The sequence below is a fragment of the Theropithecus gelada genome, chromosome 3 (assembly GCF_003255815.1).
Source record: "Theropithecus gelada isolate Dixy chromosome 3, Tgel_1.0, whole genome shotgun sequence".
In the NCBI taxonomy this organism is placed as follows: domain Eukaryota; kingdom Metazoa; phylum Chordata; class Mammalia; order Primates; family Cercopithecidae; genus Theropithecus; species Theropithecus gelada.
The window spans coordinates 51851009-51990759 of NC_037670.1; the positions used below are offsets into that span (position 1 = coordinate 51851009).

The 139751-nt window shown below is 54.2% G+C and overlaps 3 protein-coding genes and 1 pseudogene across 10 annotated transcripts in view; 3 read left to right on the plus strand and 1 right to left on the minus strand.

Moving 5' to 3' along the window:
- Window positions 1–21356: 21356 nt before the first annotated feature.
- Window positions 21357–71668, minus strand: IQCE (IQ motif containing E). 5 transcript variants are annotated; one of them, XM_025381132.1, is made up of 22 exons: window positions 71423–71662; window positions 63758–63805; window positions 61914–61959; window positions 59234–59362; window positions 58556–58690; window positions 57393–57463; window positions 53306–53419; window positions 53138–53188; window positions 49257–49327; window positions 48210–48282; window positions 47846–47895; window positions 45787–45950; window positions 44338–44393; window positions 42193–42392; window positions 38735–38839; window positions 36879–36969; window positions 33445–33612; window positions 30256–30279; window positions 26716–26826; window positions 26075–26196; window positions 24844–24947; window positions 21357–22247 (listed from the first exon to the last, which is right to left on the minus strand). In XM_025381132.1, the coding sequence occupies exons 1-22, from the start codon at window positions 71456–71458 to the stop codon at window positions 22126–22128; spliced, it is 2091 nt and encodes a 696-aa protein (XP_025236917.1). In that variant the 5' UTR covers window positions 71459–71662; the 3' UTR covers window positions 21357–22125. The 5 variants fall into 5 exon arrangements, with proteins under 5 accessions (XP_025236917.1, XP_025236915.1, XP_025236916.1 ...); XM_025381130.1 differs by having other exon boundaries at window positions 26075–26274; XM_025381131.1 differs by lacking the exon at window positions 21357–22247 and having other exon boundaries at window positions 24492–24947.
- Window positions 71669–73397: 1729 nt separating this feature from the next.
- Window positions 73398–91701, plus strand: BRAT1 (BRCA1 associated ATM activator 1). 3 transcript variants are annotated; one of them, XM_025378619.1, is made up of 14 exons: window positions 73398–73662; window positions 74727–74869; window positions 82069–82223; window positions 84412–84559; window positions 85538–85910; window positions 86178–86297; window positions 87421–87512; window positions 87797–87915; window positions 88086–88272; window positions 88518–88591; window positions 89619–89721; window positions 89851–89949; window positions 90141–90313; window positions 90793–91701. In XM_025378619.1, the coding sequence occupies exons 2-14, from the start codon at window positions 74743–74745 to the stop codon at window positions 91486–91488; spliced, it is 2466 nt and encodes an 821-aa protein (XP_025234404.1). In that variant the 5' UTR covers window positions 73398–73662; window positions 74727–74742; the 3' UTR covers window positions 91489–91701. The 3 variants fall into 3 exon arrangements, with proteins under 3 accessions (XP_025234404.1, XP_025234406.1, XP_025234405.1); XM_025378620.1 differs by having other exon boundaries at window positions 73444–73662; window positions 84415–84559; XM_025378621.1 differs by lacking the exon at window positions 84412–84559.
- LOC112621990 lies at window positions 77917–78012 on the plus strand (annotated as a pseudogene).
- A 15596-nt stretch (window positions 91702–107297) lies between the features above and the next one.
- Window positions 107298–139751, plus strand: part of AMZ1 (archaelysin family metallopeptidase 1) — a 75394-nt gene continuing 42940 nt past the window's right edge. The window contains exons 1-7 of one of the 2 annotated variants that reach the window (XM_025378622.1): window positions 107298–107392; window positions 119209–119730; window positions 121519–121686; window positions 126913–127041; window positions 127376–127545; window positions 127976–128152; window positions 130634–131437. In XM_025378622.1, the coding sequence (XP_025234407.1) occupies window positions 119427–119730; window positions 121519–121686; window positions 126913–127041; window positions 127376–127545; window positions 127976–128152; window positions 130634–131194 (1509 nt within the window). In that variant the 5' untranslated portion in view covers window positions 107298–107392; window positions 119209–119426 and the 3' untranslated portion in view covers window positions 131195–131437. Of the gene's footprint in view, window positions 107393–119208; window positions 119731–121518; window positions 121687–126912; window positions 127042–127375; window positions 127546–127975; window positions 128153–130633; window positions 131438–139751 lie in introns of those variants that run through there. The other variant, XM_025378623.1, reaches the window with a different exon arrangement.

Consider the following 139751-nt stretch of genomic DNA (forward strand, 5'->3'; position numbering starts at 1 on the left):
GCCCAGCAAGGCACCGAGTGGCCTGTCTGTACAATGGACATGATCTGGATTCAGGGCCTGGCTGGGGCACCTAGAGCTGTGTGATCTGGGGCAAGTTACTTAACCACTCTGTGCATAGGTGTCCTTGTCTGTAAAAGGGGATGATAAAGGTACGAGTGTTGGCTGGGCGCGGTGGTGGTTCATGCCTGTAATCCCAGCACTTTGGGACGCTGAGGCAGGCGGATCACCTGAGGTCAGGAGTTCGAGATCAGCCTGGCCAAAATGGTGAAACCCCGTCTCTACTAAAAATACAAAAATTAGCCGGGCGTGGTGGCGGGCGCCTGTAATCCCAGCTACTCGGGAGGCTGAGGCAGAAGAATTGCTTGAACCTGTGAGGTGGAGGTTGCGGTGAGTGGAGATCGTGCCACTGCACTCCAGCCTGAGCAACAGAGCGAGACCCCGTCTCAAAAAAAAGAAATTTTTTTTTTTTTTTTTTTTTTTTGAGATGGAGTCTCGCTCTGCCGCCCAGGCTGCAGTGCAGTGGCCGGATCTCAGCTCGCTGCAAGCTCCGCCTCCCGGGTTTACGCCATTCTCCTGCCTCAGCCTCCCGAGTAGCTGGGACTACAGGCACACGCCACCTCGCCCGGCTAGTTTTTTGTACAAAATACAAAAAGAAATTTTTTTGCCGGGTGCGGTGGCTCACGCCTGTAATCCCAGCACTTTGGGAGGCCGAGGCGGGCAGATCACGAGGTCAAGAGATGGAGACCATCCCGGCTAACACGGTGAAACCCTGTCTCTACCAAAAATACAAAAAAATTAGCCGGGCATGGTGGCGGGTGCCTGTAGTCCCAGCTCCTCCAGAGGCTGAGGCAGGAGAATGATGTGAACCCGAGAGGCGGAGCTTGCAGTGAGCCGAGATGGCGCCACTGCACTCCAGCCTGGGCGAGAGTGCGAGACTCAGTCTCTCTATATATACATTTATAAAAAATTTTTTTTGTTTTAAAGTACAATAGTTAAGTGGATCCGCAGGTAGATTCAGTCCCCATCTGGCTTTTCCTCTGGGGAAGGCTGAGTCTTTTTTTTTTTTTTTTTTTTTTTTTGAGAAGGAGTCTCGCTCTGTCGCCCAGGCTGGGATGCAGTGGCCGGATCTCAGCTCACTGCAAGCTCCGCCTCCCGGCTTCCCGCCATTCTCCTGCCTCAGCCTCCCGAGTAGCTGGGACTACAGGCGCCCGCCACCTCGCCCGGCTAGTTTTTTGTATTTTTTAGTTGAGATGGGGTTTCACCTTGTTAGCCAGGATGGTCTCGATCTCCTGACCTCGTGATCCGCCCGTCTCGGCCTCCCAAAGTGCTGGGATTACAGGCTTGAGCCACCGCGCCCGGCCAGAAGGCTGAGTCTTTTGTCAAGACCTGAGACGAAGACGGTGCCCTGTTCTGGCATCTTGGGGTCTAAAAATTCAGGCACCTGCCAGGGAGGGCCCCTCATGGGCTTTGGAGTCACACGGCCAAATTTCCTAACAGGGCATCCTCATGCCTGTGCCTCCTCCTCTGCTAAAGGGGAGATGGGAACTGCCAGAGCCAGGAGGATGGACATAGTATGCATTTGGGCCCAGGTGCATGCCTCCCTCCCCACTCCAGGGTAGTGGTTGCATCCTGGCTCTGTTTCACCACCTGGGGCCTTATTCCTGGACCTCCTGTGTGCTGAGAAACAGGTTTGCACACCATCTGCTGTGCCCGGCTTGGCCACTTCTGTGGGCAGGCAGACCTTTCCTGGCAGGAAGGGCTTTTTGCAGGCAGGGATGGTTCTGGGCAGTGGCTTCCCAGGAGACTTGGACTCACTGACTGCCCTGACGTGCCTGTTTTCCTGTGATAGGGCACCGGGCAAGAAGGCCTAGCTGAGCTGTGGTTTCTACCCACTGGATAACTTAGAGACACCACCCAGTTGGGAAATAACAGCCGGGCAGAAGCCGGGAGATTGCATTCTCCATCCCTAACCGCCGAAGAGCCAGTAATTCAGGGTAGGGTGGGGGTACTGGCTCAGGTTCCTCCCTCTCCAATGCCAAGGATGCTGAGAGCTCCAGGCAGACAGAAGCCCCGCTAACCCCCTAAGACCAAGGCTACCTCCTTGGGGTGGGTTGGTACCTGGCCGGTGAGTCCTCTTCTCTGGCACCAGCTGACTGCTCACTGTGAACAGGTGGCGTAGGCAGGACGCCCACTCCTAGCCTGACACTGCTCCAGTATCCAGCCTGTGCCCTCATCTCCACAGCCAGGGAATCGCCTGCACGGCCCGTGCCCCGGGCTGACTCTGAGGTCAGAGTCAGTTATGTGACTCTGTGTCACGTAACTCCAGGGATGAACAGGGCAGTCCCTGGCCAGCTGCAGAAATTGTCTCATGGCCTGGGATTGTTTCTGGTTCCTGCTATTGGCAGCAGCTCCTATGGCCACAAACAGAACCTCCTGCTTTCCCCCGACTCCAGTGCCCTCTACACCAGCCTGGCAACCCTGCCAGGGTACACACATGCAGGCAGGGGTGCATGAGTTCCTTCTCCTGTTTCCAGAAGCCTCACAAAATTGTGCCTTCTCTTTTGATAAAGTCAGAAAGCCTGATGCGGACATTATGTGAAATAACTCAGGGCCAGGCATGATGGCTCACACCTGTAATCCCAACACTTTGGGAGACCGAGGCGGGGGGATCGCCTGAGGTCAGGAGTTCGAGACTAGACTGGGCAAATGGCAAAACCCTGTCGTTACAAAAAAATACAAAAATTAGCCAGGTGTGGTGGTACATGCCTGTAATCCCAGCTACTCGGGAGGCTGAGGCAGGAGAATCGCTTGAACCTGGGAGATAGAGGTTGCAGTGAGCCAAGATTGCGCCATTGCACTCCAGCCTCGGTGACAGAGCGAGAACCCCATCTCAAAAAAAAAAAAAAAAGAAAGAAAGAAAGAAATGATAACTCAGGTGTAGTGGATTGAATTATGTTCCCCAAAAAGATATGTTCAAGTCCTAACACCTGGCACCTGTGAATGTCACCTTCTTTGAAGAAAGGGGCTGGGCGCAGTGGCTCATACCTGAAATCCAAGCACTTTGGGAGGCTGAGGTGGGAGGACAGCTTGAGGCCAGGAGTTTGAGACCAGCCTGGACAACATAGTGAGACCCTTCTCTACAGAAAAATTTAATTAGGCTTGTGCCACCACAGTAGTTCCAGCCCCTTGGGAGGCTGAGGTGGGAGGATCACTTGAGCCTCAGAGATCTAGGCTGCAGTGAGCTATGCTCGTGCCACTGCACTCCAGCCTGGGTGACAGGCTCACGCCTGTAATCCCAACACTTTAGGAGGCTGAGGCGGGCGAATCACCAGAGGCTGGGAGTTCCAGACCAGTCTGACCAACATGGAGAAACCCCATCTCTGCTAAGAATACAAAATTAGCTGGGCGTGGTGCCATGCACCTGTAATCCTAGGTACTCGGGAGGCTGAGGCAGGAGAATCGCTTGAACCTGGGGGACGGAGGTTGCAGTGAGCCAAGATCATGCCATTGCACCCCAGCCTGGGCAACAAGAGTGAAACTCCATCTCAAAAAAATAATAAATAAATAAATAAAGGTCTTTGCAAATGGAATCCAGTGAAGATGAGGTGATACTGGATTACAGTGTTCTCTAGTGCAAACATGGTGTCCTTATAAGAAAAGATAAATTTGGACACAGACTCGGAGATATAGAGACACAGAGGGAAGCACCCCCTGTGAACACAGAGGCAGAGTGTCAGCGATGCCGCCACAGCCCCCAAAACTGAGCATTGCTGGGGCCACCGGAAGCTGGGAGAGAAGCCTGGGGCCCTCCCTCCCTCAGAGCGCCCCTGCCTCGATCTCGGCCTTCTGGCCTCCGGAACTGTGAGACAATGCGTGTCTGTGTTTGAAGCCACCCAGTTTGTGGAGCTTTGTCACGGCAAATCCAGAGACGAATACCTCGGCTTTCTCAGAGCTTCCTGGTGACCGGCACCATGTGCCTCCGATTGGTATGGGATGAAAAGGTGCTGGTGACTGAGTAATATTTGCAGTCTGGGCTGTGAAATCTATTCTTTTTTTTTTTTTTTTTTTGAGACGGAGTCTCGCTCTGTCACCCAGGCTGGAGTGCAGTGGCGCGATCTCGGCTCACTGCAAGCTCCGCCTCCCGGGTTTACGCCATTCTCCTGCCTCAGCCTCCGAGTAGCTGGGACTACAGGCGCCCGCCACCACGCCCGGCTAGTTTTTTGTATTTTTAGTAGAGACGGGGTTTCACCATGTTAGCCAGGATGGTCTCGATCTCCTGAACTCGTGATCCACCCGCCTCGGCCTCCCAAAGTGCTGGGATTACAGGGTTGAGCCACCGCGCCCGGCCGTGAAATCTATTCTTAAGGGGCCTGTGGAGGAAGAATTTGGTAAAAGGGACCCAGGGTGGAGAGAATAAGGGGCCCACAGTGAAGGTTCTGGAAGAACATAGCCAGAGTCCCTACCTCACCACCATGTAACGCTGCTTGGGATCCAGGTGTTGAAGAGAATCTCCGTGGGTCCCTCCCTCCAGCTTCCAGGAAGGTTAAAGGAGAGAAGGCCAGAGAGAGGATCTAGTGTGGGATGGGGCATGGAGGAAGCTCCCCTCTACCATCCCGCCTGCTTTGACGCAACAGTCACTGCTCAGAGCTATGTGGTTCTTCCCATCTGTCCTGCAACCACTGTGGCTGGAGGCTGGACTTCACTCCCACTCTACAGATGGAGCAGCTGAGGCCTGGGCCCCGCCATTGCATGGGAGGCCTCGAGAATCACGAGCTGGTCAGAGAACCAGGGTTCAGCCTAGTTCCAGGGGCCCTTCCTCCCTCCCCCCTTCTTCCCTCCCTCTCTCCTGTCCTCCCTCCCTTTCTCTCCTTCTCTCCCCCCACCTCCCTCTTTCCCTCCTTCTCTCCTTTCTCCCTCCCTCTCTCCTTACCCCTCCCTCCTTCCTTTCCTCCCTCCCTCTCTCCTTCTTTCCTTTCTCCCTCCCTCCCTCCTTCCCTTCCTTCCTCCCTCCTTTCCTCTCTTCCTCCTTCCTTCCCTCCCTCCTTTCCTCCTTCCCTCCTTCCTTCCCTTTTTTCCCTCCCTCCCTCCTTCCCTCTTTCCCTCCTTCCCTTTTTTCCCTCCCTCCCTCCCTCTCTCCTTCTCTTCCTCACTCCCTCCTTTCCTCCCTCCCTCCCTCCATCTTTCCCTCCTTCCTTCCTTTTTCCCTGCCTCCCTCCTCTCTCTCTTTCTCCCTCCCTCCCTCCCTTCCTTCTTTCGAGTGAAATAGGGATTGTGAGTAAAACCCAGGCCTGTGAAAGTCTGTGAGAGACTGCTGAGGCAGTCTGGCACGGAGGGAGGGGGACAACCAGGTCAGGAACTCCCAGGGTCTTTCTCCCACGCCAGGAAGGCTGAGGCTCCCGAACGGTTGTCCCAAGGCCTGCAGGCACTGGAGAAAGCCAGGCCTGAGCTGAGCGTGGCCAGGCCTGGACCACTCCCCCAGATGCTGGGGCGGGAGCCAGGACAATGGAATTCCCTGTGTTTGGGCCCCATCCAAAGAGGTTCACATTTTCTGTGGAGACGAACCTCACTGGCCAGGAAGAGAAGGCTGCAGGGCTGGGCTACCTGGCGCCTGCCGAGATGAGGCTGGGTGACTCTGTGGTCGCACAGCCAGCCCGGGCCTGGCTGACCACAGACACCTGGCTGATGGATCTTGGCCGCAGGGGAGCCACAGAAGCACCGCTTTCAATCTGGGTCTGAGGCAACCGGCCCGCAGCTCTGGAGGCTGGGAGAGATGCCAGCCAGCGTGGTCCCCAAGAGGACCACAGAGCAAGCCACGCAGACCTGGCCAGAGCAAGGATGTGAGCACCTCTCATTTATCTGGGCTTACCCGGCCAGCAGCCTTGCCATGTCCAGAAAGCCACTGGGAGCCAGGAGACCAGTGGGGATGGTCTCTGAGCTGCCAAGAATCCTGCCCCAAGTCTCCTCACTCAAGTCAAGTGTTTCATTCAGAACCTCCCTACTTGCCACATAAGACTATCAAGACTGGGTCTCTGGGTCTCTGGGTCCCAAGCCCAGTGTAGATTGAAAATAGTGCCCTGAGGCCAGGCATGGTCACTCACGCCTGTAATCCCAGCACTGTGGGAGGCCAAGGCAGGCGGATCACCCGAGGTCGGGAGTTCAAGACCAGCCTGACCAACATGGAGAAACCCTGTCTCTACTAAAAATACAAAACTAGCCGGGCATGGTGGCGCATGCCTGTAATCCCAGCTAGTCGGGAGGCTGAGGCAGGAGAATTGCTTGAACCTGGGAGGCGGAGATTGCAGTGAGCCAATATCACAGCATTGCACTCCAGCCTGGGCAACAGGAGCAGAACTTCGTCTCAAAAAAAAAAAAAAAAAAGAAAAAAGAAAATAGTGCCCTGAGGCCGGGCATGGCAGCTCACGCCTGTAATCCCATCGTGTTGGGAGGTCCAGGGAGGAGGATCACTTGAGCCAGGGGTTCCAGGCCAGCCTGGGCAACATAGGGAGACCCCATCTCTACAAAACATTTGAAAAATTAGCCTGTCCACGCAGCCCCACCCAGCAGCTAGGTTTTGTTGCAATGAGCACTGTGCTGAGAGTCATGAGACCTGGGACTTACATCAGGCTTGGCCCAAGTGCTATGACCCCTTTGGGAACCCATGTCACCGATTTTACAGATGGGGAAACTGAGGCTCCGAGAAGGGAAGAGACTCATCCCAAACCACAGCCTTAACTCATCAAGAAAACAGCCATAAAAAAAAGAATGAAATCAGCCGGGTGCGGTGGCTCACACCTGTAATCCCAGCACTTTGGGACGCTGAGGCAGGCGGATCATGAGGTCAGGAGATCTAGGCCTCGATGAAACCCCGTCTCTACTAAAAATACAAAAATTAGCCTGGCGTGGTGGCGGGTGCCTGTAGTCCCAGCTACTCAGGAGGCTAAGGCAGGAGAATGGAATGAACCTGGGAGGCGGAGCTTGCAGTGAGCCGAGATCACGCCATTCACTGCAGCCTGAGTGACAGAGCGAGACTCCGTCTCAAAAAAAAAGAAAAAAAAAAAAGAATGAAATCATGGCCTTTGCAGGAACATGGATGGAGCTGGAGGCCATCATCCTAAGTGAGCTCACGCACCACACATTCTCACTTACAAGCCGGAGCTAAGCAACGAGTCAACATGGACAGAAAGAGGGAAGCAGTAGATACCAGGGACTCCAAAATGGGGAAAGGGCCGGGCACGGTGGCTCACACCGGTAATCCCAGCACTCTGGGAGGCCGAGGCAGGTGGATCACTTGAGGTCAGGAGTTCGAGACCAGCCTGGCCAACATGGGGAAATCCCATCTCTACTAAAAATACAAAAATTAGCCGGGTGTGGTGGCGCTTGCCTGTAATCCCAGCTGCTTGAGAGGCTGAGGCAGGAGGATCGCCTGAGCCTAGGAGGTTGAGGCCACAGTGAGCTGTGATTACACCACCACATTCTACAGCCTAAGCGACAGAGCAAGACCTTGTCTCAAAAACATAAAAACAAAACTGAAACAAAACAAAACAAAAATGAAACGGGGAAAGCTTTGTTAATGCTCTGATGCTTTCAAGGGATGTTCATTGTCTGCCAGTAAATCCCTGCTCTGGGGGGGCCGGGAGCCGGCTGTGTCTGAGCAGGATATTCATCATGACCCAGTACTACCATCTCTTCCTGGTGGCCTCCAGTGCCTCAATTCCAGGAGCAGTGGGAGGGGGTATCTGGCCACTCTGTGGGCTGCAATTGGCATCAATGACAAAGGCTGGCTGAATCGCTGTTGGCAGGTGGACCACCGACCCCGCTGCCTGAGCTTGGTGAATAAGATGTTTCACCGACCTTCAGAAACAGGCCAGCAGTGGGCGTGGAGGGAGGCGCTGGGGCTGAGAGGGTGGGGAGGGGTGGGGGGATGGATTCTCACCTCCCTCTCGGGAGCCCCGCCCGCTGCTCTCACAGGACCCACAGGCTGTCACAGGCATGAGCTGCCAAGGAGACACTGCTCCCCATCCAAGAGCAGAGACCTTTCGACCACGCAACTCTCTAAGCCTCAGTTTCCCCAGCTGTAACAGGAGGAAGGTCATGCTTCCATCCCTGGGTGGGTACTGCGATTATGCTGGAAAAGGGGTGTCCAAGGTGAGGCCCCACATAACCTGCGTGCTCTGCCCCATGTCCCCTTGGGGGATGCTGTCCTCAACCCACATCCACTGTGTCTCTGTCTGGCCTGGGTAAGGGAGTGTCCTGCACCCTCTAGATTTCAAAGCCTGGATCCGACAAACTTCACTCTCCCAGGCATGGGGGAAGGCCAGCTCAGCTTCCTTGGCTGCTTTTCTGGTCAGGGTGGGCTCAGGGAGCCCAGGGAACCCAGGGTCTCCCTCACTGGGCCGGGCCGGCTGCTTGCTCTGGGGAGCCTCTGGAGAGCCGATCCTCCCCTTGACAGGCCATTTCCAAGGCAGGGGGCCCAGGAGGGAATGCGGGCCCCCCAGCACCCCCGAGGCTTTGTCCAGAACACACCACCCTGGAGACCGGGCTCGGCATGGGAGACGTGCTGTGTGTGGAGGTGGGTGACAGGCAGCACCTCTGCGGCCCCCACCCCTCGCCCAGCCCCCATCCTCGGACAAGCAGGGAAGTTCTAGACGCCACTCTAAGGGTGGCCTACTTGCCCAGAGGGGCTCATCTCCTGGGACAGGTCTGGAGGCAGGAGGTAGGGCCTTTTCTGGGTCATGTGAAGACGTCTGGGGCCACCTGGAGAAGCCCCTCAGAGGCGTCACCATCCCACCCCTGGCAGGGCCACCTCCTCCGGGCACACCCAGTGCCAGCCACCGTTCAGGAGGGGCTCTCCAGCTCCACTCCTGCCAGTCTCAGCTCTGGAGGCTCGGAAAAGGAAGTGTCTCGCTCAAGGTCCCCGGGAGCATGGGGCAGCAGGGCCCTGCCCTTTGTCCTGAATTTCTCTGCACCGCCCGCTTCACCTCTGACAAGGAATCTGGCCTGCTGCGCCCCTGCCAGCCCCTCCCTGGCCTCCCAGGGCCTCAGGACCAAGTCCAGAGTCCTCCCAGGACTGGCGAAACCTCCACATCGCTCCTGGGGGTGGGGGGCAGTGCAGGGGCTCAGGGCTCTGGAGAGGAGCAGGCAGAGGCTTCTGGAAGCGAGCTGGTGATGGCGATATTATGAGGGCCAGGGCCGGGCCCGGGATAGACTCTTGGGGTGTGTGTCTGGGATGAACGGCGTTTTGCTCTTCCAGAGCTCTGCTGGCTGGTGTAGGCCCTCCCCGCCCACTGGCTCACAGCCACCCAGATACAGGGCCAGATGGTGAACCTGAGGCTCATCACGGGTCGCCCGCAACAGGGGGTGGGGGGCAGGTTGGGGAGGTGGTGCTGGCTGGAACCCTAGGCCGAATTCTTCCACCTGCAGGCCCAGGACCCCCATTTTCCTTCCTAGACTTCCCAGCTGGGTCTGCAGCCTGGCAGGGAGGATGTGGGATGCAGGAGGCCCCGCTGGGCTTCATCAGTCGGGCTAGAGTGGAGGCCCAGCTCTGAGGGGCCCAGCCCAGCCTCAGTGGACCCCAGAAAGCCCTCTCTGCTCCATAGGGTCCCTGTGAGTACAGAGAGGCTGGGGCAGGAGGAGATGGGGGCAGGAGGAGCAGGGGGAGGTGGGCGTAGGAGGAGCAGGGGGAGCTGGGAGTAGGAGTAGGAGGAGGAGGAGCTGAGGCAGGAGGAGCTGGGGAAGGAGCAGCTGGAGCAGGAGGAGCTGGGGCAGGAGGAGCTGGGGAAGGAGCAGCTGGGGAAGGAGAAGCTGGGGCAGGAGGAGCTGGGGAAGGAGGAGCCGGGGCAGGAGGAGCTGGGGCAGAAGCAGCTGGGGAAGGAGCAGCTGGGGCAGGAGCAGCTGGGAAGGAGGAGCTGGGGCAGGAGGAGCTGGTCGGGATGTGGCTCCATTCCAGGGGGAGGGGTAGGTGGAACGTGCTCCCCTCTGCGCATATCCCCAGCCTGGCCGGGCCTCCTTCCCCTCTGCGTCTCTTGGCCAACAGCCAGGCTGTCCCCTTCCGGGGGCCCTGGGCTCTCTCCTCCGTGGGGTCAGCACGCACGTGCTTCCTCATCAGCCCATGACATCCTCTGCTATTCCCAGCCTCCCCTTCTCAAATGCAAATACAATCCTGTTCCCACAGCTCTCAGGGCAAGGTCCCCCCCCAGCCTGGCCTCTGTGTCCCTCCTGAGCCCTGTCACCCCTGCCACACCTGACCCACTGTGTCTGGCCACTTTGGGGCCCTTCCCATCCTGGAGGTGGGCCCTGCTCCCTTTTCCTCTGGAAAGAGGCTGATAGCTCCCTGGGCCTGGAAGACACTCGCCTCCCCACCTGCTCAGCCGCAGCCCCGACTGCCTTTTCTGGGAGACCAGAACTGCTCCCCAGAACTCCTAGTGTCTGGGTCTAAACCACCTGTGCCCCCACCACCCTGGAGGGGAGCCCTTGGCTGTGGTCTGCCCCAAACTTGGGTTCTCTGCACCTAAGCCAGTGAATATTTGGTGAGTAAATGAATTTAGGGTGGGTGAAGTGGCTCATGCCTGTCATCCCAGCACTTTGGGAAGTTGAGGCGGGAGGATCGCTTGGGGCCAAGAGTTTGAGACCAGCCTGGGTAACATGGCAAAAAATAAAACAAAATTTAAAACTTAGCCAGGTGTGGGAGCATACACCTGTAGTCCCGAGTACGGGAGGCTGAGGAGGGAGGGTTGCTTGAGCCCAGGGTTCAAGGTTGCAGTGAGCTATGACTGCACCACTGCACTCCAGCCTGGGCAACAGAGCGAGACCTTGCCAAAAAAAGAAAAAGAAAAAAAAAATTATTTCCTGGCCCCAAAGATCCAGTCCTCACAGAGCTTAGTCTAGTTGCAAACAGACAAAATAAACCCTAATATAGTCCGTACAAAGTGCCCTCAGGTGCAATAAATACTAAAAGACACAGACGGGCTGGGTGCTGTGAGATTACAGGGAGGAGGAGCTGATGGTGAAAAGCTTCTCAGCAGAGGGTCATCCGGGCCGGCTCCACAGGAAGGACATTCCTGGCAGCAGAATCGGCACAGGCGAGGGGCCAGCTGGAGGTGGAGGAGGCATTTTCCACAAAGGCCTGTGGTCAGGGGTGTGTGGCTGGAGGGGAGGCCAGACAGGGCAGACGTGGGGTGCCGCGTGGAGGCGCTGGTGGGATCCAGGGTGCCACGTGGGACCTGAGCACGTTTGTGGAACAAAGGGCTGAGGAACGGCTCACCCCGGTTCTGGACTGAGTCCCCTAGTAGCAATGGGGAGGCAAGACAAAAGCCCGGGACCCCAGAATCAGTGGGGCCAGAGGGAGATGAGGCTGCTCTATACTTTTCTGTTTTTCTTTTTGTAATGTGTTAGATATCTTTTTTTTTTTCTTTGAGACGGAGTCTCCCTCTGTCCCCCAGGATGGAGTGCAGTGCGTCTCCGGCCTCCCAGCTTCAAGCGATTCTCTGCCTCAGCCTCCCGAGTCGCTGGGACTACAGGCACCCGCCACCACGTCCAGCTCATTTTTGTATTTTTAGTAGAGACGGGGTTTCACCATCTTGGCCAGGCTGGTCTTGAACTCCTGATCTCATGATCCACCCGCCTCGCCCTCCCAAAGTGCTAGGATTACAGGTGTGAGCCACCACGACCGGCCAGGTATCTTTTTTAAGAAACAAAATGTGACTGTAAAATAGAAATGGCCCATGGGAAAGAGCCAGGTGAGTATGTGAAGGGAGGCATGGGAGCGGGAGCATCCCTTAGGGTCAAAAAGGGAGGACTCTCGGGCTTAGGAGGTGGGAGGTTGAGGCAGGGGCTGAGATTGGGAGGCCACTGAGCTTGGTGGGAGTTTCTGCAGGCTGAGGCTGAGTGGTGAAGAAGGCCCTGGTTTCATTCTGGGACAGTTCAAATAGAAGAGAGGGGGAATTTTCCTTCCCCACAAAAAATTATCCTTCATGGCCTGGTGGCTCACACCTGTCATCCTAGCACTTTAGGAGGCTGCGGTGGGAGGATCGCTTGAACCCAGGAGGTTGAGGCTGCAGTGAGCTATGACTGCACCATTGCACTCCAACCTGGGTGACAGAGCAAGACCCTATCTCTAAAAAAACAAAAATGAGGCCTGGCACGGTGGCTCACACCTGTAATCCCAGCACTTTGGGAGGCTGAGGTGGGTGGATCACTTGAGGCCAGGAGTATCTAGAACAGCCTGGCCAACATGACAAAACCCCGTCTCTACTAAACATACAAAAACTAGTTGGGTGTGGTGGTGTGTGCCTGTAATCCCAACGACTCAGATGGTTGAGGCAAGAGAATCGCTTGAGCCCGGGAGGCGGAGGTGGCAGTGAGCCGAGATCGCACCACGGCACTCCAGCCTGGGTGACAGACCGTGACTCCGTCTCAAAAATAAAAGAAAAAAAATGAAAACATTAGCCAGGTATGGTAGCTCACACCTGTAGTCCCAGCTACGTGGGAGGCTGAGGCTGGAGGATCGCTTGAGCCCAAGAGGTCAAGGCTGCAGTGAGCCGTGATTGTGCCACTGCACTCCAGCCTGGGGTGCAAGATCTTGTCTTTAAAAAACATAATAATATTTAAAAAGTATCCTTCAGAAAACAGGGAGCTGCCTTCTTAAGTCCTTAGAAAGTATCTCATTGCATGAGGCTCTCAATTAGTTTATTTTGACAGCCACACACTGTATAGGAACCGAGGGAGGCGTCTGAAAGCTGGGAGCAATGTGTATGGAGGTCGCCTGGCAGAATTCACTAAAAAGATGTCAGAAATAAATTTAACTCAGATTAGTCATTTTTCCAGGAGTAGAACCTCACATTTGCAAGCATTGGCTGTCTTTGTGAATCAGCCTTTAAAACGTTTAAAAATACAGCCAGCAGTTCCACTGTGGAAACGTGATCATAAAGTCACTGCCACCTGGGCCGCCATCCTCAGGTCCAGTACACTGGCACTTGTGGCTTGGGGAGAAATGCTCAATCATGGCACACCCTGTTCAGATTTTTTTTTTTTTTTTTTTTTTGAGGCAGAGTCTTGCTCTATTGCCCAGGCTGGAGTACAATGATACGATCTTGGCTCACTACTGCAACCTCCACTTTCTCTGGTTCATGCAATCATCCCACCTCAGCCTCCCAAGGAGCTGGGACCACAGGTGTATGCCACGATGCCCAGCTCATTTTTGTATTTTTGCAGGGAGAGGGTTTCACTATGTTGTCCAGGCTGGTCTCAGATTCCTGGATTCAAGCTATCTGCCCACCTCGGCCTCCCAAAGTGCCGGGATTACAGGCGTGAGCCGCTGCACCCGGCATGAGCAGATTTCTCAGCCATCACGTGGATTGCAAACAGCTTAGATGGAAGTGGAGATGTCGTGCCTGGGAAACTGTGTGAGAGGATCCAAAACACGGGGACGAAGCTGCTGGTGCAGCCAAGTCCCGGGAGCACCACCAGAGGCCTGCTCCTAGACCAGTGTCTTCTTTTAGCTGAGACTTTAAATATGCATGGTGTGTGACCAAATTAACATATTAATTATTCACAGGTTGGCATCTGACACTTTCGTCTACACCTATATAAAGCTCATACTTTCAAGTTGGCTAGACGGGTTTTCTTTTCTGCTGTCTCTTCTTTGGAGAAGTGGAGCCTCACATAGCTCAGGCTGGCTTGAGCTTCAAGTGTGCGCGCGCGTGTGTGCATGTTTGTGTGTGTGCATGTGTGTTTTATATGTATGTTGTGTGTGTTTGTGTGTACCTGTGTGTACGTGTGTGTGATATGCAAATTTGTGTATGTTTCTGTCTTTGCAGGTGTGTTTGCAGGCATGTTTGCATGTGTTTGTACGTGTGTGTGTGCATGTCTGTGCGAAGTGTGTTGTGTGTATCTGAGAGTGCATGCATTGGTGTGTGTGTGTTGATTCTGTGTGCATTTTCAAGTCTGCATTGTTTCACGTGTGTGCGTGTGTTTGTGGGCATACGTCTGCTCATGTGCAGGTGTTTGCACATATGTTGCATCGTGGCGTTTTGTGCGTGCACGTGTCTTTGTGTGCGTGGACATGCAGCAGTCTGGCGTGTTCAGGGGTTTGGTTTTGTCTTGGAGCCCCTGGGAACTGTCTGGTGGGGTCACCTGGCCTCACTGCAGATTGTGGCAGCAGAGTTGAGGGCTGCTGAGGGTGTAGCCCCTGTGGGGCCTGGTGAGAATGGGGAGGGAGACAGGGATGGTCCCTGGGTTTCTAGCAGGGACAACCATGTGGCTTGTGATGTCATTTACTGAACAGGGAGCAGGGTCACGGGGGAAGATAAATTGAAGCCAAGCCAAGCTGAATTGGAGGCATCTGGGATATGAACGTGCGGACGTCCAGTGGATGATCCAGGCAGGTCGGGGTGTTGGGGACGGAGCCGTGGGAACACCCATACTCAACAGGCAGAGGGTAGGACTGGGTGCCAGAGCAGAAGAGAAATCCCGAAAGCAGGGAGGAGTGATGAGGCGGGAAGGGTGCACTCCCAGGTGAGGGTAGCGGCGAGTGGTGGAGCAGTGAGCAGAGTGGAGCCAGCAGCCCACAGCGTGCTGGCTGGCGGGGGAAATGGGTGTGAGAAGGGAATGGGGCGGGCGAGGCTGCAATGAGCGGGAATCAGCCCCCTTTGTATATCTTATGCGAGCTGCGCCCCGGCCCACCCACTTACACCCTTCCCTGCTTTCATTCCTTTGCAAGCCGGGCCTGGGAAGGGAAGGGCTGGTGGGGAGGAAGCCCCCAGACAGGGCTGCCATGAATGGCAGCCGCGGGAGCCCTGGCAGCACTGGACTCTCTCCTTTGAATCCCAGGCTGCTCTGGGGTTTCACTACCGAATAGCTCAGGGGCACCCCCTCCTCTTATTCAGAAAGGCACACAGCACCATGGAAACGTCCCCAGGTTCCTGAGGCAGGCCCCATCTAATGGGGCTGGCCCTCGGGGCTGTTGCTGGGCCTGACTCCCGGGATCCAAAGGGGAGGTGCTGGCCAAAGGCCATTAGCTGGCACCCATGCAGAGACACGCCACCCTGTTCCGCAGCCCGTCATTCATATTCCAAGCCTGACAGCAGTGCTGAAAGGAGCGAGGGATTCAGAGGCTTACTTCTTTTTTTCTATGTCCCCCGGGGACCTTGGAGGAATCTCATATTTAAAATCGTCTTGGCAAGAGCTTGTGGTGACTCTCACTCGGTCTTTGAGGAGGCCCTCATGTACTCAGCACATGCCTGGAAACGCCAAAAACTAGCGGGCCGGATGGGGAAGAGGAAGAGGGTTCTCCCCGTGTGCCTGTGCCTGTGTGCACGGATGTCCACGCTCACATACTTCCATGTCTATCCATACCCCGGCCCACGGCAGGTGGAGGCCTGAGGTTGGACCTTCTCTCTCCTTCTCTCGCCAGCTCTAGCTGAGAAGCCCCCACAGGCTACCTCCTCTCTGCTGGTGGGTCTGAACCCCTCAGGGATATCACAGCTGGTGGCTGCGGTGGCAGCGAGCTTGCAGCGGGTGAGTGCCTGGTGCACCATGCTCTCCAATGCCACAGGCTCCTTCAGGCCCTACCAGCTCCTCTGTAAAGTGCAAGTCTACAAATGAACCACTTGCCAGGACAGCACACAGGCCATCGGGGTGTAAAGATGGGCTCGGGGCAGGGCGCAGTGGCTCACACCTGTAATTCCAGCACTTCGGGAGGCCAAGGTGGGAGGATCGCTTGAGGCCAGGCATTGGACACCAGGCTGGGCAACATAGCAAGACCCTATCTCTACCAAAAAATTATTTTATTTATTTATTTATTAATAACCTCCACCTCCGAGGTTCAAGTGATTCTCCTGCCTCAGCCTCCTGAGTAGCTGGGATTACAGGCGTGTGCCACTACACCCGGCTAATTTTTGTATTTTTAGTAGAGACGGGGTGTCATCATGTTGGCCAGGCTGGCCTCGAACTCCTGACCTCAGGTGATCCACCACCTCGGCCTCTCAAAGTGCTGGGATTACAAGCGTGAACCACTGTCCCCCACCCCCAAAATTTTTTATATTAGCCAGGTGCACACCTGTAGTTTCAGTCAGGTGTGGGAGGCTGAGGTGTGAGGATCACTTGGGCCCAGTAGTTCAAGACTAGCCTGGGCAACTCAGCAAGACCCCATCTTTACGGAATTATTGTTATTATTATTTGAGACAGTCTTGCTCTGTTGCCCACCCTGGAGTGCAGTGGCGCCATCTCAGCTCACCGCAACCTCTGCCTCTTGGGTTCAAGCGATTCTTCTGCCTCAGCCTCCCGAGTAGCTGGGACTACAGGTGTGCGCCACTACACACGGCTAATTTTTCTATTTTTAGTAGAGACAGGGTGTCACCATATTGGCTGGACTGGTCTCAAACTCCTGACCTTGTGATCTGCCCACCTCGGCCTCCCAAAGGGCTGGCATTACAGGCACACACCACTGCACCTGGCCAGAAATTTTTTAAAAAGTGGTTGGGCGGCCGGGCGCGGTGGCTCATGCCTGTAATCCCAGCACTTTGGGAGGCCGAGTTGGGCGGATCACGAGGTCAGGAGATCGAGACCATCCTGGCGAACACAGTAAAACCCCGTCTCTACTAAAAATACAAAAAACTTACCCGGGCGTGGTGGTGGGCGCCTGTAGTCCCAGCTTCTAGGGAGGCTGAGGCAGGAGAATGATGTGAACCCGGGAGGTGGCGGAGCTTGCAGTGAGCGGAGATCGTGCCACTGCACTCCAGCCTGGGTGACAGAGCGAGACTCCGTCTCAAAAAAAAAAAAAAAAAAAAAAAGTGGTTGGGCATGGTGGTGCACACCTATAGTCCTAGCTACTTGGGAGGCTGAGGCAAGAGGATGGCTTAAACCCAAGAGTTTGAAGCTGCAGTGAGCTATGATTGCACCACTGCACTCCAGCCCGGGCAAGACAGCAAGACCCTATCTCAATTTAAAAATGTACATATATTTCCACACACACACACACACACATATATGAGATCGATAGAGAGAAAATGGGCTTGGGCAAATGCCAGAGCCAACCTCAGTAAATATGGAGGCTTCAGACACACTCCACCCAGGATTCAGGGCCCCAGGGCAGGCAGCCACAAGCGCGCAAAGCCACAGATGCACCTTGTCCCATGCAACAAAATATTGGAAAACAAAACCCAGATATCAGCTCCTTCTGGTTGTTTCCATCTGTGTTTGATTCTTCAGGAAATTATTCTTTCCCTGCTCCTGAAACAAAAATGAAATCACATGTGGAGAAATAACTGCCTCACGCACGGACATTTTTGTGTCCTCACATCTCAGGAACTGAAATTCGAGGGGGGACTGGGGTGTCAACAGATGTATCCGAGTTCACGTGTGGCGGGGAGCTGGCGGCGGGACTCGTCCCTCCAGCTGGCTCCCCAACCCCAAGCCTACACGACGACCACAGCAAAATGCCAGAAGCCCGGAGAAGCGGGGTTTCTGAAGCACATCATTTGTGCAGCCTGAGCACATGGAGCAGGAACACACCTGGAGGTAATTAAAGGGACAGCTTCACGGGCAATCAAGGCGCCCTGCAAAACAACTTTTTATTTAAAAGGCCAGTAATGAGAATAATGAGTTGCACAAGAATGAAAACCGTATCCCTTCCAAAAGATCTGCCTATACGTTCTGTATAAAATTAGAATAATTCTAAATACAAAATGCCGAAGACCAGTGGGTCCGCTCCTTCCTCTCCTGAGCCATCTCGACAGTTTCGCCTTTCAGCTTCCAGACGTTGTTTCTGTTGCTTTTGAGGGTGCTTACCCAGCCGTGGTCTGTACCAGACAGGGTAGTTGGCACAGCGTAGGCGCTGCCGGCAGGCCCTTGGGAGCTTGGCGAGGTGGGAGCCTTGAGAAATAGCTGGCTCGGACCCATGGCGGGGTTTGTGTGTCAACTCCTGGTCCTCAGAGAATCCCTGAGCCACGTGTGAGCAAGCGCTGCTTCCAAAACCAAAGGAGGAATTTTGCCATTGTTTAGACGGGTTATATTAGAATCTCATTCAGATCTTAAAGGTTATTGGTGCTTTCTACAGAAGGTTTTTATTCCTCAAAAATGCAGCCGAGCTTTGCTGTGCTTATCTTGGTGGATCTGAGCTAGGTTGGGTGATCTCTTCCTAATTCAATTGGCTTTTTTTTTTTCTTTTTTGCAAGGAAGGGGGTTTCTGGTCTGTTGGAGGGATCAAGGGCATGGTCCTCACGTCTCTTGTCAGGAGACAAAAATAGACATTCAGCAGACAGACCACAGCCAGAGCGTGCGACCAGTGTCATTTGGCTATTTTAGTCTCTTCTTAATACACAGACAAATGAGCAAAGAAAAAGCTACTTTGTCCAATACTGGGCCCTGGGTTGGAGTTTAGCCCTGCTTGGCTCTGCCCGCTAGTCTCATAGTCAGGCCACTCACCCCATGCCTGGGGAAACGGTGGTCTTGGCGGTCTTCTCTGGCCCTTCCACCTCTTCTCCCTTGTGGGGACCACCCCAGCCCTCTCCCGACTTGCCCAGAGGCTGCACGCCTCTCTGGCATCACAGTCCGCACAGAAACTGGCTGTAGGACTCCACTGAAATCTCCCCGGTGCTGGCTTTGTGCCCCAGGCACACCCACCTCACTTCTGCCTCCTTTCTGCTGGTTTCTGGCCTCTTTGGTCCCAGCCCCTCCCTGCACTCTCTCTGCAGCTGTGTCTGGTGGGTGACGTGAACCAAGGGGACACCCAGGGTCATGGCACTACCTGGATTCAGTTTGGTAATCCTCGGCCATCTGTCCCTGGCTTCTGAGCCTGGGGCCTCCTCCTCTTTCTCCCCCTCCTGGATGAGCAGGACACACTGGGGAGACAGCGTCCTACAAACGCCTCCTAAGAGCTGTGCCCTGTGCCAGGAAAGCTTCCCGTATCTCCAAGGATGTCCGTGGAGCCCTCCAGCTGGTGCCTCTGCTGAGGTCTGAGGGCAGCAGGAATAGGCCTTGGGGAGGAGGTGGGGGCAGGACTGTAGGGGAGAGCACACCTCCGGGGAGCTGCACCTGTGGCTCACCAGCCCCCTGCACTGGGGCCAGCTTCAGCCTCAGCAGTGTCGGCTCAACAGGTGTGGCTGCTGTCAACACAGTGGGGCCAGGCCCTGGAGACGAACATTTTCTGTGTCTCCTTGTTTAAAGAGCATGTGATGGAGAAAGAGTATGTTAGTTTAACGCTGGGCTACCTAACAGCCTCTGACAGCAGATACAGCTTTGCTGCCGTTCTTTAAGTTCAAGGTGATGTGGAGGCGTTGCAGCGACAATCAGGACACCCTGAGCAACACGTGCCAGACAATCAGGACACCCTGAGCAACACGTGCCACCAACGTCTACCCCGAAGTGGTGGGCGGGACCTGCTTTGGCACTTAACCCTGGGGCAGAGGTCCCTTTCATGGGGACTCACGCTCTACTTCCAGTCTCCCCCGGGAGTTGTCTACTTTCCTAGGCCCTGCCAGCAGCCCCAGCAGCTCCGCCCAGCCTACTCCACCCATGGCTCCAACAGCCTGGCCCAGTCCATGGCTTGCCCCTCCCATGGCTCAGTCCCGTCCATCCACAGCTCACCCCTCCCATGACTAGGCTCCGCCCACAGCTCACCCCGCCCACGACAGGCCCCGCCCACGGCTAGACCCCGCCCACAGCTACCCCGCCCATGACTGGGCCCCGCCCACATCTCACCCCTCCCATGGCTAGGCCCCACCCATGACACCCCTCCCATGGCTCCATGGGCTTATCTTCCCCTCCTGCCTAAGTTCCCGCAAGGCCAGAACCCCTGGCCCCCAGGCCCTGGGGCAGCCGGCAAGGAGGCCTCTCCGCTTGGTGCTGTCTCCAAGGAACAAAACCACACTGCAGTGTTCCAGGACCACAGAACAGCCGGGCGGGCTGTCCCCAGCAAAGGGGACTGGTGACCAGCACTGGACACTGGGCATCAGCTGAAGACACAGGCTTGAGAATGCATTGCCATTTACCCAGCGAGCTTCAAGACAGATGCTGGCTTTTAACAGAGCAGTCCAGCTGCACCAAAGGAGGACATGGTGGTTTATGTATGGAACATTCTCCGTCAAGCCTGAGGCAGGAACGCCCTCTCCATACCCGTAACCCAAAGCTCTAGGCCACTGGTTCCCAAGAGTGAGCATGTCCTGCAGAAACAGCTTGGTTTAACAAGAGGGAGCAGCTGCCACAAGAGAACGGAGGGTCTCCCGCAGCGAACGTGCAGGTGTCTCACTTTCTCGGGGCTTTTGAGGTAGACTGGCTCCTAGGACTGCAGCTTGGAGCTGGCAAGCAGGGATGGCTGGGACAGAGCCCCAGGGAGTGGACCCGGGCAGGTGGGGTGAAGACAGGGGTTTACAGAGGGCCTGTGTCAGTTACACAGTCCATCAAGTTACCAGCCAGTTCAGTGAAAAAAAAAAAAAATGGACTTGACAACCCATAGACCAAGTAAGGAAAAGACATACACAGCCAGGACCCCCGCTGACTCAGTTCCACCCGCTGTAGAAACAGCACCTAAGTGGAGACAGGAGCCAGGCTGCGAACCGCAGGGTGGGGCGGGTCCTGCACTTTGGGTGGCCCCATCCCTGACTGACCGGGAGAGGACAGGCTGCACTGGGGACACCTGTGTCCTCCTCCCACAGGGCAGATGGACATTCAGAGCCTCCTCTCTCTCTTCCATAAGCCACTGTGTTGGGGCCATCGGCCTTCTGACCGCCGTGGAGGACGCCCCAGGCTCAGCTTGGGTGAATCAGAAGGACGCCATGCTGCAGAAGAGGTGCCCAGGGGTTAGCCTGTCCCTGTGGCCAGAAGCCTTGGGAGAAGCCTTTGGCTGTGTAAGAAGGGGCTTTCTAACATTGGGTCTTTCCTGAGACAGCAGCCAGCCCCGGCAGGAGTCCCCACAGGGGTGCTGTGGAGATGTGGACACCAGGCCCGGGCTGTGCAGGGGTCTAGATGCCCCTGAAGGCCCACCCAGGTCTAAGGCTCTTCCTCTTGATGCCCCAGCAGGAGCTAATCTCACACACAAGCAAGAGATGGGCACTGGACACTGTGCGCTTCCCCCAGGAACTCCTTCCTAGGCCTCTGCAGCTGCTGCCTCCAAGGGCTCCTCCCAGGCCTCCGCAGCTGCTGGCTCCCCAGGCTCTGCATGCCCAGCCCAGCCCAGGCCAGCAGTGGAGCTGGAAGTGCAGAGGCCGCACACATGGGATGATGGGGACTGTCCCAGACACCACATGCAACACACCCCAGCACGAGCCTGTGCTCTCCCTTGGAACGGCGAGCCTGCCTCCTCACCCTCCTCTCCTCTCCTTCCCCCGGGTGGCCCCACAGAGGCTGAGACACCTGCTGCCGGTTTGGGAACAGACATCACCCTGATGTTCTCAAAAGCAAGTGTGATGCTGCTTTTGTGGTTATAATTTGGAATTAAAGAGAAGACTTTGTCTCCACAGTGACAGAATCCAACCAAACTCCTTCCTGGGAAGGGCGGCTGTGGAGGGCGGTGCTCAAGGGGTAGCGAGGGTGACGGGAAAGGACGGTGTGAGCAGGTGGGGCATGGCGTACGCTCATTTGGGGACCTGGGTGTCTTTAGCTCCTCACTGGCTTGGGACATGCCGTGTTTTGCTGTGGGGATGGGGGGAAGCCGGTCTCACACCTTCCTAAGGCACAGCGGGGCGCCTCTGCCTGGCCTACTGGGCCGAGATCGAAGCAAATCCTGGTTGTCGTGGGTGTCACCAGGAAGAGCAGGCGTGGTGTTGGCGCTAGCTGCAGATAGCAGCTCCTCATGGTCAAGGTCGTGGGCAGGTGGCGAGGTGGTCTGATAACATGTCACTACAGGGCTCCCTGGTATCCGCGAGCTCACGGCAGATGTGTCTGTCGCCACTGAAAACCCACCATCCGAGCTGCAGCTGGAGACGAGGGAGATGCGAGCCGCTGGCCCTCCCCGGAGAATAAAGTAAAGGCATTTGGGTTTCCTTCCACAAACAAAAGCACAGAGAGACGATGCAGATGTTGAGAGGTTAAGTAGGTATCATTCTTCTCCTAACACGACAAATTATCTTTCCAGTCGTGGCTCCTATGTCCTCAGCAGTGCTGCCATCACGTCATGGAGACAGTGACGGGGACCTAGACTGGAAAGTTCTTCTTCGTGGGCAGAGATGGGGCGATGACAATATCGTCGGAATCATCGGAGTTGACGTCATCCCCAGGTGGAGGTGCCATGGACTGCGGCCCTGCGGGAGAGGGGTCTGTGGAAATGAACCACAGGGAGACGGGTCAGCCACGGTGACCTCAGGGGCTGACACCACGGACACCCTTACACTGTCTGGTCTTCCCCGGCGGGTAAGACGGCGGCTACCCCCAGAAGCAGTAAGCCATGGGGCACACAGGCCCGCAGGACCAACTCACACACCTGCCAGAAAGCCTCACTCTCCTAGCCTTCACACTCAGCTCTGGTCACCATTCCCCAAATCCAAACTCCTGCAAAAGCGGACATTTGCCAGCACGGAGGAACCTCGAGTCTGCGCCGGAGGAATTCCCTGGAAGTTGTTCCCACAGCAGTAGCCCAGGAGTCCGGGGCCTGGCCAGGCGGCTACCTGTGTGTAGGAGCATTTCTGCTGGGTGCAGTGGCTCACGCCTGTAACCCCAGGACTCTGGGAGGCCGAGGTGGGAGGGTGGCTTGAACCCAGGAGTTCTAGACCAGTCTGGGCAACACGGCGAGACCACATCTTAAAAAAAAAAAAAAGCCAGCTTCCCTGTTAACTCGCTGGCCACTGGTATGGAAGGCAGGAGGGGGCAAGGCACGGATCGCTGTGAGCCTGCAAGCTGCTCGGCCATCCCCCTTTGGATGCTACTTCCTTCATAAGCATCTAGAGTGTTCAGAACTCTTAATCCACTCTAGAATGGGAAGCCACCTACAGACGGGATGGGGGTGGGCACCAGAGCTGAAGAGGGGACCGGCCCTACCACACCAGCAGCCCCAGAGCTCCTTGCGAGGGAGCCTGACTCTTACTGCCTTGAAAGATGAAAGTAAAAAAGTAACGAACTGCTGATGTGAGATTTTAAAAAGGGAAGGAAATGGCAACTCGGCCATGCTGCAGATACTGTAACTGTGTCAGCTTTTTTTCCTGCCACTTCCAAGAAAATTCATATTAAAGGGGAACCTTACGAAACTAAAAACAGTTTTCATGGTGATCTTCAAAAACAACCAATCAGCTTAAACAAAAGCTCGATGTCTACTTTTCACAGAGACATTTCCTTAGGTCAATCAAGCTGAATCCCTGGGTCACTGGGATGAACTTGCCCCTTCAAAATCACTTGCGTTTAGCAAGAGAAAAGGGCAGCACCAAGGCCCGCTTTAGCCCCTGATCAAAGCCTCTAAAGGTCGCCAAACGCAGGGTCTGGTGAAGCCGGCGGAACAATGGAAAGCCTTTTGCAGAGCCCGTGAGTCACAGGCCGGCCGGCGGCTTTGCGTGTCTGCACATTCTCCCCGAAACCCCACGGGGCTCCTCTTTTGGTTGAGCTTTACAAATGGAGGTTTTGGAGCGAATAGCAAAGTTCAAAGTTTTCTAGCTCTGACGAAACTAGGTTAAAAACTGACTGAAAAGAAGAAAACGTGATTTCATATGTGGCATTTCCAGGTCAAACGTGGTGTACAGTTCTTAGCTCGTGCAGGAGACTCTCTCAGACACAGCCCCTAGCGGGACCCGCTGGGGAGGGAAGGCTTTCGGGCTCCAGGTCTGATGTGGGCCCCAAAACGGCCTCTTCCCGACTCCGTGTCATCACAGGAGGGATCTCCTAGGAAAGCAAGGCCTCAGCCCACCATGGGCCCCCACACTTACTGCAGTGGTGCTGGGGGGCTGCCGCCTCCCTGGGCCCGTCCTGAAGGGACATTCTCATTAAGGTGTGTGGGTCCCGGGCAGGCCTCACCCTTCCTTCACCCCCGGCCTTCATCACCCTCATCCTTTGGGCTCAGAAGAGCCTCTTCCTTTGTGGCTTTCCTTGCTGTTCTGTCTCCTCCCTCCCTGACTCCACCCTGGAGACCTAAGGACTCAGCACAGCAAAGCCCTTTACCTAACACTTCCCACGCAAGATGGCCCCACACGCCACACTCCTCAACAGGTCTCAAGGCTGCCCTTCTCCATCTCCTGACAGTCCCGCGTCTCGACACTGCGCCTCTGCACTCATCCTCCCTTTACGGCTTGAGTATCAGTGAGGGGTTTCTAATTGCAGGATAAGACACGGGATCTCAAGTCTACGCAGAGCCGCATAGATTTGGGGGTGCAGAGTAGCTTTTGAGCTGTCTAGCCCGTTCTCTACTTTGCACATGAAGGGACTGACGGCCAGAGAAAGGCAGGGCCCTGCTGGGGCATCCCCGTCAGCTCCAGGTAGCTCCGGCAGAGCAGGGATGAGGCCTCACCCGAGGGTGTGGCATCCTGCAGCGCCAGCGGCTTCTTCACTGACTGTTTTTGGGCTTTAACAAAATAGAAAAGGAAACAATAACACAGTTTTACTTAACAAACAAATGGGAGAAATGCTGGCCCGAAGGAGGAAGCCACCTCGGTCCCATTGGAGCTGAGAGCAAAAATAAAGACAGCGAGGACCTCTGCAGTCCCAGGGACAAGGACCTCTGCAATTCCAGGGACAAGGGACAAGCTGGGCCAAGGGGGGCTCTGTTGGGGGCCTTCCTGGCATAAGGCGACGCTTAGTTCAGAGGCAGCTCCAGATGGGACACTTCTCCCTTCCGTCCTGACACAGCCCGGGCTTCCTGGAGGTGGCCACTGTTTGGCTGGGACCTCAGCAGACCAGCTGTCCTGGTGCCAGAATCCAAATGAATGAAATTACCAGGAGGAGCTGCGAGGAAGGGTGGGGAGGAGGCGTTCCCGTGTGTGGCTGAAGCCGATCTCCTCTTCGTAGAGGCTGCGGTGGTGGTTCTTTTACCCGTAGCGCTGGAAAAAAGAAAACGCCAGCTGATTCTGCCTTTAGGGAGTACAAACCTCTCTGAGGTTTCCGACAAGCCTCACTAATTTGCCTGGAGGCAAGTATTCCAATGAAAGCAAACACACAGCCACGCCGGAGCCCCACGGCCAGCCCTGTACCCAAGATGCACCCAGGGTCCAGAAACGTCCAGCCATGAAGAGCCTCAGACACGTCCCCTATCCATCTCCTCAGGGACCATGCTGAGGTCAGGCCAGTACAGTTTTATAAGCTGGCCTCAGACGGCTCCCTTCCCTGTCTCCTGTCTGGGCTGGCCCAGCTGCCATTCCCCAGGGACGTGGTTGCAGGTTGCATGGTCCTCCACGTCCTGGCTGGGACTCGCTGCCCAGCGACGGGTCCCCGACTCCTGAGCCCATGGTGTGTCCCAGGCCACATGGGATCAGGACCACGAGATGCAGATGCGGCCTTGGAGGAAGAAACTGCCCACTTGGAAGTGCTGGATGGCTGCGCGTCTCCACCATGAAGGCCGAGAACCAGAGTAGTCTGTGATAAGAGGGGAACAAGCCCCACGCAGGGTGAAGCAGAGGAGGGTGAGGGAGTGGGGCCGTCTCTTCCCTCTACTCTAAACTCCCCCTCTACCCAGGCTCACTTCAAGGGGTTTTGATTTCTGCAACCAAGAGAGTCCTAGCGAATCCACCGGGAGGCCTGTGGGAACACTGCCATCTAGACCCTGCACGTGTCGCCTGTCATATGCCGTGTCCAACACTAAGGTCACATCACAGTTTTCTTTCAAAGGGATGACATATCGGCACAGCCGAAAGCCAGGCCAGTCTGATGGCGACCTGAGCTACATGGTTTCTGAAGCTCCTCCTTATCTCCTCCCAGTAGGGAAGAAGCGACTCTGGAAAGGGCTCCCGAGGATCAGAACTTCCAGCCCGCTCCACGTCCGTGGTGCAGCAGGGAGTCCTCACGACGCGAAGCCTTTACTCAGGCCCCAAACTGAGGTCCCGCTGGCAGGCAGCAGGTGCTGCTCCAGTTCCCGCTACATGCCCTGCGCCCAGTGCTCTGTGCCCACTACAGTGCGCAGCCTCCTGTGCCACATCTGTGTCCCGGGGGCATCCCTGTGACCCCGACTCACCTGTGCCTGGCCCGGGCCAGGTGTGCCCGCAGAGCGGACTGGATGATGACGATGGCCTCCTCCTGCGCAGGGCTGCCCTCGGCCTGGGCGATGGGGCTCGGAACACGGGGCACAGGAGAGCTCTGGGGTGCAAGGACAGTAGGGAAGATGACTGTTTGGCAGCCCCCTGGTGGCTCCTGGTGCTGGGCTCCGGGGACACCCTGGGTGTAAGGGAGACGGGAAGAGCTCAGTTTCCATTTCAGGTGGCCCTGCCTCCCGGGAATTGCTGGTCAGTGAGCAGCCTCCTGGCAGCAGGTTCTGAATTTTTAAACTGTAGGGATTCTTAAACAAACACCTGGTCCTCCTTACAGAGGAGGAGCTGGCATGGCCTGCGTCTATCTTCGGTAGTTTTTAGCTACATCTTCATGGAGCTATTTGACTCTCCGGCAGCCCAAGGCAATCTGGCCCTAATGCCATACCCATCCGGGGCCTGTGCAGAGGGGCCTGCGTGGCCTACGTGGCCAGGGATGGAGTGGAGGGGATGCCTGCTGGGCGGGCGGGGATGTGGAGGCTGAGAGGTGCCCTGCGCTTTCTCAGTGGATGGAGTGTGAGATGAGCAGCTCTGGAGATGGCCACTGGGATGTCCAGCGCCCCGATGTTACCTGGTCTGGGAGGCCTGGCATGCTGGGCGGCTCTGAGCCATGTGCTTTGCTTGCTAAGAGCTTTGTCCGCGCCACATGTCCCCTGAAAGCTGCCTGAAGCACCACAGCCGCCTGTCAGGGAAGGAAGCAGGGAGAGAAAAGCGGGTGTGAGTGCCCAGGGCGACGGCGGGCAAGAGGGAGGTGCCGAGGGGAGAGCTGCCTCGGCGGTAGGGAACGCAACTCCTCTCACTGCTGCGCAGCCATAGTCTCCCAAAGAGCCTTCTGCGCTCCCACTCACCCCAGTCCGTCAGAAACTCACTGGCACCCCAGGGAGCACAGGGCGCGGCGCCTGTTAGCACGGTGGGGACTCTGGGAATGGGAGGGGCCTGCTGTTCACTGCAGTCCCTTTCAGTGGCTAATAGGGGCTGGTATTTCACACGTGGTTATGTTTTCATGTTGGAGCATTTTTCCGCGTTGGAATAGTTTACTGGTTTCATCTACTTTCCATATACGTTTTCTAAATCAAGCAAGGGGCAACAGGACCTCTAAAGTGATCTTAAGAGAATGATTTATCCTTTGAGCTTAATCTTAAATGATTTTCTTAGGCAATGTGGCCGGGTGCAGTGGTTCATGCCTGTAATCCCAGCACGTTGGGAGGCTGAGGCAGGATGATCACTTGAGGCCAGGAAATTCAAACCAGCCTGGGCAACATAGCAAGACCTTGTGTCTACAAAAAATTAGCTGGGCATGGCATACACCTGTCATCCAGTGCTTTGGGAGGCTGAGGTGGGAAGATCCACTGAGCCCAGGAGTTTGACACCAGCCTGGCCAATATGGTAAAAACCCATCTCTACTGAAAATACAAAAATTAGCCAGGCGTGGTGGTGCATGCCTGTAGTCCCAACTACTCAGGAAGCTGCGGCATGAGAATCGTTTGCACCTGGGAGGCAGAGGCTGCAGTGATCCAAGACTGGGCCACTGCACTCCAGCCTGGGTGACACAGTGAGACTCTATCTCACTCCGTGAGAAGTCCACGCTCCATTTTCGGGGAAGCACTTATTTTTGAACAATCTGCCTCTAACCCCGTGAGCGCCCCCAGCCTGATACGGGCAGCTCTCAAACACGTTAGGAGAATGATGAGTGTGCCCACCGAGCCCCACGCCAAGCGAGGTTAGCAGGCTTGTCACTGCTGGAACAGAAAGCACCTTTGTTTTGTCTTAAAGCAAGGGGAAGAACGCTGGGGTGGGAAAAGAGCTCAGCAGAGGAGGGCGAGGCAGTGCTGGCTATCAACAATGAATGATCCGCCAGAGTGCGGTGACCACATGGAGGCTGCCCAGAAGCTTCCGGTAAAGCGGCTGCCAGGTATGGGGCGTTCTGCACCAGCCGGAGGGGTAAGAGGGGCACGCATCTCTGTCACGCCACACACTGCGCACACACTGCCAAACCCCACGCTCACCACAGCCCCACACAGGCAGCCTCACTGCTGTCTTTAGAGATGAGGACCCTGAGGCATGGGGGGTGCCAGGGAGAGAAGCAGGACGGGGAGACAGCACCCACCACTGACTGGCCCATTGGCCAAGGAGCCCGGGTCCCCTCACCCACTCGCTGGAGGGCATTTACCAAACGCCTCCCACGTGCCAGGCGCTAGTCTAGGCACCAGAGGTGTTGTGGCAAAAAGACAGAGCTTGCATTCTGACGGGAGGCTGGCAAGAATAACCACAAAGTGAGATGCCAGGCAGGGGCATGTGCTAGGAACCGCAGCCGGCTGCGGGGACTGGGAGCCTGGGCAGGCTGTGGTGGGCGGGCAGGTGGGAGGCTGACGTGCTGGAGACCTCGGGATGAGGGCCTGAGGGCTGCTAGAGGATGGGAGGGATTGTCAAGAGACGGGGATGTTGGAAGTTGCCACTGCAAATGTGTCAGATGGGTATGGACAAGGGTGTGGCTGTGGGGCAGGTTCAGGGACGAGGAGGCCAGGCATGGAGGGGCTGCAGAACTGAAGGCTGAAGACTAGGGCAGTGGTGAGCAGGGGGCCCTTCCTCAGGGACAGTGTGGTGAGCCAGGTGGGCAGTCCAGCTACCTGCTCATGGAGGGCACTCACGCGGCTGTGGCCTGGCCGCCAGATGCCAACATTCTCCCACTGCAGCTGCGCGCAGGCCACCGAGCCTGGTGCGCCGCCCACACCCATGACCATACTGGCTGTCCTGACTGCAGAGTATGAACCCCGTGAAATTTGGACAGTGTCTGGCTGGTCTGTTACAAGCTCCTCTCGTGCCTGGCACATGGCAGGAGCCCAGCAAACAGTTGTGGATGAGTAGTGTGGCCAAGGGGAAGGGGACAATGGGTGGGGCAGGGGGAAGGCAAGCCCCGCCCTGATGGCAGAGCTGTCAACCCTGCTGGCATCAGATGCACCTGGCGAGTGTGAGGACAAGCGGGTGCAGGGTCTGCCCTACCACGGAGAAGCAGTTGCCGGCAAGGAAGAAGGCAGCGTGAGAAGCCCTGTGGCCCAGCGCCCGCTCTGAGTGACTGGAGCTGGGGCCTCTCCCGTGGTCTAAGTGGAAATACACTGCCGTCCCCGAAGGGGCCCTAGAGGAGAGGCGAGCATCTCCGAGGCCACCAGGACTCTAGCAAAATAACGATCTCACTTTCCAGCTCCTCCCTGAAAAGGATCATGGCTGGAACTGCACTGTTCATCCATCTGTCAGTTCTCAGCTGTGGGTGACATACTCAACCTCCATTCCAGTTCCACGCCCTCGCCCTGTCTCAGACTGCTCATCCCGCCGGCTCTGCTAGGACGCCCTCCCCTCACTTCCCGGTGCAGCGAGCTCTGACATCTGTCCCACGAGGCCCACCTTGCACGTCACTCCTCACAGGGACCTGCTGGCCTTTGTGTGCAGGGCTGGCCGCCCCCAGCGCCACCCTGGGCTGTAACCGCTTGTTCACTTGTGTGTCTGAGCCTCTGCGTCCCAGAGCCTCTGAGACTGTCCTACGCAGGGCTGGTGATCAGTGAATGTGCATGAAAAGAATGAATGGAAGGAAGGAATGATTGAAGAGATTTTGAAAGTGGGAAATTATCCAAATATTTATTTGATGTTTCTATTTCTTATGTATGTTATACTTAATGTTGGGGACTGGTTTGGTTTCTTGAAAAGAAGGACTCACTAGGTGCGGTGGCTCATGCCTGTAATTCCTGCATTTTGGGAGCCCAAGATGGGCGAATCACCTAAGGTCAGGAGTTGCAGACCAACCTGGCCAACACGGAGAAACCCCATCTCTACTAAAAACACAAAAATTAGCTGGGCGTGATGGCACGCACCTGTAATCCCAGCTACTAGGGAGGCTGAGGCAGAAGAATCGCTTGAACCCAGGAGGCGGAGGTTGCAGTGAGCCGAGACTGCACCACTGCACTCCAGCCTGGGCCACACAGCGAGATTCTGTCTCAAAAAAAAGAAAAAAAAAAAAAAGAAAAGAAAAGGACTCAACGCATCTTTAAATATCCCCTCACCTACTTTACAACAAAATACAAATCCGTATTTTGAAACTGATGAAATAAACCTCACTTACCTCATCCAGAACAGCTTTTTTTTTCTGAAAAAAAGAAAAAATACATGAATAAACACAAGAAGGATGAACGTTTCCCCACACAGTGGTTTTCAGTCCTTGATCTTGCCAACAGGCATCCATCAAGCCAACAAGAGGCCTGGCTGCCCTGGCTCCTCCCTCCCGAGCTGCTGGGGCCCAGCAAACAAACGCCTTTGTAAGGAGGACGAAAGTGAGAGGCAGAATGAGGATGGCGGGAATTCTCCGGGAGTCACGAGGTGGCCCAAGCTGCAGATGAAGCGATGTGTCTGTGCCGTGTGCCGGTCCTCTGGCTGTGCAGAAGGGACTCCATTAGGCCAAGCTGTGCAGCTAAGGAGGTGGATGTGGGCCCGATGTGAGAGCCCTCTCACATCACAGGTGTCCGGACCACTGTCCTTTCTGGATAAGTCCCGGAATTCGGAGGCTGAGGCTGCCTGCTGGGGATGTTATGAAGGGGACTTTGGTTCAGGGGTCTGGATCACTGGCCTCAACCTGACTGATCATCAGTCACCCTTGGGTGTCCTGGGAAGTTTCTGTGGCTGCAGCTGACACACAGCATCACAGTCAGCAGAGAGGGTCCCTCGGAGCACGTGTTCTTACAGATGTGAACGAAGTCCTTCCCAGATGTTGACGCCAAAATAATCAATATACACTTAATGAAATGGAATGGCCATGGCCAGATAACAGGTACATCAGCCGGCTGATCTTCCATAGTCATCAGAGCGCTCAGCCCACATGTGTACTACTGTACACAGGATCTGTCCCTTGGGAGATTAAGGAGGAACTGAATACAAGGACCAACAGAATGTAAGATGGAAGCAAAGAGATATATACACTGAATAAGAGAGAGACAGAGAGAGACAGACAGACAGACAAGCCAGCATCTGCTCAGCACCTGAAGGGAAGTCACTAAGTTTTCTCCCACCTTTTTGGGAGGACCAGGAGTCGGCCCCGCTAATAAGGAAACTGCTTTTCAGACGAAGACAGCTGTGACATGAAGGACATGAAGGCCACAAGGGGAAAGGTGGTGGGGACAGACCTCATGGAGGCCAAGCTGTCCCCTATAAACTGCTGGCTAGTTACCAAGGGAAACTCGTTTCTTTAAAATGGCGAAAGCCAGCAGCCATGACCAGGTTAGAAACACAAACAGGGGCCGGCCTGAGGGGATGGGGGTACACAGCCTAAATGTGAGACATTCTTGCCAAAAGCAAACCTGGGTGAATCAGAGCTGGAGACCTTATTTCTCACTTATGGGAAATTAAGGGGACAGAGGAATAAGTTAATGACCCCACAAGGAAACAGATCCAGGACAGGGAACATTCTGTAACACACTGGCCTGCTCTCTGCCAAAGAAAATGTCCTTAGGCCGGGCGCGGTGGCTCACGCCTGTAATCCCAGCACTTTAGGAGGCCGAGGCGGGCGGATCATGAGGTCAGGAGATCGAGATCATCTTGGCTAGCACGGTGAAACCCCGTCTCTACTAAAAATACAAAAAATTAGCCGGGTGTGGTGGCGGGCGCCTGTAGTCCCAGCTACTCGGGAGGCTGAGGCAGGAGAAAGGCGAGAACCCGGAAGGCGTTGCTTGTAGTGAGCCGAGATCGCGCCACTGCACTCCAGCCTGGGCGAGAGAGTGAGACTCCGTCTCGATTAAAAAAAAAGAAAAAAAGAAAAAAAAAAAAAAAGAAAATGTCTTTAAAAAGAAAAAAAAAAGGCCGGGCGCAGTGGCTCACACCTATAATACCAGCACTTTGGGAGGCCAAGGCAGGTGGATCACCTGGGGTCAGGAGTTCGAGACCAGCCTGGCCAACATGGTGAAACCCTGTCTCTAATAAAAATTCAAAAATTAGCTGGGCATGGTGGTGTGCGCCTGTAATCCCAGCTACTTGGGAAGCTGAGGCAGGAGAATCGCTTGAACCCGGGAGGCAGAGGTTGCAGTGAGCCGGGATCATGCCACTGCACTCCAGCCTGGGCGACAAGAGCAAAACTCCATCTCAAAAAAAAAAAAAAAAAGAAAAAACATCTAGGTGCAGTAGCTCACACCTGTAATCCCAGCACTCTGGGAGGCCGAGGCAGGTGAACGGCTTTAGCTCAGGAGTTCAAGACCAGCCTGGACAACATGGCAAGACCCATCTCTACAAAAATTGGCCAGGTGTGGTGGTGCCTGCCTGCAGTCCCAGCTACCTGGTGGGCTGAGGCTGGAGGATTGCTTGGTCCCGGGAGGTCGAGGCTGCAGTGAGCTGCAATTGTGCCATTGCACTCCAGCCTGAGTGACGGAGTGAGACCCTGTCTCTATGAAAAAAGAAAAAAAAGGCTGGGTGTGGTAGCTCATGCCTGTAATCCTGGCACTTTGGGAGGCCAAGGTGGGTGGATCACCTGAGGCCAGGAGTTCGAGACCAGCCTGGCTAATATGGTGAAATCCTGTCTCTACCAAAAATACAAAAATTAGCTTGGCGTGGTGGCGGGCACCTGTATCGCAACTACTTGGGAGGCTGAGGCAGGAGAATTGCTTGAACCTGGGAGTTGGAGGTTGCAGTGAGCCAAGATTGTGCCACTGCGCTCCAGCCTGGACAATAGAGCAAGACTCTATCTCAGAAAAACAAACAAACAAAATCGGCCAGGGTGACCTGTTGGTTAAAGAAAAGAAAGGGTGGGGGCTGCTGTGAACCACACTAAGGAGACGTAACCAACCAACCGCTGGGCTCTGGCGGGAGGTGGGCTGAGAACCGCCATGACTGAATGCTGGCGGGAAACAGATAGCTGCAGGCAGCGTCTCGTGACGTTTGGGAAATGTGAACAGGAAGGGCCGGTAGGTGAGGATATCAAGCTGCTGTGACAGTCTGAGGGGCAGTCACGGTGCTGTGGGCAGGTAGGAGAAGACACTGTTCCTTACAAGATACATGCTAATGTTTCATAACATCTAAAACTCATTTTCCAATAGTTCTGGAAGAAAACTGTATGAAAAGAAATCTGGCGACATGTTCAGTATTGCACAAAACGCACCCAGAACGGATGAGTCAGTGTGTGAATGAGGTTTTTATTTTCTGTATGTTACGGTACTCGGACACCCGGGGCCCGGCTGGCCCCCCAGGCCTAGTCATTCCTAGATAGTGCGTGGCTTGCCTTGGAGCACGAAGACTCACAGGGAGCAGCCCGGGTCGCCTTGAGGAACCTCACCTTGTGCTTGTACACCTTCCACTGGGCCTGCAGCACCCTGGCCGCCGCGTCTCTTCTCCTGTCAGAGCCGGGGGAGCGGGGCCGCGGGAGCCCCTCCTCACTGGACTCCGGCGGCCAGTCTTGCTCGCAGTGCCTGCTGCTGGGAGTGGGAGCTGGGAGCTCTTGGGCCTGCAGGAAATTGAAGGAGAAAGAGGACGATGAAGCCAGGGCAGGGACGAGCAGTACCCGGCAAGGGGACAGGATATTACTCTGCACAGTGCGGCTGGGCTTATCAGGCGAGTCTTATTAATGTGCCGAGAGCTGTTCCACACTGGTCCGCAGGCCACATGACAGCGGTCTCCTGTACTGCTGAGAAACCGTGTCCAGGCGAGCACACACGTGCAGACACACCTCTCATTAAACTCCCTCAACTCTGTCTGGCCACGCCTTCTGGGAGACAGAGGACGTTTCTTCACACGGCCGTCACACACTCACTACACTCGGTCACATTTTGTTCCTGCAAGAATTGTTTTTCTGGGGTCCTTTTCTGTTTTCTAGTTTAACGCTCTAAATTATAAACATGGGATTTCTGGGATTGAAGGCATTATATATATTTCTACCATGGTTTTTAAGGTAGAAACAAGCCAGGATTGCTATAACGACCACTGAAATAACCATGATTTCAGGCTGGGTGCAGTGGCTCACGCCTGTAATCCCAATAATGTGGGAGGGCCAAGCAGGGAGGATCACTTGAGCCCAGGAGTTCAAGACCAGCCTGGCCAACACAGCGAGACCCCATCTCTATGAAAAAATTTTTAAAATACCCGGGGTGTGGTGGCACACCACTGTGGTCTCAGCTACTCAGGAGGCTGAGGCAGGAGGATCGCTTGAGCCCAGGGGTCAAAGCTGCAGTGAGCCATGATTGTGCCTCTGTAGTCCAGCCTGGGCAACAGAGTGAGACCGTCTCTAAAAAGAAAAAAGAAAAATTATGATTTCTAACACTGATGACTCCAAATGTATCACCCATAGGACACTACCCAGTACAAACGAAAAGGCCTCTCATGTCAAGAATGCAAGCTCGGTGGAGAGCATGCTGTTGTTGAAAGCCTTCCCCAGAGGGAGACACAAGACTGCTCCCAGTGCACACTGGGCCAGGCACGGGCACAGGTGGCCTGTCCACAGACTTGAACCAACACAGAACGGATTGCACTGGCTTTTCATTATCTGTGTGTTACGACGCTTGGGGCCTTGATGCCCCTCTGGGCCTGGCCAATTCCTAGACAGTGAAGGGCCTGCCTTCAGGCACGGCCATCCTATGCGAGCAACTAATCCAGTGCCCACACTCAGAATCGTCTCCTGCGCTGGGCCCCACACTCCAGGAGGCAATATTCCTCAGCCTTAATCACCCAGGGCCAGGTGCGGAACAGCTCAAGACCACCCTGTGGCCCAGGTCCCGCTGAAGTTCTTCAAGCTTCCAGCCCACCGGCCCCGACCAGCCAGCTCACCTCACTTCGCCCGCTCCTTCCCATGATAAAGGCCCTGGCCCAGGTCTTCCGCACATCCCTGCCGCCTCCTGGCCGACGCGCTGCTCCTGCGTGGCCTTGCGTGCCCTGCCTCCTGTTTCTAGGGACCTGGGAGTGTAAACTTCCTAGGACAGTCACTTGCATGTCTACACATCTTAACATCCCTGACGAAGATGCCCTGGGTACATCCACACAGCCAGCTGTTTCCAGATCCCTTTAGCTGTGGCACCAAGTTGCTTGGCACCAGCATTCCGGCCCTGGGCTTCCACATTCTGATTTTGTGACCCTAAGAAGAGCCTCATCTTCCCTCAGTCCTGACACATTTTCAGGCCTCTGTTCCGCTAAAGTGAGATCAGCTGTTAGTATGTGGCCCGTGCCAATGTGATTGGAAAGGTAAAATCAGCTCCTCAGAAGATAAATGAACATTTACTCACACAACTACAGACAGTTAAAAAAAAATCTAAATGTTCACATGCTTATAAATTCCTTGAGGCAACTCTTAAACCCACTCTTGTCACTCCATTTAACCTGCAATTAATCATTCCCACGTGAATGCTAAGAGCCGATTCCCCTACTCGGAGAGCTGATCACTCAATCCCACTCTTCCTTGTCTCTAAAATAGAAATGTTTCCTGAGGAGGAAAATAACACAAAGCTAATACGTGCTTATTATGAAAAATTCAGACAATACTAAAAGAACCACACTAAATACTAAAAGAAAGTAAAAAAAAAAAAAGCTTATAACCCCACCACACAGAAAAGGCTGTATTTCAGCAGTATTTTCAGACATTTTTGTTTTCTTTTTCTCTCTCTCTCTCTCCTCTCTCTGTTTTCAGACATTGTTCTTTTCTCTTTCTCTCTCTCTTTCTTTCTTTTCTTTTTTTAGTGAGACAGGGTCTGGCTCTGTGGCCCAGGATGGAGTGCAGTGGTGCGACCTTGGTTCACTGCTGCCTCCCAAGCAGCTGGGACCACAGGCAGTGGCTTCGATTGGTTTTATCCACGAGCCCCTCTTAGAGCAAACTGCAGCCCCAGGATGGTGACGCCAAGCTCCTTCTTCCTGCCTGAACATGCATGGGCTCACACCTGCCCTCCAAAGGATCCTACCCACTGGAAGGGGATTTGTGAGGACGCCCTTCTGCCACCAGAAGTGCAAGTGCAGGCAGCACCGGCCATGGTGACCAGAGCATGGCTGTGACCCTCCAGGGAGGCAGCAGAGGGCCAGGGACCTTGGAGCCACAGAGACACCGCCTCGACCAGCTGCCCCTGGGTAGCGTCCACACACGCGGAGGGAGTGGAGAGGCAGGAGGGCATCCGCCTAGGGTCCGTGCTCACCTGCCGGGTCCCTGCTAACAGTCACTTCATGTTCAACCCGTGCACAGCTGAGTGACGGCAGAGAGGGCAGAGGAACCCCCACTCCACCCAGAGGGCAGTGCCTGCTGAGGCCTTGCTGGCCTTGTGTTCTGCAGAGAGGGCAGAGGAAGCCCCGCTCCACCCACAGGGCAGTCCCCGCTGAGGCTTGGCCAGCCTCGTGTTCTGGAACTTAGATGAGAGGAGAGGGCGCAGGCCTAGGTCCATGCAGAGGCCTGACCGAGCCTTTGTCCTTTCCCCCCACGCCCCTCCTGCCTCTCAGTGACAGCTCCGGCCACACACCTACACCCTCCGCACGGCTGAGCTTTCGGTTAACTCTTTACTTACCAGCCTTGAGACTCAAATATCAGTTCGAGAAGTCAATTTGCTGACAGTCAATTAATCCAAAACGCCGGACTTCGACACACACGACATGAGTTATAGAAATCAATTGTGATGACAAAAGGGAGTGGGATTTTCAGTGGATGGTCAGAAACAACTCTGGGCAGAGAAACGGTCGGAACCGTCATGACCAGAGGAAGCCACACCACACCTGACGGGAGACTCAGGCAAACGGTCACTGTACCTTATGAAGAACTTCTGGGCAATCCTCTTTCTCTTCTTTCTCCATTTCTTGCAGTTCTCGGAGCTTGCTGGTAAGCGTCTGAATCTCCTCTCTAAGGCGGAAAGGGAAAAATGAGACACCTCACCTGTCACTATGTGATGAAGGCCGGCGCAGGGCAGGGTGGGGCGGGCGGTCCACGCTGAGACAGGGGGACGCCAGGCAGCCTGTAGAGGGCTGGTAGGGCCACGTCTCCCTGAGCCACAGGGCCCAGCTATGACCTGACGGCACCAGAAACCCCATTGCAGGCCGGGACTTCCTGTTGTCTCCTGCTCTGGGCTGGAAGCCCAACGAGGCCAGGGCTGAGGACCCCCAGGGCCCAGCACCTCTCCTGAAACAGCTAAGAACTAAAAACAGAATCCATTGTGTGAATAAGTAAGTAGGAGGCCGGGTGCGGGGGCTCACACCTGTGATCCCAGCCCTCTGGGAGGCCGAGCCCGGAGGATCACTCGAGCCCACGCGTTTGAGATAAATAAGCAGGGATCACTGGGGTGTTAGTAAACAGTATGAACAGGAGGCACTGCAGTTTAGATGTTCATTCTAGGTACTAAAGGCAAAAAAAAAAAAAAAAAATTCATTTCTGCACATGTGCTCTTTTGGATTTACTTTAATTCTAGCCTTCTGACAGAATTCAGTCAGATTTCTCCTGAAAATGAAATGTTTTCTTTTTTTAAAAATTTTTTTGAGATGGATTCTCACTCTGTTGCCCAGGCTGGAGTACAGTGGCATGGTATCTGCTCACTGCAACCTCCACCTCCTGGGTTCAAGTGATTCTCCTGCCTCAGCCTCCTGAGTAGCTGGGATTATAGGCACCTGCCACTGTGCCCGGTTAATTTTTGTATTTTTAGTAGAGAGGGGGTTTCACCATGTTGGTCAGGCTGGTCTTGAACTCCTGACCTCGCGATCCACCCACCTCAGCCTCCCAAAGTGCTGGGATTATAGGCATGAGCCACTGTGCCCAGCCAAGGTTTTCTTTATTCCGGTAATCTATGTCTTACTAATTATTCTGAGTGCTAAATATGTCTGCTCAGATTTCTAACCTAGTTTTTTGTGCATTTTAAAAAGTTAAGACTCATCACATAAAATTCACTATTTTAAAGTGTATAATTCAGTGAATTTTAACATATTCACAGTGTTGTGCACCTACCACCCCTATCTAATTCCAGAACATTTGCATCGCCCCAGAAAGGAACCCATGCTCGTCAGCAGTCTCCGCTCCCCTCCCAGCCCCTAGCAGCAGCACTTGTCAGGTGGGTCTGCCCATTCTGGACGTTTCCTGCACACGGAATCGTGTGCTGCGTGGCCTTTTGTATCTGGCTTTCTTTGCCGAGCACCACGTTTTTGAGGGTCCCCGGGCCAGGCCTGTCGGGACTGCCATCCGCTCTGCGCCTCCGTGTGGTCGACCTCAGGGTGTTTGTCCACCAGCAGCTGATGGACCGTGGGGAGGGTGCTGCTTCCTGGCTCTCACGAATGGCGTTACTTTGAGGGCACGGGCGGCCCCTCTTGAGGACTTGGCCCACACCAGGGTGGCTCTGACCAGAGGCCAGTGTGATGGCTCGTTGGGAAGGGGCAGGTGCTGGCACAGCCAGAGCAGAGGATGCCCCTGCGAGGTGGCCACGATGCCAGAGGGCAGGCCCTGCTCAGCACCCAGAGGTTATTCCCCAGCTGAGTGACAGAAAACCAGGGAAAGACTGCAGGGAGGTGTGGCCTTTCTAAAAACCCAGCTGGCAGCGAGGCTGGGATGCCTCGGGGGGCTGCAGTGGTGGCAGGAGTGCAGACTCGCCTGGCTCCTCTCTCCGGCCCTGACCCGGGTCACATACCTCAAAGCCTCCTCTCTCTCTCTCCTCTCCTCCTCGCCCTCCCTCGCGCGCTCCAGCTCCTTCTCCAGGTCGGCCTTCGCCTGCAGGAGCTGCTTCACCTCCAAACTACACACAGAATAGGAGACTCATCAGCGTTCACGAAAACTGGAGGTTATGTCAGAGCAGGAAGGTGCTTCTGAAAAGTGATGGTGCTCAACCCTTCCTTAGGACAGCGGATGGTGGGGCAGGAGGACCACCAAAGGCCCATTTCTTTCTTTTTTTTTTTTTTTTGAGACAGAATCTCGCTGCTCTGTCGCCCAGGCTGGAGTGCAGTGGCGCGATCTCGGCTCACTGTAAGCTCCGCCTCCTGGGTTCACACCATTCTCCTGCCTCAGCCTCCGAAGTAGCTGGGACTACAGGCGCCCGCCATCACACCCAGCTAATTTTTGTATTTTTAGTAGAGACGGGGTTTCACCATGTTAGCCAGGATGGTCTCGATCTCCTGACCTCGTGATCCGCCCGCCTCGGCCTCCCAAAGTGCTGGGATTACAGGCTTAAGCCACCGCACCCGGCCAAAAAGCCCATTTCTAATCACACAGTGCCAAGGACAGACCTCAAGGCCCTGCCTGCCCTGAACCAAGCACTTGCTGTGTGCAGGGGATCAACAGGACGATGCCAGAGAAGGCCCTGCCATCAGGCCATAGAATGGGGAGTTGCCCCTCCAGCCGTCACTCATTGGCACGGACCTCGCACCCGCGTGGGGGTGCTGCAGGCAGGCGCAGGGTCCGTGAATGGGACAGGGGCCTGCCTTGCCTAGACCGTGCCACTGCCTATGCGGGGCTCCAGCTGAACCGCTCCCAGATGCATTTCTTGCGTCCCATGTGGTGTGATGGCCACACACTGGCCTTCAACAGAGACTTCTGTCCGAGTCTCAGATGGACTGTATGCTGTCTGCGAGCCCTGACTGCTCAGGGCCTGTGAGTCTCTATTAAATGTCAGAAACCCTAGAGTGCTTAGCAGAGCCCCTGTCACATAGTAAGGGCTAATACGAGGTGGCTCTTGTCATGCCACTTTACAGTTTCATAGATAATTCCAGAAGTTATTTACCTTTCATGACTACTTTAATTTTTTTTTTTTACCTGATGTCTATGAACTCTGTAATGACTGCTTAATTGGAAAAGCTTGTCATGAAATACGAATTTTTACAAACGACCTATCAATTGCCATAAATGCGATCTGAGACCTCATGTGAGGGGTAAGGACAGTGGTGACGGGTTGGCCTTCTACTGTTCACAGCAGGCAGCAGAGAACTTAGCAGGCTGGGAGGCACTGGCCGAGTTCTCAGACCCTAAAGGGCACACAAATCACCTGTAGGGCTGGGCGCGATGGCTCACACCAGTAATCCCAGCACTTTGGGAGGCCGAGGCGGGCAGATCCCTTGAGATCAGGAGTTCCAGACTCAGCGTGGCCAACATGGTGAAACCCCATCTCTACTAAAAATACAAAAATTAGCCGGGTGTGGTGGCGCATGCCTGTAATCCCAGCTACTCGGGAGGCTGAGGCACAAGAATCGCTTGAACTGGGGAGGAAGAGTTTGCAGTGAGCACAGATTGTGCCACTGAACTCCAGCCTGGGTGACAGAGCAAGATTCTGTCTCAAAAAAAAAAAAAAAAACCATCACCTGCAGATCCCACTGGATGCAGAGTGTGATTTCAAAGGCCGGGGTAGGGCCTGGGCTCCTGCATGCTAACCAGCTCCCAGCTCCTGCTCCTGCTGCTGCTTCACAGGCCACTCTGAGGGGCAAGTCACGGTAGTGCTTGCAAACTAGAGAGAAACATCATTCCAAAGGTGATGGAGGTGGTTGCCTCACGGCAGAGCCGAGCCCAGAGGAGCCGCAAATAGGAGGAGGACAGGAGCCAGGCCAGGTGCTAGGTGGCCACAGGTCATGGAGCTCCGGAGCTCCGGAACACCCGGTGAGGCCCTGCCTTCCCAGCCCTATGTTCACACCAAGTATTTCACAGCATTTAGGTCTTCTTCTGTTTTTTTTTTTTTTTTTTTTTTTTTTTTTTCCGGAGACAGAGTCTCACTGCCACCCAGGCTTGCATGCAGTGGTATGATTATAGCTCACTGCAGACTTGACTTCCCAGGCTCAAGTGATTCTCCCACCTCAGCCTCCCAAATAGCTGGAATTACCAGCTTGAGTCACTATGAATGGCTACATTTTGTATTTTTTGTAGGGATGGGGTTTCACCATGCTGCCCAGGTTGGTCTCAAACTCCTGGACTCAGGCAATCCTGCCACCTTGGCCTCCCAAAGTGCTGGGATTACAGGCGTGAGCCACTGCGTCAGGCTGCAGCACTTATGTTTTATTTCATATGTATTAATAGATCATATGCCCCATAAACATATTACTGAATTAAGACCATGCTGCATAAAATCTAATTGATTTTACATAAACCAATGAAAGTAAATTTGTCTCTAGTAGACAATTTGAAGATTTCTCTGGAATTCGGGGTAGAGAGATTTAAATGTGCTCTCCCACCATTCCCTACACTTTTTTTTTGAGTTGAAGTCTCACTCAGTTGCCTAGGCTGGAGTGCAGTGACATCATCATAGCTCACTGCAGCCTTGAACTCTTGGGCTCAAGCGATCCTCCTGCCGTGGCCTCCTGAGTAACTGGGACTACAGACATGAGCCACCACTCCCAGTTAATTTAAAAATTTATTTTGGAGAGATGGAGTCTTGCTATGTTGCCCAGGCTGGTCTGAAACTCCTGGCCTCAAGCAATCCTCCCACTTCGGCCTCCCAAAATGGTGGGATGACAGGTATGCCCGACCCCTCATGGTTTTGATAATGTAATATGGTCAGTTAGTGTCTTCTTGTTATCACTAAAGCTGCCTTTCTTTCATCACCAAAACGTAAGAAGTTTTAGAATCATATAAAAATATGCAGTGACCACTATGAGCTGAACAGTTTTCCAAACTGACAACTGTTGAACTCTGGCGAAGATCAGTTTCCACAGGGAATGACAGCTGCTTCCCTGGCGAGGCTGTGGGCAGGGCCTCGGGAGGACCTACTCTCTCTGCAGCAGCTGCTCCTGTGGGGACACTGGCGGGGCCTCGGGAGGACCTACTCTCTCTGCGGCAGCTGCTCCCATGGGGACACTGGCGGGGCCTCAGGAGGACCTACTCTCTGCGGCAACTGCTCCTGTGGGGACACTGGCGGGGCCTCGGGAGGAGCTTCTCTCTCTGCAGCAGCTGCTCCCGTGGGGACACTGGCGGGGCCGCGGGAGGAGCTTCTCTCTCTGCAGCAGCTGCTCCCGTGGGGACACTGGCGGGGCCTCGGGAGGACCTTCTCTCTCTGCAGCAGCTGCTCCTGTGGGGACACTGTGGGGGACACTGGCGGGGCCTCGGGAGGACCTACTCTCTCTGCAGCAGCTGCTCCTGTGGGGACACTGGCGGGGCCTTGGGAGGACCTACTCTCTCTGCAGCAGCTGCTCCTGCAGGGCGGTCCGCTCTTCCTTCAGGTCTCTCACGGCCCCTCGGAGACGCTCATGGTCCTTGCTGCGGTCCCCTCGTGGCTGTCTGTGCAGCACAGAGCTGGATGCAGGGCAGGCTGGCGGGTGTGATCTGACTGGTTCTGTGGCGTGTGGTTTTGAGCTCTCCATCACACTTAGTTTCTGGAGGCAACACAGGCATGTTTTAGATGCTAGTTCTCATTTCTACTTTCTATTTACTAAACCCAGAAAAGAGACACCGAAGCAGGGCGAACCAAGTCTCCAGCAGGGCCACGAGAAAGCTTTGAGGGGACCCGAGTTACCCGGAGACACAGCGGGGCACAGGGCTACTGGAAGAGCATGATCCCTGCTCAGCTCTCTTTAATCAGAAGTGAGGCACGCCAGACCCCTGCTGAGGCAGGGCACAGGCAGAAGCCATTAAAACAGAGAGGAGGGCATGAGGGGAGGTGACTCAAACGACTCTGCACATCTACCTTCCTGCCTGTCCCCACCCTCCACTCCTGCCTCTCCCGGCTCTCGGACGTGCTGCCCACTGTGCTTCCGAACCACCTCTGGGTGCCTTGACTTCCCAACAAGTTCTATATTTTAAACGTTCACAATTTATAGAAACTTCTCTTCTTGTTTTGTTTTTGTTTTTGTTTTTGTTTTTTTGAGACAGGGTCTGGCTCTGTCACCTAGGCTGGAGTGCAATCACAGCTTGTTGCATTCTTGAACTCCTGGGTTCAAGCGTTCCTCCTGCCTCAGCCTCCCAAGTAGCTGGGAATACAGGTGTGCACCACCACACCCGGCTAATGGTTTTCATTTTTGTAGAGATGGGGTCTTGCTATGTTGCCCAGGCTGGTCTCAAATTCCTGGGCTCAAGCAATCCTCCTCTCAAAGTACTGGGATTGCAGGTGTGAGTCATTGTATCTGGCTAGTTTTCTACATTGTAAATATGTAAAAAACTATTTTTCAAAAACGTTTTTCCCTCTAGGTTTATTCTTCTTGGCCAAACAACACAGACGCTCTAATTTACTATTTAAAATACAAAGGTCCAGGCCGGGCGCGGTGGCTCACGACTGTAATCCCAGCACTTTGAAAGGCCAAGGTGGGCAGATCACTTGAGGTCAGGAGTTTGAGACCAGTCTGGCCAACATGGTGAAACCTCATGTCTACTAAAAATACAAAAATTAGCTGGGCATGGTGGTGGGCACCTGTAATCCCAGCTACTGGGGAGGCTGAGGCAGGAGACTGCCTGAACCCAGGAGGCAGAAGTTGCAGTGAGTCGAGATTACACCACTGCACTCCAGCCTGGGCGACAGAGTGAGACTCCATCTCAAAAAAAAAAAAAAAAAGAAAAAACCAGCCTGGCTCAGTGGCTCATGCTTGTAATCCCAGCACTTCAGGAGGCCAAGGCGGGCGGATCACGAGGTCAGGAGATCGAGACCATCCTGGCTAACATAGTGAAACCCTATCTCTACTAAAAATACAAAAAATTAGCCGGGCGTGGTGGCAGGCGCCTGTAGTCCCAGCTACTGGGGAGGCTGAGGCAGGAGAATCACTTGAACCTGGGAGGCGGAGGTTGCAGTGAGCTGAGATTGCACTACTGCACTCCAGCCTGGGGACAGAGTGAGACTCTATCTTAAAAAATACAACCCCAAACAGAGGTCCAATTCCAGGAGAATCAGCCTAATTCCTACTTTGCAAAGTCGCGTAGGGGATGTGGGGAAACGTTCACTTCCCGATATTTCTGGCTGACCAGGAGTTGGGTCAACAGTTCCCTATGGATTCCAACACAACTCGAGTGGTGGAGGCAGCGCCTGGTCGTCGACGGGCAGGGCACAGCCCACAGCCTGCACAGGCGGGCTGGACCGTGAGGGGCTCCAGTGCGAAGCGCGTCTGCCTGCGGCCACGCACAGAAGCTCACAGCCAGCGAGGGGCATGAAAGCTGCCTTCAGTGTTGTCTACACCTGGAAGAAGTCTCCTTGCGGTCTGTGTGTGGCGCTGCCTGGCGGACAGCCAGTGCCATGCTCAGCACCACCTTCCGCACCCTGTGAGCCCGTCCCCACAGCATAAGGCCCCTGGTCCTCAAGGACAGTGGCACAGTGGCCCTGAGACGCCCGCTCACCTTCTCCAGCTCCACAATGCGTCTCAGCAGCCGGGGCTTGCTCCACTCCACATAACCTGAGGGAAGCAGTGTGGTTTCAAATGGCTCCTGGCGAGCACTGCCAGCAGGGCCACCCTTCTCAGGTACAGCCTGAGGCTCCTCTCCCACAGCTGGAGCAGCCTGCGGGGCTGCAGAGCCACTCTGACAGGTCCCGGCCCCCTGGGGGTTTCGCCAGCACGGGCCCAGTCTCTGTCCCCTTGGACCATGAAGAGATGTCTGTACTAATGGCCTCCAAGCATCTCAGGGTGACGTGCTTTCCCGATTCCACCTGGCCAGGCCATTAAGACAGTTCTCATCAAGATCTCCGATGACTGTCATTCTGCCAAATCCAACAATTGGTTCTCAGTCTGTCCCCTTCCTGGCATGCACAGCCCCTCGCTGGCCACTCCTCCCCTCTGCCTTGTTGGCTGCCGCCCGCCCCACCATACACGGCCAGGTTCAGGGCCTGACCCCTGCTCCTCTCACTCCGGGTGAGCTCACTGGGTCCACCTGAGTGCTGGTGACCCGCATGCTTGGCTCTCCAGACCAGGCCTCTGTCCCGCACCCCCCACACAGCCACTGCCTGGCCCGCACTCCCACACACTCAGACCTCCCGTGGCCCTTCCCCATCTCAGGAAACAGCAACTCTGTCTTTTCAGTTGCTGGGACGAAAAGCCTTGGAGCCTGGCTGCTCCCTCTCAGAGCCTACACCCTCTCTGCAGTTTCCCTAAGCTCTGGCTACAAGATGCAACCAGACCCCGACCACCTTTCACCACACCCACTGCTCCCCACATCCAGGCCACCAGCAGCTCGACTAGACAAGCGCAGAAGCCTCTGTCTGCCACCATCCCTGTCTCTGCACAGAAGCCAGGGGGCCTCGGGAAGCAGCACGGCCCCCTCCACCCTCTGCCTAACACTCCCACGGCACCCTTAAGGCTCCCATGGCACCCTGCCCCGCCGCCCCACTGGGCCTCAGGGGCCACTCTCCACGTGTCTCCCAGGCGCTCAGCCCTGCCCCGCCTGTCCCACCCCTGCTGCCGTCTTCATGGCTGTCTCGCTCCTTCTGGGTCCCGCTCAGCTGTCACTGTCTTGGGGGCGCCTTCCTGTCAACCCTGCTTGCAGCTGCACACACCACCTGCCTCACCCCAAAATGTGTCCTCCTCCCCTCCTCCATGGCACGGCCATCTGACACACCTGTCACGCATCTGACCCAGCTCCTCCCTCCCTCCAAAAGCACTGTCTCCTCGAGGGATGTCTGTGAGCTTCCGTTCACAGCTCCATCCCCTGGGCACCGCGTGGCCCGTGGCAGGTGCTGGCGCAGGTGGGAATTGGCATCGCTCAAGGGTTCACATCTGCCCTCGTGGTGCCTGTCCAGTGGCCATGCCCCGCCCTTCCCTGGCCTCCCTCCTGCAGTGGCTTTCAGGAAGGTACCCTGTGTCTTGGAGATGGTGGGGGAGGTGCTCAGCACGCGGTCCAGGTCCTCCTTCAGGCTCTGGTTCTCCTCCGTGAGCTCCTGGACGCTCCGGGACAAGTTCAGGAGGGCACTGCCCATCTTCTTCTGCCTTTTGGTGCCCGTCTTCTTCTCCCCCAGGGGCCTAGAACAACCAAATCGTGGGCTGAGGTTTGCATTGCTAAGCTGGTTTCACACATGCTTGAAATGAGGGGCAGGTGAATCACAGCTTGCTTTGCTGGTCATGAGCTCAGAGTGGCTTTTGTAGGTGAGTATTTGAAATCGAATAGGCAGTAATAACTTTGAACCCTAAATAAGCAAAATGTTAGCACCCAAAATGGAACCCCATCCTTAAGCAAGGTAAACCTGTGTAACAAAATATCGTACTCAAGTAACAGTATTGTATTTTCCATGCCATCACTAGAAGGGTTATGGAAACGTATCTTGTTCCAGCAGGTGCCTACAGAATAGCTTAGATTTCACTTCTTAGCCCACAAGGTCTAAAGTATAGTCGATCCTCATTATCTGCAGATCCCATAATTGCGAATGTGCTTGCTGCTAAAATGGATCCGTCAGCCCAAAATCAATATGCACGGGAGTTTTGTGGGAATTCTCACACGTGCACAAGTGATGAAAAATGCCAGCTCGGGCTGAACCAGGTGGTGCTCGGCTCCTCACCTCAGCTCATGTAAAAACAAGTGTGCTTTCTGTGGCCTGCCTGGTGCTGTGGCTCTCACGCTTCTGTGCTGTTTGCTGGTGATGCTGCCTTGAGTGGGCTGGACTGCAGTGCTGAGTGCTGTCCAGTGCCTCTAAGCTCAGGAAGGCTGTGTGGGCCCCTGTAGAGATGCTTATGTGTGTGCGAGAAGCTTCATTCAGGCCAGCCGTGAGTTTGATGAAAATTAATCCACAATCACTATTAAATAGGGTGTCTTTAAACAGACACACACATTAGCCAGGTTATACTCTGACTGGCTGATAAAAATGTTGTGACCAGGCCGGGCGCGGTGGCTCACGCCTGTAATCCCAGCACTCTGGGAGGCCGAGGCAGGCGGATCACCTGAGGTCAGGAGTTCGAGACCAGCCTTGCCAACATAGTAAAACCCCATCTCTACTAAAAATACAAAATTTATCCAGGCATGGTGGCACATGCCTGTACAGTCCCAGCTACTCGGGAGGCTGAGGCAAGATAATCACTTGAACCCAGGAGACGGAGGTTGCAGTGAGCTGAGATTGCATCACTGCACTCCAGCTTGGGCAACATTTTCCAAAAAAAAATATATATATATTGTGAGCAGAAGTTCGCAGGAGCCCTGTTCCTCCCCTAGGAGCAGTGGTTTAGCATTCGCTCATTCCATGTTCATGGAGACTTTATAACTCTGTAAGGCGGACGTGATAACCACTGCACTACAAAAACCTACAGACACTTTGTAATTGAATAATGAGAATCAATTGTAGTTAGTATCTGGCCCTTTACAGAAAAAGTTTTCCAACCAGTTTTAAGGATTAGGGGTAAAGAAAAAGGAAAGCAGTCCGTGACATCAGCAAGCTGCTGCAGAGGCCAGTGACACGGCCAAAGCCACCGTCAGGGATCAGCCACCCAGAATGCATCCGTTGGGAAAGGGATATGGGAGATCTACCAGACAAGAAGAACCTCAGTGTTTCTCCTGATAAACTTATTTAGGAAAACATTAGGTGGCAAAGTAAACTTGTCCTTGTATGCAATGTCTTCCTAAAAAGGTGGATCTGCTTTGAAACAGAACTTTCTAGCTCTAAGCTGGAAGGCAGGATGTAGAATCTAGAACGAACACGGGCAGCACTGAACAAGCGTTGGCCGTCAACACGTGGTCACTATGAGGAGTCTGTGAACACCGCAAATGGAAACGTATCAACTCTAACCCTGAACAGAACAGTGCGGTGTTGGCACCACTGCCAAACTAAGGGCAGTGTATGCTGCACCCACATGACAGCCACATGCTGTCAGAGGAGCTTCCACAACATGAAGGCAACACACAAAACGCAGCTCACAAAAGGCCATCATACTTCTTTCCGGTGGTTTCAGAACTTGCCAAGAGGGTCTGGAGACGATGCACCTGTAAATACCAAATTGAAATGCATGAAAACACAAGGCTAGCATGGAGAAGACCTTCTCTGAGAAGACTGACATCACAGTCCTGACCACTGCCTACAGCCGGAAGCGAAAACTAAGTGGTCGCACTTCATCTTTCCATTGGGCTTGAAGCAGGAGCAGGCTCCAGGAACGCAGCTCTGGGCCACCTGGACTCGACCCACCACGTGGGGCCAGTGCCAGTCCCCTCCCACTTGGTGCCCCCAACTCAGTGCCAGCCCTCCGCCCCGCTGCCCAGCACGGTGCCCGCCCTCCGCCCCACTGCCCAGCACAGCGCACCTCCTCGTAGTACGTCTCCATGGCGATCCGCATCTCTTCCAAGTTGGTGGTCTTCATATCAGCCTGGAGTTTGCTGAAAACCCAAGTTCAGTGTTAACAGGGCCGTGCCAGTGTTCCCAGGGGACAGAGCAAGAGGAAGAGTTTCCCAGAACATTCGGAAGAGGAGAGGCTTTGGAAGAGACCCGGGATGGGAGGGAAAAGCCTGAATGGGCCTTCACTCAGCTTGTGCCTTGAACAAAGGACTCGTTTCAAGCCTGATGGGAGAATTCCTCACACTGGAAAGCATCCCCTGTGTAGACCAGCTGCTTCACAAAGTGAATAAACAGATTCCCTAGAGATACTCTTCTCCAAGATGCTGTCTTTAAAAGACTAGATTAATGGTGAGGAAAGACTTCGGAGCTTAGAGAGGACAAGCCGCTTTGAGTGGTTGGTTTTGTAAGGAAGAGAGAATCACCTTTTCCCTGGCACTGTCAGGCTGTCCCCTCGCTCTCAACACAGAGCAGACTTTAAATAGAGACAGCGATAGAGAAACCAAAGTAAGGTCATGGAGGTTCTGCACTGAAACAAGAAGAAATCTGCAAACTTAAGTTGACAAAATTGGGCAGGAAACGAGGGGGGAACTATTGTACAAACAGGAGACATGAGGCAATGGATGTGTGGCCTCAGTTTCCCTTAAAGAAACCAAAACACGGCCCAGAAGGACTCTCCGTTCGCACTCGAAAGGCAGGTAAAGAAACGTGAGTAGCCACACCAAAAACAGCACAGGGACGGCACAGGACTGAGGCATGGAAACCTCATCCTGGGAAGATACAGGGTCCACAGAGCAAGCAGAGAGAAAGCATTCCTTAAATACAGGAAGAAGTTGAAGGGAAATATTTAGAGGGAACAAAGACAATAAAAAAAATTAAAAAGAGGCAGGATTTACCTTCGGCTTTGGGGTGGGAGTAGGGACACAGGACAGGGGTTGGGGAGGAACAAAGGCTGGAGTCTGAGCGAGCAGCACAGGGGGGCAGGAGGCAGGGGAGAGGATGCAGGCCCTGTGCCCACCTGATGGTGCCATCCTTCTCCTTGCACTGCTGCTCCAGCTTCAGGATCCTCTGCTTCAGCCCATTAATGACCTGCCGGGGAACATGCCCATCAGGCAGGCCACCCCCACTCTCCCTCAGTAGACGTGGCTGTCCCCTCCTCCCAGAGCACCTGCACACCTCACTGGCCTTCCTCCCTCCAGCACTGTCCTCTCTTCTAGACTACAGGCCCAGGGAAGAGGGAGGGCCCCACTGTGCTGTCCTCTCCCTGAGTAAAGCTGGGTGAATGGCAGGGGTGTGACACCGGCTGGAGCAGGAGGAGGTGGCAGCCATCGTGGGCACACTGACCGACTGGCAGCCCTTCCCCAAGCACACCACACACTTCGGGGACAGAGCAGGGTGCTCCCTTGATTATATTAAATAAAGGAAGCAGCCCCATCACCAGCTGGAGAAACCCCGGACTCAAAGCCCCTAGGGCTACCCAGTTCAGTCTCCACAGGGCAGCGAGTGGGGCTGGGAGACAGCGCAGCTGTAGGGCCCCGAGGAGCCGCTCCCCTCCATCTGGGGAAGGGAGAACAGCTCCAGAGGCCTCCTCACCTCCTTTTCTGTGAATGTCTTGCTTGGAGGAGACAACATTCTTATATTCTTTAAAGAACATTCTTTTCTTCTAAATAGACAACTTTTAAATGGAGATGGGGTTTCACTATGCTGCCCAGGCTGGCATTGAACTCCTGGGCTCAAGCAATCTGCCTGCTTTGGCCTCCCAAAGTACTAGGATTATGTGTGTGAGCCACCACACCAGGCCTGAATACACAACTTTTACATTGGATTTTAAAGTCATTTTTAATTATGTTAGTTGGCTGGGTGCAGTGGCTTACGCCTGTAATCCCAGCACTTTGGGAGGCCAAGGCAGGTGGATTGCCTGAGGTTAGGAGTTTAAGACCAGCCTGGCCAACATGGTGAAAACCCATCTCTACTAAAAATACAAAAATTAGCCGGGCATGGTGGTAGATGCCTGTAATCCCAGCTACTTAGGACACTGAGGCAGAAGAATCGCTTGAACACGCGAGGTGGAGGTTGCAGTGAGCCGAGATCTCACCACTGCACTCCACCCTGGGCGACAGAGCCAGACTCAGTCTCAAAATAAATAAACAAACAAACAAATAAATTATGTTAGTCATACATGAATACATTTTCCTTAAAAAAATGAAGATGTTACAGGACTGGGTGCGGTGACTCACGCCTGTAATCCCAGCACTTCGGGAGGCCAAGGCGGGTAGATCACAAGCTTAAGAGATCGAGACCATCCTGGCTAACACAGTGAAACCCCGTCTCTACTAAAAATACAAAAAATTAGCCAGGCATGGTGGCAGGTGCCTGTAGTCCCAGCTACTAGGTAGGCTGAGGCAGAATGGCGTGAACCTGGGAGGCGGAGCTTGCAGTGAGCTAAGATCGCGCCACTGCACTCCAGCCTGGGCAATAGAGCAAGACTCTGTCCCAAAAACAAAACAAAACAAAACAAAAATGAAGACGTTATAGAGGCTAAAATACTCTGACCTGGCCACTCCCCTCTTCAGCCAACCGAATCCTGTTTCCACTTGCATGCCCCTCTGCACCTGGTTCTGTGCATGGCTGTGTGTGTGCACTCGGGGAGTCAGGCCCTCTGTTCTCACAGAAACGGGGCTCTGTCACACGCATCCCTCTGAATCTTGTTTTTTTTTTTTTTTCCTGACATTCAACAAATCCTCCTAGTGCTCTGTCCCTGCTGGCGCCTGTGAATCCACACTATTTCCCACAGTCTCTCTATCCAGTCTCTCCTATTGATAGACACTTTTTGTTTTTTGAGACAGAATCTCATTCTTGTAGCCCAGGCTGGAGTGCAGGGGCATGATCTCGGCTCTCTGCAACCTCTGCCTCCTGGGTTCAAGCGATTCTCCTGCCTCAGCCTCCTGAGTAGCTGGGATTACAGGCACATCACCACACCCGGCTAATTTTTTGTATTTTTAGTACAGACGGGGCTTCACCATGTTGGCCAGGCTGGTTTCAAACTCCTGACTTCAGGTGATCCACCCGCCTTGGCCTCCCAAAGTGCTGGGATTACAGGCATGAGGCACTGCGCCCGGCCAATAGACCCTTTTAAAATCTTTTTTTTTTTTTTTTTTTTTAGCTATCCTCTAAAACCTATCACTGTAGCCTACTGACGCATACTTCAGTTGTAGCCCATTTTTGTGATTCTGGTCAATCCTATAATCAAAATCCTTGGCCAGGTCTCCTCAGGCACATCTGCAAATGTTTCTTGAAGGCAGGTGATGACAAGTAGATGTGGTAGGGTGCAGCCACTCTGGTGGACAATTTGCCATATGATAATGAATACTGCATATACCCTAGGATCTAGAATTCCTAGTTTAAATTAACGTTAGCCAGGTGCGGTGGCTGAGGCCTGTAATCCCAACACTTTAGGAGGCCGAGGCAGAAGGATCGCATGAGCCTGGGCAACTTCGTGAGACCCCATCTTACCAAAACTAAAAGAAAATTAGCTGGGTGTGGTGGCACGTGCCTGTGGTCCCAGGTACTCAGGAGGTTGAGGTGGGAGCATTCCCTGAGCCAGGGATCGCCTGAGCCGAATGCTGCAGTGAGCCATGATCCTGCCACTGCACGCCAGCCTGGGCAGCAGAGTGAGTCCCTGTCTCAAGAAAAAAAAAAAAAAACCCACAGACACGCTCACAGAGCACCAGAACAACAAAAATATGGAGCCCTTTCCTTACGAAAGTACCCACTACTTACAGGCATTTGTTAAGGATTTACTTTGTGCCACCCCAGGTGCAGAACCAGGCTCTCACCATCTACTTTAAACACGTAATGATTATACAATCGTTCTACATTCTGTATCTGTGACATAGTTCGGAGGAGACAGCTTTTTTTCTTTAGAGATGTATGGTTTTTTTGTATATTCTGAACAGAACACTTTGCTGTTTTGATCCATAATATCCTTCCCCTCCCCCATGACAGTGATCTGGGTGCTCCTAGCCCCATGGGTTTTGATTCCGTCACTTCTAATTTTACATGATCAAATCCATTAATCACGTCGTTCATGTTATTTTATTATTTGTGTTCAATAATCTCAAAATCGTATCCCCTTCGGTTTTCTTGCAGCATTTCCCGCTTTAGAAAAGTACTTCCTTGACTCCTAGGAGGTGTACTGTGCTACCTACAGTTGATCGCCATGGCATTACCATTCCAAAAGGCAACGTCTTCCCTCCTTCCATTTCATTCCACTTTTTACATATCGTCACATAGTACCTGGGGGGTCTGGATCTATCTGAAGGACTTTATCGCTGCCCTGGCTCCCTGATTTACCTCTGTAGCACTTGTTTTTGTTTTTTTTTTGTTGTTGCCCAGGCTGGAGGGCAGTGGCACCATCTCAGCTCACTGCAACCTCTGCCATACAGGTTCAAGCGATTCTTGTGCCTCAGCCTTCTGAGTAGCCAGGACTACAGGAGCAGGCTGCCATACCCGGCTTCTTTGTATTTTTATAGAGACAGGGTTTTACCACGTTGGCCAGGCTGGTCTCGAACTCCTGACCTCAAGTGATCCACCTGCCTCAGCCTCCCAAAGTGCTGGGAGCACTTGTTGAGCTTAACGTATTTTCTCAGGTGTGAGGGAGAAGTTGCCCATTGTGACGGGTTTTTCCTACAGTGTCTTGCTTGGCCTCTGTGGTGAGCCTGCTGACCCCCCTCCCCGTGGCATCCCCAGGTGTCAGTGGAGAAGGGTTTGGGGGTCCGCAGTCGCCTCCCGCCTGCTACTCTTCATGAGTGAGTGCTGCAGGGAAGGGCGTCCCCGCTGTGGCTGTCCCCCGTAACTAGCGTCTAGGGAAAGGCTCTGCCCTGCACAGCCCATACTCACCCAACTGGCCTCGGGCCTTTTCTCTGCCAGAGTCCGAACAAAATCTGTGCCCTGTGGTAAGCAGATTGAGACATGAAGACGGCCTTCGGTGTAGCCCACAGCAGGGCTGGCTGGTAGATGCCCCGAGGACCCTCCCCGCGCCCCGTCCCTGAAGCGCCAGGAGCTTACGCGGCTGGGATCAAGGAGCTGCTCTATCTGCCGGTCCTTCCTGCTGTTTTCCTCCTCCAGGCGCCGGAGCTTCGTTCTCATTAGGTCCACATCGCTCTTCTGCACGTGCAATGACTGAAGAAAAGAAGGGCCATGCACGGCCATCCACATACCGCTGCGCACACGCCGCACACACGCCGTGCGCACGTCCTCGCACGCACAGCCAAGCACACGCTGCTGCGCACACGCCGCACACACGTCCCCGGGCAGCCAAGCACATGCCGCACACGTACCTGCGCAGCCAAGCACACCACACCATGCACACGCTGCACACAGGTCCCCCCACGCACAGCCACGCACACGCCGCTGCGCACATGCCACACACATGTCCCCGCGTACACTGCCATGCACACACCACTACACACACACCGCACACAGCCATGCACACCACACCGCGCACAGGCCCAGGGAAGCACTGAGCTGGGAGATTTGGAAAGCTGCCTGGCACGGTGTGTGGTGGGTGGGGAGAGATCTGGATGTCACATGAGGGCACCGGAGGGCACGCCTGGCATTTAATGGGTGGGGACGGGGAAAGCTGGATGGGCAGGAAGCCCCCACAGAGAAGAACTGTCCCACCCAAGATACCAACGGCACCCGTGCTGAGAAACTCCGTCCCACGGAATGCACGGGAAAGGAATGCCGCCAACACTGGGGCTGGACGGTGACGCACCATGCATTCTCTCCCATGACCACACAAGAAAGTCCGTTTTGTTCACGTTTTTATCAATAAAACTCATCCAAGGCTAATATGCATTTCAAATGCTTATCCTCAGCTACAGCTCAGGTGGAAGGCAGTGCTTCCCTATCTTTATCTGTGGACAAATTCTTTACCAATTTGTGGTGACCTGACGGGGGACAAAAAAGACTGTGTAGTCGGGGCCGGGTGCGGTGGTTTACCCCTGTAATCCCAGCACTTTAAGAGGCCGAGGCGGGTGGATCACGAGGTCAGGAGTTTGAGACCAGCCTGGCCAGCATGGTGAAACCCCATCTCTACAAAAAATACAAAAAATTAGCCGGGCGTGGTGGCAGGTGCCTGTAATCCCAGCTACTCGGGAGGCTGAGGCAGGAGAATCGCTTGAACCCGGCACGGGGAGGGTGCAGTGAGCCAAGACTGCGCCACCGCACTCCAGCCTAGATGAGAGTGAGACTCTGTCTCAAAAACAAAAAACAAAAAACTATGTAGTCGATTTCTTACAAAACTAAGTTTATTCAATCTCTACAACTATCCTGTACTTTGAAATTATGTTCTTCCCACTATTTTCGTGGTAGATAAAGTCCAGGAAAGAAACAGCATGTAGGCTGGGCTGTGCCACAGCTCACCAACTCCCAGCCTCAGCCTGCATCTAACCGCCAGCCATCCTCCCACACGGCCTTCTTGCAAAAGACTGTGGTGTTCCAGAGACTGGACCTCTGAGCAAAAGACAATCTGGAGTGCGCACCCCGTGGGGGTGGCTCGGCACTTCAGCCACATCCACAGCTCGCAAGATCGCTGAAGACAAACCCACAGATTCAGGAGGCATGACGACAAGCCGGCACTCAGCTTGTGGAGTCAATGAGTGAAGGCCCAGCCATGGAGGAAGATGGGAGCTCTAGTAACGGGACTGCTGCTTCCAGGAGCGTGACCTAGATTCACCCCTCCCAACTCCTCCTGTCAGTTCCACTCAACACCGCGCTCCATGTGTAATGCAACCTAAGACTGGAAAGGTGGAGATGGCAGACGGGCCGGGACTTGGGGGGCCAGCGATTGACATGGCAGGGAGCTCCTTCAGTTTTCTTTCTGCCTCATCTGGGCTGGATGCTGGAGAAGCCAACAGCCTAAAAACGCCAGTGGGTGCAGACAATAAAAGCCCACGCAAAGCCTCTTCTCTCCAGCCAGAAGACAAGGAAAGGAACAGACCAACAAGGCAGAAACTGACAGGCAGGAGCCGCTCTACCCTAGGCAGACCACGGAAAACGCCACAGTCCTCCCCACAGCACAGGCTACGTGGGGAGCCCGGACACTCACCCTTGTCCGGCTGCACCCAGGCCCCTCCCCTCCTGCACTGGTGGGGCTCCAGAGAAGGCCGTGCAGAGTCGGGACCACCATCGCCTGGTGGCAACAAGGCCACCCCTGCATCGGCGAAGGCTGAGCGGAAGCAGTACAGGTGGCCCTTCCCTCCCAGCCAGGGCGGCGGCAGCAGAGGCTGAGTGAGGAGCCCAAACTCCCGCCCTGCCCAGCGGGAATAAGGAGCCCCTCTGGGAGCAGGGGTTGATGATGGCTGAGTGGGAACTGGACCTCCACCCTCGCGGGTGGTAGTGAGGCGGTGCCCTCTTGACCCACAGGGCAGCGTGAGAGGAGGCCTGCCACAGCACAGGATTGAGCAAGAGTCAGAGTTTTCCGACGAAACACTCCAAGCATCCTGGTTTCAAGGAAATCACTTTTATACTAAGAACCAAGAATAGCTCAACCTGAATGAAGAAAAACAAGCTACAACGTCAACACTGAGATGGCCTGGACATTAGAATCCCGCTGCAGACTTACGGCAGCCGCCACAAAGATGCGCCAGTGACCGACGACAGACACGCTTGAAACAAGTGAAGAGGCAGGGCGGGCGTCTCAGCGAAGACCAAGACAGAAGGGGCCGCATGGAGATTTCAGAACGGAAGAGAGACAGTAAGGTTACACCCAACAACGGGCTCAACGGCAGGATGCAGAGGCCAGCGGAAAGCATCCGTGAGCTGGAGGGCCGAACAACAAAGCTACCCAATCTTCATGAAGAAAGACGGAGGGGAAAACATTGAACAGAGACCAGGGACCTGAGCAGCTGTCACCAAAGAGGGCAAGGCTGAAAAAACAACTCAAGACTTGATGGCTGAAAATGTCCCAGATCTGACAAAAGACAAACCTACAGATTCAAGAGGCTGAGAAAATCCCAAACGAGATAACCCCCCAGTCCACACCGAGTTCCTTCAGCTCATTCCAACCAGAATGAGGATCACGTCCGTGACATCCCCAACACGCAGTCGCCGCCTGTGCTCAGAATCTCCAAGGCCAGGGCACGCACCTGCTCCTCAGCGGCACGGCCAGTCAGACAGCTCTCGTGGCAAGCGTGTTCTCACACAGCCTCAAGTCTGACTGTTCTCTACGGCCAACAGAGAAGGTGCTGTCTTTTGTACAATGGCCTACTCCAGGTTCCCCAGTTTCTTCCCAGCTCCCCAGGGGAAACGGCTTCCAGATCCTCTTCTGTGCTCTGGGGGTGAGGCTGCCAATGCCCTATTGCCCTCTGGTGCCCCAGCTGAACGCAGTGTCTCAGACACACATCAACTGGTGGAGACAGTAGGTCTATAAACAGACTAAAATTATGGAAGGAAATGAACACAGATGTCTTCTCCAGGGCAAACATTTACGGATATTGAGAGCCAGCGGGATGGTAACGGTGCTGGTGGCAGTGACAATGATGATATAGCTCAATGCAGTTCATGCTTTCATGAATGGGAGGGGCCATGGGGTAATATAGAGTCTTGGCCTTGGGAGGCAGGTGACCTTGAATCTTGCTTCTGCTACTGGTTGACCTTGGACAGACTACTAACGTCGCTGAGTCTCAAGTCCATCAGCAGACGGTGGTTGTAACAAGTGGCCCTGCCTGTCCCACAGAGCTTCTGTAGAGGGCAACTGAGATAGGGCACATGAGATGTCTTGATAACATAAAGCATGGCATACATGGAAGGTTACTGATAACTCTACCAGTGGCCTTATCACAGTACCCAATCTCAGGACACAAGGGGACTCTGAAGTTTATCTAGTCCTCATCCAGTCTTCCCCATCATGCTGGAGAAGCAGAACACAGATGGAACATAAGCTCTGCTGCCTTTTACGTGCTGGTGCTACAGCCTTTAACCAGGAACACCAGCTCCTAGGGTACTATGCCACGGCTCAAACTCAGGTTCAACCCCAGTGCTGCCGCTCTTCCCATCTGGGCACCTCCCAGCACAGGCACTGATGTTCTAATAGATTGTTATAGGAAGCTTTCACTGTTTCAAATCAATAGAGAACAAACCGAAATACTACCTTCTTTAACTCAATAATCTCGTCATACATGTCTTCCTTCTCTCTGTAGACAGGAGTCCCAGGGACATGACCTAGAGAAAGATAGACAAATCTTTTCAAAGACTATCTAAAAAGTAGAAAGAATTATTGGCTATACTTTAAGGAAAATCTGGAAGTTAATAACATTTCCTTCTAAAAAAGAAAAAAATAAAAAAGCAAAAATAATTCCACGTTTTTTGGCCTGATCATGATACTTCCCCAAGTAGCAAGAAAACTAAAAATGGTAGATATAGAGAGATGACGCAAAAAGGAAATAAATAAAGATGTGAAGACCAAGTTTAACGACAGTAAAAGGATGAAAGAAGGGACTCACGGAAGGAGGAGGGACATGTTCAGATTTAAATAGCAAAACAAACAAATACCAAACACAAAAAATGCACAGAGCATCTCAGCGCCCATTCCAATGTAAAAACAGTCATGTTTACTTTGGTTTTAATGATACCTAGTATATTAAACATCTAAATTTCAGCCTACAAGATAACTCCTAGCCAGTAAAAGCAGGAAGGTAATCAATTCCTGGGGCACAGTGAGGAGGTTTTCAATACACCCTGGGAGCTGTTCTTCCTTAAGGAGGATAGGTGGGAAACATGTGGATGAAGCGAGAGGCCAGGTGCGGTGGCTCACGCCTGTAATCCCAGGACTTTGGGATGCCAAGGTGGGAGGATCACTTGAGTCCAGGAATTTGAAGCCTGGGCAACATGCGAGATCCCATCTCTCCCACCTATCCTCCAAAAAAAAAAAAAAAAAAGACTAGACAGGAACATAAACACAGCAACAAGCTGATTCTCTTTGGTGCAACTTGGACTTTTTATCATTATTTATTTATTATTATTTGTTCCTAATATCATTTACTCAATGAATAAATTTAAGCAGGCCTCTGTGTTTAGGGTGGGAGGCACAAATAACACTTGGCAAGACATCTCTGCACCCACGAGGAAAGCTACCTTCTGGCGCAGGCGGGTTTCGTGAGTCACTGTTCCCACGGCCTCCCAAAACCTCCCACTGACGGAGCTCACACATGAAGCCTGAAATCCCGCTCTGACGAAGGACGCCTCCAGCCCAGAGACTGTCCTTTCCTTCCTGTTCTTCCTTGGCCTCGGCCTTGCCACCACTGGCATGCTCACCGTTGCTGGCAGAGCGCCTGAGATGTGGCCTCTTCACTCTGAGGGCGTCTGTCAGACAGTCGGGAGTGCCGCTGGGGACGCTGGTCCACGCATGCTCCCAGGTGAGGGGTGAGTTCAGGGCCTGGGTCAGACTTCCTGGTTTGAATGTGCATGGGTTTAACATGACAGGTACAAACACACACAATGGAAGGTTTTGTTTCTAATCAACTTTCCTGGATTGAAGAAAGCTTAATCACTGGTATACACCAGCCGTCAGTGGTATGCTGGTAAATGGTTAATAACCGGCTCCCAAATATACATTAATAAAGTCCTGATTACAGTAGTTGCCTATTTCCACAGTAGAAATATTTCTACCATGTCTAATATCAAGTAGCCAGCATGGCACTGACCAGCCCACCAAACTCCTAAGACTGTAACAGTTAGCTCTGGCAAGACGGCCGGAACCGGCTCCAACTCACCACTCCCACACAGAGACCACACGGGGCCAAGGGAGGCTAAAGTGCCACTTGGCGAAACCACGTTTGTGCATGACATAAAAAAATATTCAGTGTCTTGGAGAAAATTAAAGACAATATAATTCAAACAAGGAATATTAAAAACTCCATCTCAAACCCCTCCCTGAAATTTCTTGAACTCTTCTCTGAAGCAGGAAGGGCCTCCAGTGTGGCAACCACATACCTGGTTTTGCAGTTCCCAGCCACAGCTTCTGCGGGGTCAGGGACGCTCGGCCGCTCAGAGGCATGCTCCCTGCCGTCCTGAGGGACCTCCAGGAGGCCACTTTTCTTGGCTTAGAGAGATAAGGTGACTCTAGAAAAGCCAACACATGGATTCAGAGGTGCCCGAGAGCAACGCGTGAGCTCAACACACGAGCTTCAGAAAGACAGAAAGGGGAAAATAAAACATCCATGAGGGCGGGGACTCTAGTCAAACATTCCGGCAAAAATTCAAAAAGAGTTACTTTACCTACACGCTGACATTTCTCCTCCAACTTTTATTATAAAGAAATAGTATAACGGGGCCAGGCATGGTGGCTCATGCCTGTAATACCAATACCTTGGGAGGCTAAGGCAGGAGCATCACTTGAGACAAGGAATTCAAGACCAGCCTGGGCAACACAACAAGACGCTGTCTCTACAAAAAATCTAAAAATCAGCTAAGTGCGGTGGCTCACACCTGTGGTCCCAGCTACTCAAGGGGGCTACGGCAGGAGGATCTCTTGAGCCCAGGAGGCTACAGTGAGCTGTGATCACACTACTGCATTCCAGCCTGAGTAACAGGCTTTTCTTTCTCAAAAGAAAGAAAAGAAAAGAGAAAAGAACAGAACGTAATGGGAAGAATATAACGGGAAATATATGAATTCTACCAATATTTATTACAGTATTTAATTTCTTACCCCCAATTTTTAGAGAGATATATATATGTTTTTACATAGTCACAATCATAGTGAACATACAATTTTGTATCCTTTTTATTTAACATTGTAAATGTTTAATGTCATTACATAGTAACAAAGCAATATTTAGAACTTAATATGTAAAATATCTAAAAGAAATGAGAAAAATTATACTTTTTCAGAGCATTCTTGATTTTGTATGAAAGTAAGGGAAATGTTTTAAAATCTTTATCTGAGATTTTACCTCTTTAAGTATAAAAAAAAATAAACATTTGCAAAAACTAAGGCACTCTTAAAACATTCTTATATATCTTAAATTGCAAAATTTATGTCAGTAGGTTCTGAAAATTTAAGTCTAATATGTTCAAAATGTTTAAATTTCTACGTTTTTCCCGTGGTTTCACAATGTATGGGAAATTTGCCACTGTAACTCTGAATGAGGGAATAAAGGCGCAGGGACCCTGATGCGTCTTCACTCACCCCAGGACCACAGAACCTCGCCTCCGAGATATTCTCAAGTTCTTCCAAAATGTAAAGATTTAAGTTGTCATTTATACAAGTAAATGAGTGAGCGGAAAAAAGCCCCACGCATTACCTTTCCCTCCTAAGAGTGTGTGGGTTTATCGGCCAGTAGGAAGGGTTCCTCAGGAAAGCACGTATGCACGCGGATAAAAGCGGGGAGGGAGGAAGAGAAGACGGCGACAGGGTGGTGGAGACATGCCAACGTTTGATACTGCCCGGAAAACGACAAACTCAGAAAGCACAAAAACATCATCGCCTGCCTTGCCCTCCTCGCAGGGTGACCAGGACGATGCAAAGCCTCGGAACGCGGTAGAAGCTGCAAACCTACAAGCAGATTGACCAGGCCTTCAAGAAAAACACTGGCTGAGTGAACAGGACAGACATGGTCCCTACACTCACGGCACCGGAAACCTGGAGAAAAACAGGCCCCAAGTGTGAGTCAGGAGGCACCCCTGGTCCTGGCCTTTTACTTTATATCAATTCTCAATTTTCTCTATGGAAGGAGAGAAAGAACATCAAAAATCCAAAATGCTAGGTGATTTCCTTCTAGTGTTCATACTGATTTGCAACATATAACATGCATTCTTTTCTTTGCAGGGATTTACCTTTCTAATTACGGTTTCCTTGGGCCAGTAGGAAAGTTTTTTTATATTCTCCGAGTACGTCATACACTTGACTCAATCTTTGAAATACCTGATACGTGTATATAAAATAGACATCTGCAGATGGCACAGCCAGGGAAGGCCACAGCCTTTGGGGCAGCACAGGACGCCGGCCTAGGATTTACAGGATCACGAACATGTTTGTACGCACGAGGTCGGCACATGGGCTGCTGTACACGAGAGCGGCGTTAGGGACAGAGGGGCCTTGGGGCCACCTGGACTAACCCCATCTCCGCGGCATCCTCCAGACAGGCACGGGGCAAACACGGCCCTCCTCCCACTGAGGGTGAGGAAGAACAGAACCCTGGCAGCAACACAAGCCCAGGGCGATCCAAAGGGAAAAAAGGTGAACTTTCCACCCATCCTGCACCAACTACACCTTCTCAGTAGCTTTGACTCTCAGGAACAAATCCCAGGTCAAAAATCCTTTAACTCTGGCAGCATTCAGAAGAGGTAAGCCTTTGAGAAGGCAAGAAAAAGAAAACAAAAGGCCTAGAGGCCCTGTCGAAGGAAGGGTGGGGGTGTGGATGGCAGCCTCAGCCCTGAGAAAGGGCTTGTCACTGGCACTGGCAGGGACTCCACGTGCTCCTGAGACCCCAGCGTGAACCCCAACATGAATGGGGGAGACCCCAGCGCAAACTGGGAGACCCCAGAGGGAATGGGGCCACCTGGCTGAGGCGTCAGGTCTCGCTACCTAAATGTACAAAGCAAACACCCTTCCTTCTCTCCAGGACACTAGGGAACGTAGGCATGAGAGGGAAGGCAGGCCGGTCATACTTACTTGGCGATGTGGGTGGAGGTTTGTGGAAAGCTTTCCTTTTTGCTTTCTGAAAGAAAGAAGAAATGGCGTAAGGCTTGCTGAGCTCCCACAATGGTGCGTCACAAGACCCTGCCATGTTCAGAAACGGTCAGGGGTCCTGTAAGAGCAGCAAGAGGACATTAGCTCACGGGGACGTAAGGAGGGTCCAGGCACAGGACATGCAGGGCCCGACGCAGACCCCAGAAAAATGCACTCACATCAGTGCTCGGGGCTGGGTTCTCAGAGCACAAGTTCCAATGACAGAAAACCACTGGGCCTGGGCTCCTGACGTTCAGACTGAGGGTCCCACACAAATGGCATATCTGCCCCCACCCAAACTGCCCGCACAGCCAGCCTGGGAGCCCCAGCGTGCACCTCTGTCCACTCGGGTGGAGGTGGTGAGATGAAATCCCTGCATGTAAGTCAACTGCAAAGCCCACTAAGGAAGAAGGCCCAGCAAAGGCAGACCCTGTCTGGAAGGTGGTTTCCTGTGACACACACAGAACGGGGTCCAGATCTGGTTCCACTGCTTACTACCAGGTGAGTGTCCCGTATCTGAAATGCTTGGGACCAAGAGTGTTTCAGATTTGGGAATATTTACATCCATATCATGAGGTATGGGGATGGGACCCAAGTCTAAACACAAAATTCATTTATATTTCATGTATACCTTATACCCATAGTGCAAAACTAACTTTAGATTGTGTTTTTAATAACCTTGGGCATGAAACAAAGCTTGTGTGAAGTAACTGAAGTGTGGAATTTCCCACTTGTGGCCTCATGAGGGTGCTCAAAAAGTTTCCATTTTTGGAGCATTTTGGATTTTGGATTAGAGACACTCAACCTGTCGTGCCATGGCCTGGGGAAGATGCTGCCACACTTCCAACCTTAACTTCCTTATCACCTTGCACTAGACCGAGCAGGTGAGGGTACCGCAGCCAGGTCTCTTCACTTCCCCTCCAGCAGAAACAGTGAGCCCAGGCTCTGTGCGGGGGCAATTTTCCCCGGGGCTTGGTCTGGATCCCTCCTCCTCCGGGGAGCATCAGGGGAGCATCCCTTGCCCTCGGTGACATGGAGTGAAAATCCTTAACTTTGCAGACAGAGGTCCCTGGAAGGAGACAGTGGAGCTGAGGCTCCCCCTTGAGTCCACAGAGCAAACGTGGAATCGAGATCGGCTGGCACCGGGTTCGTTCTGCCGGCTGCAGTTTTGCTAGATCTGCATCTGCAGTAACAAAACGGCTGCAGTTCTGCTAGATCTGCGTCTGCCGTAACAAAAGCTTTTTTTTTGCTCATACGGGAACAATTGGCACGCTTCCTTTTCTACCCTGCACAGCTTGCCAAACAAACCCAAAGTCCAGGCCGGGGCCACAGTGTGCCACTGGGCCATCAGACACCACTCCTGCCCCTCTTCTTTCCAGGCTGGGAGGCCAGGCAGCGGCTCAGCTTGGGATGGTGGCTGCCCAGGTCTGCTTTCTCCCATCAGGTCCTTCCAACAGATTAGCAGGGGCTCTCCTCCTCCCCTCAAGTGTCAGGATGGGGGTGTAGGGGGCAGGGCAAAACCAGCTGCAGGCCAGGGACCAGCAATCCACCTCACGTGAGCCCTGCTCAAGATTCACTTCCGGATAAAAGTTGTAAAGTTATCACCACAGGTATTGAAACCCAACGAAGGGCTGGAAACTTTTCAAACACCAAGTAGCATTTGGAATATGCATTCCAGCTCTCAACACAGTATTGTGGAGAATGGCCCATTTTACCAGTCTGAGTGAAATCTGCAAGGGCAGCACCACCAGCCCTGGGGCACACGGCTGATGCCCGGCGGCACTCACCATCTCCACGTCAGAGTCAAAGGTGACTGCAGACAGACTGTCATCTCCCTGGAGGAAGAGAGGCAAACACTGTAACTTGACGGCACCTGCTGGGCTTCCAACAGTCACGTTTACAAAAGTGAAAACAGCCCGTCCACAGCTGCGGAAACAGAAACTCCAGAAATCCAGCTACAAGGCCACTCGGAACACTCCCGCTGGGCAGCGGCCATTTCCTCAGTCTCATCAGAAGGAATAGGTGGGTGGGGGGAAGAAACACAGAACGCCACCCAGAAGGCGTGCAAATGTCTGCAAATCCAGGAACACTATTTCCCACAGAATTGTGTCTTGACAAAGAAAAAAAAAAAACCAGTTCTTGCCGAAAGCATTTCATTTTCACATACATGTTCTCACTCTTATTCATCTTTACATCAAAGCACAACAAATCTGTGACTGTCTCCTGGTAAGAACTGGTCAGAGTCATCTTTTAAAAAGCAAACTCAGCCTGGGCAACATGGCGAGACACTCTCTACAAAAAAATCTTAAAAATTTAAAAAATAAGCCAGGCTGTGGTTGCACACACCTGTAGTCCCAGCTACTCGGGAGGCTGAGGTGAGAGGATTGCTTGAGCCCAGGAAGTCGAGGTTGCAGTGAGCCATGACCACGCCCACAGCCTTGGCAACAGAGCAAGACCCCAGCTCAAAAAAAAAACAAAAAAAACAAAAAAAACCCCAAACCAACAAAAACAAAAACATATGCATTACAACGAGAAGGCATTTAGGCCTATAAAGGTTCTTGCCTTCTTATTCCAGTGACTTTGTCCTGGCCCAGGGAATGAAATAAAATTTGCACTGTCTGATGTCAGCACCAAGATGGCAAAAAAACAAAACAAAACAAAACAGGAAGCTTTTTGAAGACAAAAATGTTTCTGTATTAACTTACTCACTCAAATTGAAATCCAAAAAGAGAAAGCATAACATGTTTAATCGGCTGGGCACGGTGGCTCACGCCTGTAATCCCAGCACTTTAGGAGGCCGAGGCGGGCGGATTACGAGACCATGCTAGCTAACACAGTGAAACCCCGTCTCTACTAAAGAATACAAAAAATTAGCTGGGCATGGTGGCGGGCGCCTCTAGTCCCAGCTACTTGGGAGGCTGAGGCAGGAGAATGGTGTGAACCCAGGAGGCGGAGGTTGCAGTGAGCCGAGATTGTGCCACTGTAGTCCAGCCTGGGTGACAGAGCAAGACTCCATCTCAAAAAAAAAAAAAAAAAAAAAAAAGTTTAAACTCCCTCGGAAGATTGTATGGTGCTTTCCGATGCGAACACTGGAAGTTAGAGCTGAATACCCTATTATGAACCAATAGTGCTACAGCTCAGGGAGGAGGCGATGACATTTCTGCCACCTGTCGCTGGTATAGCTGAGTCCGCGTAGTATCATAATGGGATGCTACTGCATTCTGAAAAGCAAACATATTCTCTGCAAGGTTAATAGTACATGAAGCGCCAATTTTACTAGCAGTGTGAAACTATGAGAAATATCTGGCTGCATGAATACACGGATAAGGTGCAGCTGCAGTGATCTGGTGCCCTGAACACAGATAGGTCAGGGCATAAGTGAGTGATCCAGTGCCCTGAACACAGACAGGCCAGGGCACAAGTGCAGTGTGACTGCATTTCGAGGGGCAAAGGGAAGACGGTGCATTCCAAATAAATGGAATCTTTAAAAAAATCAGTCACTGACTGACATTTTTTATATCATTAAATAGGTGACCTTTTAGGCACAAACAGCACATGACAATTATAGAGAGAAGTTTTCCTTTAGCAAAGTGTATTACAATTATGTACAAAACTGAGGAAGGGCAGGCCGGGAACTGGACACACAGGTTAGTGGGGGATCAGAAAAGCCAAGTCAGCCCTGGGCATCACAAGGATGTGCCTGCAGAGGATGGAGGTGAACCTGCTGAAAACTGTCTAAAAAAGTAGCAGCAACTTTTCTCTGTAAACATCTGCCATTATTCCCCGCTGTGAAGAAAATCTTGAAGACTTTTTGAATGACCTGAAATTCAATGAAGGAATGAGATTTTATGTGTAGTAAACAAAATGCGTTGATCTCACCCACAACGGCTGCCCTCTCCACCACTCCCTTCCAGCCGTGCTGCCTCCAGTCTGCCAGTTGTAGTGCAGGGAAGAGGTGAAACGCAGTCAGGACCAGAAATCACACCACAGCCCAAGGATCCACGACTCCAGTCAGCAGAATACAACCATACACAGCACACACACACACGCATGCATGCACACACGCACGCATGCACACACACACGCACGCACCTGAAATGACACAACAGTCCAAGGATCCATGCCTCCAGTCAGCAGAATACAACCATACACAGCACACACACATGCACGCACGCAAACACGCGCGCACACACACACACACACGCACCTGAAATCACACAACAGTCCAAGGATCCACACTTCTAATCAGAATACAACCATACACAGCACATGCACACACATGCACACACACGCACACACACAAAACGGCCAATCTGTTCTGCCTCCTTCAAGCACTGTCTGAGGTTGCCACTTATTTCCATGCTAGATTAAGCTCATTCACCCTGTATCAGGGTGACTGTAAAAGAAGAAATGGGGTGACTTCACACCGAAATTAAGTGTCTCAGTTTGGGAGGCTGGAAGTCCAGAATCAAGGTGTTGGCAGGGCCAGGTTCCTAACAGACAGAACAGCAAGGCGGAAGATCAACGAGGAGTTAGAAAGACTTGATCAGCAAACACTAAAAACCTAACGGACGTTTACAGAACACCCCACCAAACAACAGCAGAATACGTACTCTACTCAAGTGTACATTAAACATAAACCAGACAATAGGTCACAAAAAAGCCTCAATGAATTAAAAGAGAAAATCAAAGTATATTCTTTGACAACAAGGAAAATTAGAAATCAACAAAAGAAAGGGATTCACAAATGTATAGTGTTTTTTTTTTTTTTTTTAACGGAATCTCGCTCTGTCACCCAGGCTAGAGTGCAGTGGTGTAATCTTGGCTCACTGCCACCTCTACCTCCCAGGTACAAGCGATTCTCTTGCCTCAGCCTCCTGAGTAGCTGGGATTACAGGTGCCGCCATCACACCCAGCTAATTTTTGTATTTTTAGTAGAAATGGGTTTCATTCACTATGTTGGCCAGGCTGGTCTCGAACTCCTGACCTCAGGTGATCAGCCTGCCTCAGCCTCCCAAAGTGCTGGGACTATAGGCGAGAGCCACTGTGCCTGGCCTAGATTTTAAACAACAAATTCCTAAACAATCAATGGGTCTAAGAGGAAATCACAAGGGTAATTTAAAAATATCTGAGATTAGTGAATTTTTTTTTTTTTTTTTTTTTTTTTTGAGGCCAAGTCTTGCTCTGTTGCCCAGGCTGGGGTACAATGGCATGATCTTGGCTCACCACAACCTCCGCCTCCCAGGTTAAAGCAATTCTCCTGCCTTAGCTTTCCGAGTAGCTGGGACTACAGGCGCACACTACCATGTCCGGCAAATTTTTTTTTGTATTTTTAGTAGAGATGCGCTTTCACTATGTTGGCCAGGCTGGTCTTGAACTCCTGACCTTGTGATCTGCCCACCTCGGCCTCCCAAAGTGCTGGGATTACAGGCGTGAGCCACTGTGCCCGGCTGATGAGTGAATTTTAAAAATCAAAATTTACGGGTTATATCTAAAACAGAGCTCAAAGAGAAACACACAGCTGTAAATGTCTATATTTTTAAAAGATCACATCAAATAAATAACCTAATCTTCCACCTTAAAAACAGAAGCAGGGCCAGGTGTGGTGGCTCACGCCTGTAATCTGAAGCCCAGGAGTTCAAAACCAGCCTGGGCAACATGGAGAAACCCTATATATACACATACACACTACAAAAAATTAGCTGGGCATCATGGCACATGTCTGTGGTCCCAACTACACAGGAGACTGAGGTGGGAGAATCACCTGGGCCCAGGAAGTTGAGGCTGCAGTGAGCCATGATGGCGCCACTGCACTCCAGCCGCAAAGAAACAAAAGCAGGCTGAGCACCGTGGCTCATGCCTGTAATCCCAACACTTTGGGAGGCTGAGGAGAGAGGACTGCTTGAGTCCAGAAGTTCAAAACCAGCCTGGGTGACATAGTGACACCCAGTGTTTACAAACAATTAAAAAATTCGCCAGGCATGGTGGCACATGCCTGTAGTCCCAGCTACTTGGGAGGCTGAGGCAGGAGGATCACTCAAGCCTGAGGTTTGAGGCTGCAGGGAGCTGTGATTGTCCCACTGCTCTCTAGCACCAACAACACAGTGAGGTTCTGCCTCTGAAAAACAAAAACAAGTAATCAAAACACAAAAGCTGTGTTTAGAGGGTAATTTGGAACTGTAAATGCCTATATTAAAAAAAAAAAAAAAAGAAAGATCTCAAGGCAATAATCCAATAATCTAAACTTCTACCTTTAAAACCAGAAGACAGAAAACTAAACTCAAATGAAGTAAAAGGAATAAAAATTAGTGAATAAATGAAATACAGAATAGAAACAACAGAAAAATCAATGAAGCCAAAAGTTGGTTCTTTGAAAAGATCAACAAAACTGACAAACCTTTAGCCAAGAAAAAAACCCAAAGACACGAAATTATCAAAATACGGGGCGGGGGGGAGGAAAAAAAGAGGGGCCTCACTACTGACCTTATAGAAATAAGGAAAATCCCAGAACCACATGGTCTCACTGGTGAATTCTATCAAACATTTAAAGAGAAATTAACACCAATCCTTCACAAACTCTTCTAAAAAACAGAAAAGAAGGGAATGCTCCCCAATTCATTCTATGAGACCTATATTACCCTGATACCAAAGGCAGACAAAGAAATATCACAAGAAAAGAACACTACAGACCAACACTCTTTATGAATACAGTTGCAGAAATCCTCAACAAAATGCTAGTAGGCATGAAAAGGAATATATATATATACACACACACACACACACATATACACACATACACCCTAATTGGTCACGGTATATATGTATGCACGCACACACACACACCACCCCCCAAGACCAAGAACGAAAGATTGGTTTCACATACAAAAATCAGCCAATATAATATACCATATTAATAGAATGAAGAAAAAGAACCATATGATTTTCTAAAAGATATAGAAGGTACATTTGACAAAATCTAACATTCATTCATGATAAAGACGCTCAATCATCTATGAAAAGAATTTCCTCAACCTAATAAATGGCATCTACAAAAATCCAGTGCAACACAATATTTAATGGAGGAAGATGGAATGTTTCCCTTCTAATAGCAGCAGCAAGACAAGGCTGTCCTTTCTCACCACTTCAATTCAAATTATACTTGAGTCTCTAGCCAGGACATTAATGCGAGAAAAGTAAATAAAAGACATTCAGATTGAAAAGAAAGAAGTAAAACTATCTCTTCACAGACAACATGATTTTATACATAGAAAATCCTAATGAATCTACTAAAAAACTAGTAAACATAATAGATGAGTTCAGCAAGTTTGCAGGATATGAGATTCATATAAAAATATTATTGTAAATACGAGCAGTAAATAAGCTGAAAGGAAGTTAAGAAAATTCAATATACAATAACATCAAACAACATAAAATGCTTAGGAATAAATTTAACAAAAGCACAGACTTTGTACATTGAAAAATATAAACCATTGTTGAAAGAAATTAAAGATCTACATAGCGCCGGGAGCAAAGGCTCACGCCTGTAATCCCAACACTTCGGGAGGCCAAGGCGGGTGGATCACCTGAGGTCAGGAGTTAGAGACCAGCCTGACCAACATAGTGAAACCCCATCTCTACTAAAAATACAAAAATTAGCCAGGTGTGGTGGTGGGGGCCTGTAGTCCCAGCTACAAGGGAGGCTGAGGCATGAGAATTGCTTGAACGTGGGAGGCGGAGGTTGCAGTGATCCGAGACGGCACCACTGCACTCCAGCCTGGGTAGCAGAGCGAGACTTGGTCTTTTTTTTTTTTTTTTTTTTTTTGGGGGGGGGGTCTCTGTTGCCAGGCTGGAGTTCAGTGGCGCGATCTCGGCTCACTGCAAGCTCTGCCTCCCAGGTTCACACCATTCTCCTGCCTCAGCCTCCCAAGTAGCTGGGATTACAGGCGCCGGCCACCACGCCCGGCTAATTTTTTGTATTTTCAGTAGAGACGGGTTTCACCATGTTAGCTAAGATGGTCTTGATCTCCTGACCTCGTGATCCGCCCGTCTCGGCCTCCCAAAGTGCTGGGATTACAGGCACGAGCCATCGCGCCCGGCCAAGAGACTCTGTCTTAAAAGAATAATAATAAATAAATAATACGTGTGAATTATTTTTATAATCACAACAAGCAGTTCTGTTCTCAAAGATGAAGAAGCAGTAACTGAAGGCCAGTGTAGACAGGCCCTCCAGATGAGACTGAACGTGGTGCCCTGGGGAAAAAGCAGGCAAATTCAGCTACTCCAAATGGGCCAGCAGCACCAAGCCGCTACAGCAGGTGCACCTATGCTGAGCCCTGTGGTCTCCTTAGGAGGAAGCAAGGTGAGCACAGTTCCCTCGATGGGCTTCCAAAGGCTTCCTCTGTTTCTCCAATAAAATCCAAATTCCCTGCATGGGCAGCAGGATTCCCCATAATCAGGCTCATGCCCATCTTCCGTTCACTGCCCTTGCCCGCATCTCAATGGGCTTTTTTTTTTTTTTTTTTTTTTTTTTTTTTGAGACAGGGCCTCACTCTGTCGCCCAGGCTGGAGGGCCATGGTATGATCACAGTTCAGGGTAGCCTCCACCTCCTGGGCTCAAGCGATCCTCTCACTTCAGCCTCCTGAGTAGCTGGGACTACAAGCAGGCACCACCACAGCTCGGCTAATGTTTTTTGTAGAGATGGGGTCTTGCTACATTGCCCAGGCTGGTCTGGAACTCTTGGCCTCAAGCGATCCTCCCACCTCGGCTTCCCAGAGTGCAGGGACTACCTGCCTGAGCCACAGCTCCCGGCCATACGGCCTGTTTCATTTTCTGCACAGCACTTCTCACTTTCTGACACGATCTTAATTACCTGTTTATCACCTTGTCCCTCAGACCCCCAACCCCGTGGAATGCAGCTTATTCCGGTGTCTCTAACACACAGTAGGTGTTTACCGGGCAAAGGAACTAACCGAGGGCCCGTGCACCCTCGTCCTGGGGAGTACATGGGGCACCACCCTCCTCCAGGAGGCCTCCTCTGACCAAGCGGGGTTCCCAGACCCTGGGGCTGCCTCCCTCCCACCCCGACGGCTTGGGGCTACACGGGATTCGTGGATCCGGCCTTGGACTGGGGGTGCCCGGAGGCACTTACGCCGTGAGCTCCGTCACCGGCCGGCCGCAGACTCACAGGCGCCCAGAGGCGATGGCGCGGCTTCCCGGAAAGCTTCCTGGAAGCGGCGGCCTCTGCGAAGGCGGGCGCGGGCGAGGCTGCAGGTGGCGCGGGGCCTGCAGCGCGCTCTTGTGCGGTAACAATAATGGCAGCTGTCACTCGGCCGTGCGCCCCGTCCTCACGCCCCGGACCGGCCACCGCGCGGGGCCCCAGGGCTGCGGGGGACCGGGACGAGCCGAGGCCTCGCGGACGCCTGCCCGGCGCCGCCCCCTTGCCCGTTCTTACCGTCTCCGAGGCCGGTTCCCCGGTGCCCAGGAACATGGTGGCGGCGCTGCCCGGCCGCCCCTCAGGACTGCAAGATCGGGCGTCTGGGTCTGGGGCTCCGCGGGCAGCCCTGGCCGCCTGCAGCCTCCGGGCCTTCCCTGGCGCCGGCCCGCGACCCCGCTGCCATGGCAACCAGGCCGCCGACCCGCCCGGCCCGTACGCAACCTGCGCTTCCCCCTGGGGCGACCATGCGCGTGCGCAGAGTCCACGGGCGCCGGCCGGCCGACCAGGAGAGCTCCCGGAGTTCCCGGGGCGGAGCGCTGGGCTGAGACCGGGGGAAAAAAACCGGCCCAGAACTGGGGCTCGCGCCTGTAATCCCAACACTTTGGGAGCCTGAGGCGGGAGATTCAACTGAGCCCAGGAGTTTAATACCAGCCTGGGCAATATAGCGAGACCCCGTCTCTCGAAAAATAATAAAATAAAATAAATAAAATGCCAGGCATGGTGGTGCATCCTATAGTCCTAGTTCCTCGGTAGGCTGAGGTGGGAGGATCGCTTGGAGCCCAGGAGGTCGAGGCTGCAGTGAGCTATGATGGCACCACTGCAGTTTAGCCTGGGCGACAGAGCAAGACCCTACTTCAATCAAACACACATAATAAACTTGTGTTTGTTTTCAGGGTCTCATCCAGGGAGCTTTGCTCTCCGTGCTCCCTGTGCATAAGCTCCTCTTGCCATTCTCCCACTCTTGGGCTTCGCAAACTTCTTGCCCTTCTCTTACCTAATTATAGAGCTGTGCCTATCTATGACCTTTCATCTGTGATTCTGAATTCCATAAACTTCCGAAAGACTTTCATAACTTATTGGAAGGCCAGACCAGTCCTAACCTCAACTCTCCGGGAAGAAAACTCTGAGCTGAGGCTATTTATAGCGTTTATTTATTCCACGGGGTGTACATGAGTGAGTTTCAACGAATAACTTTTTAAATTTTTTTTGACAGGGTCTTGCTCTGTGGCTCAGGCTGGAGTGCAGTGGTGCGATCTCTGATCACTGCAACCTCTGCCTCCTGGATTCAAGCGATTCTCCTGCCTCAGCTCCCCGAGTAGCTGGGACTACAGGTGCATGCCACCACGCCCAGCTAATTTTTGTATTTTTAGTAGAGACGGGGTTTCACCACCTTGGCCAGGGTGGTCTCACTCTCTTGACCTCGTGATTCGCCCACCCCTGCCTCCCAAAGTGCTTGGATTACAGGCATGAGCCACTGCACCCGGCCCTGAATAACTAGTAATACGTTTAATTATGGGGTGTGTGTCACACCCTGCTGATAATCTCATATTTAATGTACACGTGCCATGTCACATTTCTTTTTTTTTTTTTTTTTTGAGATGGAGTCTCACTCTGTCGTCCAGGGTGGAGTGCAGTGCGTTATGTCGGCTGACTGCAACCTCCACCTCCCAGGTTCACGCCATTTTCCTGCCTCAGCCTCCCGAGTAGCTGAGACTACAGGCGCCCGCCACCACGCCCGGCTAATGTTTTGTATTTTTAGTACAGACAGGGTTTCACCGTGTTAGCCAGGATGGTCTCGATCTCCTGACCTCGTGATCCACCCGCCTCAGCCTCCCAAAGTGCTGGGATTACAGGCGTGAGCCACCGCGCCCGGCTTTTTTTTTTTTTTTTAATTGTAAGAGATAGGGTCTCGCTTTGTTGCCTAGGTTGGTCTCAACTCCTGGCTTCAAGCAATCGTCCCAACTGCGCCTCCTAAAAGGCTGGGATTACAGGCATGAGCCACAGGGCGGCCGCGGAGGACCTAATTTGAGAACCTTAAGCCAAATAACCAAGGGCTTTGGTGCACAGATCGGGACGCTTCTCTCCGGCACGTGGTTTTCTCGCTCCGGCGGATGCACACACAGGGCGCCCCTGCAGGCGAGGCCCCGCCCCTCCGGATACAACGCCGCGCCTTCCTCAGAGATTCCCCGCCCCCGGGACGCCCCGCCCACCCACCGGATGCTCAGCATGTACCATCGGGTGCCTGGCGGGGGTGATGAGTCGGAGCTACCGGCTTGGCGCCTGCCTGTCCCTCTCAGCTTGAACTCCTTCCTTCAAGTGTGAGCCCTCGAGGCTTCCAGAGGGGGCTCCAGGAGAGCTGTCTCGGTTCCCCACGCCAGCCGTCTCCGTCCTCCGCCTCCTCCAGGCTTGGCAGGTGGCACAGTCCGGAGGCGGAGCCTTGGGGAAGGGGTGGTTGCGACGGAGGACGGAACCAAGCGGTGAGGCGCGCGGAGGCTGGGGGGTCGCGGTAGCGGTAGCCGGGCGTGGGGAGGCCGAGGCCCGGCCGAGGGGGCGGGAGGGCCAGGGAGCAGCCCAGCCCGGGGTGTACGCGACCTACGCTCGCTTCCCAGTCCGACTGTGGCCGCCTGGTCTGGCGCCCTTTCTGGACCCTCGGGCCTGGCTCCCGCGGCCAAAACCGACTCCAAAGTGTTGGGAGGGTTCCTCTTCCCGGGGACGCAGCCTCCCCGGACATTGGCAGACGATGCCCCGGTCAGACAGAGCCACTGACCACCCCGCCCACCCCCGAGGCCGGACGCATGGATGCACACCCCGTCCTGGGAGGGACAGGCGCCCCTTCCCCTCCGCACCCCGCCGGGCCCCCCGCACCCCGCCGAACCCCCCTCCCCCCGCCGGCTGCTGGACGTCAGATGCAGCCACCACTAACCCTGGGAGGGACAGACACAAGGACAGGCTCCCCTTCCCCTCTGCACCCTCCTGCTGACTGCAGAACGCCGAATGCAGCCAACACTGACCCTGAGAGGGACAGACACACGGACAGTCGCCCCTTCCCCTCCGCACCCCCCTGCTGGCTTTACGACCTCAAATGCAGCCACCACTTGACTTTGGGAGGGACAGACACTTTCCAGCCCAGATTGGCCCTGGGGCATGGATAGATATCCCCCTGCACACATGGCCGACCCCGGAACTCGAAGATACCCCTGACTCTGGCCCACCTGCAGCCTGGGCCAGCACCACGCTGCTGCCCCTACTGCACCAAAGCCCAAGGATGACAGACTTTCAGCTCTGGAGGCCTTGTGATTTCAGCTAGACTCTTATCTGCCCGTTTCAGCCCCAGCACCAGCGCTCGGGGCCCCACCTAGACCAAAGCTTTGATCTATCCCTGCAGAACAGACCTCTGGTCTGGGGATCATGGTTCTCCTGGTCTGAGATGAAAGTTCTGGGGCCTCTTCCCAGGCCTGAGCAGGCATGGTGGGCTGCTGTGACTAGAACGAGCTGGGTCTGCAGTGGGCATTGAGGTTTGGGTCTCACATTGCCTTTGCAGGGACTGCGCCCTCACCATGGACCCCGAATGCTCCCGGCTGCTCCCTGCTCTCTGTGCTGTTCTGGTAGATCCCAGGCAGCCGGTGGCAGATGACACCTGTTTGGAGAAGCTGCTGGACTGGTTTAAAACTGTCACTGAAGGAGGTAAGGAGGTGGTGCTGCTGTTTACTGTCTATCCAGAGACCAGACGCAGAGCCTGGGACAGGGAGCAGGGACCGGGTGGGGACTCTCCTGTCCTGGAAGAAGGGCAGAAACTGCAAATCAGATGTCTTTCCTTCACTTCGTAGAGATTATCTGTGGCAGACTGAGGGCAAGTCAAGATGAAGCCCGAGAGAATTATCTGGAGAGTTAGAGCTTGAAAGTCAGCCAGTTCATCCACGATCAGGGCATCCCAAGGTTCAGTTCTGTGGAAGGCGTGAACAAACTTATTTTATTGTTGTTCTCATTGTATTTAGTGTGTTTAAAACATCAGGTTTGTTTTCTTTCTGATTATGAAAGTAGGGGCTGGATGCAGTGGCTCACACCTGTAATCCCAGCACTTTGGGAGGCTGAGGTGAGCGGATTGCTTAAGTCCAGGAGTTCGAGACCAGCCTGGTCCAACATAGTGAGACCTCATCTCAAAAAAAAATAACAAAAATTAGCTGGGCCTGGTGGCGCACCTGTAGTCCCATCTACTCTGGAGGCTGAGATGGGAGGATCCTTTGAACCCGGGAGGTAGAGGTTGCAGTGAGCTATGATTGTGCCACTGCACTCTGACCTGGGTGATAGAGACCCTGTCTCAAAAAAAAAAAAAAAGTAATTCATGTTATTTAAAACATGAACAAAAGAGTAAAGAGGAAAATTAAACCATTAACCTTTTAATTTCCTCCCAGCCTTTTTCATAACACATCATAAAGCTGTATTTTTCTGGGAAAAAAATGAGGTCATACTGTAAATATAATTTTGGTGTCTTGCTTTCTCTCTTGCCATCATAGTGAGTGTTTTCTCCATGTAATACGTTAGTTATTGACTACGTGTTATTTGCTGTAGGAGTGGACCATAATTCATCGAATCACTCCACTGTTATTATTAGATGTTTATATTTCTCATTTTTCATCATTTTAAGTAGTGTCATAGGTCCGACATGGTGGCTCACGCCCGTAATCCCATCACTTTAGGAGGGCAAGGCAGGTAGGTCATTTGAAGTCAGGAGTTCAAGACCAGCGTGGCCAACATGGTGAGACCTTGTCTCCACTAAAAATACAAAAATTAGCCAGGCATGGTGGCATGCGCTGTAATCCCAGCTACCTGGGAGGCTGAGGGGAGAATGGCTTGAACCCAGGAGTCAGAGGTTGCAGTGAGCTGAGATCGCACCACTGCACTCCAGCCTGAGCGACTGAGAATGGACTCCGTCTCAAAAAAAATAGTGTCATCATGGCTTTCCTTTTACATAAATATTCTTGCGTGGAAATGTTTATTCTCATGGTCGATCCTTGTGTTGGGATAGACTGCATGTTTTTAATTTCTGCTATTCTTTACTTCTTTTTTTTGGTTTACCCTGTTCTTTTACTCGTTTTATTTTTAAATTATGTTGTATTTTTTTTTTTTTTTGGATGGGGTCTCACTGTATTGTCCAAGCTGTTTTCGATCTCCTGGGCTCAGGCAGTCACCTGCCTCTGCTTCCCAAAGTGCCGTTTACCCTCTTTTGAGCTAAATATCTGGGTCTTCCTTGTTTTCTAATACATACATTTAAGGCCAGGTGCGGTGGTTCATGCCTATAATCCCAGCACTTTGGTAGGCTGAGGCAGGTAGATCACTTGAGGTCAGGAGTTGGAAACCAGCCTGGCTAACATGGTGAAACCCCGTCTCTACTAAAAATACAAGAATTAGCCTGACATGGTGGTCCATGCCTGTAATCCCAGCTACTCGGGAGGCTGAAGCAGGAGAATCACTTGAACCTGGGAGGTAGAGGTTGCAGTGAGCTGAGATAACGCCACTGCACTCCAGCCTGGGCAATGGAGTGAGACTCTGTCTCCAAAAAAAAAAAAAAATACATATATATGTGTGTGTGTATATGTGTGTGTGTGTATATGTGTATGTATATATGTGTATATATGTACTTAAGAGTGCGTTTCTCTAGAAGTATGACTTTAGCTACATCTTACCAGTTTTACTATGCAGTACTTTGGTTGTAATTTAGTTCTAAGTATTTCATGCTTTTCATTCTGATTTTTTTTCTACCCACAAGTTATTTAAAAGAATATCATGTAGTTTCAAAATGTGGATTTCTCCAGTCTTTTTATTATTGATTTTTAATTTATTTTATGGAGGTTAGAAAATACATGTTTTGAGTCTTTATAGCTATTGAGACTTTTATTGAGACACAGGACCCAGGCGAGTTTTCTCCGTGTTCTAGAGATTTCACTGTATGAGTTTGATGTTTTGGTATTTGAAGGTCTTCAACTGTGGCCTAGTTTGTAGTCAGTTTTTCTTTACTTTCTTTTTCTTTCTTTTTTTTTTTTTTGAGCCAGGGTTTTTCCATCACCCAGGCTGGAGTGCAATGGTGTGATCACAGCCCACTGCGGCCTCGACCTCCTGGGCTCAAGCAGTCTGCCTGCCTCATTCTCTTGAGTTGCTGGGATCACAGGTGTGTACCAGGCCCAGCTATTTTTTTTTTTTTTTCCCTCATAGAGATGAGGTCTCACCATCTTGCCCAGGTGGCTTGGAACTCCTGGGTTCAAGCAGTCTTCTCGCCTGGGCTTACCAAAGTGCTGGGATTACAGGATTGGGGCACCATGCCCGGCCTGTATTCAAATTTTAAGAAGTATTTTTCAGTAGCTTTATTGAGATATAATTTGCATACCCTGCAATTCACCCACTTAACGTGTACCAGATCCTTCTGTAGTTTGTAAGCATGATATATATATATATTTTTTTCAAGACCAAGTCTTGCTCTGTTGCCCAGATTGGGGTACAGTGGCACGATCTCGGCTCACTGCAACCTCCGCTTCCTGGGTTCAAACGATCCTCCTGCCTCAGCCTCCCGAGTACCTGGGATTACAGGCACCTGCCACCATGCCCGGCCAATTTTTGTATTTTTAGTAGGGATGGGATTTCACCATGTTGGCCGGGCTGGTCTCCAACTCCTGACCTCAGGTGATCCCTCCGCCTTGGCCTCCCAAAGTGCTGGGATTACAGTGGAGGGCCACCACACCCAGCCTAAGCATGATAATTGAGTGTTCAGGTGCATGTGTGAGATGTGGCACCGTGGAACTGTGGTATGATGTCGGTACGTGACCCGTCTGACATGAGAAAAGGACAAAATAAATAAATAAATGGTATCAATTCAACAGTTCTTAGTAAATTTATAGGGCTCTGGAATCATCAGCACAATCGAATTTTGTTCTCCTAAAGAAACCGAGTCTGGATTCACAGTGAGTCCCTGTTTCCTCCTCCCTCCCAGCCTCTGTCATTTCTTTTTTTTTTTTTTTTTTTTTTTTTTTTTTTTGAGACTGAGTCTGGCTCTGTCGCCCAGGCTGGAGTGCGGTGGCCGGATCTCAGCTCACTGCAAGCTCCGCCTCCCGGGTTCACGCCATTCTCCTGCCTCAGCCTCCCGAGTAGCTGGGACCACAGGCGCCCGCCACTTCGCCCGGCTAGTTTTTGTATTTTTTAGTAGAGACGGGGTTTCACCGTGTTAGCCAGGATGGTCTCGATCTCCTGACCTCGTGATCCGCCCGTCTCGGCCTCCCAAAGTGCTGGGATTACAGGCTTGAGCCACCGCGCCCGGCCCAGCCTCTGTCATTTCTCCTGGGCTGTACTTGATGGAAAGAGTAGTTTCCACACTTGTTCATTAGTTCAGACCTGCTATGTTCTTGCTAATTTGTTTGCTTGTTTCTGAGAGGTGTGTAAAAAGCTTACACCAAGGTCATGGATTCATGACTTTTCTTTGAGTTGCATTCTTTTTTTTTGCTTTACATATTTTTTTCTTTTTCTTTTTCTTTTTTTTTGAGACGGAGTCTTGCTCTATTGCCCAGGCTGGAGTACCGTGGCATGATCTCGGCTTACTGCAGCCTCGACTTCTTGGGCTCAGATGATTCTGCCACCTCAGCCTCCCTAATAGCTGGGACCACAGGAGCCCACCACCATGCCCGGCTAAGTTTTTGTATTTTTTGTAGTGACGGGGTTTCACTGTGTTACCCAGGCTGGTGTCAAACTCCTGGGCTCAAGCAGTCTGCCCGCCTTGGCCTCTCGCCAGGATTACAGGTGTGAGCCACTGTGCCTGGCCTTTTTTTTTTTTTTTTTTTTGGAGACAGGGTCTCACTTTGTCACCCAGGCTAGTATGCAGTGGCGTGATCACGGCTCACTGTAGCCTCAACTTCTGGGCTCAAGTGATCCTCCCATCCCAGCCCCCTGGATGGCTGGGACTACAAGGACACACCAGCACACCCAGCGAATTTTTTGTATTTTTTTGCGGAGACGGTTTCACCATGTTGCCCAGGCTGCTTTACACGTTTTGACGTTAGGTTAGATATACATAGATGTAGGAATGTTGTATCTTTCTGGAATTTCTCTGTGTGATCAGTGAACTTTCTTCTGAGTGAATACTGCTTTTTGCTTTATAGCCCATTTTGTTTGCTATTACTGTTGCTACACCAGCTTCTTTAAAGTTAGAATTTGCCTGCTGTGTCTTTTTCTCTCCTGCTCCCAGCCTTTCCCTTTGTTGCATTTTATTGCTTTTAGAAACACCACGTTGCTCGTTTTCAGTGTTTAATTTAATCTCAGCAACTCTTTCTTTTAACAGATAAGTTTGATCTCTTTAATTTGTCGAGGCGACCGTTAGATTCGAATTCTTTTGTATTTTTTAATTTCCTGTGCCTTATCTTTGTGCCTTTATCCTCCTCCTTTTCTGCCCTCCATCAGATTGATAAAGCTTTTTTTTTTTTTTTTAATCTTTCCTCTTCTGGTTTTGAAGTGATACATTCTATTTATGTTCTTTTTTTTAGACAAGTTCTTGCGCTATTGTCCAGGCTAGAGGCCAGTGGTGTAATCACGGCTCACTGCAGCCTTGACCTCCTGGGCTCAGGCAATCTTCCCGTCTCAGCTTCCAGTGTAGATGGGACTACAGATGCGTGCCACCACGCCCAGCGAATTTTTTTTTTTGAGACGGAGTCTGGCTCTGTCGCCCAGGCTGGAGTGCAGTGGCCAGATCTCAGCTCACTGCAAGCTCCACCTCCCGGGTTTACGCCATTCTCCTGCCTCGGTCTCCCGAGTAGCTGGGACTACAGGCGCCGCCACCTCGCCTGGCTAGTTTTTTGTATTTTTGTAGTAGAGATGGGGTTTCACCATGTTAGCCAGCATGGTCTTGATCTCCTGACCTCGTGATCCGCCCATCTCGGCCTCCCAAAGTGCTGGGATTACAGGCTTGAGCCACCGTGCCTGGCCTCCCAGCGAATTTTTATAGAGAGATCTTCCTGTGTTGCCCAACCTGGTCTTGAACTCCTGGGCTCAGGTGATCTGCCCACCTCGGCCTCTCAAGATGCTGGGACCACAGGCTTATTTATGTTCTTTAGTAGTTACTCTTACATTTTTAGCATGAGAACTGGATTTTTTTTAAAAGTCTGAAGTTAATTAGACTTTCCATTCTCTATCCAGGGAACTGAAGGATCTCAGAGCGCTTGACCTTCCGGTCATCACGAGCTTCTGTTATTGTTGTTTAGTATTTTAATTCTGTTTTGTTTCAAAACCTTCAACAATGAGTTTTGTTTCAAAACCTTCAACAATGAGTTTTTAGTTTTGAACTCAGTGAGGTTTTTTTTTTTTTTTTGAGGCAGAGTCTTGCCCTGTCACCAGGCTGCAGTGCAGTGGTGCAATCTCGGCTCACTGCAACCTCCACCTCCCAAGTTCAAGCAATTCTCCTGCCTCAGCCTCCTGAGTACCTGGGACTACAGGCGCACACCACCACACCCGGCTCATTTTTTATATTTTAGTAGAGGCAGGGTTTCACCATGTTTGTCAGGATGGTCTCAATCTCCTGACCTCGTGATCTGCCTGCCTCAGCCTCCCAAAGTGCTGGGATTACAGACATGAGCCACCGCGCTCCGCCTTTTTTTTTTTTTTTTTAGAGACAGGGTCTCCCTCTGTCGCCCAGGCTGTAGTACAGTGGTGCCTTCATAGCTCACTGCAGCCTTGAACTCCTGGGCTCAAGCGATCCTCCTGTCTCAGCCTCCTGAGTAACTGGGACTACAGATGTGTGCCACCACTCCAGGCGAATTTTTGTTTTATTTTATTTTATTTTATTTTTTTGTAGAGACAGGGTCTTGCTATGTTGCCCAGGCTGGTCTTGAACTCCTGGGCTCAAGTGATCCTCTTGCCTTGGCCTCCCAAAGTGCCAGGACTACAGGTATGAGCACCTCGCCCAGCCTGCGGTGCTGATTCAGGTGGACTCAGTGCTTTTTGAGTCCTGGCCTGGTTCTCCTCCTCTGCATGCTCCTCACTCTCCTTCTTACTGAACCACATTCTTTCTACAAGAGCCTCTCACTGGAAAACTCTCCCAGCCTTTGCCTCAAAATATCTTTTTCGCCACTGGTGCTTTTGAGCAATAGCGTAGCTAGGTATAGAAATACAGGATGTCACATCTAGAGAGGAATGCCTGTTCCATTGTACCTCCTTGCACAGAGCGCTAAGGAAAAGTACCCATTTGAAAGGTGAAAATGCTCTTCTACTTTTTGTTTTATTTTTTATTTTTTTGGAATGGAATCTCGCTCCGTCAACCAGGCTGGGGTGTGCGGTGTGCAGTGACGCAATCTCGGCTCACTGCAACCTCTGCCTCATGGATTCAAGCGATTCTCCTGCCTCAGCCTCCTGATTAGCTGGGACTACAGGCATGAACCACCACACCCGGCTAATTTTTTGTATTTTTAGTAGAGACAGGGCTTCGCCATATTAGCCAGGCTGGTCTCAAACTCCTGAGCTCAAGTGACCACAAGCCTCGGCCTCATAAAAGTGCTGGGATTACAGGCGTGAGCCGCTGCGCCCAGCCTGGTCTTTCACTTTTATTTGTATTTCTTTTTCACTGTCAGTGAGGCAGAACATTTTTTCCAGCATCTTTGGCTATTCACCTGTTGTGAAAGGTGAAAATGTTCCGCCTTTCAGCTGTTGTTAAACTTTCTAGTTTTTCTGCCCTTACTGAATTAAAATTATGAGTCATTTGCCGTATTTGTTGCAAATATTTTTTTCCCAGTTGGATCCCTAAATCTAACACCCTGCAAGAAAAGGGTCTGGGAATTGCTAGGAGAAGAGCAGTCATCCAGGGGGACACCTGGTGCTGTGCCCCTGGTAACTCCTAGGCTGGGCTGTCCCCACAGAGTCCAGTCTCGTGCTGCTGCAGGGGCACCCCTGCCTGGTGGAGCTGCTGTCCCATGTGCTGAAAGTCCAGGACCTGAGTCCCGGGGTCCTCTCCTTCTCTCTGCGCCTGGCAGGAACCTTCGCAGCCCAGGAAAACTGCTTCCAGTATCTTCAGGTGAGCCTGGGGCCTCCCACCCGAGTGTCCCGTGGAGAGGTGGGCAACCTTCTCCTCCTGCAGCCAGGTGGGGCGTTTGTAGCCATCACCATCCCAAGTTCCAGCGGCCTGCCCCAACGCTGTGTCCTCGCCAGAACTGCATGCTTTTACCCCTGACTGTAGCCCCTTTGAAAAATTCTCCCAGAGTGTTGCTGGGGCTAAGGAGTTGAGGTTTTTTGGAATAAGATGACTGGGATTGGCTCCCAGCTCTGATCAGCTGTCTGACCTTCCCACGGCCGCAAGCCTCCGTCCCTCCCTAGGATGGAGATGGGGGTCGTAGCCGCGCCGTGGCCTCCGTCCCTCCCTAGGACGGAGATGGAAGTCGTAGCCGCGCCATGGGGTTGTCATGAGGACCAAATGAGACCGCACATCCTGCACCTCCAGTGACCCAGCCTACAGATGAATGAATGACTAATGAGAATGTCTTTTTAAAAAAAAATTAACTAATTTTATTTATTTTTTATTTTATTTTATTACTATTTTTTGAGACCCAGGCTGGAGTGCAGTGGCTCAAACTCAGCTAACTGCAGTCTCCACCTCCCAGGTTCAAGCGATTCTCCTGCCTCAGCCTCCCGAGTATCCGGGACTACAGGCACCTGCCACCATGCCCAGCTAAGTTTTATATTTTTAGTAGAGACGGGGTTTCACCATTTTGGCCAGGCTGGTCACAAACTCCTGACCTCAAGTGATCAGTCTGCCTCGGCCTCCCAAAATGCTGGGATTGCAGGCGTGAGCCACCACACCCGGCCTTTTTTTGTTTGTTTTTTAGAGACAGAATCCTGCTCTGTTGGCCAGGCTGGAGTGCAGTGGCAGCTCACTGCAGCCTTGACCTCCTGGGCTCAAGTGACCCTCCCCATTCAGCCTCCTGAGTAGCTGGGTCCACAGGTGCATGCACCTGACTAACTTTTTTTTATCTTTGGTAGAGATGGGGTCTCACTATGTTGCCCAGGCTGGTCTCAAACTCCTGGCCTCAAGCAATCCTCCTGCCTTGGTCATGAGCCACTGCTCCCAGCCAAGAATTTCTACGTAGCAACAAGGCATGAGAGCTCGAGAGCCCTCCAGAGCTGTGTCTTCCAGCTCCAAACAGGCAGCGCTGAGTCTGTTAGGTGATGCCTGATGTGAGCTTCAGGGCCCTTGCCCGTCTAGCACGACGGCTTCTCTTGGTGCCCCACAGGCCCTCGCCAGGTTGCTCGAAGGCACATCCAGTACCGTTAGCTACTGCCATTCATGGTGCCCCCCAATTAAGCACCTGCAGCCTCCCTAGCAGCCCACCCAGGCACCATCCTGCTGCAGGACAGACTTTCCAAGACATCCTAGGGCGCTGCCGTACAGTGAATCCGGGGGCCTTTGTCTGTCAGCAGCTGGCAGGAAAGGGCCCTCCAGACCAGGCGCGGTGGCTCATGCCTGTAATCCCAGCACTTTGGGAGGCTGAGGCAGGCGGATCACCTGAGGTCAGGAGTTCGAGACTAGCCTGACAAACATGGTAAAGACCTGTCTTTACTAAAAATGCAAAAATTAGCTGGGTGTGGTGGCGGGCACCTGTAATCCCAGCTACTCGGGAGGCTGAGACAGGGGAATAGCTTGAGCCCGGGAGGCAGAGGTTGCAGTGAGCCGAGATTGTGCCACTGCACTCCAGCCTGGGCAACAGAGTGAGACTGTCAATAAATACATACATACATACATACATACATACGTACGTACATACATACATACATACATACATGAAAGCGTCCTCCAAAAGTGCCTCCACCAGCCCTGGAAAACTGAAAACCCATCTGTGCTTTGCTCCACATCCCTGGAAACCTGCCAGGTCCCCTAACCTCTTTTTTGTTTGTTTTTTTGAGACGGAGTCTCGCTCTGTTACCCAGGCTGGTGTGCAGTGGTGCGATCTTGGCTCACTGCAACCTCTGCCTCCCAGGTTCAAGCGATTCTCCTGCCTCAGCCTTCTGAGTAGCTGGGATTACAGGTGCGTGCCAACACACCCGGCAGATTTTTGTATTTCTAGTAGAGACGGGGTTTCACCATGTTGGTCAGGCTGGTCTTGAACTCCTGACCTCGTGATCTGCCCTCCTCAGCCTCCCAAAGTGCTGGGATTACAGGCACGAGTCATCGCGCCCGGCCCCTCCTCACCTCTTTTTTTGCTTCCCAGCAGGGGGAGTTGCTACCAGGGCTCTTTGGGGAGGCAGGACCCCTCGGCCGAGCAGCCTGGGCCGTCCCCACCGTGCGCAGCGGCTGGATCCAGGGCCTGCGCTCCCTGGCACAGCACGCCAGCGCCCTGCGCTTCCTGGCTGACCACGGTGAGTGCGCCCACACCCCACCCCATTCCTCATCCTGCCTGTGTGACCCGAGGGGAGTCACTGCACCTTGCTGAATCTGAGCGTCTGGTCTGTGCGATGTCGCAGGGTTGTTGTGAAGAATGCACCGTGACAGTACTGCTGTCCAGTGTCCTCTGGTTTGCAAGTCAGGCCCTAGGAGCCGAGACGGCTTTCTCAGCCATTTACAGATCAGCTGTGAGGACTCAGTCTTTGAAACTATTTGAGAGCCAGGCGTGGTGGCGCATGGCTATAGTCCTGGCTACTCGGGAGGCTGAAGCAAGAGGATCTTTTGAGTCCAGGGGGTGGAGGCTGCAGTGAGCAGTGGTTGAGCCATTGCACTCCAGCTTAGGCTACAGAGCAAGACCCTGTCTCAAAACACAAGAAACAAGGCTGGGCACAGTGGCTCACGCCTGTAATCTGAGCACTTTGGGAGGCCAAGGCAGGTGGATCACCTGAGGTCAGGAGTTCAAGACCAGCCTGGCCAACATGGTGAAACCCCATCTCTACTAAAAATACAAAAATTAGCAGGGCATGATGGCAGGTGCCTGTAATCCCAGCTGCTTGGGAGACTGAGGTGGGAGAATGGCTTGAACCCGGGAGGTGGAGGTTGCAGTGAGCCAAGATTGCACCATTGTACTCCAGCCTGGGTGACGGAACGAGACTCCGTCTCAAAACAACAACAACAAGAAGAACAAAAAACAACAAGGAACGAATTGGGAAGCATCACAAGCTGTGTGTGTTTAATGCTCAGCTGGGGGGAAGGTGCTTGTCTCTAGGGAGCTTCAGTTCCTGTTCTCTTTTGCTTTTGAGTGGAGGGGCATTTGGGGGCGTCTTGGGGTGCCCTCTGCTGTTTGCATCTTCCCTGAGGCCCTGGAGTCCTGGATTAAGGTTGCTGTCTGCCTCCCCTGGCTCTATTCTGGCTCATCCCCTTTTTCCTGTCTTGCCCCATCCCCTGCCCAGGTGCAGTCGACACCATCTTCTCCCTACAGGGAGACTCCAGCCTGTTTGTGGCCTCGGCGGCCAGTCAGCTCCTGGTGCACGTCCTGGCTTTGTCCATGCGAGGTGGAGCCGAGGGGCACCCCTGCCTGCGGGGGGATGACTGGCCCGCGTGTGCCCAGAAGATCACAGATCATGTGGAGGAGTCCTTGTGCTGCACGGCCACCCCCAAGGTCACTCAGGCCCTGAACGTCCTGACCACGACCTTCGGGCGCTGCCAGAGCCCCTGGACGGAAGCCCTGTGGGTGCGGCTGAGTCCCCGCGTGGCCTGTCTGCTGGAGAGAGACCCCATCCCCGCCGCACACTCGCTCGTGGACCTGCTTCTCTGTGTGGCTCGGTCAGGCCCCCGGGACGCAGCTGGGGGGCCTGGGTGGCAATTGTTTTCCTCAGATGATGCCCGGGCATGTCCCACTGGCAGCCAGAGACTCCCTGAGGATGTGGCCTGCAGTGAAGCAGCACCGGGGTGACCCTGGAACCCTCGGGGGGAAAGGCCTGTCCTGGGCTGGGCACCTTCAGCGCTGGGGCCATGGCAGTCTCTCAGCCAGGCCTGGAATGGGGTTTTAGGGGATGGGGGATAATTTCTCTCTCTGGGGTCTCCCTGCAGTTCTCCTGTGTTCAGTTCTTCTGATGGCGGCCTGTGGGAGATGCTGGCGCAGGCTCTGAGCTGCCTGGGTCCCACCCACGTGGGACCCCTGGCTTTGGGGATCCTGAAGCTCGAGCACTGGTATGGGCTGGGGTGCGTTTCATGCCGAGGCGGGTGTTGGGAGCCAGGGCAGGCAGGGAGGTTGAGAGCGCAGCCCTCAAGGCAGGGGAGTTCCGGAAACCAGGGACAGTCAGGCGGCCGTATGGGGTGTGATTGGGCCATGCGTGGGTTACGCGTGGCAGTCGTGCAGGCTGGCGGCTTCTGCAGGATCTTTAGCAACAGAATAATTGTTTCAAGACAAAAGCTCTGCGAGATCCCCAGAGGTAAGAAGGATGGCCGGAGCTGCTCTGCCCAGAGCGGGATGATCCTGCCCAGGCCCTGCGCTCCGCTGCCCTCCCACCTGTCCCCCACCGCAGCCTTGGTTGGAGGTGCTGGAGCTCCCCAGCACGTACACCATGCAGATGGGGGGCCTGGGGGCGGTGGAACGGCAGTGCCTGGGTCAGGACAGGTGGGAAGGCTGTGGATGGCCTGCCAGGGTTCTGGGTGGGCTCACATTAGGGGTGGACATGACCTCAGGACCCGCTGCCCAAAGGGCCCAAGGGTACCATGAAAGCCCGGCTCTGAGCTCCGGGATCGCCGAATGTTTAGGAGAGTAGACGGGGAGGACGGAGGAACAGACCCGGCCTTGCAGGAATGCACTGTGGGGACACTGCCCCCACCTGGGCCCAGATGTGAGGGCAGGTCCCTCCTACAAAGTGGATGCTGTGCACACCTGGGGACACCCAGGAGGCTGGGGGCACCCTGTCCCTGTCCCCCTGAGCGGGCACTGCCCCCACCTGGACCCAGACATGAGGGCAGGTCCCTCCTACAAAGTGGACGCGGTGCACACCTGGGGACACCCCGTCCCTGTCCGCCTGAGTGGGCACTGCCCCTCTCTCTGGGTGCATGGCCGGGCCCTCCAGGAGACCCCTCAGTGTCTGCTCCTAAGGACATTGGGAGTATCAGGCTCATCTCCTTGGTCAGGTCTGTCTCCCCGCCACTCTCTGTCCCATGGCGTCCCCTGGCCAGTGGCCTGCAGAGAAACTGTTTCTTGGCGGGGTGTCCCAACCCCCTCCCTGATTTGCTCCAGGCTTGCTGGGGATGTTAGCACAGCCAGCTTGCCTCATGGCCAGGGTCACGGCGCTCACTGTGTGTTTGTCTCCAGCCCACAGGCACTGAGGACCCAGGCCTTCCAGGTCCTCCTCCAGCCCCTGGCCTGTGTCCTGAAGGCCACAGTTCAGGCCCCCGGACCCCCAGGTACGCCGCTCAGAAAAGGCTGGGAGGGCGGAACCTGGGTCCCTGCAGCTGGGGGAGGGGAGATGGATGGGAGTACCAGACTCACCACCCCCATCCCACTTTAGTCACACCCAGGCCTCCCACTAAGAGGAAAGGGGACCGGGGCCGTGGCCATCATCCCTGGTGAGCCGCTGCTCTGCACCCAGGTCCTGGCCTCTGCTGCGAGTGGTGGCCAGGGGGTGGCTGGCGACCGTGGGCAGGCAGAAGTGCTCTCTAAGGGAGCTCTTTCCTGGCTTGGCCCCCAGGCTTGCTGGACGGGACGGCAGACGACGCCACGACGGTGGACGCGCTCCTGGCCTCCAAGTCGTCCTGTGCGGGCCTCCTGTGCCGCACCCTGGCTCACCTGGAGGAGCTGCAGCCGCTGGTAGGTGTGGCCCCGCCCTCATGCAGCCCGGCAGCATCCACGCCGGCAGTGGGACCGCAACCTGGGCTGACGCCCCGCACCCCACCCCACTGGCCTCGAAGCCCCAGCGCCCCTGCATCCACGCTGGCAGTGGGACCGCAACCTTGGCTAACGCTCCCCTCCCTCGCCAGCCCCAGCGCCCGTCGCCGTGGCCCCAGGCGTCCCTGCTGGGAGCTGCAGTGACTGTCCTGCGGCTCTGTGATGGCTCGGCTGCCCCCGCCTCCAGCGTGGGGGGCCACCTCTGTGGGACTCTGGCGGGCTGCGTCCGGGTCCAGCGAGCAGCCCTCGACTTCCTGGGGACGCTGTCAGAGGGGACAGGTGAGTGTGTTCTGTACGGCTTTGGTGTTGGGCGAAACCCAAGCCCCCACTCTCCTTTCTGCTCGGAGGCGCCTGGGAATTGCTGTCCCTCTGTGTTTCTTCTCTGGGGCGGGGGCTGAGGGGTGCAGGGGCTGTGCAGGAGGTTTCAGCTGGCGAATGAGGCCTTGTCCTGCTCCTTCCCAGAGTTGATGGGGAGGGCCGTGGGGGGGAGGTGGGGGTGGTTTATCCGCTCACCTCTGTCTCAGGCCCCCAGGAGTTGGTGACACAGGCGCTTGCTGTCCTCCTGGAGTGCCTCGAGAGCCCCGGCTCCAGCCCCACGGTACGGATAGGGAACGAGGAGAGGAGGGAGGCAGAGGCAGTGGGACCCACCCCCCACTCCACCCTGGCCCCATGCGGGCCTCTAGGGACGGGGCCTTCACACAGGGCCACAGAGTCACTGCTCAGAGAGCTTCATGACACAGGTGGCTGCATGCGTCGGGCCCAGGGCCTCTTGTTGGTGAAGATACATCAGCATGCAGGGATGTGTGGGGCCGTGGGGAGCAGGGGCGCCGGCCAGGCGGCCTGCAGGGAATTCTGGACAAGGGAAATGAAGTGGCACCAGGACAGCCCTGGGCGTGGGCTCCGGGTTCTCCTAAGCACCGTTTGTGAACGTGCCCACTCCATAGCCCCTTGTGGAGCTGGGCCCTGGCGGGTACAGACCTTGTGCCGCCTGCTGCTGAGCAGACAGTGGACAGCTTTGGAGGAAGGGCCCAGGGCCTCCTGAGATCCTACGGAAAAGTGCCCTGCGTCATTGGTCATGTTTTGATGCAGAAATCCCGCTGCCTGGGTGGTGGGTCTTCTGGTGGGGGCCACCGCCGCCTCCTGCTCACAGTCTGGGGAGCCGCTTCCGCAGCAGATCCTGCCTTATTAAAATCAGCCTGAGAGGGGTGTGGAGCTCAGAGCTGTGATTACTGTGCTGTGGGAGGATCTGTGGAGCCCAGGACTTTGAGTCCAGCCTGGGCAACATAGCAAGATCCCATCTCTACAAAAAATACAAAAATTAGCCCCGGGGTGTAGCTCAGGGGTAGAGCATTTGACTGCAAAAATTGGCGGGGCATGGTGATGTGTGCCTCTAGCCCCAACCACTCATAAGGCTGAGGCAGGAGGATTGTTTGAGCCTGGGAGGTGGAGGCTGCAGTGAGACCCTGTCTCTAAAAAAGAAGGAAGCCCAGTGTTCCCTTCTCTCTCCACTTCCTGTCCCCATCTCTGTCCCTGCAGTGGGGGCAGCACAGAGGAAGGTGAGGGGACAGGCAGACAGCTTGTCCCTCTGCCTCTCGTGGCCCTACAGCCCGCCCTGTCTGCTCCAGGTTCTGAAGAAGGCCTTCCAGGCCACACTCCGGTGGCTTCTGAGCTCACCCAAGACCCCTGGCTGCGCTGATCTTGGCCCCCTCATCCCGCAGTTCCTCAGAGGTAACGCAGCCCCTCACAGGGGTGAACGGAGCTGGAGTCGCAGGGGTGGAGGCAGCAGGGACTGGGCGGCTCCGAGGGCAGCGTGAGCCTGGCCCCAAGCTCGCCCTGACCTGCCCCTTCCCGCCCTAGAGCTGTTCCCTGTGCTGCAGAAACGCCTGTGCCACCCCTGCTGGGAGGTGAGGGACTCCGCCCTCGAGTTCCTGACCCAGCTGAGCAGGCACTGGGGAGGTGAGTGCTGGCAGATGGAGGGGCTGCCTTTCCGCCTGCTGGGGGCTCACTGAGCCGGGGTGCACCAGCAGCCTCTTGCTGGCTCTAGAAACTTGGGCCATGTTGGCTGCCCACAAGGGGGTGGAGGCAGAGGCCAAGGCGGCAAGGCTCGGCCCTCGGTCACAGCTGCATGTGGCCACTTCGACCCCCAGGGCAGGCTGACTTCAGATGCGCCCTCCTGGCTTCAGAGGTGCCTGAGCTGGCCCGGCAGCTCCTCCAGGACCCTGAGAGTTACGTCCGAGCGAGCGCAGTGATCGCCACGGGGCAACTTTCCAGCCGGGGCCTGCACGCCCCCACCAGCCCTGAGTATGCAGAGGCCCGGCAGGTAGGAAGTGCTGGGTTCCTCGGCTACCAGCCCCTGCCAGCCCTGAGCACGCAGAGGCCCAGAAGGTAGGAGGTGGCGGGTTCCTCGGCCAGCAGTTCCCACCTGGCCATCGTGTGTGCTCGACTGCTTGCGGGTGGGTGAGCAGCCAGCATCCACCGTGGGAGCAGCTGCTGCTGTGGGCAGCACCTGTGGGAGTGACTGCCGAGGCCCTGGGGCTCTGCTGGGCGTGGGGCCTGTGCTCTTCGCCTTGTCTCCCCAGCACCCCTCCACTTAGACATGGTTACCTCCATTTGACAGATGGGTAAACTGAGGATTGGAGGGCAGTGTGCTCACTGCATAGCACAGGAAGGTGCCAGAGTGGGGTGTGGCCCTAGACTGCCCATGCCCGGGGCCAGCCCCACGGATGCCCCCGGGGTCCTGTTGTGGGAGCCCCACTCCTGCCGCCCCACTGACCATCCCACCCGCTCCCTGTCCCCCAGAGCCTGTTCCCGGAGCTCCTGCACATCCTCTCCGTGGACTCGGAGGGCTTCCCACGGAGGGCGGTCATGCAAGTCTTCACCGAGTGGCTGCGGGACGGCCACGCCGACGCGGCCCAGGACACGGAGCAGTTCGTGGCCACTGTGCTGCAGGCGGCAAGCCGGGACCTGGACTGGGAGGTCCGTGCCCAGGGCCTGGAGCTGGCGCTGGTGTTCCTAGGCCAGACATTGGGGCCGCCACGTACCCACTGCCCCTATGCCGTGGCCCTACCCGAGGTGGCCCCAGCCCGGCCACTCACCGAGGCACTGAGGGCTTTCTGCCACGTGGGGCTCTTTGACTTCGCCTTTTGTGCCTTGTTTGACTGCGACCGCCCCGTGGCGCAGAAGTCCTGTGACCTCCTCCTCTTCCTGAGGGACAAGATTGCTTCCTACAGCAGCCTGCGGGAGGCCGGGGGCGGCCCCAACACCGCCTCAGTGGAGGCCGCCCTGCCGAGGTGCCGGGCGGGTGAGCACGCCCAGCCCCCAGGGGACCAGGAGCCTGAGGCTGTGCTGGCCATGCTCAGGTCCCTAGACCTGGAGGGCCTGCGGAGCACACTGGCCGAGAGCAGCGACCACGTGGAGAAGAGCCCCCAGTCCCTCCTGCAGGACATGCTGGCCACGGGGGGCTTCCTGCAGGGGGACGAGGCTGACTGCTACTAAGTAGAACCAGATTCTGCCACTGGGGTTCAGGACTGAGGAAGGCAGTGCCATGTCCTTCGGTGGGACACTGCCATCCCCAGGGCTCCAGCCCAGCCCAGTGGATCCTCTGGGGAAGCCAGGACCAGGAGAGAAGCAAGGTCAAGAAATGCCACATTTTGATGTATTAAAGAAATGACTTATTTTCTACTCAAAATAAATGGCATTGAAGTCTTTAATCCATTTTGAGTTAATTTAGTAATGATCTGAGACAAGGGTCCAGTTTCATTCATTCGCGTGTGGATATCCAGTTTTCCCAGCACTGTTCCTCCCTCCCTTCCTCCTCCCTCCCTTCTTCCTCCCTTCTTCCTCCCTTCCTCCCTCCCCTTCCCTTCCTTCTTTCCTTTTCTTTCTTTTTCTCTCTTTCTCTCTTTCTTTCTTTCTCTCTTTCTCTGTCTCTTTCTTTCTTTCTTTTGAGATGGAGTTTCGCTCTTCTTGCCTAAGCTGGAGTGCAGTGGCACGATCTTGGCTCACTGCAACCTCTGCCTCCTGGGTTCAAGCGATTCTCCTGCCTCAGCCTCCCAAATAGCTGGGATTACAGGCACACGCCACCATGCCTGGCTAATTTTTTGTATTTTTAGTAGAAATGGGGTTTCACCATGTTAGCCAGGCTGGTCTCGAACTCCTGACCTCAGGTGATCCACCCACCTCAGCCTCCCAAAGTGCTGGGATTACAGGCGTGAGCCACTGTGCCCGGCCAATTTATTTCCTTCCTTCCTTCCTTCCTTCCTTCCTTCCTTCCTTCCTTCCTTCCTTCCTTCCTTCCTTCCTTCCTTCCTTCCTTCCTTCCTTCCTTCCTTCCTTCCTTCCTTCCTTCCTTTCTTCCTTCCGTCCTTTCCTTCCTTTCCTTCCTTTCCTTTCTTTCCTTTCTTTCCTTTCTCTTTCTTTCTTGTCTTGATCTGTCCCCTAGGCTGCAGTGCAGTGATGCAATCTCAGCTCACTAACCTGTACATCCCAGGCTCAAGTGATCCTCCCACTTCAGCCTCCCAAGTAGCTGGGACTACAGTCACAGGTCACCATGCCTGGCTACTTTTTTGGGGTATTTTCTTTGTAGAGACAAAGTTTCACCATGTTGCCCAGGCTGCTCTCAAACTCCTGAGCTCAGGTAATTTGCCTGCCTTGGCCTCCCAAAGTGCTGGGATTATAGGCATGAGCCACTGCGCCCAGTGATGTTTTAGTTTGTTTTACAGATGGGGTCTTGCTCTGCGGCCCAGGCTGGAGTGCAGTGGCATGGTCAGTTCACTGCAGCTTCGACTTACTGGGCTCAAGCCACCTGCCTGCCTCAGCCTCCGAAGCAGCTGGGACTATAGGCGCATGCCACCACACCCAACTAATTTTTAAAATCTTTGTAGAGATAGTCTCCCTAGGTCCTCTTATTCATTTACGTATTTATTTACTGAGACAGAGTCTCCCTCTTGTCCAGGCTGGAGTGTGGTGGCGCAATCTTAGCTCACTGCAACCTCTGCCTCCTGGGTTCAACCAATTCTCCTGCCTCAGCCTCCTGAGTAGTCTGGTCCTCTCTTATTGAAGGGACTATCCTTTCCCCACTGTGTATTCTTGGCACCCTTGTCAAAGACTAATCATGAGGGTTTATTTCTGTGCTCTGTTCTGTTCCACTGGTCTGTGTGTCTGTTTGTATGCCAGTACCATACTGTTTTGCTTACTGTAACTTTGTAGTATACTCTGAAGTCAAGTAATGTGATGCCACCAGCTTTGTTCTTTTTCAAAATTACTCTGGCTCTGGGGTCTTTTGTGGTTCCATATGAATTTTAGGATTTTTTTTTCAACTTCTGTGAAAAATGCCATTGGAATTTTGATAGGAATCACAATGAGGCTGTAGAGCACTTTGGGTAGGATGGACATTTAAAAAATATTAGTCGCCGGGCACAGTGGCTCACGCCTGTAATCCTAGCACTTTAGGAGGCTGAGGTGGGTGGATCACGAGGTCAGGAGATCGAGACCATCCTGGCTAACACAGTGAAGCCCCATCTCTACTAAAAATACAAAAAAATTGCCGGGCGTGGTGGCGGGCGCCTGTAGTCCCAGCTACTTGGGAGGCTGAGGCAGGAGAATGGCATGAACCCGGGAGGCGGAGCTTGCAGTGAGCGGAGATCATGCCACTGCCCTCCAACCTGGGTGACAGAGCGAGACTCTGTCTCAAAAAAAAAAAAAAAAAAAAAAAAATTTGTCATTCTTATCCATGAACATGGGATATCTTTCCATTTATTTGTGTCCTCTTCAGTTTATTTAAATTGGTGTCTTAACAGTTTCCAGTGTACAGATCTTTCACTTCTTTGGTTAAAGTTATTCTTGGGGGCCAGGCGCAGTGACTCACGCCTGTAATTCCAGCACTTTGGGAGGTTAAGGTGGGTGGATCACCTGAGGTCAGGAGTTCGAGACCAGCCTGGCCTCAAGTGATCCTCCTAGCACTCCATAAGTGCTGGGATTACAGGCGTGAGCCACAACACCACATCCAGCTAGGCAGTTACTCTCTTGTAGTGCGTTGGTTTGTTCAGCACATCCCAGCGTCCCCTGACTTCTGTTGCTGTGTTCAAGAGTTTGGCTGTCAGTCTAACGTCCGTTCTTTCAAAGTAACTCTCTTTTTCCTCTGGCTGCTTTTAAGTTTTTTGTTTTTTTTTTTTTTTAATTGTCCTTGGTTTTCAGCAATTTTACTGTCTTGTGTAGGTGAGAGTTTCTTTTTGTTCTGCTTGGAATTCACTAGGATTCTTAAATCTGTGGATTAGTAGTTTTCATCAGTTCTGAGAAATTCTTAGCCACTATCCTTTCAGATATTCTCTCCTTCTCTCTTCCTCCTCTCATCTCCTCTTGGGACTTTCCTGTTTTTTTTTTTTTTTTTTTTTTGAGACAGTGTCTCACTGTGTCACCCAGGCTGGAGTGCAGTGGCACAATCTCAGCTCATGGCAATCTCTGCCTCCTGGGTTCAAGTGATTCTCCTGCCTCAGCCTCCCGAGTAGTTGGGATTACAGGTACGTGCCACCACACCTGGCTAATTTTTGTATTTTTAATAGAGATGGAGTTTTGCCATGTTGGCCAGGCTGACCTCAAACTCCTGACCTCAGGTCATCCACCCGTCTCTGCCTCCCAAAATGCTGCTACTGCACTTGGCCCTCTTTAACTAATTTCTTTGAGAGTATATTATGGGCTGGGACTGGAGGTTGCTCCTGTCATCATCACCCACATTCCATCGTCCAGATTTGAGCCGTGTGGCTGTGCCCAGCTATGAAGGATCCTGGGGACTGTGGTTAGGCCGGATGCCTGGAAACAAGTCAACAGGACCACCTGGCCAGTGTCGGTCACCGCACACAACCACCCCAGGGTCTGGCACAGTGCACAACCATCCTCGTGTCTGAAGCCTGTGCAGGTCACTCATGGTGCCCTGTTTCCCTGTGTTCTTGGTCATCTTTAACTATGTGCTGCTCACTGGCTTTGAAAAATGTTGATGGAGAGATTCTTTGAGGCCTAGGATGAAGGTAGAGTCCACTAGGGAGGAGTAATTTGGGGCATTACCCACTGGAGGCCACTGCAAACCAAACATACTGGCCCCCCCAAAGGTCTGGGCACGGTGGCTCATGCCTGTAATCCCAGCACTCTGGAAGGCTGAGGTAGGAGGATTGTTTAAGGCCAGGAGTTTGAGAATAGCCTGGACAACATAGAAAGACCCCATCTTTACACACTTTTTTTTGTTTTGAGATGGAGTCTCTTGTTGCCCAGGCTGGAGTGCAATAGTGTGATCTCGGCTTACTGCAGTCTCCACCTCCTGGGTTCAAGCAATTCTGCCTCAGCCTCCCCAATAGCTGGGATTACAGGCGCCCACCACCACACCTGGCTAATTTTTGTATTTTTAGTAGAGACAGGGTCGCACCAGGTTGGCCAGGCTGGTCTCAAACTGCTAATCTCAGGTGATCCACCTGCCGTGGCTTTTCAAAGTGCTGGGATTACAGGCGTGAGCCACTGCACCTGGTGTATTTCTTTTCTTTTTAATTAGCTGGGCATGGTGGTATGCACCTGAAGTTCCAGCTACTTGGGAGGCTGAGGTGGGAGGATTGCTCGAGCCCAGGAGTTTGAGGCTGCAGTGAGCCATGATCACGCCACCGTGCTCCAGCCTGGGTGACAGAGAGATACCCTGTGTCAAAACAACGCATTGAGTGCTTGGAGTTCTCTGCATTCTTGGGCCTCAAATCTGTGCTGGAGAAGACCTGTTGCCCTAACTTCTCAAGAACTTTTTCTTTTTGCTTCTTTTAGCACCAAGTGTCTTTCCTGTGGAGGGAGCAGGGCTAATTCTGATTCATTCTTACCCTAAGAGTGTAGCCCTTTAGGTTTTCAGCTTAAGGTAGGAAAGGTTTTCTATAATGCTCCCCATTTTGGGCAGGACTGGCCCTGACTTCTCTCCTCCTGACCCCACGAGGCCACGGAATGAGAACCATTGCTGGTTTTGGCAAATGCCCTCCGACAGAAGGGCACCTCCGGGGCGGCACAGCCGTGGGCTGGTGTGCCCCACCAGGGTGCAGCAGTGACGTCAGCCCCGTCTCAGGGCACATGTCCCTTCCCGGTGACAGCAGGCTGGGTGCCTGGACCAGCCATTTCCCTGAAGACAATGAAACACGCGGGGCGAAATATCCAAAGGCCAAGAACACTGAACAGCGGACAAGATAGCAGGTAACTAAATGTCAGGCCTCGTGCTGGAGGAAAATTGGACTCAGATACAAGGCCCTCCTGCAGGGATCTGGTGAGCCTGGCTCTCAGCTCTGGCCTGGGGGAACTCAGAGCGGGGGGAACAGTGCGGATCAGCTGCCTCCCAACTGAACAGTGGGATCAGTTACCCCAGGCGGTAACACTGAACCACCGTGCCTGGTGAAAAGAGACTGCGGGACCCGGCGCGTTGGCTCACGCCTGTAACCTCAGCACTTTGGGAGGCCGAGGCGGGCAGATCTCTTGAGCTCAGGAGTTCAAGACCAGCCTGGCCAACATGGTGAGACCCCCGTCTACTAAAAATACAAAAATTAGCTGGGCATGGTGGCGGGTGCCTGTAATCCCAGCTATTCGGGAGGCTGAGGCAGGAGAATCACTTGAATCTGGGAGGCAGAGGTTACAGTGAACCAAAATTGCACCACTGTACTCTATCCTAGCAACAGAGTGAGACTCTGTCTCAAAAAAAGGAGTGAGCCAGGCGCAGTGGCTCATGCCTGTAATCCCAGTATTTTGAGAGGCCAAGGCGGGTGGATCACTTGAGGTCAAGAGTTCAAGACCAGCCTGGCCAACATGGTGAAACCCCGTTTCTACTAAAAATACAAAAATTAGCTGGGCATGGTGGCTGTAATCCCAGCAACTCCAGAGGCTGAGGCAGGAGAATTGCTTTAACCCAGGAGGCAGAGGTTGCAGTGAGCCGAGATCGTGCCACTGTATTCCAGCCTGGGTGAAAGAATGACACTGTCTCAAAAACAAACAAACAAACAAAAAACAACAAAAAAAAGGCCGGGCGCGGTGGCTCATGCCTGTAATCCCAGCATTTTGGGAGGCCAAGGCGGGCAGATCACGAGGTCAGGAGATCGAAACCATCCTGGCTAACACGGTGAAACCCCGTCTCTACTAAAAATACAAAAAATTAGCCGGATGCGGTGGCAGGCGCCTGTAGTCCCAGCTACTCGGGAGGCTGAGGCAGGAGAATGGCGTGAACCCGGGAGGCGGAGCTTGCAGTGAGCCGAGATCACGCCAGTGCACTCCAGCCTGGGCGACATAGCGAGACTCCATCTCAAAAAAAAAAAAGAGAGAGAGAGAGAGAGACTATAAACTCGCACCAATCATTACCTCGTAAGTGCAGTTAGCTCAGGAAGTACGATATTTCCAAAAAGGTGACCACAGGGAGAAAAACATGAAGATAACGACCAGCTCAGACCCAGCTGGGGCTTGTGGCCATGCCCGCCTTCTTCTGTGTGTCCTGGGCCTCAGGCAAGCCGACCTCCTCTCCCCACGGTTTCCAGTCTGTGAGATGAGCTTAGTGATGCCACCTTCTCAGTTGTGGGTCCCTAGAAGGCAGCCATGGGCCTCTATCCCTAGGTTGCAGCCCAGCACTGGCACATAGTTGATCCGCCTCCAGCTGCCACACACACTACCTTACCAGGTAGCCCCAGGAGACAGGACAGGGTGATGGGCCCATTTCACAGGGGGAAAAACCAAGGCAAAGAAAGGCAGTGGAGAGTCATGCTTCTGCTTCAGTAGCTCCTGCCATGGACTTGACACGGGAACCCCCTCCCACAAGCTCTGCCCCTGGCACCCTCTGGCACTGTTAGCCAGTGGAATCCAGCCCTCCCCATGGCCTGGTTCTCAGCACCCCCGGGAACTTCTAGAGCCTCTGGCCTGTGCTGAGGTGGGGCAGCTGCTGTTCAGGGCCCTGGAGAGAGGGGTATCAGGTAGCTAGTGCTGAGTAACAAATAGCTCCAAACACATGACTTCACATTTCCTTAGTATTAAAGAAGGACCAGGCGGCACTGCTGCTCATTGCTGGGCCTGGCTAGTCCTGGCTGGGCTCACTCACACATCTGTGGGCAGCTGGGAGCTAGCTAGTCCCGGATGGCCTCAGCTAGGGTGACCCAGGCTCCATCACCCTCTTGCCTTCCTGCAAAGCAGCCCAGCTTGTTCTTGTGCAATAGCAGGAGTCAGAGCAGGCAGAGGCACCCATGTCCCTGGAGGTTTAAGCTCAGAAGTGGGAATGTCATTGCTGTCACCTTTTATTGGCCACAGCAAGTCATAAGACAGGCTCAGATTGAAGGATGGGGAAGTAGACGCCACCTCTAGATAGGAGTTGGGGCAAAGTCACACGGCAAATGGCATGGTGATTCAGGAAGGAGTGGGGCATTGGGGTCATGTTTGTAATTGATCTACCACAGAGGGGAGCCCCACTTTGAGAAGGTGCTTGGTGGCCTTGGGGCTTAGGGAGCCACGGGCCAACCTGCTAGATGGGGCCTTCAGTGGGGTGGCGGGGACGTCAGTTTAACCTCAGGATTCGACTCTGAGCCTCTTGCGAGCCCATGTCTTTGGTGTCATCGCAGCCCCAGCTGCGAGCACAGAGTGGCTCTTCCAGAAAGTTCGTTGAATGACTGAGTGACCTAAGTCAGTTTCTGTGCCAGGCAGCCCAGAGGGACCATCCCAGAGCCTCCTTCTCGGGGTGCAAGCCTGGCTTGGGGTTGGGGGGGTGTCTGCACTTGTGGAGTCCCCCATGCCTGCCGGGAGCCTGAAGACGCAGAGACCTCCTGCCTCGCCTCGCCCCCTCCGTGGGGACCCTCTTCCCCACACTCCTTGGTTCCTGTCGGAGCCAAGATGTGTTGTCATGGAAACCGCTTGGCAAACGCTGGCAGGGAGAGGCGGCCAACAGCAGCTCTCCTGATCGAGCTCCGGGCGCCGGCTGGAACCACGTCGCGGGACGGTGTGAGCAAGCACGCCCGGCCGTGTGTGACACGCGTGGGGACAGAGGCCGGGGCGGCTGCAGGAGGGCGTGCGGGGAGGTCAGGGCACCCCAGCGTGCGTGCCCCCACGTGTGCGCCTGTGCGTGTGGGTGTGTGCGCCTGTGCGTGTACCAACAGTGCAGCCGCGTCAGAGTGTGTGTGCTCCGAGTGTGACGGCCGCGTGGGCCGGTGCAGGGTGTGTGTGGGGATGGGGGTGTCTGATTGGTGCTGTGACCTGCGGCAGCACAGCCGCCCGGGTTGAGCACCCACGGTGGCCTGGACATCACACTAGGTGCTGACAGGACCGGCAGAGGCGGCCGCTGCCCTCATCCCCAGCCTGTACTCCTGGGCTGAACAGGTACTTGTGAGAGTCGCCGAAGTGCGTGCCGGGAGGGTTCTGGGAAGAGGCAGCTGTGGGGCCTGAAGCCTAAACGTGGGGTGGAAGGCATCCAGGCCGCTGCTCCAGATGGAGGGCACAGCCCGGGCAAAGGCCAGGAGGCCAGGGAAGAAAGGATGGAGTCTGGAGCCCGGGAGAGGTGGTGAGGGGCCATGGCCCTGAAGGAGGCTGGGGCTTCATCTGACTTGAGGAGGCCCAGCTGGGGGTGCAGGGGGCCTTGTAGGCAGAGGAACTCCGGAGGTAGGAACTAGGGATGTGAGGCTGGGGCAGACAGAGCTGAGGGATGCAGCTGACAGCTGGCAGTGGTGAGCCATGGTCTTTGAAAGGCTTCCTGTTGGGGGCAAGTGGCTTGGAAGGGGGTGTGTGGAGGCCGGGGAGTCTGTAGCCGGCCTGGGTGGGGCGGGCAGTTGAGAGAGATTTTGGAGGTTTACTAGATGCTCCTTGGTGACAGCGGCACTTGGAGGAGGAGGGCAGGGCCGGGATATAATATGGTTTCCTGGGATGGGAGGCACTGAGAAGGTCTGGGTGCTCGTGGCACCCCCAGAGCTGTCTCACCAGGGGGCTGCTTCCAGAGCTCCCATTAATAGGCACTTGGCTCTCTGGGGACCTGCCTGGGTCTCCGGCCCCACAGGGTCCCTGAGCCCCGCCAGGCTGGGTGGGTGTGCACCGCAGCAGGCACTGGAGACCCCGGCTTCTACAGGGCTTCTTCAGGCACCTCCGAGAGTCCAGACACGCAGCCACCCCAGGCAGCGAAGCCTCAAGAGGGAGCCGGGCGCGTCCTGGGCACGCCGGCTGTTCCTCGATACCCGAGATCCCCTGTGCGGCTGGGGTTGCTGGAGACGCCCAAGGAGCAGGGGCTCCCTCCTCATTTTCACCCCCGACCCCAGCTCTGGGTGTGTGGGAGGCAGAGGTGATGGCTCAGGAGGGTGTCGGCTGCTTCAGGCCAGCTCTGGCCACTTGGACGAAGCCGCTGGGCCGTGGGTTCGGCCGTGGGTTCGGCCGTGGGTTCTGGCTGCAGAGCTGGGGCCCCTCATGCGCCTCATGGACCGGCCCAGCGCAGCCCACGCACTCACTGGAGGCTCCTTCCCAGGGCGGGACCCCGAGGGGTGCTGGGCCTCCCTGGTGACCTTGCTGGCCAAGCCAGGGGCCAGGCACGTCTGAAGACTCCAAGGGGGTTTCCATGGTCCGTGGTGTGGCCTTGGGTGGGCGCCCGGCCAAATCACCAGACACCAGGCCTTCAGGATCCCTGCATCCGCCAAAGCGGTGTGACCCACAGGTGCCGGGCAGGGCGGCCTCCAGGTCAGAAACCTTCCAGGACCCTGTGTACCAACTGTTTGCATCCCTGCCCATGGATGCCCCCTCGTGGCAAATCCCATCCATCTTAGAACCACGTTTCAGAGTTGAGGACACAGGGCTGGAGCGGGGACACGGTTGAGCTCGGTGCCACTCAGGCCCAGAAACTCCAAGCTGGCCTGATCAGCGTGCGCCTGGTCATGGGCACCATCAACATAGCTTTTGTTATTTATTATTATTATTTTTTGAGATGGGGTCTCACCCTTGCCCAGGCTGGAGTGCAGTGGTGCAACCACAGCTCACAGCAGTCTTGACCTCCCCGGCCTCAGGTGATCCTCCCACCTCAGCCTCCCAAGTGCATGCCACCACGCCCGGCTAATTTTTAAAAATTTTTTGTAGAGATGCGGGTAGGTCTTGCTATGTTGTCCAGGCTGCTCTCAAACTCCTGGGCCCAAGAGATCTGCCCGCCTCAGCCTCAAAGTGCTGGGATTACAGGCGTGAGCCACTGCTCCCAGCCAAGCCTTTGTTATTCTTGTTGGGGTCCAACTGTAGGGGCTGTGGGGAGGTCTGCAGGCAGTTCAGAGTCAAGACAGACCCCGACAGGGACGGGTGGTGCAGGGAGATGTCACGGGAGATTCGCTGCCATGTGCCTGGCCCGTGTGTCTTTTCTTGTTGGAGAAACTACATGTGGAGTTACTCCCGGCCCCTGACTGCAGGCAGCACGAGAGGATAGGAGACGGGGATGGAGGGAGGAGGGAGTTGGTGACTGAGAGAGACCAAGAACCCCAAGAGACAGAGACAGACAGAGACACAAACTCAGAGAGAGAGAGAGACAGACAGAGAGATGGACATATGGGCCTCCCTCCCAGTCCCCCAGCCTTGGCTGAGCCCATGGACAGCCCCAACAGTGGAGGAGGGGTCCTGGGGGAGCGGGCTAAGGGCCCCAGTGTATGGCTGGGGCTGTCACTTTGCACTGAGCATCCCCCCAGCCCCAGCCGCCCTGGCTGCTCTCTGGAGGGAACAAGGGCTTTCAGAGCTGGGGACCCGGCGTGAATACTAATCCAGAAGCTCAAAGGGCGGCCTCACAGGCTGGGCATGGGGAGGCTGGGCCAGGGCCAGGGCCAGCTGAGCCTGTCTGGGAGCTCGCCCTGCTTGGCCCTAACCCTGCAGTGGCGTGCTCCTCGTGCTGGGGAGCTCCTGTCCTCCCCTCAGGCCTGAGAGGGTCCCCAGCTACCCCAGGACAGGGTGGGGGGGGGGTGGATACTGCAGTTTCAGGGGTCAGGGTCTTGTGTCCAGCACGAGGTGACACCAGGTGGGCCCCCAGCACATGGTCTCTTGAGAATGGCTGCCCAGGAGGCCTCAGGCCGATAGGAGGGTCCTTAGCTTTGCTTTGCATTCCTACAGTGCTACAGCAACAGCTCCAGGGAGGCCTGGGGAAACTGAGGCATGGGCAGGGAGCCCATGGCAGGGAGGAGGGCTTGACTATACTCTGTGCTGGGGCACCCCAAGTGCCACAGGCAGTGCTGGGGTCTGGCCCCGTGCATCCTGCCTGGGCTGGGATTCAGACCCCTTTGCCTCCTACCTGGACATCACCTGCTGCACCCAGGAGACCTCAGTGTCAGGCCATGGAAACCCCTGCTTGAGCCATGCACGGCTCCCCTGCTTGTGTTCCGAGCCCCTTCACCCCCCAGCCCCTGGCCCTCAGCAACCCCCCTTCCCGGATGCAGCCTCATCTCTTCTCCTGCTCCCCTGGCTCTGCCCCACTTCCTGCACCTGTCTTTGCCCAGAGCTCTGCACACATTCTGACAGGCAGGCCTCTGCTCGCACGGTTCCTTCCACCTGGCACGCCCCCATCTCTGCCCTCGGCCCCGGCTCATCTTGCTGTGTGGTGAAGTCAGCCTCAGCGCCGTCCTCCTCTGTCCCCACAGCACTGTCTGCCTGCACCCTTGCCTGCTGGCCTTGGAGCAGGGCTGAGCTGCAGAGAGGCCAAGCCCCTGTCCCGCGGCCCCGCGCCCAGCACATGCAGGGGCTGGAGTTTGCTGAGTGAGCAGCTGCTGCTTCCTAGGACTTCGTGTGCCAAGGCCCCTGGGAGAGTTTTCCTCATCCTTATAAAACCTGTGCGAAGCATTTTCCTGTTTTCCAATGTGGATGAGTTTCCTGTGGCTGCTGTGACAAATGACCACAGCTGTGTGGCTTCAAACAGCCCACATTGACTGTCAATTCTGGAGGGCAGAGATCTGAAGTCAAGGCTGGGGCAGGGCCGAACTTCTGCACAGGGCTCCAGGGGAAGGTCCTTCCTGCCTATTCCCGCTTCTGGGGGCTCCAGGTGTCCTTGGCTTGTGGCTGCACCACTCCCATCTCCGCCTTCTCCTCTGTGTCTCTGTGTCTTCTACTTTCTGTCTGTTTTTTACAATTTTTTATAGAGATGCTGCCCAGGTTGGTCTCTAACTCCTGGGCCCAAGTGATCCTCCTGCCTCGGCCTTCCAAAGTGTTGGAGATTACAGGCGTGAGCCACCTCGCCCAGCCTCTTTCTCTCTCTCTTAAAAACATTGTTGGCTGGGTGTGGTGGCTCATTCGAGGCCGAGGCAGGTGGATCACTTGAGGTCAGGAGTTTAAGACCAGCCTGACCAACACAGTGAAACCCCATCTCTACTGAAAATACAAAAGTTAGCTGGGCTTGGTGGCGTGCTCCTGTAATCCCAGCTACTCAGGAGGCTGAGGCAGGAGAAGCACTGAGGCAGGCAGAGGTTGCAGTGAGCCAAGATCATGCCATTGCACTCCAGCCTGGGTGACAGAGTGAGACTCCATCTCAAAAAAAAAAAAAATTGTCATTATTTTTCACATTGTCTTCTTCCTCCAATGAGGAACCTCTTTCTGTCTCTTATAAGGTCACTTGCGTTGGATTTAGGGCCCACCCTGACTCTGACCCAGGATGACCTCATCGTGAGATCCTTACTTTAACCATATCTGCAAAGGCTCAGTTTCCAAATGAGGTCCCATTCTGAGGGTGCAAGCAGGCACATCTTTTGGGGGCCACTATTTAACCCACCCTGGGGAAACTGAGGCAGGGCAAGACGAAGCAGCTTCCCCAGGCCACACAGCTCTCTCTCTCTCTCTCTCTTTTTTTTTTTTTTTATTATACTTTAAGTTCTAGGGTACATGTGCACAACGTGCAGGTTTGTTACATATGTATACATGTGCCATGTTGGTGTGCTGCACCCATTAACTCGTCATTTACATTAGGTATATCTCCTAATGCTATCCCTCCCCACTACCACGGCTCTCTTTTAACCCCAGGTTTGCCCGGGTCAGAGGATGGTGATGGGGACGAAGGTGGGGGCAGCCCTCTTTGTTCATCGCTGAAAGGACAGGGGTCCCCATATCACTACCTCTTTCTAGAATAGACTCTGACCAGGTAGCTTCAACCAGAAAGGGGTGTGCAGTCTGCTGGTGTGGAGACCAGTGTGTCACCGGTGCAATGTGGACAGTGCGTTGGCTGCCTGAAGCCTTGCCTGGCAGAGGCCAGGTCATCAGCAGGCTGCCTCTGTGTTCCAGGGGACCTGGCACTGGGCATGGTGCCACCCACCGTGTCCCACCTTGGGGCACCCAGGAGGGACCCTACTCATCTGGGCTTCCAGTCTCCTGGGCTGACCCAACAGACAGAGGAGGAACTGCCACTCCGGGCTCAACACATGCTTCCTTTTCCTGTGGCTCCCATCCCTGTAGCTATTCAGGGAGGGGAGTGGGGGGCCGGAGAAGGGTATTTCACAATTTCTTTGTAATAAGCAGTTTTAGGACAGAACATTCAGGTCAGGCTCGGTGGCTCACGCCTGTAATCCCAGCACTTTGGGAGGCTGAGGTGGGTGGATCATTTGAGGTCAGGGGTTCGAGACCAGCCTGGCCAATATGATGAAACCCTGTCCTTCCTAAAAATACAAAAATTAGTTGGACGTGGTAGCTGGCACCTGTAATCGCAGCTACTTGGGAGGCTGAGGCAGGAGAATCACTTGAACCCGGGAAGTGGAGGTTGTAGTGAGCACAGATTATGCCATTGCACTCCAGTCCGGGTGACAGAGTGAGACTCCGTCTCAAAAACAAACAAACAAAATTCATGTTTTCTCAGGTTCTGAGTTCTCCATCCCCAACAGAAATAACCTGGAAAATCCCCCACGGCAACACGTGTCAAAAAGTGCAGTTTTGTGAGCCAGAATCTATTTGTAGGAATTTATCCCGAGGTAGGGGGAACCGGATACCTGTGCAAACATCCGTGGAAACAAGATCATTTATCACAGTGATATATGCTAGTGAGACACCAGGAGAAACCAGAATGTCCCAAACCAGGTGACAGATTCATGACACGGAGTTCAGCGCAGACCATCAGGGTGTGGAGATGGACTTCTGGCTATTGGTGGGTGTGAAGTCACGGACTGCCTGTAGAACGCAGTATGTGGTGTGAATCCCTTAAAATACGTATTTAGGCTGGGCATGGTGGCTCATACCTGTGATCTCAACATTTTGGGAGACCGAGCTGGGAGGGTCGCTTGAGCCCAGGAGTTTGAGACCAGCCTGAGCGACATAGCAAGATCCCATCTCTACATAAAAGTTTCAAAATTAGCCAGGTGTGATGGCATGTACCTGTAGTCTCAGCTACTCAGGAGGCTGAGGGAAGAGGATTGCTGGAGTCTAGGAGGTCGAGGCTGCAGTGACTCACATTTGTAGCACTGCATTCCAGCTTGGGCAACAGAGCAAGATCCTGTCTCAAAAAATATTTATTTATTTATTTATTTATTTATTTATTTATTTATTTATGAGACAGAGTCTCCCTGTGTCGCCTGGGCTGGAGGGCAGTGGTGTGATCTCGGTTCACTGCAAGCTCCGCCTCCCAGGTTCACGCCATTTTCCTGCCTCAGCCTCCCAAGTAGCTGGGACTACAGGCACCCGCCACCACGTCTGGCTAATTTTTTGTATTTTTTAGTAGAGACAGGGTTTCACCGTGTTAGCCAGGATGGTCTCAATCTCCTGACCTTGTGATTCGCCCGCCTCAGGCTCCCAAAGTGCTGGGATTACAGGTGTGAGTCACTGCGCCCAGCCAAAAAAATTAAAAATATATATATATTTCAATGAGGTGGAAAAGGGGATCAGAAGGATGTCTGACAAGAAGGTAAGAGAGGTTACCTCTACGCAGTTGGCTTATGGGGTCTTCTTTTTGTTTTGATTTTTCATAATTTTCCAAATTTTGCACACTGGACACCTAGTGTTGTTATTTCTTTCTCTCTCTCTCTCTCTTTTTTTTTTTGAAACAGAATCTTGCTTTGTCCCCGGGGTTGGAGTGCAGTGGCACAATCTCGGCTCACTGCAACCTCTGCCTCCCAGGTTCAAGTGATTCTCCTGCCTCAGCCTCCCGAGTAGTAGCTGGGACTACAAGCACCCACCACTGCGCCCGGCTAATTTTTGTATTTTTAGTACAGACGGGGTTTGACCATATTGGCCAGGCTGGTCTCGAACTCCTGACCTTGTGATCTGTCTGCCTTAGCCTCCCAAGGTGCTGGGATTACAAGCATGAGCCACAAAGCCCAGCTGTGTTGTTATTTCTTAAGGCTTAAAACAATTCCTCGTGGCTGGGCGTGGTGGCTCACGCCTGTACTCCCAGCACTTTGAGAGGCCTAGGCAGGTGGATCATGAGGTCAGAAGTTCAAGACCAGCCTGGTCAAGAAGGTAAAACCCTGTCTCTACTAAAAATATAAAAATTAACTGGACATGGTGGTGGGCACCTATAATCTCTGCTACTTGGGAGGCTGAGGCAGAAGAATCACTTGAACCTGGGAGGCAGAGGTTGCAGTGAGCCGAGATTGCACCATTGCACTCCAGCCTGGGCAACAGAGTGAGACTCCAACTGAAAAAAAAAAAAATTCTTTGCACTGGTGTGGGACGATGGTGACGAATCCCTCAGCCATCTGTGGGGTGCTGCTGAGGGCGTGGGGGGCATTTCTGCACGGTGAAGCAGAGCTGGTGGGAGGCTGCCCGAGGGAAGCTGGCACTGGGAGGGTTTGGAGAGAGGAAAAGGGCAGTCTAAGGGAAAAGCCTCTGGGCTCTGTCTGGAGCCGTCGTGCCGGCCTTCACGGCCAGGGCTGGGCTCGGTCATCCTCCCACACTTAGAGTCCTTTCCATCTCGTGGTGACTGGCACAGGGCCAGGGCTGCGCTCACAGCTGGTCAGGGCAGAGCAGGGCGCCCATCCTCAGGGCCATACTGACCATGGGACTAACCTGGCGGCCTGGTTCACCCCTCTCACCAGGGGCCTCTCCTGGCGGCCTGGTTCACCTCTTCACCTGGCACCTTGCCGGGTAGCCTAGTTTACTCCTCTCACCTGGGGAGGCATGAACTGGCCCCAGCTGACGGACCTCCCTCACCTGCTTGGCTTTAGGCTCTGGGGCCCCCTGCCCAGGTGTTTCTGGGAGGCTGGAGGGGCCCACATGCGCTGCACCGCGGGCAGCTGGAGGGAGTGGGGCAGGACACCGAGCGCCGGGAGGGGTGTGGCCCTCCTGTCCCGCTCGCAGCCCCACACGGGCCCCAGTCCAGCCCGCCTCGGTCCCTGCCCCGCGCGCTGACGTCACCGGGACCTCCCGATCCTCCCGGCCCAGGCCGAGCTGCCCACGCTGCTGCCCGGGGCTCGGTGCCCGGCGCGGCCTCTGCCGGCTCCAGCGGACGCGGGACTGCGAGGTACCGGGGCGCGCGGAGAAGACTCGGGGGCGGGGGGAATGGAGAGGGACCTCCGTGCCGGGGCGGGTGGGCAGGGGCAGCTCCGGGTCCGGCCCGGCCCTCGCAGCAAGCCCCGAGGACGCCCGGGCGGCGGCGGCTACGAGCGCGCAGGGACCGCGGAGACGCGAAAGGGCGCACTTGGCTAGGGTTTGGTGCAGCGCGGTGCCGGGGTCGGCACAGCTCGGGCAGGTCCCGCAGAGACAAGGCCGGGCCAGGGAAGGGCTACGCGCCCCCTCCCCGCCATCCTCCCAGACCAGGGCGACCTGCACGCTTCCCGATGGGAGCAAACTGGGGACGGGTCGGGAATCCAGCGCCAGGCGCCCCAAAGAAGGCGCTTCCGGGCTGGGGCGAGCCAGGAGGGTGCGGGACGTCCCCAGGGAGCCTCCAGGGCGCAGAGAATGTCGTGGCGCCCCGGGGTCCCCCAAGGCTGTGTATGTGCCGGGCATACTTCCTCACCGAGGAGACTGAGGGAGAAGACGATGGATATTACCCCTGCAGGGAAGCAAGACAGGTCTCAAAACCAGAAAAGCGAGGGAGGAGGGACAGAGAAATGGCAAACTTTACAAAGGGCCAGGGAGGGCAGGGACGTGGGTCCTTCCTGCGCCCATCACGGGAGGGAAACACTTGGGAGAGGAGTTTGGGGTTCGCAGGTGAGGAGAGAGAACAGGAAGCCAAGGGTCTGGCCCGGAGGCCACTAGCCCTGTGGTCTAAGCCCCCGGTTTCCCCTCCTAGCGAATGGAAACTGAGAGGTGAGAAACCCCCAAACCGTCCGTCTGGTTCCGCCTGAAGGTCTCGGCTGTCAGCTAATGAATAGCTCGATGCAGCTGCTGGGAGATTTTGCAAAGCGCATTCAGAATAGCGAGAATCAGAGCGTGGTTTCTTGCCCGAAGCCCGGGCATCTGCGTGGTCAGATGGGGGAGAATGAGTGCCCGGAGCTGCGCGGTTTAGGGCAGCCTAACCTTGGATACCTGGTTACTGGGCCAACCTGGCCGCCCTTGTTGCTCAGAGTGGCCGACCCTCCCTGGGATGGGGGGGATGGGGGGATGTGGACGTGCTCTTTTCTAGTCTTTGGACAAAAAAAGGCAAGGGGAAGAGGAAGGAGAAGCGTCTGAGTTTACCCATGGTATTAACAGCAGCAGGGCTGGAACATGGGTGCTCTGGGAGAGATGTCCTGCCCTCTGTCTCCCATCAGCACATCCCTGCTCCAGGAGCAGCTGGGGTTCCAGTGTGAAGCGTGGCTTTGAAACCAGGCCCTGCTGCCCCCAGCTGTGTCACCAGGGCCAAGTCACTTAATGTCTGAGCCTGTTTCCCCATGAGGCTCCATGTGTGGCTTGGAGGAGGCAGGCACAGGACCTGTTGGCTGCTGTCATGACTGCAGTTAGCAGAGGAGGGGGACACACTGGGGCAGGACCCAAAGGACAGCGAGGAACCTCCATTTGGGGGGTCTCCTTTTTGGAGCATGGATGGGTTGATGAGTGCCAGAGGCTGCTGGGAAGCTGACCCCCACTAACGGCGGCTCCCTCCCCGTGGGTACCCCCAGGGCTCACATGCAGCTCTGGCTCTATGTGAGGAGTGGTCTTGTGCAGAAATGACCTGGCAGGATGGAAGGACTGTTGGGTGGCAGCTGACAGTGGGGACTGGGGTTTTCCTGAATGACCCATCGAGACACATGTGGCCACAAGGCTCCTTGAGAGGAAATGCTGTCTGGGCAGATGTCATGCCCTGGACGTCCAAGAGCTGTACCTGGGTCGAGGGACGGAGGGACCTGGGCCTTCTCATGCCCAGCTTGGAGCCTGTCACACCATTCTCCAGTCTTCAGTGGGAGGTGGCTGTGCTTTCGTGTGTGTGTGTGTGTGAATGAGAGAGACAGGGTCTTTCTGTGTCCTCCAGGCTGGAATGCAGTGATGCAATCATAGCTCACCACAGCCTCCACTTGCAGGGCTAAAGCAATCCTCCCATCTCAGCCTCCCTAGTAGCTGGGACCACAGGCATGCACCACCAGGCCCAGCTAATTTTTAAAATGTTTTATAGAGACGGGGTTTTGCCGTGTTTCCCAGGCTGGACTCAAACTCCTGGACTCGAGCGATGGTCCCAGGAGGTGGCTATTTTTAGAGCTTGCCTCTCACGTCCTGTTGATCTTCCAGCCAGGCCAGTCTGGAGCTGGCATGGCCACTCCTTCCTGGGCGGCTCAGGTTGGCTGACGTCGGTGTGTCTCTGGCTGGGTTTCCCACGTAGATTCTCTGAGTTACCCGTGTGCCCACCACTGCTTGCAGGTGTGCAAACGGCCATCTGTGGTTGTGGCTCCTCTGTGCACATGCTCTGGCCCCCTGAAAAACTTGCCGCTGCGGCCCTTCCTGTTGCTATGGGATTTGGTCCTCCCTGAAAGACTCAGATGGGCCTGAGGTTTGCAGTTTGGGCCCAAGTCACACCTGGAACCAATGTGTTAGGGCTTCTGAACTTTTGGTAAAAGGAAGGCATTTCTCAGCTGGGTGCGGTGGCTCACCCCTGAAATCCCAGCAGTTTGGGAGGCCGAGACAGGCAGATCACTTGAGACCAGGAGTTCGACACTAGCCTGGCCAACATGGTGAAACCCTGTCTCTACTAAAGATACCAAAATTAGCATCTGTGGTCGCAGATGCTAGGGAGGCTGAGGGATGAGAATCGCTTGAACCGGGGAGGAGGAGGTTGCAGTGAGCCAAGATTGCGCCACTTCACTCCAGCCTGGGTGAGAGAGGCCCAAAAAAAAAAAAAAAAAAAAAGGCCTTTCTCATTTCCTGATGCTTTGCCTGGGGTAGGAGGGTTTGCTGGCAGGGAAGCCTCTGACCAGGGTCTTCGGGTGGTCAGGCGGATGTGGGTGCTGGCAGGAAAGCCCCCTCAAGAGTCGGGGAAGGTCCGTGTATGAGGACCGGAGTAGGGGGGTCACTGTGTTGGGAGTCAAGATCCTGGTGAGCTGTGTAACCCTGGGCAAGTGGCTTTCCCTCTCTGAACCTCAGTCTCCTGGGCCATGATGTGGGTGAAACTCAGGGTGGCTTTGGAGGTTGGACAAGGTGTTGCATCAGAAAGTGATTTTGGGCCAGGCGCGGTGGCTCACGCCTATAATCCCAGGACTTTGGGAGGCCGAGGCGGGCGGATCACAAGATCAGGAGTTCGAGACCAGCCTGGTGAATATGGTGAAACGCCGTCTCCACTAAAAATACAAAACTAATCTGGGCATGGTGGTAGGCACCTGTAGTCCCAGCTACTCGGGAGGCTGAGGCAGTGAACCCAGGAGGCGGAGGTTGCAGGGAGTCGAGATCGTGCCACTGCACTCTAACCTGGGTGACAGAGCAAGGCTCCATCTCAAAAAAAAAAAAAAAAAAAAAGTAAGTGATTTTGGGACTTTGCAGGGTGGCAGGCACGGGAAGGGGAATGTTGGTCAGGGCCGGTCCAGGGTGCCCGTAGGCATTGCTATCTGTTTTACTGTCTCCTTCTCTGGAAAGCTGGGACACAGACCCTCCTGGGCATGTGGAAGGCCCTGGGCTGCTCCAGAGAAATAATTGATAGGCCCTTCTCTCGACAGAACAAATCATTCTGAGCTGGCTGTGGTGCTAGGGGGATGATTTAGAGATAACTGGAAGGTGATGGTGCTTGCCCCTCGTGGGTGGCAGCGCTGGTGAGCGGAAGGTCTGGGAGCGAGGAGCCGGTGAACAGATCGTGTGACCGGCACCCAGAAACAAAAATAAGCTGGTTAGTTTCATGTGGCGTCAGATGCTTGGAGGCCGGCTGAGCGCCGCCTCCTCCTGCTTGGGCCAGCCACGCTCCGGGAGGAAGGCAGGTGGGACCACACCCATCTCACCTGGGAGGACACTGAGGCACAATGGGGTTAAAAGAGGACCAAACTTGGCCAGGCGCGGTGACTCACGCCTGTAATCTCAGCACCTTGGGAGGCCGAGGCGGGCAGCTCATAAGGTCAGGAGATCGAGACCATCCTGGCTAACATGGTGAAACCCCGTCTCTACTAAAAATCCAAAAAAAATTAGCTGGGCGTGGTGGCAGGTGCCTATAATCCCAGCTACTTGGGAGGCTGAGGCAGGAGAATTGCTTTAACCTGGGAAGTGGAGTTTGCAGTGAGCCGAGATTGCGCCACTGCACTCCAGCCTGGGCGATAGCGTGAGACTCTGTCTCAAAAAAAAAAAAACTTAAAAAAAAAAAAAAGGGCCAAGCTCATGCCACAGCCCCCGTGCTGTTGAGGGCATTCCAGCTTCAAGGGTTTCCTGGGTGCCTCTTCCATAGTGGGTCCCCGGGAGGCTCTGAGGGGACTCAGAGTTTGCTGGGGGCGCTACCTCTACACCCTGACACTTGGCGTGGCTAGGGCAGGAGATGGGCTTTGTGGAGCCCCGCACCCCACCTCTTGTCCGCAAGCCCAGCAGCGGTTCCCCACCTCACTCAGAGCAAAGGTTAAAGCTCTTCCAACAGCGTCCCAGCTCCTGACGTGGCCCCATCTTCCCTCAATCTCATCCCCTGTTCTTTCCCCCAATTCATTCCAGCCACACCAGCCTCCTCTGGCTGTCCCCTGAGCCCCCAGACGTATCTGCCGCCGGCCTGTGTACACCCACCTCTGTCTGGGACAGTCTGCCCCTCCTCCCCACTGCCTCCTTGCTCAGAGATCCCACCTCAACAGAGCCCACTCTGATCACTGTCTCAGGAATGGGAGTGCGGGCCTGGCACCCCTGAACCCTGCCCCCCTCTGCAGGGAGGTGGTTTTTTGTTTTGTTTTGAGATGAAGTGTTTGCTCTTGTTGCCCAGGCTGGAGTGCAGTGGTGTGATCTCGGCTCACTGCAACCTCCGCCTCCCGGGTTCACACCATTCTCCTGCCTCAGCCTCCTGAGTAGCTGGGACTATAGGCATCCACCACCACGCCTGGCTAATTTTTTGTGTGTTTAGTAGAGACCGGGTCTCACCGTGTTAGCCAGGATGGTCTCGATCTCCTGACCTCATGATCTGCTCGCCTCAGCCTCCCAAAGTGCTGATTACAGGTGTGAGCCACCGCAGCCAGCCAGCCTTTTCTTTTTCCAATAGGACCTGTCACCTTCTAAGCTACCATATACGCTATTTACTTAGCACGTTTGCCACCTGCCTTCCTGCTGGAGCATCTAAGCTCCATGGGGCCAGGGACCTCTGTTTTGTCCACTCATGTTGGAAGAGCCCCCGGCACAGGGCCCAGCACCCAGGAAGCCCTTGACAGCTGATGTCACTGTCACAAGTCCACTTAACTGGGCCACAGGGCGCCTGATGCAACACTGCTCCTGGGCGTATCTGTGAGGCTGCTCAAGATGACCATGTTAGGATTAGGACAGTGGGTTCAGGAAGAGGGACTGCTCTCCCCAAGTGGCTGGGCACCTTCCAATCCCTCAACGCCCTGAATAGAACAGACGGCAGAGGGAGGAGTTCACCCCTCATTTCCTGCCTCACCGCTGGAGCTGGGACATCTCATCCTCTCTTGCCCGGGGACTGGATGTCCACTGTCGGCTGCCCTGGTTCTCAGGCCTCCGGACCTGAGCTGAGTTTGAGTCCCGCCTCGGGCTTCCCTGGTCTCTGGCTTGTAGTAGCACACTGTAGGACTTCTCAGCCTCTGAGGCCCGTGAGCCAATTCTCATAATAAATCCTTATTTTATTTTCATAGAGTAGAGACGGGGGTCTCTCTATGTTGCCCAGGCTGGCCTTGACCTCCCCGGCTCAAGTGATCCTTCTGCCTCCCCAAGTACTGGGATTACAGGTGTGAGCCACTGCACCTGGTCATAATCTGATATATAATCTTAATATAAGGTTATATATGAGATTTATTGAATATATATCAATATCTATTATTTATAATAGATTTTTTATTTTATTTTATTGTTTTGAGGTAGAGTCTCTGTCACCAGGCTGGAGTGCAGTGGCGCGATCTCGGCTCACTGCAGCCTCTGCCTCCTGGGTTCGAGCCATTCTCCTGCCTCAGCCTCCCAAGTAGCTGAGACTACAGGCACATGCCACCATGCTTGGCTAATTTTTTGTATTTTTAGTAGAGACAGGGTTTCACCGTGTTGGCGAGGCTGGTCTTGAACTCCTGACCTTGAGTGATCTGCCTGCCTTGGCTTCCCAAGTTGCTGGGATTACAGGCATGAGCCATCACGTCTGGCCTATTATTTGGTATATATTGGATAAATGAATGAACCCGTGTGTTTGCCTGCCCTGGGACCCACCCGGCCTCTTTCGGAACCACTGATCGTGCATCTCTCAGCTGCTTCTGGCTGACTTGGGTCTGTCCTCGCGGCTCCTCCTTGCTCACCCTCTGGCTCCTCCGTGCTCACCCTCTGGCTCCTCCTCGCTCACCCTCTGGCTCCTCCTCGCTCACCCTCTGGCTCCTCCGTGCTCACCCTCTGGCCTCCTGCAAGAGTTGCCCACTACGGCCCTTTCCACGGCCACGGGATCTGGTCGTCTCCATTGTCTGTGCATCTGATGTTTCTTTCTTTCCCTGCAGTCCAGAGGCGGGAATTCCACCCCAGTGTGAACCTGCCAGGACTGCCCTGCCAGGACTGCCCTGTTCACTCCAGGAGTCCAGGAGTGAGACCCACGCTAGAGTCTGGAGGTGGGCATGGGGGTCTGGGCACAGGCTCGGGCTGCATAGAACCCACGTGGTCCTGGCAAGGTGGGGCCCTGCTTCCCATGGCGATGGGAACCACGGTGCTTGAAAATCTGCACGTTCAGGCCGATGCGGTGGCTCGGGCTTATAATCCCAGCACTTTGGGAGGCTAATAAGGGAGGATTGCTTGAGCCTCGGAGTTCAAGACCAGCCTGGGCAATGTAGTGAGATCCTTCTCTACAAAAAATAAATTGGCTGGGCGTGTTGGTGCATGCCTGTAGTCTCAGCTACTCAGGAGGTCAAGGCAGGAGGACTGCTTGAGCCCAGGAGTTGGAGGCTGCAGTGAGCTGAGTGCACCATGGCACTCCAGCCTGGATAACACACGGAGATTCTGTCTCATTTAAAAAAGGAAAAAAAAGACTGGGTGCAGTGACTTTTGCCTATAATCCCAGCACTTTGGGAGGCCAAGGCAGGTGGATCACTTGAGGTCAGGAGTTTGAGACCAGCCTGACCAACATGGTGAAACCCCGTCTCTACTAAAAATAGAAAATTAGCTGGGCGTGGTGGTGCACACCTGTAGTCCCAGCTTCTCGGGAGGCTGAGGCAGGAGAATCGCTTGAATCCGGAGGTGGAGGTTTTGCAGTGAGCTGAGATAGTGCCATTGAACTCCAGCCTGGATGACAGAGAGAAACTGTCTTGGGAAAAAAAAAAAAAAAAAAGGAAATGGGTCGGGCGCGGTGGCTCAAGCCTGTAATCCCAGCACTTTGGGAGGCTGAGACGGGCAGATCACGAGGTCAGGAGATCAAGACCATCCTGGCTAACACGGTGAAACCCCGTCTCTACTAAAATACAAAAAAAAATTAGCCGGGCGAGGTGGCGGGCGCCTGTAGTCCCAGCTACTTGGGAGGCTGAGGCAGGAGAATGGCGTGAACCCGGGAGGCGGGGCTTGCAGTGAGCTGAGATCCGGCCACTGCACTCCAGCCTGGGCAACAGAGCCAGACTCCGTCTCAAAAAAAAAAAAAAAAAAGGAAATGGACATAACTATTATTAGAAAACAAAATCCGTGTGTTTCAACCCCCCTACTCTGCCCCCTGCAACCTCTGATTCTGGTGTGTCGTGGCATTGCCTAAGTTAGATTTAACCCTGCTCCACCTCAGTTTCACCCTCTTGGAAATGGGGACAAAAACTGCACCCACTTCTCTGAGAGTAAAAGCGATGAAGCCCTGCCTGGAACACAGTGTGGTTTGTGGCTCTTGATAGTCTTTTTTTTTTTCTTTGAGACAGAGTCTCGCTCTGTCACCCAGGCTGGAGTGAATGGCACGATCTCAGCTCACTGCAAGCTCCACCTCCCAGGTTCACGCCATTCTCCAGCCTCACCCTCCTGAGTAGCTGGGACTACAGGCACCTGCCACCATGCCCAGCTAATTTTTTATATTTTTAGTAGAGACAGATTTCACCGTGTCAGCCGGGGTGGTCTCGATCTCCTGACCTGGTGATTCACCGGCCTCGGCCTCCCAAAGTGCTGGGATTACAGGCGTGAGCCACCGTGCCCGGCCAATAGTCATTTTTATCTGCTGCTGATGACTTAGAACTTCAAGGGCTGGCTGGGCATGGTGACTCATGCCTGTAATCCCAGCACTTTGGGAGGCTGAGGCAGGCGGATCATCTTGAGGTCAGGAGTTCAAGACCAACCTGGCCAAAGTGGTGAAACTCCGTCTCCACTAAAAATACAAAAATTAGCTGGGCATGGTGGCAGGTGCCTGTAGTCCCAACTACTTGGGAGGCTGAAGCAGGAGAATTGCTTGAACCCAGAAAGTGGAAGTTGCAGTGAGCTGAGACTGGGCCACCGCACTCCAGCCTGCAGGGTAGAGGGAGACTCTGTCTCAAAAACAAAAAACAAAAACAAAAAACCTTGAGGGCTGGTGGGATTGTAAACTGGTGTGATCTTTCTGCAAAGCAATCTGCAATACAAATCAAGATCCTTTAAACATCCGCATGTGGAATTTTCCCTTCTAGGAATTCATCCTGAGGAGATGGAAACACAGACTTAGTACAAAGATGTTCATCACAGTGTTTTTGGGTAGTGGTTGAAAATAGCATTTTTATTTATTTTTTATTTTTGAGACAGAGTCTTGCAGCGATGCCCAGGCTGGAGTGCAATGGCGCGATCTCAGCTCACTGCAACCTCCGCCTCCCGGGTTCAAGTGATTCTCTTGCCTCAGCCTCTTGAGTAGCTGGGATTACAGGCATCCGCCATCATGCCCGGCTAATTTTTGTATTTTTCATAGAGATGGGTTTTCTCCATGTTGGTCCGGCTAGTCTCGAAGTCCTGACCTTGGGTGATCCACCCGCCTCGGCCTTCCAAAGTGCTGGGATTACAGGCGTGAGCCACCGTGCTTGGCCCTATTTTTTACTTTTTAAAATAAATTTTAAATTTGTTGTTTTTTTGAGACAAGGTCTCACTCCCTCTTCCAGGCTGGAGTGCGGTGGCATGATCGTGGCTCACTGCAGCCTTGACTTTCCAGGCTCAGGTGATCCTCCCACCTCGGCCTCCTGAGTTGCTGGGACTACAGGTGCGTGCCACCATGCCCGGCTAATTTTTTTGTGTTTTTAGTAGAGATGAGATTTTGCCACGTTGACTGGGCTGGTCTGAAACTCCTAGGCTCAAGTGATTTGCCTGCCTCAGCCTCCTAAAGTGCTGGGATTACAGGCGTGAGCCACCACACTCAGCCAAAAATACCTTTTTTGTAGACTGTTTAAGGATTTGGAAAATGCTCATGATTTACGAAACAAAAAGATACAGGATTATATATACAGTTGGATCTTACATTTGTAAAATATATTTGGAGAAAGAAGCTATAGAAAGCTCTGGGTGGGCAGTGATCTCAGTGGAAATTCAGTCCCAGCCCCTCCCCTACTCTAAGCCAATACGTTCCTCTGGAAAAAAATATATCTGTGTATATTTGTGTGCACACATGGACATACAGCTGTGTCACCTTTTCCCCAAAAGAAAATGTATGAATTACATATATCAAATTTGTTTATGTATTCACATATACATAGGAATGTGAGCACATACACATGTATTTTCCAGATGAATGTGTAAAACTGGGGTTAGTGGGCAGGTGTGGTACGTGTGCCCATGTTCCTACTACTCAGTAGGCCCCTGTGAGCCATGATTGTGCCACTACACTCCAGCCTGGGCAACAGAGCTAGAAACATGCTGTTAAAAAAAAAACAACAAAAAATACAACCAACTGGGCGCGGTGGCTCATGCGTGTAATCCCAGCACTTTGGGAGGCAGAGGCAGGCAGATCACTTGAGGTCAGGAGTTTGAGACCAGCCTGGCCAACGTAGTGAAACCCTGTTTCTACTAAGAATACAAAAATTAGCCTAGCATGGCGGCAGGCACCTGTAATCCCAGCTACTTGGGAGGCTGGGGCAGGAGAATTGCTTGAACCCAGGAGGTTGAGGTTGCAGTGAGCCCAGATCATGACATTGCATTCCAGCCTGGGTGACACAGCAAGACTCCATCTAAAAAACAAAAAGAAGTTGGGGGGCGGGGTGGGGTTCTGTGTGCAGTGGCTGACGCACTTCGGGAGGTTGAGGACAGAGGATCGCTTGAGCCCAGGAATTTGAGACCAGCCTGGGCAACATAGTGAGACCCCATCTCTACAAAAAATTAGCAGGGCATGGTACACACCCATAGTCACAGCTACTTGGGAGGCTGAAGCAGGAGGATCACTTGAGCTCAGGAGTTGGAGGCTGCAGTGAGCTATGATGGCGCCACTGCACGCCAGCCTGGACGACACAACAAGACTCCATCTCTTAAAAAGAAATCAGGGTTAAAGAGCGTATAGCACTGTTTATTCTCCCTGCAAAAACAGTTTCTGGTTTTCCGGCTGGGGCTGGCAGGTCTTGCAACTTGCTGATCTGCAGATAAATGGGTTTTGCGTGTCTAGCTCAACTTTCTAGAGGAAGCCTTGTCTGAGGGCTGCTTATTCATATGTCCTTAGCTTCACCTGCCTTGCTGCATTATTTGTGCATCTCACTTCTGTGGTTTCTGGTTCGTTTCTAGCCTCTCCCCATAACCGCCCCTTTGCTTTGATCTGTTCTGTGAGGCTTCCCCTCCCCAGCCCGCTCTCCATCCACCCTGGCAGGTCTCACAGTCTCCGGACAGAGACCTAAGCGTAGCCCAGAACCAAGCGTGCCACCGGTGACGGCTCTCAGGTGTGTGCCTGATGAGTGCAGGGCTGCCCAGCTGCCGTTCTGGTCAGAGCCTCTGCTTTGCAGGGCAGCTTTGTCACGGTTCTGCCAGCCCCATGCCCCCCATCGTCTCCTCCCTGCCTGGTCCGTCCTGGGCGTTGAAATCGGCTGTTGCTTCTCCGCCTCTCCCTGTTTCTAGCTGGTGGGGTGTGGCACAAACGCCTGCCCTGACTGCTTCATCTGGATCTCGGGACCCTCATGTGTGTCCTGGGGATGTCTGGGTGCTGCTGGGGCTGCCTACCCCCACCCCCCCCAAACATATGCTTGCTGGGCGCACAGGGACCTGCCTGGAAAGCTCGTAATTGGGATGAGGAGCTGCCATGATGGGGGTTCCTGGGTGTTGGGGGGTCCCTAGGTGATGGGGGCTCTGGGTGAGGAGGAACCCCAGGCGATGGGGGCCCAGGTGATGGTGCACACCTTGTGATCACGCTGGGGAGAGGAGCATTTGGTTTCCACCCGGAGGAGCCCTTCTAGCTCAGCAGGGAGGGGAGAAGGTCTCTCTTCCCTCCAAGGGCTCCAGACAGAGCTGGCTGGTGAGAGGGAGCGGAAGAATGGCCTTGGGGGCCCCTGCCCTTCCGTGGGGGCCCATGGACACATGTCCCTGCCCCTGCCGAGCGGGAGGTACTTCCCAATACCCAGTTCTGGATGAGGGAAGCTTCTGGAAGAGATGCGGCCGTCCCCTGGGTGGCCCATGGACCCAATCTGCCAGAGAAGATGAAGTGGTTGAAAGTGTCCTTCCACCCTGGCGGGGTGGCAGTGCTGTGTCCTGGAGGGGCTGGGGCTCCCTCTGATGCCCTCGTCCTCTGTGGACCTTGTCCCCAGGCCTGGGCGGGAGCAACCCATCCCCTGCCTAGGACATCAGGCCATGTGTGCTCAGCAGTGACGGGACACCTGTTCCTGTCACCCACAGGGTGCTGTGGGCCCAGAAGCGCCCATGCCAGAGGGCATCCAGAACCAGGCAAATCTGGGCCTTGCGGGCCCTTGGACCAGTGTCTGTCTGCAGGGAGCCCCCAGTAGCCGCTCAGATCAGCCCGAGGGAAGATTCTGGACGAGACCGTGGCTGTCTCCGGGGTGGCCCATGGACACCAGCAGGGGCTCCCAGGAGTGGCCAGGCCCTGCCCGCCCACCATGCTGCAGTGTAGACACGCACAGGAGTTCAGCTTCGGGCCCCGGGCCCTGAAGGATGCCCTGGTCTCCACTGACGCGGCCCTGCAGCAGCTGTACGTCACCGCCTTCTCCCCTGCCGAGCGGCTCTTCCTGGCCGAGGCCTACAACCCGCAGAGGACACTCTTCTGCACCCTGCTCATCCGCACGGCCTTCGACTGGCTCCTGAGCCGCCCCGAGGCCCCCGAGGACTTCCAGACCTTCCACGCCTCCCTGCAGCACCGGAAGCCCCGGCTGGCTCGGAAGCACATCTACCTACAGCCGATAGGTATGGGGCACCGCTGCCAACGGCACGCTCCTGGGGGACCAGCTTATATGTAGCACAAGGGGGGATGTCTGTGCATAGCCCCCAGGCAGGACTGAAATGAGGGAAGAGAGTCCTGGGTGTTTGGGATGCCAGGGTGGAGGCAGGGAGGTCCTGGCTGGGCCAAGGCTTCCTTCCTCCCACCCCATCCTGACACTACGCTCAGACAGCCCAGGCTCTGGGACTGATCCTCATCCAGATGTGCGTGGTCCTGGCTATGCCTGTTGAAACTAGAGCCATCCCAGGCACTGTGCTGCGGGCTGTATAAAGATCCCGCCGGGCCTGGTGGTGCACACCTGTAATCCCAGCTACTTGGGAGGCTGAGGCGGGAGAATCGCTCGAACCTGGGAGATAGAGGTTGTGGTGAGCTGAGATCATGCCACTACACTCCAGTCTGGGTGACGGAGCGAGACTCTCTCAAAAAAAAAGAAAGACCATTTCTTCTTTGGGGTGCCAAAATGAGGATCAGCCCATTTCACAGGCAAGGAAATGGAAGCAGGGAGAGGTCCCTTGACCTGTCTGAGTTGCAGAGCTGGTCACTGGTAGGGACGGGACTGGAATGCAGGTCTATTTGACCCTGGCGTGGGGGTGCTCATCCTGATGCTGTAGTGGGAGGGGGTGGGCTGAGCAGGGTGGGTGTCTTCAGGACCCAGAGTGGTCACTGCCCTCAGAGCTCTGTGTCTGGCACAGTCTGGGGGACCCAGGGTGAATGGGGGGCCGAGACACCAGGCATCCGCGCTCAGAAGGGAATGGCCCAGGCAGGTGCGGGGAGCGCAAGGAGCAGGGCCAGCCTCTGTGCCTCTCACATGCCAAGAGCAGCCTGGCAGAGACGGCACACGGGACAGGGGCTCTCGGGCTTGGAGAGGAGGAAAGGGCCAGTGTCCCCTTCTCACGCCAGCGCACCACGCCTTTCGGCATCTCGACAGCAAGCCAGAGCAGGGCTGGACCTTGGCTGGACTCACCCTACGCAGGCTTGTCGCCAGCCCTGGTGGTCCATGCATCCACCATCCCATAGGAGCCAATCCAACAGTTTGGGAACCACCTGCTTCCCTCCACCTCCCTGCTAATGGCTCAGAGCCTCACGTCCCAAGCTCTGACGCACAGATACATGGGCATGTTGTTGAGACACAGGGGCTGGGTCAGGAGGCGGGGGCTGGGCCGGGCTCTGCATTTCCCTCCTTTTCTGGGTGAGGCTGATGCTACTGGCCTGGGGTCCTGGCAGCCGATTTCTCATTGGTCTCCTGGCCTCCAACCTTGGTCCTTGTCCATCTGTCTTCCTGACCTGTGATCTGGTGTGTGCATCCCTCCAGAGGCTGCCCTGGGAGCCCCCTGCTGCCTCCCCAGCCTTGACCTGCACCCTTGTGTCCTGCTCTCTGCCCCAGCCAGGCTGGCATTTTGCAGCCAGGCAGCCCAGCTCTGTGTGCTGCCTGCTCAGCTGCAGTGCCTGGTGCTAACCCTTGAAGTCCCTGTCCCTGGTGAGGCCCTGCCTGCTCCCACCCTGAGCTCACATGCAGTTGTCACTGCTGTCCTTTCATCTGTGCACGAATCTTTCCTTTATGTCCCTTGGTGTTTGCCCTTTTGAAAAAGTCATGCTTTCCATCTTCTTTCTAAGCCCGATGCTCTGCTTGCTGTCAGGGTAGGTCCACATTGGCCTTGTTCACCCAGCTGGCCGGTGTCCAGAAGCGATTCCCGGGGAGAGGGTCCCAGGCGGGCAGGGGTGCCGCAGGGCTGATGGCGCTGCTCTCCCACCAGATCTGAGCGAGGAGCCAGTGGGAAGCTCCCTGCTGCGTCAGCTGTGCAGCTGCACCGAGGCCTTCTTCCTGGGCCTGCGTGTCAAGTGCCTGCCCTCGGTGGCGGCCGCGTCCATCTGCTGCTCCTCACGCCCCAGCCGGGACTCTGACAGGCTCCAGCTCCACACAGGTGAGTGAGAACGGCAGCCACGGCTCATGCCAAGGCAGCCCCTTTCCAGAAGGAAGAGGTGGGAGGAAGGCGCCCAGGAGAGGAAAGGAATCTTTTCTTCCTTTTTGGTGGGAAATGTCCATTTCCTAGGTGTGTGGGAAGCAGCACTGAAACAGGGAGTTCCTTCTTCCACCCAGGAGTGTCCGGGGACCTGGCCATACAGCCAGTGCCCACGGGAAAACGCCAGAGCACGCAGAGCAGGAGAAGCGAGCTCTTCTTTTTCTTTTTTTTTTTTTTGAGATGGAGTCTTGCTCTATCGCCCAGACTGGAGTGCAGTGGTGCGAATCTCGGCTCAATGCAACCTCCTGGGTTCAAGCGATTCTCCTGCCTTAGCCTTTTGAGTAGCTGGGACTGTAGGCACACGCCACCACATCCGGCTAATTTCTGTATTTTTAATAGAGACGGGATCTTACCGTGTTGGCCAGACTGGTCTTGAACTCCTGACCTCAAGTGATCTGCCCACCTCAGCCTCCAAGTGCTGGGATGACAGCCGTGAGCCACCATCGCTGGCTTGAAGTGAGCACTTCTAAGGCCACTCGGCATGACTCCAACCTTCCATCTTTGCATAGTACTTGACATGTGCCTAGAAGACCCCTAACCCTCAAGCCCTTGCCCCTTCCCTGCGGGTTGCTGGTGACTGGAGAGAGTGAGGCTGGGTTGAGAAGCAGAGGTGAAGTGAGGGCTCTTTGGTGGATAGGAAACCTAGGTTCAAGTTTAGGGAGGGCCTCAAAAAGGGGCTGGAATGAGTGGATGGACAGCTTTCATCAGTTCTGGGATACTCTCAGCCATTGCTTCTTTTGTCGATTATCACCTCTGCCCCATTCTCTTCTCTTATGACTCCAGTTGAATGTATATTAATCCATCTTACTCTCTTCTCTATATCTTTTTTGATCATTCATGCTTTAATCTGAATTTATTCTCATCCTTCGGCTTACTCTCTCTGGAGTCACATCTAAGGTTTTTTTGTTTGTTGGTTGGTTTTGAGACAGAGTCTCACTCTGTTGCCCAGGCTGGAGTGCAGTGGCATGATCTTGGCTCACTGCAAGCTCTGCCTCCCGGGTTCATGCCACTCTCCTGCCTCGGCCTCCCGAGTAGCTGGGACTACAGGCACCTGCCACCACGCCTGGCTAATTTTTTTTATATTTTCAGTAGAGACGGGGTTTCACTGTGTTAGCCAGGATGGTCTCGATCTCCTGACCTCGTGATCCGCCTGCCTTGGCCTCCCAAAGTGCTGGGATTACAGGTGTGAGTCACCGCGCCTGGCCTCATCTAAGGTACTCTTAAACCCATATATTGAGGCTGGACATGGTGGCTCACACCTGCAATCCCAGTACTTTGGGAGGCTGAGGTGGGAGGATAGCTTGATGGCAGGTGTTCAAGACCAGCCTGGGCAACTAAGCCAGACCCTGTCTATGCAAAAAATATAAAAATAGCCGGCAGTGGTGGCATATACCTATAGTCCCAGCTACTTGGGAGGCTGAGAGTTTGAAACTGTAGTGAGCTACTGTACTGTCCTCTATCCTGGGTGACAGAGCAAGACCCCATCATCTAAAAAAAAATCAACAAACCCCAGGGTAGAAGGCATGTCATTAGGGTCATTCTGTCCACTCCCCCACCCCAGAAACAGTCCAGCTTCATCTGTTTGAGCTCGAATCCTCCCCGTTTTTCTCATTAGGTCTCTGCCTTGGTTGTTGAGGTGTAATTTAGATAGTAAAATTCATCCTTTTTAGTGTACGGTTCTGAAGTCTTGACAGATGTGTACATCACGTAGCCATCACCGTCGTCATATAAAGGGCAGCTGTCTACCCCGTACCGTTGCCGAGGCTTCCTCCGTAACCCACTCCTCCCCATCTTGCGTGTTTGAAGCAGCTGTTGTCATTCTCTCTGCCCGTCTGACCATCTTTTGGCAGGAGGGTTGTCTAAATTCCCTAGTGTACCATTACAGGGAGCAGCCACTGTTGAGATTTGGGGGTTGACAGGGATCCCCTGGCTGGGCTGGGGTGCCATCGCCTGAGTGGTACGTTTCTTTTCTGTGTCCCAGCCTGCTTTCTGGGTGCAGCCGACACTCCATGGGCTTCCCCCGCCCCTGAGGTCCTAGAGTGAGGTCTGGGGGCAGTGTGGCCTGCCTTGGCCCTGGCCCTAAAACAGAGCTGGGGACCCTGGGCCTCTCAGGCTCGGCCTCTGCAACCTCAGCTCTCTCCACCTCCCCCACGCTGTATGCAGTGCACCTCACCTGTTACGGCCTCCGTCCTGTCTGTGACAGGACTGTGGCAGCTCAGAGATAGCAGTGAGTCCCACAAGGGTCACTGCAGGGCTTTTCACCTGCTCCGCTTAGTGAACGAACTGCTGTTTCCCCCAGCCCCGCACTTCAGAAGGTGCACAGGGGAGCCCCTCGGGGAAAAAAACTGGGGGGAAAGGACGTGCACCCGGGAAGGTTCAAAAGCAGGTGGAACTCAGAGGGTATGCCGGGTTGCATTTGTATGGTCAGCTCAGCCTGGTTTTTAATTTTTCTTTGTTTTTTTTTAGAGATGGGGTCTTGCTTTGTCGCCCAGGCTCAAACGCAGTGGTGTAATCATAGCTCCCTGCAGCCTTGAACTCCTGGGCTTACACGATCCTCCCGCCTCAGCCTCCCGAGTAGCTGGGACCACAGGCACGTGCCACCACACCTGGCTATTTGTATTGTTGTAAAGATGGGGTCCTGCCATCTTGCCCAGAGAGTAGCATGCTTTGGATCACTGTATTGGGTTCCTGGGACTGCCGTAACAAAGTACCACAAACTGGGGTGGCTTAGGGACATTTCTTGTCTCACATTGCTGGAGACCGCGGTTCTGAAACCAAAGTTTTGGCAGAGCCATGCGGCCTCGGAAGGCTCTGTGGAGGGTCCTCCCTGGCTGCCTCCAGATTCTGGAGGCTGCTGGCAATGCTCGGCCCTCCGTGGCTTGCAGCTGTACAACTCCAATCTCGGCCTTTGACTTCATGTGAGTTTTACACCATGTGCCTCTGAGTCTCTTCTAAGACTCCAGTCATTGGGTCTCCTTAATGACCTCATCTTAACTAGATTATATCTGCACAGATCCTGTTTCCAAACAATGATAGGTCCTGGGGGTTAGGACTTCCACCCATCTTTTGGTGGGACATAACTTGGTTAACAACAATCATCACTGTCATCATCACCTTGTTGGCATTGTCAATCAATCATCATCACCTTGTTAGCAAAAGTTCCTTGGCCTCTCCTCCAAGACCCGTCACTCATTTCCCAAGGTCATACCCTAGACCCGCATTGTCCAAGATAGTAGCCACTGGCCCCCTGTGGCTCTGAACACAAAAAATGTAGCTGGTCTGAAATGAGATGTGCAGTAAATGGAAAATACATATCGGAATTGAAAAGTTAATACGAAAGGCAATGTAAAAAATTCATAATTTAAACCGAAAACTCATAATTTAAACCTTTTTGGGTGGGGCGCAGTGGCTCATGCCTGTCATCCCAGCTGCTCAGGAGTCTGAGGCAGGAAGATCGCTTGAGCCCAGGAGGTCAAGACTGCAGTGTGAGTTGTGATTGTGTCACTGCGCTCCAGCCTGGGTGACAGAGTGGGATGTTGTCTCAGAAACACAGGGCCGGGTGCGGTGGCTCACACCTGTAATCCCAGCACTTTGGGAAGTGAGGCAGATGGATCACGAAGTCAGGAATTTGAGACCAGCCTGACCAACATGACAAACCCCATCTCTACTAAAAATACAAAAATTAGCAGGGTGTGGTGGCGCGCACCTATAATCCCCCCTACTCAGGAGGCTGAGGCATGAGAATCGCTTGAACTCAGGAGGCGGAGGTTGCGCCATTGCACTGCAGCCTGGGCAACAGAGCGAGACTCCGTCTCAAAACACACACACACACCTCCTTGGCAATCTGTTCCTTTTAATGGTAGAACTCCTTGGAAAACACTTTTCTCCCCCGCATGCCTCTATGCCCCAAACCCTCCTCTCTGCATTAACTCTGAGACCCTCTCCAGGTTTCCTGGGCCCGCAGTGGCTGCTCTGCCTCCTTCCTTCCCTCCTTGGGCTCCTGGTTTCCCGGCTTTGACGTCATCGTGCCCAGGTTCAGCCGCTGGGCCTCTCCTGTATCTGTCCACACGCACGCTCCTGGGAACCATGCTAACAAGTTATACAACTTGCTAGCTTGGATGACCCACTGTGGTCTTACAGCTCTGCAGGTCAGGAGCCTCTCTGGGCTAAAGTCAAGGGTCGGCTGCGCTGGTTCCTTCCGGAGGTTCCGGGGAGAATCCATTTCTAGCCCTTTCCAGCTTTTAGAGGCACTCGCATCCTTGGCTCACAGCCCTTCCTCCGAGCCAGCCCTGCAGCACCCTCAGGCCCTGTGCTCTCACTCAGACCCCCTGCTGCCTCTAACGAAGGGGTTTTTTTTTTTTTTTTTTTTTCAATTTTGAGATGGAGTCTCGCTCTGTTGCCCAGGCTGGAGCGCAGTGGTGCGATCTCAGCTCATTGCCACCTCTACCTCCTGGGTTCAAGTGATTCTCCTGTCTCAGTCTCCTGAGTTGTTGCGATTACAGGCATGCACCACCATGCCCAGCTCATTTTATATTTTTAGTAGGGATGGGGTTTTGTCATGTTGGCCAGGCTGGTCTCAAACTCCTGACCTCAGGTGATCCACCCACCTTGGCCTCCGGAAGCGCTGAGGTCACAGGTGTGAGCCAATACGCCCGGCCTTAGCGAGGGTTCTTGTGATGGCATCAGGCTCACCTGGCTGATGCAGAATACCGCCCCTCCCCCAATTCATGATCTTTAATCATCTGCAGTCCCTTTTGCTGTGGGGACTCCCGGGTCCCAGGGCTGGGATGTGGACATCTCTGGGGCTGTTGCTCAGCTGCTGGGGCAGCTTCTCCTTCCCAGGGCTGCAAGCGCCAGTCTTGTCGGCCGGGCTGTCTCTCCAGCACCCCCACCGGGCTGTCCATGGCCTCTCAGACTTACCCTGTCCTGATCTCCAATGGCCCCGGCCCTCACTCCCCATCATGCAGTACTGTGTGCCTTCAGGTCAGACCAAACGCAGGTGGCCCACACCTGACTTGGGAAGGGGCCCAGGCACAGGAAGAGGATGACAGGGTGTGCGAGCCTGAGCTCGGCAGATAGGAGTCCCTGGCTGCCTCCTGACCCCATCCCCTGGCCCTCTCCCCGCAGACGGCATCCTGTCCTTCTTGAAGAACAACAAGCCAGGGGACGCGCTGTGTGTGCTGGGCCTCACGCTGTCCGACCTGTACCCCCACGAGGCCTGGAGCTTCACCTTCAGCAAGTTCCTTCCAGGGCACGGTGAGCTGGGGCCCTGGCAGCTCTGCCTGGGGGGCAGCCTAGCATGGGGCCGTGGCCCCCGGGGCTGCAGGGCACCCTCGTGGTGGAAGTGAACACCCACACATGGGAATAGGCGGCCCCTTCCAGCTCCTCCTGAGGGGTGGCGTAGGGGCTGATCCTCAGCCGTGGCCTCTGCCCCAGGGCCCATCTTCATGTGGGCAGGACAGGGCCTCCCAGGACCTATGTATTGTTAGGCCATGGCCGGCTTACACGGGAGCATGAGGTGGGTTTGATGGTGGGCCCCCTAGAGCCAAGGCTGACCCCTGAGCGTGCCCTTCTCACCATCTCTCTCCAGAAGTGGGCGTCTGCAGCTTCGCCCGGTTCTCGGGGGAATTCCCGAAGTCGGGGCCCAGCGCCCCTGATCCAGCCTTGGTGGAGGCAGCAGCAGATGGCCCTGAGGCCCCCCTGCAGGACAGAGGCTGGGCCCTGTGCTTCAGTGCCCTGGGGATGGTTCAGTGCTGCAAGGTGGGTGGGGGCTCTGGGACTGGGAAGAGGGGACGGGAGGGTGCTGGCTGAGCCTGCGCTGCGTCAGTCTGTTACACCGCCCCATCCTCACTGTGAAGCGGGTGGACCCCTAACTTCACGGAATGAGGAAACCAAGGCCACACAGCTATGAAGAAGCAGGGTAGGGATTAGAGCCCCAAGCCCCGATCCTGTGTGGCCTCCCCAGGGCGGCGCATCCTGACTCAACTTTCCCCTGGGGCCCTGAATGCAGCCCTGCCAGAGATGCGGGCTGACGCCTGTGCCGCCTGGGGCAGGGGGAGGGCGCCCGGACCACTTCCAGGCCATCCAGCCTCACCCAGGTCCTCATTTTGGCCCTGCTGGGGCTGCCTGGGGATCTGCCGGATACGGGGGCAAGGCGGTGAGGCAAGGTGCTTGGTGGCCTTCCCCCCAGGTCACGTGCCACGAGCTCTGCCACCTTCTGGGCCTGGGGAACTGCCGCTGGCTCCGCTGCCTCATGCAGGGTGCGCTCAGCCTGGATGAGGCCCTGCGGCGGCCCCTGGACCTCTGTCCCATCTGTCTGCGAAAGCTGCAGCACATCCTGGGCTTCAGGCTCATCGAGAGGTACCAGGTGAGTTGCCGAGTTGCGCTGCCCGAGTTGCGCTGCCCGGCTGCTGGGACCTGTGCTCTGGAGGCCCCGCGAGCGCCACCTGGAGACCACGCAGGGCACGAGGACTGCGCACACGCTTTGTCAAACTGCCGGGTTCCAGGCAGTGCAGAGCCCCGGGACCTGCATTGGGGTTGAGCTCCATCCGGATCTCACCGGCGGTAGGTCGAGTCCTGCCAGTGCCCGCATGTGGCGGCTGCGGCCAGGAGGTTGCAGCGGCATGGGGCCTTCCTGGTGCAGCCGGTGGGTGGCACGGTCTTCCCAGGGTAACTTGCTCTTTTCTTTCCCGCCACCAACACTTGGGTCACTGCTGCTCAGAGGAGGCACAGGCTCCTTGGGAGGAGGTGGGAGCTGACAGAACAAGGCTGTGTTGGAGGTGGCCTCCATTCCTAACTCCCTCTGCTGTCACCCGGGGTGGGGCTGCTGAGCAAATGGCTTGTCTGTATTCATGGGGGAAGATTTGTTTGCAGGCTCGGAAGTTGTACTCTGAGTTCTGGGTGCAAAGGCAGATGGTGGTAATTTTTCTTTAAACCCACCTTTGGATGAAAACCAGTTATCAGGTGCGCACTGTGCACAAGCACAAGAGCAGTCAATGAAACTGCGCTGGGAAGCCCCTGCATCCTCCTCCTTTTGGTGCTGGGTCCAGGCCGTGGAGGCAGGTGGGAGTGTAGTTCCCAGACTCAGCTTGTCAGAACCCCCTGCAGGGCCCGGCCGTGCCCGCCTTCCTTCTGGGGCAGAGTGAGGAGCGGTACGCGCAGGGCTCCTGGGTGACACTGCTGAACTAGAGGCTGGGGCATTTCCAGCTCACAGTGCTGGAATCTCTCTGTAGGGATCTTCTTCGAAGACTCTGGCAGTAAAGGGAAGGTGAAGGGGGCACAGAGGAAGCAGCCTTCCCAAGTGGAAGGCTGAGAGGAGCCTATGACTTGGGGGGAGCCCAGGCGCAGCCACGGCTGAGGGTAGGAGCATCTCCTAAGGGTGCAGGTGGCATGATGGCCAGTTGGCACCTGATGACGCCTTGTAAAGGTTGCTGCTGCCAGCTGTGCCCTATCGAGGGGCAGCTCTTAGTACCCTGGTGAAGCTGTGTAACAGGCAGAAGGGCAGCTTGGTCTGCAGAAAGGGTTGAGAGCTCTCATTTGATGCCTTCACTTGGGGTCTTGTGCAACCATCTGACATGACCTTTTATAATGTGTGTGCCCCTCCCTACATGTGCTGACCTGGCATAGCCTGGATTGGAGCTGGAGGGTGTAGCTCCTCCTTCTGCCCAGAGCTCTCCCTTCCACGAGCACCATCGCCCGTGGCTGTGGAGGGAAAAGCACCAAGGCAAAGGCACTCCAGGGTGGCCTGGCCCTCCTTGCTGTTGTAGGGAGGGGAGTGGTGCGGATGTGAGGTCACCTGCTGTCCCAGGGCTCTGGCTGGTGCTGGAGAGCCGACCAAGGGCCTGGCCAGAAAAGGTCACTGCTGTCCACTGAAAGCAATCAGCGGAATGTTCTCAAAGAAAACCGGACTTGTGGTCTCTGCCACTTCCTGTGGTGTAAACAGTCCCACTATGGCTGATGTCAGGTCCCAATGGGATATCAGTGAGTGCTGAGTTGGGAAGAGGTGTGCAGTGGGGGCTTGTTAAACTGCATGTCCCCTGTACAGATGCAGGAGAGGAGAATAACCTTGAGAGCAGAGGTAAGAGTGAGATGTAGAAAACATTTAGGAAGTGAGTTTCAAGTATTCCTTTTGCTTTTTTTTCTATTTTTTCCCCTTATCATCTCACTATGTTGCCCAGGCTGGTCTTGAACTCCTGGGTTCAAGTGATCCTCCTGCCTCTGCCTCCCTGTGCTGGGATTACAAATGTGAGTCACCATGCCCGGACCTTTGCTTTAAAATTTAAAATTTTATTTAATTATGTATACTTTCTGGGTGCATGCTGTGGCTCATGCCTGTAATCCCAGCACTTTGGGAGGCCGAGGTGGGTGGGTCACCTGAGGTCAGGAGTTTGAGACTAGCCTGGCCAACTATAAAAAATAGCCGGGTGTGGTGGTGGGAACCTGTAATTCCCATTACTCAGGAGGCTGAGGCAGGAGAATTGCTTGAACCTGGGAGGTGGAGGTTGCAGTAAGCCGAGGTCACAGCACTACACTCCAGCCTGGGTGACAGGCTCAAAAAAACCAAAACAAACTGTAAGTGCTCTATTCTTTAACTGTGGATAACAAGTAGCTTATGAAGTTCCTGAATGGTGGGCTCTTGGGGGTGGGTACCTCCGACTCCGGCACAGCCTGGACGTGAGTCCTCAAAGGCTGCTGGTCAGAAGAGCCCTCACGCCACCAGCCTGACTCCTGCCCCTGGGTAACTGAGGACGGTGGGATCCCCTTAGGTAAGGAGCTGGGTCTCCTGGCAGTTCCCTGGCTAGACGAGGGCTGGCAGGGAGCAAACTCAGCCTGTGTTTCTCCCTCTTAGAGACTCTACACCTGGACTCAGGCGGTGGCGGGGACATGGCCCAGCCAGGAGGCGGGGGAGCCGTCGGTGTGGGAGGACACCCCGCCCGCCAGCGCTGACTCGGGCATGTGCTGCGAGAGTGACTCGGAGCCCGGCACCAGCGTGTCTGAGCCCCTCACCCCTGAAGCCTGCAGTCACGCCTTCTCCTCGGGGCCAGAGGTGGAGCCAGAGGAAGGGCTGAGCTCCCTGGTGGCCTCAGAGGCTCCGCCGGCACTTGGGGGCCCGGCGGAGGCTATCAAGGAGCATGAACGGTGGCTGGCCATGTGCATCCAGGCCCTGCAGCGGGAAGTGGCGGAGGAGGAGCTGGCACAGGTGGACAGAGCTGTGGATGCCCTCGACCGCTGGGAGATGTTCACGGGCCAGCTCCCGGCCATCAGGCAGGACCCACCCAGCAGCAATGACAGTGTGGGGCTGCGCAAGGTGCTGGGGGACAAGTTCTTCTCCCTCAGGAGGAAGCTGAGTGTCCGAAAACTCTCCAGAGCAGAGTCGGCCCCCTGCCCCTGGGATGGGGAAGAGAGTTAGCACAGCAGGGGCTACCCTGCGTCTCCTTCCCTAGGATGCTGGCTGGCCAGCGCTGTCCAGTAGCTGAGGCCACTACTGACCTGCCAGGGATTAAGAGGAAGGGCCTGGCTGGGTGGTGGCTCAGGCCTGTCATCCCATCCCTTTGGGAGGCCAAGGCGGGGGGATCGCCTGAGGCCAGGAGTTTGAGACCAGATTGGGTAACATGGTGAGGCTCTGCCTCTACAAAAGAAAAATTTAAAAATGAGCTGGATGCAGTGGTTCATGCCTGTGGTCCCAGATATTCAGGAGGCTGAGGTGGGAGGATTGCTTGAGCCTAGGAGGTCGAGGCTGCAGTAAGATGTGATCATGCCACTGTACTGCAGTCTGGGCACCACAGCAAGACTGTCTCAGGAATAAAAAGGAAAGGTTCTTTGGAAAAGCCACGGACCACTTGTCTTCAGGCGCCTCCTTCAACTCCTGTGTCCCAGCCAGCTGCTCCCAGGGGCCTGCACACATGGAGAAGTCTCTCTGCTCCTGGACACTTCTCATGGAGTACAACCCGGACTGTGCTGGGGTTGGGACAGAGCCCCCTCGCCCACAGAGGCAGAAGGAAGCAGCGTGCGTCCTGTCTCCTTCCAGGCTGCAGGCCTGCCCTTTAGTTATTTATAGCCAGAGCTGGAGAGGCCAGCTCAGATGAGGAGTGACCCTGGGGGCACACGGGTTCCACGCTGCAACCCAGCTTCCAAGGCTGAGTCTCCTCCACAAAGGGGAAGCGACGGGGTTTTGCCTCTATCTCAAGCGTCAACCCCATGCACACACAAAGTGCCCAGTTCTGTGGCGCTAGTAGCATTCTGATCCTGACGGGCTTCACCGGGGCTCTCCATGCAAGTTCTGGGGTTTGCCATCTCTTCTGACAGAGGCTGCAGGAGTTGAGGGTGTCTGACATGCACTGAGGGCAGAGGCCCCCTTATTCCTGAGGCAGCTGCTGCTCACTGTGGGGAAAATAAACTGCGGTGATGTTTTTGGGACAGTTTCTTGGCAAAGGCGGCTGCACTGTCAGTACCACCAAGTAGGTGGAGGTGGTGATCAGATGATCTTTTTTTTTTTGGTCTAGTTCGATCAGTTGCTGAGAGAGGGGTGTTATTGCCATGGCTGGGCATTTTATCTGTCTCCCTTCAATTTTGCCGAATTTTGCTTCCTGCATTTTGAAGCTCCTTTATGTCCATGCACATTTGATTGTTGTGTCTTCCTGATGAATCGACCCTTTTATTGTCAAACGTCCCCCTCAGCCTGCAGTGGAGAGTCCCAGGGACAGAGACTTCCGGTTCTGACAGTGGAATCCCTTCGGAGCGACGAGGGCGGGGTCACCACTCATGCTCTCTCATCTGGAAAGAGGCAAGAACAGGGCAGCTTGGACCTTTTGTGGGTGGGTGGCTCATACAGTTATGGAGGGCTTCTAAGAAAAACAATCCAAAATATAAAACTAAAACTGGAAGGGCTATGCAGGGGAGGGGACTGAGGCTTCCTTGTGAATCTGACATTGGTGGAGGCCGACTGCAGGCTCCCGGTCCCGGCCCCAGAAAATGCAAAACGACTAGTACGTGTTGACTTCAGAGAAGCAAAGATGCAGCTCAAAAGCAGCATTAGGATCTTCATCCGTCCCGTTCTCTTTTGCGTAGCTTCAAAGAGGCATGACGCTGACCTGGGAGGGAAGATGAAGAGCCAGGCCTTTCAGAAAGTGGCCAATGGAAGGTGCCGGCCGAGCGCACTGCAGTAACAGAAGGTGAAAGCTGGAGCCTGGTGGCTGTTGCTGCAAACAAACCACCCAAGACTTAGTGGCTTAAATCACAACAGTCTAGCTCATGAATCTGTAACTTGGGCAGAGCTTGGTGGAGACGGTTTGCCTCTGTGGTTCAACTGGAGGGTTTGTTCACGTGGCTGCCAAGAGGAAGCTGGCTGGGAATGTCAGGCCTTGGTTCCTGCCCACGTGAGGCTCTCCATGGAGGAGAGGCATCTTCTTAGGAAGGCAGCTGCCATATTGTGAGGAAGCCGGACAAGCAGGGCAGACAGCCAGAGCCAGACAGCAGGCTCCTGGTCCCAGTCTCAGAAAATGCAAAGGGACAAGTAGGTGTTGACTTCAGAGAAGCAAAGATGCAGCTCAGAAGTAGCATTAGGACCTTCATCCATAACCCTCTCTTTTGCATAGCTTCTAAGGGGCATGACAGTGACCTGGGAGGTAGCTGTGACAGAACGAAGAGGGGCGACAAAGAGCCAGGCCTTTCAGAAAGTGACCTGGGCTTCCTCACAATATGGCGGTTGCCCTCCTAAGGTGGACATTCTGAGGGACGGATGGAAGCTCTGTGGTGTTTCATAACTCGGCCTCACGTCACAGAGTGTCACCTTTCCTGCACTCTACTGAGGCAGTGACAAGGAACCCACCCCAGGTTCATGGGGAGAGGCTGTGGCAGGGAATGTGAGGCAACAGAATATCGCTGTGGCCATTCATGAACAGTCAGCCCCACTCGGCGTTCGCTGTGGGGATTTGGCTGGTGCACCTGCTAGACGACCTGACCTGTTTTCCGATTTCATCTTCTGCAAAAGGTTAACCGCTGGAGTGATATGAGATTAAACAGAGGTGATAAAAATAGAACAGCCTGGCTCAGGCTGAGGGTGGGAGTGCGTTGGGGTTATGGCCAAAGCCTCCGCACTGTCTCTCTGTACCCATGTCCTTTGACCCTCAACTGTGATGCATGTCCCAAAAAAGCATTTTGAAGGCAGGAGCAAACCACTAAAAAAAACCCTTTTATCCACAGCCTTTACCTAGTTGCAGATGTGAGTGACATTTTTTAAGACAGCTGTTGGGAGGACGGTTTTGAAATGCAACTTTGAGGAAGAGAAATTGGTTTCCCTCCTCTCCCCTGTGCTAGCCCCAGGTTCTGTCTGTGCTGCGGTGAAGGGTAACTTGGGACAGTCAGCAGGAAAGATGCTAAGGCAGCAGAGAGATAATGAGGGCTGCCTTCTCGAGGAAGGTCACAGCTCACGAATCTTTCTAAACTCCTTAAGCACTGCAAAAGTTGAACTGAGATTAAATTTAGAGATGATGGTTTCCAAGAAACACAGGGCCATGGTTCTTTCAGTTTTAAAAAATGTGCAGAGTCCACTTAATTGCTTTCTTGTCTCCTTATCTGTCAGAAGCCCCTGAATTCACAAGGATGGGTCTTCCAGCTTGACGATGACCTCTCTTCTGAGAGCCTCACCCATCTTGGCAGGTCAAGTCAGCGGGGCCTCATGGAGCTAAAAATATTTTCAGGTCATGACAGACGTTATCTGTATTGCTGTGTGTGCGCGATGAGGCTGGGGAAGCTAACACTTGCCTTCTGAAGTAGCTAGAATACACACTCTCACGTCACAGCCATGCTTTGATGAAGGGGTGAGGAGCAGTGTCCCCTCTTGGAGGCAAATCTCTCTTCAGGCAGCCCAGCAGTCCTTTCCGAAATCTCATGTTCTGTCTCTTCCTCCCCAAAGCCCAAACTCATTGTCAGATGGAAGAGAGGGGAGAAGCAGCATCCCGACTCCAGTCCATGGTGTGAACCCTGAGGGCACAGGACAGTGAGTGGAGCTCTGCCCCCACCCCCATTTCCAGAGCATGGGTGAGGGGGGAGGGATGCCGACCTGTTCATATTGTCCCATGGGACATCTGCTTCAGACCTTTCCCTGATGAAATCTCCAAAAGCCTTAAACATAAAATGGCTTAGTCAAGCACGAGTGATAAAGCTGGGTGTCCAGATTTAGATCCTACCAAGTTCAAAGGGGAGGCTAGAACATTCCAGGGACACACCCACACATAGAGGGTCTCCATATGGTGCCAAGGGAGCTGTTCTGCAGACCCAATGGGCAGGGTCAGCTAGGTCTTGGAAGGGAGGGACCGGCTGCCCTGCCCAAGTCCACCTGGACAGGCAAACCTTCCCTGGTGGCTCAACTCCACTTCTGAAGGGGTCTCTCCTACGTAATGGAATTTTTCTCATCATCATCCTCGAGTCTCGAAATGACCTGTAAGGCAGATGGCTGCGTCCCCACTGCATGGCTGTGGCCACCAAGATGGGACTGGGAAGGGCTGGAGCCTCAGAAGCAGAAGAGTTGATGTTCAGACGCGGTCTATTCTTGCTTGAACCCTCAGTTCTCCTGCTGTTGTGCGGCTTTCTTAGGAAAGCAACCTTGGAGGTCTGAGCAGGAAGAGTAAGAAGGTGCACGGACTTGGGAGGCCTGCACCCTGATTCCTGAGCAGCCCCCACACCAGCACCCATGCCCCTCGGTTCTGATTACCAGGAGGCTTTCTGGCCCTGGCAGCTCCTTCCCACTCTGGGGAGCGGCCTGGGTGGGTGGCCGGCACTCTTAGGTGAGGTGCCAATGAAAACACCCCCGGGGTTGCTGGGGCTTCACTGATTTGTTTATTAAAGGAGGGTGAGGCCCGGACAGGAATATTTTTATCCCCGTGAAGACAGAATCAAGGCTTCGCGATGGGGCTCTCAGACCTGACCTGGGCCTGCCTGTGTGTGCTGGGAGCAAATGAGGGCCCGTCCTCTAGGCCGGCTTTGCAGCTCCAGAAAGGGCGACAGACTCGCGGGGACCTGGCTGCCGTCCTGGGAGAGGCCCCAGGGAGCGGCTCTCTGGAGCTCACCCCGCACGCAGGCTGCACCAGAGCTGAAATCTAGCCGTGATCCCTGTGGGGACAACGGCACACAGAGGTGCCCAGTTTCAAGGAAACCCAAGGAAACAGCATATTGATGGTTCTTGGAACGCCAGGCCGTCGAAGATAAACACCGCAGGGTAATCTAGGAAACGCTTCCTGCTTGACTGTGAAGAGCCGCGGCCTGCGAACGCTGTTCAAAACAGATGCAAATCACCGGTGGAGAAGGCCGCCGGAGCCTTCCCTTTTCTGACATCGTACAGCGGCACCTTGATGAATGAGAACCCGGAAGAACGGAGGTTTATTTTTGAACTCGGCTTCTTGGGTAGGGAGGCAAATGAAAACAGGCTGATGGCGAGGGTTTATTTTAAAAAGCAATTTCCAAGAAGCATCCTGAGGTCACCGCGCGTTCAGTCTAACTCTCTCCCCGCTGCAGTGTTCCCGTGACGATGATGAGGCAATCCAAATTTTCACTGGAGCCGAGCAAACATGGCGGGCCCCCACCTTCCCCGGCTGCGCGGGAACGGCCCTCCCGGAGTGTCCACGGCAGCCAGGCCCGACTAACCTCCCGCCCTCTCTCGGAGGCGCCCGAGCTCTCGCGAGATTAACCAGAGACAACACCCGCCAGATTCCACCACTGAGGCTCCCCAGGCTTTGAACGCACTTCCGTTACATGGAAACTGAGCCAGTCCCGGAGTAACCTGGCTCCAACGTGGTGTTCCTCTGCTGCCGAGAGCTCTGGCTCTGCTGACTATGGGCCCAGTGTGCATCTTCTCTCTCAGGCAGGGTGCTCTGCCCGCCACAGTGTGCCTGGTTTTCTGGATCCAGTATGACTGAAACGTAATTTCTCAGCAAAGGCCAACACGTGTGTGTCCCCGGCTAGTCTAAGACCATCTTCGGTTCAAGGGCCCTCACCAAGCTTTGTGAGTCTATTTCACGGGCCTCCTTTGGTGGTCTGTGACCGGCGGGAATGAATTGGGACGCGTTTTTCAGCCCTGACTCTTGCACGCTGGTGGCACCTGCGGGCGCCCACTCGCCTGGCACGTGGACAAAGGTGATGAGCGTGGCTGACGGCTCCTGGGGGCAGCGTGGGAACCAGTCTGAAGCCGACATCCCGCCCCCTGCGGTCAGACTTTCAGCAGCCGAAGGCAGTGAATTTTTCACTGTTTCTTCCAACGCTTTCTCACGTAGGAGCGCCACTGCCCCTTCTAACAGGATGGGGCTTGTGCAGCCGGGCTTGGTCTTGTGGTCAGGGAGAAGCGGGCAGGCCAGGGCCGAGCTGCGTCCGGTGCTCAGCGACTTCTTCTCCCTGTGCTCTGCCCACCTTGGGGAGGCCCCTGGGAACAGGCGAGTCACAGAAACCACAGGAAATGGACCGGGTTGGAAGAGGCAGAGAACACGCTTTTCTCAGGGTCGCTTAACACAGGCAGATGTACAGGAGAGCAGGAAGGAAAGAGGGAGGGAAGCTGCAAGAACAGGCGATTTTTTTTTTTTTAAAAAATCTGAAGTGAGATCAAACTTCCACCACATTTGACCTGTGCCCTCTGGGTGGGTGGTGGCCATCCTCTTGGGCGCCCCCTTGTGAGGGCTCGAGACCTTTACCGAATGGGCAGGGTGGGGGCAGCAGCTGTGCCGGCTGCCAACCCAACTCCAGGCGGCCTCCTGGGGCTTGCAGGGACCCCCTGCCGGAAGGGGGGTGTCTCCTCTTCATTCCTGCCATCCTCTAGCCGCCTTCCCGCCTGCATCACATGGAGGCAGTTTCGCGTGGGGCTGATGGTACAACCTGATGTCTGTCACGGACCCCCGAGCAGGAGCAATGCCTAAAGAGGGCAAAGGAGAGCGCGCACAGCAGAGCTCCCTCCTCTGCCCCAACAACAGAGCCCAGGGCATCCCTTGGCCCGAGGTACAAGTCCCACAATAGCCTCTCCCGATGGGAACGAATTAGCCCTAATTACGTGAGCTTTAATCACCGCTCGATCATATGACACGGTTATTTTTAAGAGTCCAGTCCACGTGGAAACACACCTGGAGCATTTTATACTGCAATGATTGATGGACAACTTTGATGTACAAAATAAATAGTGTTACTCAGGTTTTCTATAATGCTTACATTTTACATTTTCATTCTCAAAATTAATAAATGCTATCAACTCCCAATTTTTTTTTTTTTTTTTTTGAGATGGAGTTTTGCTCTTGTTGCTCAGCTGGAGTACAACGGTGCCATCTTGGCTCGCTGCAACCTCCACGTTCCGGTTTCAAGCGATTCTCCTGCCTCAGCCTCCCGAGTAGCTGGGATTACAGGAGCCAGCCACACGACGCCCGGCTAATTTTTGTATTTTTAGTAGAGACAGGGTTTTACCATCTTGGCCAGGCTGGTCTCGAACTCCTGATCCACCCACCTCGGCCTCCCAAAGTGCTGGGATTACAGGTGTCAGCCACCACGCCCGGCCTCAACTCCAAATTTTAAAAAGGGCTTAAAGGAAGAGGATGAAATTCTTGAAGTCTAAATGAAAACAGGGAATGTGTCTATTGAATTAGATAAACAATTCCTTGCATTTGAGAATGCAAGGAGCCCACGGGAACCTACCGACAGGACTGCCACGCATTGCTGCAGAGCTTTCCATGCAGGGCGCGGCTCCCCTCTGAGACTCGGCTCCTCTGCTGACTTGGACCGGTTCATTTACCCACACGGACGCCCATCCACAAACACTTAGTCACTGCTGGAGGCTTTTAAAACACCTGTCAAACGGAGAGTCACTTCACAAACGTTCACTTCCCGTTTCCATGTCTCCCCACGTCAGAGTGGATGCTTTTCATGCGCTGTGACAAAAAGGAAAGGCTAGTGTGTGTTCTGAGGGCTGGAGGGGATCATTATTTCTTTTTTTGAATTTTTTTTTTTATTGAGACAGAGTCTCTGTCACCCAGGCTGGAGCCCAGCAGTGCGATCTTGGCTCACTGCAACCTCTGCCTTCTGGGTTCAAACGATTCTTCTGCCTCAGCCTCCCAAGTAGCTGGGATTACAGGTGCCTGCCACCATGCCTGTGTAATTTTTGTATTTTTAGTAGAGATGTGGTTTTACAGTATTGGCCAGGCTGGTCTTGAACTCCTGACCTCAAGTGAAACACCCACCTCGGCTTCCCAAAGTGCTGGGATTATAGGTGTGAGCCACCGCGCCCAGCCTTTAAAAAAAAAAAATTAAGTATTTATTTTAGATACAGGGGTCTTGCAATGTTGCTCAGGCTTATCTCAAATGCCTGGGCTCAAGCGACTCTCCTGCCTCAGCCTCCTAAGTAGCTGGGACTACAGGTGTGTGTCTCTACACTCAGCTAATGAAAAACTTTTTTTTGGTAGAGACAGGGTTTCGCCACGTTGCCCAGGCTGGTTTCGAACTCCTGGGCTCAGGCAGTCCTCCTGCCTCTGTCTCACGAAGTGCCTGGATTACAGGTGTGAGTCACCACGCCCGGCCCGTTATTTCTGTTTATATGAATGTCACTTACAGCACGTTTCCTGTGTGACCCTGCGGGCTGCCATCGCTGGCTGCCTGTGCGCGTCCCTTACGCCCACAGGTCTGTCTGGTGGTGGCAACCAGCAGCTGCAAAACGAAGAAGAAACACTGGGTGGTGCGGGAGGTTCCTGCCAATGCTGGGAGGAAGAGCAACCGGGGACGCCCCTGCCTGGGAGGGATGGAAAGGCCAAAGGAGAGTAGAGCTCAGGAGAGGACGGACACGGTCTAAGGCCCGAGCCGGGCTCTGTGCTGAGCGCTCACCTCTCTCCTTCCGCGCACTGCAGACAGGTGGAAGACGCCAGGAGACCTCTGCTTCCGGAAAGGCGCCTGCCCCGCGGTGGAACGCACCTGGAAGCCTGTGGATGCGACAGAATCTGCTTGCAGAA

Coding starts and splice junctions, on each gene's coding strand:
- IQCE (XM_025381130.1), bottom strand. CDS start 71,458: ATGTTCCTGGGCACCGGGGAACCGGCCTCGGAGACG. Junction 48,283..49,256: donor GAGAAGGATGGCACCATCAG/GTGGGCACAGGG, acceptor TTGGGTTTTCAG/CAAACTCCAGGCTGATATGA. Junction 24,948..26,074: donor CTGGCCCGGGCCAGGCACAG/GTGAGTCGGGGT, acceptor TCTTTTTTCCAG/CGCTACGGGTAAAAGAACCA.
- BRAT1 (XM_025378619.1), top strand. CDS start 74,743: ATGGACCCCGAATGCTCCCGGCTGCTCCCTGCTCTCTGTGCTGTTCTG. Junction 82,224..84,411: donor ACTGCTTCCAGTATCTTCAG/GTGAGCCTGGGG, acceptor TTTGCTTCCCAG/CAGGGGGAGTTGCTACCAGG. Junction 90,314..90,792: donor AGTATGCAGAGGCCCGGCAG/GTAGGAAGTGCT, acceptor CCTGTCCCCCAG/AGCCTGTTCCCGGAGCTCCT.